We start from the raw sequence: 118574 nt of genomic DNA on the forward strand, positions 1-118574 counted from the left end.
AGGAAGGCCGAACTGTGACAATATTGAAAATTGAATTATATATATATATGTGTTTATCTTATTAGCTATATACATTATTATAGTATACTCTGATTACGATTGAAAGGTTTTTCCATATGATGATCGTAATCGGATTAATACCAAGATTATTTGTATAATGTTAATTTCGTTGATACGACGGAGTGTCAGTTGTCTTCCGTCTTTTAAGCGAATAAAGTATAAAATATAACTCGGCGATTTATTTTTCTACACTCGTACCTACACCAAACACACGTATCCTAAGTGCCATTCGCTTGGGCACAATCCGGCCTTACTAAACAATACTATAATTTTGTCCAGTAAGGTCAGTCTTTATATAAGAATGATAGAGTAAGCGATGAACTGATTAGTGTTCAGGAATTTAAAAGAGATACCGGGTGTGTTTTATTAAATTTATGATGGTTTGGGCGATTATTTTTTGGTACTTTGAAAGAGATTTGTAGTTTAGACATCCATTGAAATTAGATATGTGATCACATAAAGCTTACATAAGGTGCACTTGACTAAAATGTTTAGATCTAAAATTAAATTTTAAATATTTTTAACTTTAAAGAATTTGTATAAATATATATATTGTATGAAACGACGTAAAATAATTTAATATATACAGAAAAAATACTAATAAACTATATCAAGGTATATTTTTTAATAAAATTGGAGACTTAAGAAATATAGTAGTGTACCACAATTCATAAACCTTATACAAATATTTTTCAAAAAAAAACTTTAAGTACTGACAAAAAATAATATTAAATTCTTTAAAATACTACCACGTTAAATATCTTAAACATTAAATTCAGACTATCGGAAATACTGAAAATAGTACTTAAGATAATTAGATAAATCAAATTTTTTGTAAAATTTATATATATATAATATATATATTATATACGTTTAAGAACAAACCGACGTCTTAATAAGTTTTATATTTTAATCCAACAATATTTTTTGCATATAAATGTCATATTTCACTACAATTAATTAGCGCAATAATTACTAAATAGAATATTAAAAATAGATCTTAATTACATTTTTTAAAATAACTGTAAAATAATTATATTTATATATATATATTTATGGTGTAGAAACACTAGAAACATTATGTATATTTTTATGATAATTTTACCAATTCATTTTCTCTAAAGAATTAGAATACTTTTACTTGTTATTTAATTTGACCATTTATAAAATTAAATGCTTAGCGCGCTATCGCAATGGGCTCTAATATCTTTAAGTTTAATTTTTATTGATTTGATTTTACTTTTATTGTATAATGTATAATGTATAAAAGGTATAATGGAATTTAAAATATTAGAGTAATCTAAAACTATAGTTATTCTACATATTTGTACACTGTACAGATTTGCGTCATTATCGACAAATGAACAAAAGTTCCTAAAAGCTCTGGGTCCCCTTCGCAAAGCTGACTCATCCGATTCGTTACACTTGCTTGGGTCTTTGTGGCGCCACATTTATCACCGAGTCGACATGTTATATACTGCGCAACGACAATATAACAGGGGTGTTAAAGGCTAAGTTATAATCGTATTTCTGTTCTCTGTGATTCTATAAAAACTAAAACTGTAAACATCACGAAAAATTTCCAAATAACCATTATTGTAAATCACAATACTATTTTAACTTAAAGCATTGACAGTGTTTTATATATACTGGCTAAGTCCGCAAAACAAACGATATAGTTTTGTGTTATATCACAATGATATCGAAAAATAATATTAAGTCAAAACAACAATAAGACACTATATTGGTTTTTAAGTAGACACTTAGGACAACTAACTAAATGTATAAGATATATTTTGGCATATGTGTAGATATCAAATTATAATATTATGTATCTACGCACTACAGTTCCAAATTTAAAGAACGTGCCCAACTATTAATTATTATACCAAGTATACAATAGTAACGTGTGTGAATGAATCCTTTAAGTTTGTTAATAAGTTCATATAGGGTTCATTAATAATAATAATATTCTATGTTTTATGCTTTGTAGAGCAACTTTGAACGCTGTCGGCACAGATGCGGTCGATCAGTTGCTGTCAACACCTTTTTGGTGGCACTTTTCACTTTTTTTTATACCTATGAACTGGTTTTACAATACTAACATAATAGTAATAAATAATAATAAAATCAAACTTATGCTAGAGTAAAATAAAACTTTCCTATTTCTATGTTATTTTTATATACAAACTGGTAGAACGTTATCAATATCAATGCGATAATTACAATTATAATATTGCATTGTGATGACGGCGGGTAAGTTGTATTTTTCTATATAATTATTAATTAGTAGACTCAATTTTATTGAGATATGTCAATTATTTATAGTTCATTTTATAATATATTAAGTAATTTTTTGCTCTAAAAAATTAATTTTTAGACATTTTAAAAATAACATAAAAGAAGAAAAGTTTGTGATTTTACTCTAATATAAGCTTTACTTATTATTATGTCAGTATTGTAAAACCAGTTCATAGGTATAAAAAAAAGAGTGACCGCAACTGTGCCGTATAATCCTTTGAACCACGTCAGAGTTATATTAAACTTTAAAGTGATCTAATATACTTGATTTTTCGGTGAAAAGCATCGACATTCAATTTAATAGCTTTATCGTCGTTATTTTTCGTATACATAAATATTGTTAATGACAATTCCGAAAAAATGCGTTGAACCAAAATAGTACAAAAGAACAATATTGATGCAATTTGTATGGACATGATTTGTGTTTGTTGAATTGTATTCATAATTTATTTATGCCTACCTATTAAACAATCATACCGGATATGTAACTCAATAAATAAATAATTAAACATCATAAAATTTTTGTCGAGACTGATGACTCAGAGCTTAAACAAGATCAATACCAACAAAGTTACCATTGTACAACTGTTTCTCATAATATATGAATTTATTAAACTTCGTACCTACTATACCTATTTACCGGTCCTACAAAGTTCACTATTTATACCTATTTCAAACTTACCTATTATGGACACGTATACAAAGTGATTATTCCATAATGAGTATACCTTTTTTGTTCTTTAATAATTAATTTATCAGAATTCTGATTTTTGTAACTTTAAAACTTTTTAAAGACGGCATTTTAAAATATTCATATTTTTCTATACCATTATTATTTAAGAAGTGACACAAACTTTTTTTTCAAATAAGAACCTCTCTCTTATACTTTAAATTATTAAAGAAATACATGATTTTTTTTTTTTAATGCTAATGTATCTAGTTTAAAATTCTAGATTCTGTGCATTATGCAATTACATTTTTTGTGTTTTGTAATATGGGAAGTAATCATTTACAATCTTTAAAAAATAGTAATTTTCATTTTAAAAGGAATTTTATATTTTTCTTTAATTTTTAAGGATAACATTGTCATTGGTGGAAAACAGGAAAAGGGCTATGGAAGTTTAGTCTCTAAAAACGAATGAAAAACAAGTTATTTTTATATTTTCTTTTAAAAACATACAGAGTTTAAAGTTTCCATAAAAAAGTACTCTGTAGAATATTTTCTTAGGTATTAAAATTCATAAATATTTTGACAAAAATAATTCATCATTCATTTGCATATAAATGACTTGCATTTTACATGAAGAGCAATCATAGTTATTAGAATAATAATCGGAGAGTGACTTTCTATATAGGGTCTTGTATACAGATATATAAGTAGAATAATTTGGAAGTATGCACGAAGAAAGCATTCCGAGAAAACATAAATAAAATATAATACTTTATTTTTATTGTCAAATAAAACTATGCTCATCTTTTTTCGATATTTTTAAAATTTCTGTGAGTAACATCTTAAAAGGGACATTGTATCATGTTAATAAGTCTTAACACTGGGAAAACCCTGAACAAACTAAAAAAATTGTAATTACTTAAAATTGATCTAAAATTTATAAGAACATTACAACAAAAAAATAATAAATAAATGATAATAAGTATATAATTATAGGGATTTTGAAATCTTTCATAAATAATATTTTAGTTTATAATATCTTAACTAATACTGTTAAATAGAAATTTTTATTTTTTATTTCAATAATCGATTTTGTCAAGATTTAATTTTCAAATCTTCATAAAAATGTAATTATTGCCTTATTTACTCTTAACTTTTAATTATTTCAATAAAAATAATAATTTATGAAAGTCTGTACTAAATATTATTCGGCTTTAGGTATTTAAATTGAAAAGATTATAATTTTTTTTTAAAGATTTGAACGACAAAATTGTTTGTAATGTTCGTTATTTTTAAACATATATCAATAAAATAAAAAAATTAAAGATTTTCGCAATATACTTCTGCACATACTGGATAAAAAGCTTAATGTTTGTATAACAATATCAAATAGTCCACTCGCCAAAAATCCCACAAAGTTTTGTTTACCTTAAACGATGAAATCCTCAGAAAATTTTCGAGACAAGATCGAGCTACGATTATGTTGTATTATGCAAAGGCGTCGAAAATCAATAACGTGATTCATATTAAAACATGATACCTCGTGTATGCATTTAATTAATGGATAACTTTATTGTTTATTTGATACATTAATAGTATTAAAATCAATAAATAATGGTAAAGTATTTAATACAGTGAATGACGATCGGTAATTATGAGTGTTAATCTTGCGTAGAATTTCCAATTTGATCGTATTTTATATTTACGATTACACATACTTAGGCGGAAAGTAAAAACAATATACATGCGCACAAGATACAATAACATTACACAATATTCCTATGTTATTATAATATTAGTTTTCAGTAGGTTTTAAAATATCTATGTAGGTACCTACGTATATGAGATATCACTTGAACTTGTATGTAATATCAAAAACAGCAGGACTGTTGTTCACGATATTCGTCAATATTATATTTTCTCAGCGGTCCGTTGTTGAACAACGGCTATATATAGTATGATCTTATAAATCTATGTATATGTATAAGTATTACCGTACACGTGTGTCTAATATACATACATAGTGCGGCAGCGGCAGAATTCATCAATATCGCATTAGCGATATAAGAGCAATTTCATACTCGAAGGAATTTCGACCAAGTACCTATAGGTACCTTTGCAGAACTTTTATGCAATATATATTATAACGACGATATTATGCCAGTAATATTTCAAAGATACGCATATTTATATATATATATATATTTATATTTCGTCATCGTCCGTGTACCTAATATACATGTATATATACGATTTAATAAACGAAATGCGCGTATATTAATATATAATCTTGGTTTTTTTTCTTTTTACAGCATTTTCGGCATTTCTTCTAACCGTGCAGCATTCGCGTGACCTAACCGCGGGAGAGGGTAAATTGATTTTCAATCGTGCCGGAAATATTCATTTCTCCTTCATCCGCCGTCAAGCACGTATCCAAACCGCATTTATATACATATACGTATTTACTTCTCGTCCGACAAGTGCGTCGGTCGCACAGCAGCAGACATATATACCTACACTTCCGGCGAACCTTTTAATATATGTTTTGTATTTCCTCCCACTGCTGCTGCTGCCGCAGCGTTGGCGGTAAACGGGCAGAGGTGTGCGCACCGTGCAGTGACGGCAACAACGGCTACCACTCGTCGGACGGGGGTGGTGAGGGGGTATAAGAAATAAAAAGTATTTGCGATCTAGGTTACGTTCTCCTCCCCTGCCCCCATTACGACCCCCTACCAAACAGCTCGCCCCCGCGAAGAGCGCGCGCCCGCTTGTCGATCGGCGCGGCGACGTACAGGCGCCACAGATGCCTAGCGGTGGCGTCGCGTTGACCGTTGTGCGGTAGGCGTGGCCAGCGGATTCGGCAAGGCGGCGGTAGCTTATCGAACGCGCACGCGGCGCAACTGGTCGGGAGCCCTCACTGACGCCGACGCCGCCGCCACTGACGCCGCGGAGTACGTCGCCTCAATGTCCCGGCACCACCGCGTAGTCGCACCACCGTAGTCATATGGCTACACGACGACGACCACGGTGGCCACCGGCTGCTGCGATAATCATCGCCGCCGTTGTCATTGCGGTCGTACTACCTGCACATCTGGCCGCCGCCCAAAATGCCGTCAAAGACAAATCAGGTAAGACCGACAGTATTATAGTATAATAATCGACTATGATTGACGACACGAGCAGGCGGTAGTTTTTTTTCTCGTTTGAAGAAAGTAACGTTATGTGTTCGACAGAAATTTGAAATTCGCTGAGGGCATATTATATATTTTTAACTCACAATTTTTGTTTTCACGGCCAATGGCGTACAGTCGTCGTAATTTACAAACAATTCCTTGTGGGAAAAACAAAGTCTGCTGCATCGGCTATATAATATCAATGATATCAATGATATAAATTAATAGATAATTATGTTAATCGTTAAAATATATTATATTATTATAAATAGTATTTTTTATATCATAATATATATATATATATATGTATTGATATTCCTGTACAAATACAATAGCGACGCTTATTCTGTCTTATGTACACATGCTATACGATAATATGGCGACGGAGAATTAAATAATATAGAGCCTATAGGAGAGGACAAAAGAGATACCTATTATTAGTACATTAACTTTTTGACCGATTGTTGTTTCTTTTTTCCGGCGTAGAGAGCCGTCATCGCGTCATCAGTGATGGATAAATTTTGTCACGTATAACACTTCCCATCCGTAGGCTACGGTGTTCGCTCCGGTGAACAGTCCACTGATGATCCGCAGTCCCCATAGCGAGTCGTAGCTGAATACGTCTTTAATAATAAAGAATGCCGATATCAGGTGCAGGATCGCAGCCAAACTCGAAGAATATAGGGCCTAGAAACGACGGCACTCGATGTAGCAACCATAAAAACAATTAATGTATAATATATATATATAATAACAATAATATTGTAAAACGACGTCCGAGCACGTGCGCACTTGGCTGGGAGACCGTGTAAATTAAATTAAGAACGAACCGGACAGTAGATTTTTGGTGTGGCGTGACTCAAATACGTATTTAAGAATATTTAATTAGGAAAGTGGAGGCAGATACTCGAGAGAGATTGGATAGTTTTCAAAAAGCAATGGATTTTCTCCCCAAACACTCCCTATAATTTAGTATCACAAGATCATTGAATCATATTTAACACAGCCATTTGTATATAACAATAAACGCATGATGTCTTTTGAATATCTTTTAAACATCTATAAAAGTTATAAATTCTATTATTTTCAAAAATGTACATACGTTTACTATTTTGGTGTATTGTTAATAATAACAAATATCAAATTTCTAGTGAAGGAGTTTATTCTTTAGCTGATACTCATTGCCTCTCAATAAATACGTCGTTAACTCAGCGGATAGGTACCTACATATTATATAAACACGTTCCAGGCAAACGTTTTGTTTTATTTTGATTCGTTCAAGTGCTAACTGTACACCCACATAATTTTATTAAATATCGAACATATACCGCAAAGGCCTGCGGTGTATTTTGCGAAACATAATACAACAATCAGCCGGGTGATATTGATCGTCGGGCTAGCTATAGTGTGTGTGTGTATGTGTGTGTGGGTCGCGCGCGTGTTGTTATAATATTTCGCATCCAATTTTCTGTCAACCATCGAAATATAATTATAACATATGAAATAATAACGAACCTCTTTCCTCTACTATGGTTGTTCAACACGCAAGTTTTTCCCTCGGCGGCGTGTGACAATGAATTTTTTATACCCAATATAGCTGGCTCATTAATTTTCCCTGCACACAGACGCGTATAATTTATATGTGTATGTGCGTGTTTATAATATATATATAGCCGTATAGGGTCATATTAACCCTTCATTATGTGTTCGACATACCTTTTCCTGTGTGTGCGTGTGCGTTGACGACGGCGGTGGCAAGTAACGTCGTCGAATTAGCCGGATTATTATATTATTATAGCGCGTACCTTTAAACAATTTAGCGTGTGAAATTTTTCTGACGTGTACGGACGGACGAAGTGTTTATTCATAGAATTTTGTCATGTAAAATACTAATGTATACATGTCATATATATGGTTTGAAAAATGCACCTCTATTAAAATATTGTAACCCATTATATTATTATTTTCACAGAATAAGTATATTAAATATATTATAATATGAAATATTGATGATTACGTTGATAAACATCAATTGACAGCAGTCAATTAAGGATACAAAAAAAAATTGCAATGCATAGGTACAAAATAATAAACGTATTTGTAGAAATAAATTAAAAGTCTATATATAACTACGACTTACAATAAAATTATTTAATGTGTTAACATCATGCGTGGTGGTATATACTACACTTATTAATTTAAAAGAGCAATGAACTCGGGTGTTATACATTTTTTATCGTGAGAAGGAACAAAATAATAATAATAAATAATTATAATCTGATAAGATTTAACATTTAAAATAAATTGTACATTCAAAAGTCGTTCATAATAACAGTATTAGGTCCCCAAACTTTTTCAGCCTCGGAACCTTTTTTTAAGGAGAAGTTTCTCATGGAGCCCCAAGAAATATTTAACGTTCATTTGTATTTGCTTGTGTTCTATGAAGCATAATTAACACGAACTGTATACATACGAACAATAATGAACGGAGCCCTTGGGAAACCATTGCGGAGCCCAAGGGCTCAGCGGAGCACAATTTGGGAACCGCTGATCTAGATAGACATAGAATTTAATTTACGATCCCTGGTCTAATTAAATACAAGTTTTTTGCCCTTTGAGTTATTAAAATTAACAAATAACTATGCTAGAATTCCACTTGTTTTAAAAACGAAAAAGGAAATTTAATTATTGGGAATCTCACAAAATGGATAGCTGTTTAACACAATAGTTAATATTTTAGTTAAAGATACAGTAAATGGATACCAATATTAATTATTATGCCAATAAAGAAATATTAAGTATTAAATTTATTTGAAATATTTAGTCATATGTGTATGACTATTATGACCTATAATACATCATATTTCATTGTAATTTATTTATGAAGAGTAGTGAATGAACTCGTGTAACTTAATACACGTGCAGCTTTTAAATGTTCATATGTCACATAAAATGTTATCGAGGTCAATCGAAAATGTTTTCCCTAATATTTAAACAACCGCGATTTATTGTCAGGTAGATAAGTACTCAACAATTATAATATTGTGATAAAAAAAAAATAAATAAAAATTATTATTTACTTTTAAGGCGTAGTTGTTTAACTGTATACAACCTAACCTACATTGATTCAGCGATAAATAAAACCCTAACTTATTATTTTATTTTATAAAATTAATATTTTATGTTAAATACATTTATAATAAACTTTTTTACTGCAAATGTCGTAATGTCAACTCAAGAAACTTTAAGATATAATACTGCCGATGATAAACATTTTCATTAATCAAATATATTTTTATGAAAAAAAGAAGACCTTCGTCAAAACAAAATATTAAATTACATTTTAAAATATTAAACTTTATTTTTTCAATATTATATGTATAGACTATTATAGTAATACTTACTATATAATATAGTACCTATAGACTATAGTATTATTTAAGAAACAGGGTATTAATAAAAATATATAGGTTATAAGCTATATGATTATATATAAAATTTTTATAAGTTCAAACTTTATAAGTTCAATAGACGATAATCTTCACGATAAATGTAGTTTTTAAATTCTATTTTATTGAAGGTTTACCTCAAAACGTATAAGTATACCTATATGTAAAAAAACCGTTGAATTTTGTGACCCCGAGTTCATTAATAATTCTATGGACGTGAGGTTTTCAGTTTAAATTTATGGTAAAACCCTCGGGCTATTTGCTTACCGAGTATATACTTAATATACTCAAACTTTGAACCGCATACATCATATAAAGTGTAAGCGATGAAATATAGAATGGGAAGTAGGGAGGAAGGGGAATGGTTAACGAGAGTTAAAGATTTCAAAAAAGTTTCTCTAGGGTACTATTAAAACCTGCAATGATAGACATTTACATGAGTATGTATTATGTTAAAGGTTAGGTCTTTAAGGGCGGAAATCTTTGGCCTTTTAGAATATTTGAGCAATGTGTACATTAAAAATATAATATATATGTATTATGTTTACCAATTTATCAGAGACTGGTTCTGCTATACATAAGCTCACCAGAGTGATAATACCAATTCCTAGGTAACTGTACAACGTTAAGTACGTGAAATCTGAAGTGAACTGTGAAAAGGTAACAGGCAATTCGGCGAACACTGGTATGATACTTCCAAAAGAAAGAATCTAGAAAATAAAAATAAATATATTATGAGTGTTTTATATTTTTGTGCGTGAAAACAAATTTAGTTACATTTTTTATTAACTCCTTTTTAGACTATGGTTCAATTCAAAATAAGAATTATTAATACAAATAAAACAGAAAATAGTAAAAATAATGTTGACGTAATACGTACAATTCACATGAGTCAAATTAAATAATTAAAATTAATTTTAAGATACTTCGATTTATAGTATGCCTATACAAAATTCTATTTATTTAATTGTCGTCCTTATCTTGAATACATTACATTTAAGTGACAATTAACTTATTTAAACACTCTTAAGTGAAATATCACCTGTTATTATGACCCTCTCTTACAATCAATAAAAAAAAAATAAAGTTTTAATGTCCTATTCTTATCCCGATTTAAATATTGAAATGTTAAAGTAATATTTTATTTAAAATATACAAAATATACAAAAAATTATAAATAGGTATACATAAATATTAAATATTTATTAAATATTCTTTAATTGTAATACTACTCAAATTAATTATTGTGCTAATTATAATTTCCATGTTTACCCCTGTTTAGTATTTAAAATTCCGAGCGAAGTGATTTATGTATTAATTTTAAAATTTTATTGTACCTATATATTTTTATATATAGAACAAACATTTTTATTTATAAAACAAACAACTCTAGATACTTAAAATTATTACCAAATGTTTAAACATTGTTTAACTATCATTTTTTATGTATGAGAAAATTTTCAAAATATTTTTTATTTTTTTGAACTATTTATAATCATATGAAATTATATATTTTATTTCATTTTTCTCTAGAAATACCGATGAAAAATGTACGTAAAAATTCTTAAAAATTTATTATGAGTTTTATCATTAGTTGATTATTTACTAACTAAAAAAATATCAAAAATGTATAGTAACAATAGTTTTTGTTTTGTATTTAAAGATAGAATCTTGACAAAATCATCAAAATGTATACAAGTTATTTTATAGTAAGAAATTCATAAAAATAATTTCTTTCAAATTTCAAGTTTAAAATTAAAAATATTATTACAAAACTCTTCATTAGTTTTTAAATCTAAATTCAAAAAAATTCTACCAGCAAGTCAGATTAATTGTTTATGACCGTTTGGATTTCAAAGTTTTACGACTATGGATAATATACGTTTTCTCTTCAAACCATTTTTGTTATAATTAAAAAACGAATAATCGCAGTTATTAGAAATTTTAACCAAACATGTTTATATTTGTAATTTTTATACATACTATAATATCCTAAATAGATACTTTTTGAGATATTTATATATGCATTTGAAATTTTTAACTTTTAAATTATTTTTAAATTATTCAAACAAAATTTGGAAAAATCTAGTCATTTTTGCAAACAACTAAATCGTTTAAGCTTTTTATTTTTATTCTCTCCTCCGTTCAGATGTTTGTTTTGTTTTAAACATTGCTATTTGTAAATATTTTTAGCTTTTTTAAAATATATTTGAATATACATATCCACGTATTTATATACACCCATATGGTTTAATTAATTTTGATCGAATTGTCAGAATGATATTAACTATACAAATATTCGATAAAATATTATATGATGTGTTATAATCGTTGTGGGCAATTGTCATCTTCCAGAAAATATTGTATAAATATTTTTAAAATAAAAAATAATAATAATTATTATGCAAACAACCACTTAAATCTCTTATTAATAACATTTTGAGTTGGAATGACTACATAATGTGTAGCTTTACAAATTTAAATCTCAAAGAAATATCTTCATCCCGTTTTTAAGACCTAATAGTTTAATTAATACAATCATACAATATTATTATGAAACAAGTAGAATTTATCATTGTGCCAACAGTATTTTTTAATACCAAATATAGATATATTTGAATTTTTAAATTTGTTATTTAATTGACTATTGAATATTACGTATCTTAAAAAAAAAAGAGCTGAGGATGCAATTTTTATAAAATTATGGCCAGCAAAAATTGTAACAATTATTTAATATACGTATATTATGTATATTTGTTAATTAGACTTTATTATCTCTATAGATACAAAAAACATCATTTTTCTATAAAACATTATATTTAACTCTGATAAAATAAAAAAAATACTATTTCATAAACTATATTTCAGTGTTATTGTGTAGGAACTATTCTTAAATTAACCATATTGTTAAGAAGCTTAATATATTATGATGTATTGATTTACACTTTTTACATATTACAAATCAATAATTATATATTATATATGTTCAGCACAATAGCTCAACACACACAGGCACAGAATATCGTCGTGCTTTAAAATCAAATGAGCTAGACAAAACTATCATCCTGAGTCATAACAAATACATTTTATATGTTCAGGCTTTGTTTGATTTAGACATTGAATGAAACCAAATTATTTGAGTTATCTGCTAGAAAATGTCTACTTATAAAGTAGCTATTCAACTATTCAGTTATTCAGCTATTTAATTATGGAACCATTATAATATGACTATATTACAAAAACAGATCATGATAAATCGTAGTAATAATATAATATGTATAGTTTAGTTCACAAGATTAACGAAAGCAAGATTAAAATCGCAGTTATAAAAATTATATTTATTATAGAATTACACGACTCTTACAACAATGGTATGAAAATAAACCCTGGCCATAAACGTAAAGATCATAAATTTAGTCGCGTTGCCTTATCTAAATGTAAACTGTTTATCTATTTCACTACCTAGGTATGAATATAATCATCAATAACATATTTAAATATTTCATGAATATTTAGCCAATAGTTGGAATATAATTCTTATACATTCCAAACTATGAATGTAATTGTCTTTTATATGAATCATGCAGAATGTACTTGTATGAATATTACATTATAATTCTTCAATCTTCATAATTCTTTATGCGTGTCAATGTATTGTATTACCAAAAATATTAAATATAATTGTATTAATCTTTTTACTTATCAATATACCTATACGGCTAAATAGTATTATAGTTAGCAGCATATTGCATTTACGTTGTTAATAATTTATTGATAATTAAGTATCTGCGTTGAGTTTTATAAAATTAACAACAAATGATCCTGAGTAAAATAATTTATTATAAGTTATTACTTATTAAATAATATTTAAAAATAAATAAATTTAATGAACCAACAAAAATTATAATATTTATAAAAGTAATAAAACAACGGTTACATCGCAAAATCGAGTTTCAATATTATATATTTGTATTTTTTTTTTTTTTATAGAATACTCACTACTTGTGCCAGTTTAAGACGAAATATTATAGATGAAAGTAACGAAGTCATAATTTAATTTATATTATTTTAATTAAATGTACACACAATTGATATTATAGTTTACAGTCTACAATATTGTTCTTCACTATAGCAATATTAAAGACTAATGAGTGGTATAAAACTAGCACTCTACCAATGCTCAAACATTACTTATCTGTCATTTGTGGGCGAGGTTATAGACTATAAAATAGTTAGTATACCGTAATATCATAATATAATATAACGGTTACAATAAACATGATAAATTTAAACATGTAATATTATCGTTCAAATTATAAAAAAAATAAATGACTCATTAAATCACTTTAATTACTTACGATTTTAAGAAAATGGTAATTTACATACTAATATATATATATATATATATATATATATATGTGTGTATTAACTATAGACTTAGAATTTAGATATTGTTCGAATAACCAGAATTTTTAAAACTCGATCAACTATACAATTAAATCAAATCACGCACGCACATTGTATTACAGCTTCTAAATTGTTGTAATCAATAAATTAATTGAATTGAATTGTGTAGTCGCATATACCGATCATTCTGGATATATATATTGTGCTGACAGAGTTGAACAAGATTTAAGTATGATATCACAATAGTAATCTGACACAGAAATTGTTAAATATTAGACACGGAGAGTGCCAGAAGTGATTTATGTATGAATTGATTTAGGTACCTAGTTATAGTTGATGTTGGGTACGGTTGAAATGACAATTAATGCTAAATAATTTTGCATCTGCAATATTGGCATTTGATATGTTATGTCAAACCTTTACATCATTAGAAATAACGTTGATTCGGAGGTAACGTTACCTACACATAAGTGGGCTATATTATCATTGTTACGTAATACAAACTACACTAATGATGATAAACTAAGTAAATATTACACATACATTATACACTTACTGAATGATTCGCATTAAGCCTATCATTTGTATAAGTCAATTTTAACTCGAAGCTTCGTGTTTTGATGATGATTATTTTAATATTGCTAATATATTTGTATATAAATATTCTGAAGTATACTAAAATACTTAAGTAAAATTTCTAATCACTTATTAATAACTAATATACTTTTTTACACATACATCAATACATGTATATATTATACATAGTTATAACTTACAATACAGCAGTCAATTAAAGGTGCGCTCTTTGAAACCGGTACTTATATTTCTATTATAGATTCGACCATATATTATATGTAACAACTAATAAAATACAATATAATAATATTAATAAAATGTTACAAATTCTGCAATGTATAATAATATTAAATTCATAAATTCGAAAATTTGACAATAAATTTCAATGATTCGTCGTTATTTGATTGGTTTTATTGAGTATTTTATTATGATTTCATCTCAAAAGTCTTTCGTTGTTTGTTCAATATTAAACATCTATCGAATATAATAGAAAATATTTTGTATATAAATTAACGTAATAATAATATACCATTAATAGCCTCATAAATTTTATTATTTTAATATAAAACTCTAAAACACATATTGAAATAACTGAGTTTTCACCAGTCATGCAATTTTTATTGACTTATTTCAATCCTTTATTATGCTATATCAAAATCCAATTTGTACATTATAGTTTAGAATTCATTTTCACAATAAACGCATTAATAAAATGTTTTGGTTTCGAAAATGAAAAAATATAAAACAAAGCCATCATCAAATAATAAAATAATACACGAATTTGTGTATTTATCGACGCTTTGTGCAGTAATTTGTTGTACCCTCAGCGTCAATCGTATCCGGTCATTGGTTTTTCATTAAAACCACGTTTGTTCGAACGGAAATTAATTTATTTTATTGTGTTACAGAATTACAACGAGCTATTGACTGGCTTACTTTACAACGGAACAAAGACTGGGGATGGGGAACCGGGACAGACACCGCTCAGGCCATTGTGGCCATGGAGATGACGAAAACCGGGGAACTTCTGGAACGAGAACTGAGCGCCAAACAATTGGAAATAGAACTTTTGGCCAGGCTATGGCAACACCACGACCCAGATTCGGATACCCTTCAACAACAAGATGACGAAGACGAAGCATTAACCGTAGCCAACATTGCGACGTACTCAATGGCATTGGCTAGTGCTTGTCACGATCCAAGACAATTCCACGGACACGATTTAATTGGTAAAAGTTATAAATAAAAAAAAATAACTGCCATTGGTAGTTTGTAAAAATGTTAATCGATTCCAGAAATCGTCTTGCTGATTTTAAACGTGGAACGTGATGTTAATTCAACAGTTTGATTTTTCAGGCTCGTTGCTACAACATGAAACTATATCCGATTTGGATTTCTCGTATAGTTCCTTGGTGGCGTGTGAATCGGGTACACATGTCAGAAAAAGACACATTCGAAGACTAATCGAGATAGCCAACACTAAGCATACAGTGGGTCAGTTACAATACAGTAGAAAAACAATAACATCATAGGTTTAATAATCGTATGTAATAAAATAATAATAATGAATGTTTAGCCAGAACTGTATATAATATAGGTTTATAATATTACACATATAGATATATTGAATTTGGTTACTAATCAATTGTGACACCAAAAACTGTCTTTAGATTATAATGATAATTCAGCCGTAGTGATAGATGAATAGTAAAAGTATAATGCAATAAGCATACCTGTATACTTGCCTACAAATTTAATTACAATAAAATTGTGATAAAATAAAATACAAATCAAAATACGAGAAGATTAAAAATGTAACGATTAATTTTTAATTGGTTATTATTTACAAACATTTTGTATTTACATCTTGGTACCTATTTATAATATACAATGCAAGTGTATTATTTTCATCGCAGTAAATTATTTTTTCCTAAGTACCTAACCTCGGTGTAATAATATTGTTATATAAAAAAATATGCGTTTTGGCTTAACATTTTGTGAAATTATCACTGCATATTATTATTTTAAATTTTTAATTTTAATAGACCGACTACTTATATGCCTTTTTAACAATTGAATAATGATGTACGCTTATTTTCAGATTCATTGAGTGTAGCCATATTAGCCCTTCAGTGTGTAGAACATGATCATCGCAACCGTAACGTAAAACCGTTACTCAGGAAACCATTAGCGACATTGATAGCGTTACAACAGCTGGACGGAGGATTTGGTAGTCTTCACACGACTGCACTTGCAATCCGAGTGAGTACCATAAATCATTATCTATACAAAAGTTGAAAAGTTTACTTGTACAAATGTTCTTAGAATGAAATCTATATATAAAAAACCGCACTTTACTTACATCAGCACGTTACTACACATATACAATTATACACAATATAAATATATAGGCTTATAATTTAGGGGGAGGGCAACATGTTATAGGAGTAAATTGACACACATAAAATAAGAGATATAAAATGTATCTCAGCCAAACTATTTAATTTAATTTTAACCTTCGGGGATAGTTGATATAGCATTTTTTTTTTTTATTTTATATTTTTTTACTAAACTATCAAATCCAATTAATCATTTGGACGATAAATGAGTAAATATTATTTAATTACTTACATATTTATTTAGCAATAAATAACATTAGGCAAATATTGAACAAAATTATGTGAGTGCGAAAAAAAAAACATGAAAAGTATAGGTACCCATTAGCTCCGGTCTGCCTTATTGATCTACTAGGGATTATTACTTATTTACTTATTATTATCATTTATCACTCGCCAAATGAACGCAATAAAAGAGAGTATAAAACGAAACTAAAGTAATACGCTTGGAGTAATCAAACCTCTCCTTAGCACTGTTTATCAGTCATCGCTTTTTACGCCCCTTTCTAGCGAGATGCGCCACTGCAACGTAGTGACGCGTGTGTCTACGGCCGCAGTCCACGGCCAAATCAACTTGCCTGTGTTATTGATCTAATGCCTTTTACGTTTGTTCATGAATAATTTTAACTCGTCATCCGTTTCTGCTGCTGTTATACAGGCGTTACAAGAAGGCAAAGCCACGTGGAACCGGACGAACGCAGTCGATTGGCTGTTAAACCATCAAGGACCCGACGGAGCTTTCTTTGACATCGCAACGACGGCCGAAGTGATAATCGCCTTGGCGCGCGTGTCGGGCGTCGTCGAGGGGATAGCCGACCACTGCGAGGTCCGGCCGGGAGCTGGTGAGTGTTGGGGTTGTGTGCGGGTGGGGAGGGTTACGTGGATAAATGCGGTCGGGGCTGTGATGAGCCCACGTCCTAATTCGTATAGTTACACACTTCTGTTGGGTCAGCAATACGCCTTTAATCATAATGTACGGTGAATAACGATATAGATAAGGACAACGTCGGTACCGCGGTGATCATACCGCACCCGTCGGCCGTCGACACCAAACGTCCGGTGTCATCCGTCAACGTGACCGAATCCGTTGCCACCGACGAATACCATCCGCCACAGATTTCGGACAGCGGCACAAACGTGACGGTCAGCTATTCGCTGTGGATCGGCAGCAACATTACGGAAAAACGATCGATCAACATCACGGCCGACCATAACGTCACGTTTTACGAGATCATGCAAAGAGCGTCTGATCTAGACAGCGCTTTCACGTACGTTGTATTATGTTGATTTGTCGTTATGTATTGCGATGCCAAATGACTAGGTATTGATATACACAGGAGTGCTAAAATAGAAAAACATATTTGAACGTTTTCAAAATCAGACTCCTTGAATTTATATTTCAGTTAAATCGTCATGAAATCGCTGTTGATAAAATAATACGCACTAAAATCAAAAATCTCAAGAAATATAGAATAGTCGTTATCCCTATATTTTTTGTACTTTACAAATCCCGAAAATAGTGTTCATCACGATATATTTTTTAAGGATAGTTAAGTTACGTTATATTATACATTTCGATTGAACAGAATTCGAACTACTAAATTTAGTTGATTGAATTTGTATGTACCTACACTATTTCATTAACCAACAATTAAGCTCCCCTGGTTTCTGTTGCGAATATTAATCTTAAAATAAAAAATTGTTTTTTACTATTCAGAAACTTACATATCAAAATCAATATCTTACTCGTCAAAACTTTATAACAATCGATTTTTAATCATAGGTTTTCAGCTACGGAATGGCCAAATGGTCATTACGTGCATACTCTATCGGGACTTAAAGAGGAACCAATGAGTTATCATTTTTGGCTGTTGTACAAACTGAGAACATGTCCTGACCCGCAAAATCCTCCGAGCAATCAACTAGTAGCTCCGACCGGTGTTGACGATTTAATCGTTCAAAATGGTGAACACTACTTATTTTGGTATAAGAAGCTCTAAATTTTAAAGGTTTGTCTAATGTTTAACCATCTATACTTACTGTTATTTTTTTAACTAATAACTAATAATGCATTAATCATTTTATTTCAGGATGACAAAAGGGATTTCAGATGTTAATATACAACGTTTAAAATATGGTCGACAATAATTAACGGAAATAATAATTTTTAAAAAATAAATCTTTTTTCTAGGGATTAAGTGATATTCATTTTAGACTTGTTGAAAACTATGTGTCAAAAGTTATATTTCTCTGTACCTACGCTTATAAAAACAAAAATTAACAACATTTTTTTTTCTGCTATTTTCTTTAGTATTATAATTGTTTACCTACTCACCACATGTTTATACGCTTCTTATATACGATTTTTAGATTGATATAATTAATTGTATTTTGTCAAATGTGGCTTACGTACATTATATACGTTATATAATATATTATATAAGATTATAATATTATATATATATATATATATATATATACATTTCTATATATATATATACACTGTACTAACCATATAAATATATTGCCTTAGTCACTATATATTCACTTAATATATTATATACATGCAATATTGTACAAACATAATTTAATAATGCATAACTTATTGTGTTAATAACCGAAAACTTCGAAAGGCTGTGGAAAACATTATCTTTCAAGATCCTCTCTTACTTATTATAAATAATTTTTCAATATTTAAGAAAAAATAATATTTATAGTTATACTCAATACACAATCAATTGCTTTTATTTGTTTTTAGTGAAAATATTAATTTTACCCGACTTATTTTTAAATTACTGCATAATGATTCAATTTTCTTTAGTAGAATCATTGTGTATAGGTCGTCAAATACTGAGCCACATGACTTCCCTGCACGACTAGATCATTATTCGTTAACAACTATATTTTTCGGGTTTAGTTCTTAGCAACTGAATTTATACAAAGTTTAAAGTTGTACAAAATGATCCTTTGACTAATAAACCGATATCAAGCTGTTAAACAAACTGCAGCAAGATATTTTTTTAAATTGATATAATTTCATAATTATAGCGATTTCGTATGAACAGTGGCGGTGCAAACCTTTAAAAACTATAAGGGTACCTACAGTATTATTTACATTTTGACACCTACCCCGTGAGTCATAATCAGACTAAAAAGAAGGGTAAAACATGAATATGTATAGGTTAGTTCATAAATTATCAATAATGGACATTTTAGTGATTAAGTTAGACTAAGTCTTCACAAAAGTACCTAGGCGTAGTCACTGCGAAATCGTAATACCAAAGAATAGGCGATATCAATATTAAATACCAATATTATCTAATACCAAAAATAAATTTACCAAAGATTTTTTACAGATATACTCATATCAAAAAGCATTAATATTCTTAGTAGAGAAAATTAATTGATTTTACAATGATGTAGGTAGTAATATTTTGTGGACGAGTACACGTTAAGTTGTCAATAAAATGCTACAATTTTCAAAAACGAAGGTGGTCTTGAGTATCAAATTATATCTAATTTGTACTTTAAAGAGGTCAAACTTAAATATTCCAAGTATTTACTTATTTTTTTTAATCGAGAAAAACAAACAAAAAATTAATAATATCGGGAATTTATAAACAAATCAAATTTTTGAAATAATCAATTTTGTTTTTTCGGTGTAACTTGAAAACAAAAAAACTTTAGATACCTATTTAAAATTTTCATAAAATTTTTATATTATCATTTTCTACTTATCATATAATTTTTGGTTAGTAGTATTAATTTACACAAATAAATGTTTTGTAACTTATGTTATTTGATGTACTAACATTAAACAAGGCCGACACACATTTATGAAAATGTTGACTTTTAGTATTTTTATAACCGTTGTAAAAATAAAACTTGCGAAGAATCCTTTGTACAGATTATTTCAACCTTTTTTACAAGCTACTTCTATTCTAGTATGCTTAAATTATACCTATACATTAATACCACATACTTATATTTATGAATTATGATTCTTGAACATTGCCAACTAAGTAGGTATTTAAAATGACGATAAAAAAAAAACCAATGCATAGGTATAATTATATAAACCTTATAAAATTATTATTTTGTGTTTCGATTGATCCTACAATCTATTTGTAGGTATATATAATAACTGATATAAGTACAACATCCAATTTTAAAATAATACCTAATATATGTTAAAAATATGTGCCTAGAATTTCGATGGACCGCAAAAAATTTTCAGATTCTTAATGTGATCCTTCAAAAATATTAATTGGTGACCCCTGAATTAAACTATTGTAGGTACCTTATACAATTTTATCATAATATGCAATTATATGTTTATGATATCTTAAAAAAAAATTTAATTCATTAATTCGCATTTTAATTTATTTTTGGCAGTTGTAATATCACGTATAAAACTCATTATTTCCAAAAATGCAATCTAGTAAACATCTAAACTAAACACCCAATTGATGTTATTCCTAGAATACGTATTTAATACATATTAACGATATAACGTTTAGTTATTTTTTAGTTGTCATTACAATTATAAAAACTGCAAAAAATTCATAAAAACTTTTCTTTTTGTATCTAAGTTTTGAAAATGTAATACACCTCTTCATAAATATTTCATATTGAAACAATAAAATCTAAACAATATATTAAGACATTTATATTTATAGAATTTTAAATTACTTGTTTAAACGATACATAAGTACATAACGATATGTTTATTAATTTGTTATAATTAGCCATTAGGGCTGTGAATTTAATGCACTTAAAATGCAAAAAAAGGAATATAAAATGCCAAAAATTATAGTATAAAATTCATTTAAAATGGTTTTTAATTTAATTTTTATATTTATATTAATATTAGGTACAGGATATTAAATATTAGTACAAAAAAGTGTTTATTTAATAAAAATGTTAAAAAAATTGACATAATATATACAGCCTGTGTAAAATAAAAAAAAGTTTTCAAACAAGTTAATTGACAAAATTTGGTTAAAAATACTAGAAAATGAACTAAAAAAAGCAAAATATGACCTAAAAAATTAAAAACGTCAAAAAATGCAAAAAATATGCAAAATAATAAAGTTTCATAGATGGATTCGTAATTATATAATTCAAATTATTTACTTACAAAGCGATGTTTTACAATCACCAAAAAAAAAAAATGCACTTTCCTATAAATTCACAGCCCTGGTTATAATTTAAAAACATTATTTGTGGGAACTTACAAGTTGTATGTATTTAAATATTATTATGAATTTTACTATATGCAAGAAAATTGTTGATTTATTTTAAAATATTATCTATTTTTAGATATTATTAATCTATTGTTATCTGTTACTGTTTTACGGGTTTTAAAGAAAGATGTTAATACATTTTGAGCTATTTAGTTCACATAATATGGTATAAATATAACAATAATAGTTAAATACAAATAATATAATAAATACAATATTTTCGGGAAAAATATATCAACCTACTATAATATTGGATAAGACCTCGTTCGCCCAAAAATAGTATAGCACTTATTGGTCACGTTTTTATAATACATACTTTAGTGAACACTTATTTTAAGTTATTTATTAGTAAACTACTAATTGAATAATTATGTTTTGACGATTTATACTTTTTATGTTAAATTTTTTTTTTAATTTATAATATTTTTAACACATTATTGAAATAAATTACAAATACTTACTCATGTAAAAATACACAATACATTTTTAAAGTAATAAAAGGGTAGCCTATATGCGCAAAATATGACCCAAACGCAACCCAAAAGCGTAAAAACAAATATTCCATAAGCACAAAAAATTACTTTTTTAACAAACCATAAGCAAAAATAAATTTTACAAAAATAAAATGTATTTAATAAGTCAGACATAAATTTATACAGTAGGTATACATTGAATATTTAAATAATTATCAACCTTCACCGTAATTCGTTACGATAAAATACGATACAATAATACCTAACTTCAACTCAATCACTGCAGTTGATGTATTTTAGAATTATGAAAATACAATATTATGATTAATTAAATTTAATAAATAACAATTTTAAAATAAAACTTGTGATGTAACGGATACAATATTTATTTTGAGCTTATGGTCTATCATAAAAAAAAAAAAAAAAATAGACGATTTGCGCTTTTGAGTTTCACCCAATAAATTAAGCCATCTTGTGGACTGGTAGTACTCTCTGGATAATGTTAAGTTACCTTTAATCTACAGCAGAGAGGTACCCAGTACCCACTTAACTATATTTTTTAATTTATTATTTCATATTAATCTGATTAAATCATTAAATTTATTTTCTGTAAAAATATAAATATCAAATTGCAATGTATTAGTATCAAATATCAATATCGAATATCGATATCCTTGAGAAAATAACTATAGTTAGGTACATCTTACATCAATATCGTCCTGCATTACTATTCACTATTATTTTATTAAATATTATAAACGAATAAATTAATACGATAAAAATCAATTTTAAACGAATTCATAGCAAAAGTCTTAGTCAAAACAAGTACAAACGAAGTAAGAGAAATAGAATTTTTTTATTTTTTACGAATTTATAGAAAAGTTCTAGAAATCGATCCCTCAAAGTACAAACTATATCCAATTTGTTGCCTGCAGATACCAATTTAAAAATGATTAAGTTAAAGATCATAGAATTTTATTACCCTAAAAGGTGATGACGGATAAGACACAAAAATAAAAACATTAAAATTAATAAATTTATCTAAAGCCAATTGATATTAAGACCCCTTAACAGCTTACAGTCCTTAATAAATACATTACTATAAACAGCATATTGTTTATAGGCTTTTTTTGAATTTAACGGCATTCATAAATTGCTTAATACAAATGAAAATTATAATTGTTATTTTATATCGACCTGGCCAATAACTGATTTTTATTGTACATAAATATATCATTAATGTGAAATTTAAGTGCCTACGTTATAATACTAAGAGGATGTTAGCGCATTGTCTGTTTTCTCTCTCTAGCTCACCCGTAAACAAAATGTATTCATGCAAGATCATTTTTTTTATGATTTAGACTATTTAGAGTAATCTTAGAGTAAAATCACTAATTGTAAAAACTATAAAGAATAGTATTATTAAGAGTATGACATATTTATTTAACTAAATATTGTTTTACACTATTTAATATTCATTGCATTTTATTTTTCAAATATTAAGACAAATAACAATAAAAAGTAAAACCAATATGTCAAACCTTCAAAAATATTATCTTCTACAATTTCCGGAATAGACTTTTTTTAATCCACAATTACTTCAAAATCATAAAAAAAAAATTTTGCGTAAATACATTTTATCTTTCGTGCACATGAGTTTGAGAAAAAGACAAATACTTTTCTGATATCCTTTTAATAGAAATACAATTATCAATATAATATACATATCATATATAATTAATGCAAATAATTATTAAGGCAAGGTACCTTTTTTACTCAGGACACTAGGTATTTTCTAAAACTCTGGAGGCATTCTATAGTCCATACTCTATATTTCCATAGTAATATATCGTGTTTTTGTACTTATATTTTGTAACTTTGGTTTTCTTTAACTAAGTTCCTAAGTAAAATCAAAAATAGTATATACACATGATTTATTTTATAAAACAAATTATTATTTTTTACATTAATTATATATAGTAATATTTAATTCCACAAAACCTTGGTTGGGAACCTCTAGATTAAGGACATAAATAGTTTAAAAATGATTAAATATTAATACACATTTCTTCGTATTACTTGTATGCCATATCATATGTTCAGAAATTCATCTCCAATGGAACCAGTGTTAATATCTAATACCACCATAAGATTAATTCAAAAATATAGACTTTTTTAGTGTTATTTTGGATATAATTTCACATAATAAATTTTATCGGTATAACAAAATGACAACAAATCCACCGTATCTCATCTATCGGCTTCTAAACAAGATTAGTGATACAGATATCTTAGATTCCATTGGATATTTTTGAAACACATGGTAAATTAAATTAATATTAAGATTAAATATTTTGAGATTTTTAAACTTGTTATTTAAACATTGCAGATATTAATTGTCCTTAATTTGTGAATCACAATCTATCAAAAAACAAATATTCCAATAATATAAATTCATAATTTAATAATAGTAATAATAACATATTACTTATATTTAAATATCTATATTAAAAATTGATTTTGGAATTTTGGATCAAATAATCTCAATTTAAGTTTCATTTATTTTACAGAAATAAAATTCATATAAAACCCTAATTTCTTTAATATTTCAAATTGTTTGTACACAGAACAATAAAATACATACTTGAAAACCAACAATGATTTGAAACTACCAAATACATATGTTAGATCAATTATTAAAATTTTCACTCATCAGTCATAATATTAAGTGGAATATTATACTAAGATGTTAACAAAGTGTCATAATATTTTACTGAACAATACTTAACAAAGATATTGTTGTAACAACAATTATTAACATTACATTTTTTTTAGGGGATTAAATTAATATTCAAATATTTACGAACAATATTAAATAATACTATATTGATAATAATAATACATACTGTTATATTTAAAATAATCATATATGTTATATATGTATATATATATATATATAATTATGTATTCATTTTTCTTAATATACTTTACACAACGACAACGATAATAATATACACCTAATCCTAAATGTAATTTCGGTTTAAAAAAATAAGGAGATTAGAAATAAAACACAATTTACATCAAGAATCAAAAAGGTGAGATTATACATGTATATATGAACTATATTACACAATTACATATCTAAAAAAATTGTATAATAACGAAAAAATCACAGAAGAGAGTAAAAGCAAAAAAAAAAAAAAATATAATTTATGTATTTTAAGTTTCTTGATAATAGTGTATATTATACTATAATATTTTTATAAACATTATGATTTAAGACAACCAATATAATTAATATCCATACAACAATAAGATCAAGTTTATATTTTATATAGCTTAAGAATAATGAGCACAAACCAAAGCACGACTCTGAGATATTGCAAGTTTTTTTCATTCATCCCGAATATATAATTCAAAACATAATTTAAATGTACGAATGAATATTACTATTTACACATAATATACATCATAAAGACAAATGGAGAACAGTAATCATATACCGTGCACTTACATTTATTTTTTAAATGTATACATATATATTTTTATAAAAATATTTTTATTTTTTATTAACTTTTTTTTGTTGTTTAAAGGAAATAGAACAAATCTAAATAACATAAAATAGTAAAGATTACAGATTTTCATCGTGAATCGCAACAATACAAAATAAGAGATAGTTCGGTTATCTATAACCATGATGGTATAAATTTGTTGCATTCATTTTTATAAATTGAACACAGTTTTTTAAAAGACAGACACAAATGAAATAGGTTTATACTTGTGTCATAATCGTGATGTATTTATAACCCTAATATAATGTTTAATTACATTTTTTGTCCTTAGACCTATCTATAATATAGTTAATAAAAAAAAAAATAATAATAATTTTAATAATAATAATTTAAAAAAATTTGGAGGGGATATCTGAAAATATACAAGTCAAAAAAATCTATAGAACATTAACCCACCAATGGTCACAATTCATCATTGGGTAAATGGTGAGACCACTCACTAAACATTTGTTTTGAAAGTTGCATTTGAAGCATACTTAATTTATTTTTACTAAATACACAATATTTGCATTATTATAGAACACATTCATAATATAGTACAGGCAGCTGAACAGCAACTACTGCTTGCACCTTTACTTTTCTGTCTTTGATCTAGAAAAAATAATAATATTAAATTATTGTATTTTATTTTATTAATAAATAAAAATTTAACTGAATCTATATAGTTTAGATTACTATGTATGAAAAAGTAGAAGGAAGGAAGAGTTATATTTTCAAAACCATTATTAGTTTTAAAATTAAAAGTTTGTATTTTTTTAAAATTATTTAAATTCAATACCATAAGAATTAAATTTTACTAGTATTATTGAAGATAGCTCAAATTATATAAACTAACTATTTAATTTTTAATTTGACAAATTCTTTAATAGCAATATTAAATTAATTTATATAAAAACTTTTTGTTAGAACATAAAAATAATATTAAATTGTTTTAGTAGCTTATAAATTATTTATTCAATTTTAAACAAAAATAATTAGTGCATGTATATTTTTAATAAACTTTGTTACATATCCTTTGAAAAAAAGATAAAAATAAGAAATAAATAAAAATAATAATAATATTAATAAAAATGAATAAATTTTTAAGCTTTGGCCGATAATGGTTCTAATGTTAATACAATGACAATTAAATACCAATCACTAGACTAATTAAAGATCCAAAGAATTTTGAGGTTGCCAACTAGTATTTTCAGATGTTGGCTGTGAATTAGAAGAATAAGTAGTAACATTTGGAGACCACGACTAGTGACCAGAAATTGTTCACTCATTATATTATATCTCACCTTGTGAATTAGGTTCGGGTAATGTTTCCCTTGGTACAAGATGCATAACAGTGGTACGGGCTGGTACAAGTCCTAAAGCACCCAATGTGACGTTGCTGTGCAAAAAACGACCCTGATATATCAGTCTGAGGATCTCTGCTTTTTCGACTGCTTCGTCTGCCCAATCTATAATCATTATAAAGCATAATTTAATGTTTAAATACACTGATATAATATAATAGGCAATAGTATAATATTAATTATAATCAATCGTAGAATAAAATATGTCATATACACATATTATTCAAGCAGTAGATATGGGCAATGTTACAAAGCCGCAGTAATTAAATATTTTTCTAAATAAAAAAAGTATTAAGGCCAGTACATACTATTTGAGTTATAAGCTTATAACTTATCATATGTACAACAATAGTCAAGCACATTAAATACAATAGAAATATGAGTGATAAAAGAAAAACTTGTCATAAAAACAGTTAATCTTTTCCATAGTTTTACAATGTTCTAAAAAAAAAATCTCAAGATTTGTGAAAGTAAGAATTATGATTCCAACAAATACATTAATTGTTTTGTTTTTTATTGCTAAATAACTACTATATACTATATAGTAGATACTAACTAGTAATTACGCATTCCTAGACAGCCGTATAGATACATCAATTGCAAATTTCAATGCCAAAACTATGAGGTCTTAAATGTAACCATTCATCATGAGACTTTTAATATCACTAATGCATTAGAATATTAGAATACAATATTTACAATATAGTATGAAATAAGTAAATCGATCGCTTAGGTATCACGATTTCTTAGTTTTTTTGCTCTAATTTTAGATTCTAAAAAGAGCAATGAATATATTTATTTTCAATTAAAATATTTTTCTATTTTTATTTTTGTATTTAAGACACTTTTTAAAAAATGCTCTGATTATCAATTTTTAAGGAAGTTTCTAGAAACAAGTTGGATCTAATTGGTAGGATCTAATTTTGGAAAGAGATTTTTATCAATACTTCATAAAAAATAATCAAGAAAAAATAAACAATTAAAATACTAACAATTATTAAGTACATAATATCATTATTAAATTATTTATATTTTTGGTTACAAAAAGATTATACCATCTTTACTCAGAATCGTTTTTCCTCATATGATTTATCAATAAATTAAAATTTAACACATGCATTCCATAAGTATTCAATTATGAGATATGTACATTTGATACCTACTATTACACAGTACTTTAAAAAAAAAAAACTAGTAGTTTGTAAATGTTTGTGATTATAACAAACTTTATAAAAATTTGAACTTCAAACATATAAAAAAAATTATGCCTATGTATTTTTATAAATTTTATAAAGATTTAAGAACATCTTAAATTAGATTTTTTCATGACAAATGAATAATTTGTTATTGGCATTTATAGAAAATTATAATAAAAACATATGATGAACATTTCAAAAATCTTTCCTCGTGAACATTTGAATTTAAAAATTAGCTATAAACAAAATAATTTGTAATTTTTAAGATTTTTTCAAAATTCTATCTTTAAACGCTTAAAAAAAATATTGTGACATTGAATTTATGATATTTCTTAATTGGGAAATTAACAACTTATAAAGAATTCCGTATTAAATTTCCCAGTATTTTTATCTAATCACAATTTTCTTTTAATAGCATTAAAAAAAAACAATCGAAAATTTCAATTGTTTAAAAATAGATTTAAAATATAGCTTAGTAAATTGTACTAGATAAAGAAATTGATAATAATAGTTTTTATAATATAAAAACTTATTGAAAATTGTAAGTTTCTAGGTTAATTATTTTTGAATTGTATAAAAAAAAGAAATTTTATCTAAACCTTGTTGAAGATTAAAATTCATGTTTTTCCTTAATTTTTTTACTGGTTTTTCCCGATTGTGCTATAGAAAAATACTGAGAATTTTCAACTTTGGCTTTTTTAAGTACAAACAAAATCCAATTTTTTATCCCAAATCCTTCCTCAATGTTGAATATTAGAGCATTATCGCTGTTAACACGTACCCAAAAAATGTTATATAAAAGCAATACATCCACTCAGAATCAAAAAATAAATATTTGAGGGGCAACGTCTACTAGAAAAGTACTTATCTAGTGTGCAATGATATATAACAAATAACAATACATAATTCCATTAGTTGCCATACTAGCTATAGTCAAATAAAAATCTGTATGTATGAATATTTTTCTCGGAGTTCTGTAGAAAACGTGATATTGATTCTGTTTAAATCATAACAGAATTACACTACAAGTTAAAAACTTAATTATGAATACAAACATAAACAATATACATCAAGTATGCACACTATATATAACATATTATAGAGGTATATTAATAATTTGTGGATATAATAGTTATCTACCTTTAAGTTTTAGATTATAATAATACCCTAGCAACATCCAATTAGTTACCGAAAAAAATGTTGATATACGTTTTGGAACAAATAACAAATGTTATTAAGTATAATATTACTCGTATTAGTTGTACTCATTTTCGATTTTTTTCTTATTTACAAAAGTTATAATTTGGGACACTAAATTTGAATATTTAAAAAAAGAGTCACTCTTTTGAATTTAAGAAATTATATTAAAAAAATGTATTATTTTTTATTATTTTTCATACTTTCTTAGTACCCTCAAAAAAATTCAAAAAGACACTTAGTTTATTTTTTAAATTAGTACATGTTTTACGCTTAATATAAAGACATTTTTCCAATTTTGTTTTCTTATCTAAATGTTGAGTTTTAATTATTAAAATTATTTTTATGGTAGGTATTAAAAAATAATAATAAAAACAAAAACATGTTCAGTTGGTTTTCAGTACTTATCTTAACAACACATATAGAACCACAATTGAACAAGAAATTAGAATATATCATATTTAAAGAGCCCTGATGATAACAGACTAATAAAGTATTATGATAAATGACTTAGAAAGTAAATAAAAAAGGGCCCCCGAAAAAGGAGAATGAAAAATAACAATTCCCAATGTTAAAGTTATTTTAAGCTTTACTAAATAGAACATTAACTGTGTATTTTATTAAAAATAAATACTGAAAAACCTATATTTTTACTTAATTTTTATATTTTTTTAAGTGTAACTTGAAAATTAATTATGATAGTTGAAATCTGATTGTCCCTTCATATTCGGTTTAAAGAAGAATACTAAAAAAATAAAATTGTATTTTGAGATTTTTACAATGAAGAGGTATCACAGTTTTTAAAAACGTCAAGTTTTCTAGTTTTTTTGGTACATAACATCCAAAGTAAGGAAGAGCAATCATTTTTAAACACCCGAAATCAGTACCTTGAAACAGTTAAAACACATATTTTGAAGAAAAAAATCGAAAAATGAGCGTGTAAATCAAACTACATATATTATATCTACGTTTAGTATACGTAGTTCTTCTATTTAATGATACGTTTTGAATTGAACGTTATTATTGTGTACATGATACACCTTGTAGATGCAAAACAAAGTGAGAGAAAGTCTTAAAAAACTCAGTCGCCACTTTGCCAGTCAACCGGCACATTTACATGGTTTATAATACGGCCAACAAAAAAAATTGAAAGATGAAGCTTTCACTCCAATGTTATTAAATGAAAAAATGTAAAATTTCACAAAAAATTGGAATAAAAATATTTATAACTATTTATTTTCAAAAATTGTATTATTTAAATACTTTTACTGAAAAATAATCAGTATTATTTCAACTTAAGTTAGATACTAAATTTTTTATAAGTATCATAAATTCATAACATAAATAAATGTATTCCTAGGGAGATTATGCCCTAAATATTAATAAATGAAGGATCTAATAATTTTTAGAAAAATACTTAACTAGTAAAACCGATGAGAAAGAGAAATGACAGAGACAAAATAGTCAGGTCAAAACAGTCACACTTTTGGATCGCTAAAATGTTAATTTCCATATAGATAAAAAATAATACCTTCAAATTATTATTATATTTAATATGGTTACTATTAAATATAGACAAGTCCAAGAAAATAAAATACAATAATTAAAAAATATAATTGTATGTACTTATAACAAAATACAAAATATGTATTAAAATAATAGCCATAGATACTATACATTATCTTTCAATGTCAATAACAATAATTTTTAAAATTTTATTTTTTAAGTTTTATATTAGTAATAACTAATAAGTAATAACATATGACGTTATTTTAATATGATTTTTCAAACTTTATTAAATTTTACAAGACGCATATTTTTAAGTTAAATAACATATTTTCATTTAATGAATTTTGAGCCTCACAAAATTTTTTTTTATCCTCGGAATCTTTGTGATATCCTTGGACAAAACAATGCTCTTTAGTCTTAATGATTTTATACAAATGAAAACTTCATCTTATAGATACAACACAAATAGTATTAACAATTAATTATTCTACAAGTGTTTACAATAAAATTATCTGTTTTTAAATGTTGGCTAGTTGCAATGTATAATAAAATCATATTTTACTGTCACACTCAATTACATATAACACGCGTGATTTTATACTAAAAAGAATATACTATTCAGATTAATATAATATTACTTTATACATAAGAATAGACCAATGACAACCTAATAACGTCCAAATACTATTTTATTATATCTAATTTTTAAAATAAGAGACAAAAAATAAATATAAAAATAAATATTTAAATGTATTTGTCTGCTTAGGCCAAATTTTAAAAATATTAAATTCAAATATACTTAAAAAAATATATAATTGGCTTGTTATTATTATTTATTATTGTGTAAAAGTATATCATTGTAGGTATTTATAATAATAATGAAAATGTATTTTTATGACGTAAATACAGCATGTTGTTTTTAGTAAATAATCGTTTTCTCTTACGTCATTAACTTACAAGCAATAACAATGTATTATTTTTATTTGTTTCTAATAGACATAAGACAGGTAGTAGATACACGCCATTTTTATTATAACTTAAAACATTACTTAAAATTTTTATAAATTATAACCTTGTAGCCAGTACGTATGCTATAAATTTTGTTTCTATTATGGTGTATTGTTTATTATTATAAAAAAATAGTTTTCATTCCATGTTAATCTAAATCTCTAACAATTAAATTAAGAAAACTAAATCCTGATTCGTCGTTAGTTAAAGTCCTAAATTTTAATTACAATAAATAATTAGTCCGAGTTATTTGAACTACGATTATTTATTTTTAGAAGCATAAATAATCGGCAAATTATAGTTAATAGCTATAACTCATAATATTATTTGTGAAAATAATGAACATAATATTATATTCAAGTACATTAGAAAAAAAAGAAACAATTTACTTAGTAAGTAAATTAGAGAAAAATAAATCTAAATATTTGTTTTGTAATATATATTATTAAATTTTAGATAATTAGTTAACTAAAAGAAAAGTTTTTAAATAATCTTAAATTTTGCTTTGAATTAGTGTAAAATATAATTAGTATGTTCTTTTGTGGTAAATTTAAAATTTTCTTGCGACAATCTAACAATAAGGACTTAAATAATGAAGTTTGTTAAATTGTATAATTAATTTCAATTCAAATACAATTAATTTACAATATTTTATTTATTTTTAATACTCGTGCTTAAAATTTTTACAGTACTAATTTTAATACTACTATTTTAAAAATAAATCTTACCTTCTGGCCAATTATCAAAAATTGCTTGAGCTATATCACCCGCCGAGTCGTTAGGGCTAAATATGAATTCTTTAGTTTTACCGCTGACAAGAATCAATCTGAGGTTTATCTATAACATAAATATAAACATTAAAATATCTGCATGAATCTAATACCAATAAATTATTTTTAAATTTATAATTAAAGTTAGTTTTTATACAAAAAGAACCTTAGTTTTTAACAAATCTTCAGGGTTAAGACCATTTATTACTGACACTAAAACAACTAAATCATGATCTACAGACAATTTATCGCTCTTTGGCGTATAACTGAAAACCATATTTTAATTTAAAAATGTCAACTTCGATATAAACTGACTCTATATAGGTAAAACACAAAATCAGAATTGAAGATTCTACAAACAATCAGACTGCCAGAAAAAATAAGACAAACAATAAAATTGAAGACTGGGAAGTAAAATTCACATTCTACTCCTATTCAATTCATGCTTTTGTTTATAAGCAAGGACAATATGTACGGACATCACATAAGTATTGATATATTATGTACGTGCGTTGGGTTAAGAATAAGATATTTCATGAAATCATCAAATTACATAATTAAATAAATAAAATAGGTAGATTATTATATATTTATATACGAAAATATATCATATAGTTGTATGAATAAAGCTAAAACTAATATAAATTGATGATTACAAGATATACATTTTACCAGAATAACAAAAAACGATTAAATATTTTTTTTTTTATTAATTAATACAACTATAACATAAATTAATAGTATGTAATATATACCTATCTAAACTATTGGATATTTAACATAGATATTTTTTAATAAAAAAATAATTTTATTTCTTAATGCAATTTATATTGTAGATAAACAATAATTATAATAATACGTCGGATAATATTATGTAATTTTTGCCACTATATGTTTTTATATTCTTGTTTTAAATAACTTTTAGAAATTATAAAATTATTAATGAAAAATAAGAATTGCATTTAACTCTTTGAGTCATCTCTATGTTCTTTTATGTAAAACATTTCGACAATTATTAAAACTTAAGTTCTCGCAAACATTGCATTTATATCTTTAATCTATATAGGTAGACAATAAAATGCATTGTCTTCTAAAATAAGAGTAGTAAGTTTAGACATTTTTAAAAAATAAACATGAGAGTACGTCTTATTTAAAATATTAATTTTACAGATAAAAAGTTGATGGATTTGTTTGTAAAATACATATGTTTTATTAATAATTATTTTTTTTTGTAGTATTTAAACATTCGTTGGAAGTTTATTCTCGGAAATAGAACACGTCTGTTGCAAAAAGGGTGGTCCTGCTAAACGGAAATGGGTCACCAGGGCTCAGTTCCAAGGCAAAAAGGAGGGAGAATGAGAACGAAACCTACCACCGGGTGAAGGGCGCAATCGATATTCTGATGGTTCTGTGGTAGACTAAGAGACAAAGAGGAAGGGAAAAAACTGCTGATAACTAACAGTCGACAAAACACCTCATAGACAATAAAAGACTTTTTTTCATTTATTCTTAGAATAAGAAAGAAAATAAGTAATTAAAAATTTGAAAAATATCAGTATGACAATGTTTTTATGTAGCTAGTAAATATCAAAAAATTATAAATATAAAATTTATATTATATATTTATTATTTTTTTTTTTTTTGTATTTAATACAAACGTATTTTTATATAACTTATAAAGATATTATACAATTTTGTTAATCAATATTAAGTATCTGTACACTATAAAAGAAAATTATTTTAATTAAAATAAATTGAACCATTCATGATTCATTTAGACTTAAATTTATTAATTTATGAAAAAACAATTAAATTAAATTAAAACATATATAAATGTAATAATATAGATATTTAAATGGCAGGTATTAAATCTAATTACTTAATTATTTTTATATGTTATTAAATGTATGTCTTATTTAGTTTGAACATTTTATTAAAAAATTTATTAACTTATTGTAAGACACTAACAAAATTTATTATCAAAAAAACATTTCAGTAAAAATAATATATTTAATATTTTCGAATAATTTTTTTTTTTTTAATTACATTTGTTTGTTGGGCGTTAGTTTATTGCTTAAGTGTAACAAAATAGGTCACGCTAAAAATATTTCAAAAAATAATACTTATTAAAGAGCTTATACTAAGCAATAGTATAAACACAAAGACATGTATCGAGTAAAATCTAATAAAAACATTTAATTTGAGAATGAATAAAATATTTTTATCTATAAAATAAATATGAGATACATTAACTAGCATAATTTCTTTTATAATATCTTCATAAATATCGCAGACATTGAATGAACTTCTTTAAAATAATAAAATCAATATACCTACATAAAATAGACAGCCTTGTAGAAGTTACACTTATATTGTTATATTTTTTGCAAAATTGCACAACAAAGATATATTAAATATGAATTGTAAATATCGCATTATTAAGAAACATAAGCTATAATATTTAAAACGCTAATAAACTGATCCAGTATTCTTAAATTAGATTTTACTATTTTTGTTCTAAGTGTAAAATATAGGTATTAGTATTTAAAATATATAAATATTTTAAATACCTACTAAAATTATTATCGTTTTTCAAATATTAAAATCAAGAGTTTAGTGTTATTTTTATAATATCTGTTTAATCCAAATATTAGACAAAAATATATTTATAGTTTTATAATAACCTAAATTGATCCCTAAATATTTGTGACATACATACATCAGAAGATCACACCATGGTCTATGCATTATATTATATTCGCATTTTTTTAAAAAAAAAACTTTAATAGGTATTTTTATTAATATTTGCGGGTTACATCTATACAATAAATATTGTAAATTGAGAATATATATAACATTTTATTTATATAATATGTTTATAAAAATATAACATAATATAAAAATAAAACTTAAATAAACTAAAATATGACAAATATTTTACATAACAATAATACATTTCAATGGCATCTGGATCATTAAAATTAATAATAGATTGTAGATACAAATGGTGAGATCCCCTGGAGAACAGTATAGTACAAATAATTATAGTTTTAAATAAACTATTGCATGGATAGTTCAAAAATACCGGATGTATCAATTCAGAAAGCATTAATTTATAAATTAAATATCAATATAAAATTATGGATCATCAAAATAGAAGTCATGTAAAATAATATGATATGATAATCTTGTAAATTAATGACATTTTTGAAAAATAATTATTGCACAAATCAATTTAAAATAAAATATTTTCAATAGAAATATTAAAGATGTTATGAAACATAATACATGAATATATATATATATATAATTTTTGATGCACGTGTTTTTATTAAAAATAACGGATTTTTATCATCAGTTCAACTCCATTTATACAATAATAATATACAAAATTTAAAATACAGTAATGGCAGTATACGTAATTGTCGTGTCAACTTTTTCGATTTTTCTTTCGTGAATTATGTTCTTAGTGTCGAACAATTTTGGTAGTCAATAAGTTGAAAAGGGCTAATTTTTAAAACATTATAGACACAAACCTAAGACCTTAGATAATGGTATAAATATGAAATATGTTGGGTTATTTGAAATACGTAGCAATGAAAAAATATTTGTTAAATACGATTATCTATGAAAAATTTCAATAAAATACGACGTTTAAAAATTATAAATAATTTATAATTGCACTAATTTTTAATATGACTGTAGGCAGGCTACTTTGATAGCACTGCTGGTACCTAATATCTATCAATATTATTTTTAACCATCACATGGAGGAAATATTCAATTTATGGGGCATATATTTTAAGTACGGATTTTAATTCTCAAAACTGTTTTAAAATCATCATTTTATTCTACTAGTAAAACAACGGTTCGGATATTTTTTTCATTCAGTTGTTAAAGGTCAAGTGTTTAAGTGTTTAACATTAAAAACTACTTTTTTAAACATTGACAAAAATAAAAATAAAAAAAACCTTCGACTGATGATTGATAAGCAAATCAAATGGATAAGATCTTTTTTCAAAATTAAAAAAATAAAAGTATTTTGAACATAAACAAAAAAAAATATTAAGTGATATCAAATTTTAACTTAATAGTAATTACTAATATTTAAATTAAAAAAATCTTGAATAGTAATTCTTTATCCCTTGAAAACCTTAGTCCCCTAGAACCATCTTTTGAATGAGATAATAATTATGCTTTTAAACTTAATATAACACACTAATGAAGCTACTAAAACAGTGATGTCTATGTATTTATTTTGTAATAAGTACAAATAAAAAATTGCACAATTAATAAATATAAATTAAATATATATATATTATATACGTATAACAAATCTTACTAAAACATATATAAAATTAATTTGGTTTCTTAGGAAAGCTACCCTCATTAATTTTTCAAAGTATTAGATTATTAAATGAAAATGAGCATTATATCAACATGTACATCTAATCAAAATCAAAATCTTAGTATTTAAACAACTTTATAATCATCTCCAATTTAAATTTAAAAAAATTTTAAAAAAATGAGTACAAAATTTACAATAACTACCTACATTAAAAATATTTTTATAATTTATTTCAATATGTGATAAGGACGTTGTAAATAAGACTTAATTATAGTTATCAGTACATTTAAATGCAATTAATATGACTTCATCTTTAATTATCTACCTACCCAAATAGTAATTATATTTTAAGATAACACATAATAATTAAATACACCCAACAATAAAATATATATTACCTATATATATTATTCACATATACCTACATTATATTTTATATACATATTATTGTGAATAGTCAAAATTAAAACATAAAAATATATCAATAATAGCATAACATTATTTTAAAAGCTTAATATAAAAATTAACTAGTCTGTCAAATATCTAAGTGCTTGTATGAAAAATAAAACACAAACAAATTAATAACAGTCAAATTAATAAAAACTCAAAATATACATCTATAATTTACCTATATCAATTAAAATAACAAAGTTATTATAAAATCTAAGTATAATATTAATAACATAATTCCTAATCAATTTTAATACCTAGATAGAAAAGTTTCAGAATAACTATAGAACATTTACAATTGAATAATTTGTAAATTTAAAATTTAAAAATTTTAAACCATTTCCATTTAAGTTACTCTAAAATTAAAAACACATTATTAGATACACATAAACATTTTAATATTCTAAACATAAAAATTAATTTTGTTTATGAAGGGAAGAATAAAAATAAAACTTAAAATTAAAACATAGTTAAAAATATTTCTTACAATACAGTTATGCAGTGGTTCTCAACCGGTTTTGTAAGACAACACCCTAATTTAGAACCATAAAAATGACGACACACTTACAACTAGTAATGGATTTTTGAAAAAGTAAAATTTATAAGTAATTTATAGTTAATAAGTACATTTATATATTAGCATTTTAATGAAAAATAAAAAAACAAAAATTTTAAATTTACTTTAGTAAAATTTAAACAGTTCAAAAAAAGTATTAGTTTATAAAGAAGAATTAGCGCGATACTTGTGATTAGTGAACTGATCATAGAAATTTGATTTGTGGGCGAATATTTGACAAACTTACACATAATTTAATTTCGATACCTTTAAATATACTTTTTTTTTGGTTTTTGATATTTCTAATGTCGAAAATAATGATTCACACACGTGTGATATTGAAAAAGGAAGCAAAATTTACAATGCATTTTACTCACTCTGGTGTGTTTGTTTTGTAAAGAAATCCAAAATGAAACATTTTCAAACATATCAAATTTAGATTTTAGCGTTGTATTTAATAATATTTCATATGTTCTTTTTCTGCAGAAGTTAAGTTTGTATTTTTAATATTTTCTTCCCCACATGGACCATATCATAATAAGACTATTATTAATATATTATACTATTTATATTTTGAAAGCTTACAGTTTAAACAAGTAATATTTTGGCAACACACACCACGGTAATACGTAATACACCGGTTGAGAATCAAGGGGTCATAAGAATATAATTTGAACTTAAATAGTCATAAAAGGATAGTGAATGTCAATTATTTAAATATAGTTAGTATACCTACCAAAATTAAAGATCTTAGAACTAAAAATGCAATTTTTAAAAAAAAGCAGAAAAATATTTTAAATGACCTAAAATTATTTGTAAGTAATAAATTTTACAAAAAAAAAAAATAATATTATAAAAAAATTTACTGGAAAATAGATTATGCTTTGATCAATAAATACAATACACAAATATTGACTATGATATAAATCTATAGGTAGTAAAACAATAATTATTATGGCAGTTCCGTCATCAAAAGATATTTTGCAATGAATATTTACATGTTCAATACATGTAAGACAAGCAAAGGGGACTTATAACTCAAAAAAAATTATAGGTAATAGATGTAAAAATGTATAGGTCAAGACATTTAAATTTTTAAGAATTTGGATTTAATCAAATCTAAAATAGAATTATTTTAGCAGTTATTATGTAGGTATATTGTAAAGTATGGTCATAAATTATAACTAATAATCTTAAGCTAATATTTTATAACAATAAATTCATTTCTTCATCTACTTAAAATTTTCTTTTAATATAATAATTGTATTAAAGCTTAGAAATAACTAAGAATTATAACAATCTACGAAGTTGTAACTATTTTTCATTCTTTTAATAAATATTCAAAATTTGACAACAAATTATTGGTTTTACAATGATTTATTGGTATTAATTTTTAGACTTGATTTACCCCCAACAACTTGAAGAAGTTGTGTCCAATATTAACTATTGTCTGGAAAACATTTTAATACAAAGTAAAATCATATACCTAGATAAATATATAGACATTTTTTTTTTCAAAAATAGAGTTCACTATCATTTTAAATTTAAAAAAAAACTTTTTACTTTATTCAAAAGTTATAAAATATTTCATAAAGAAAAATAGCTAGTATCTGTGGCTTATCAGATTTCTCATGATAAATTTAACTAGGTGCCTATTTCTTGTTTTATTAGTCAAAAAAATAAAACAAAAACATTTATGTAAGACAATCATTATAAAAACATAGAACAGTCTTCTAATTATATAACTTGTACCTAGGTATACTTTAATAGTTTGATATATTATTAAGTGGCAAACATTTAATTTTTTTACTTGAAACCTCTTCCATTAATTAAGTAAATATACTTATAAATCCATATATTTCAGAATTATTTTATTTCTCTTGGAGTAAAATAAGAATTATATGTTACAAAAACATCATAATGTAAGACATTTTAAGTTTACCAAACTAGATATGAAAATATTTTTTTAAATATAGGAACCTATCTATCTATATCAAATCTTAGACATATTCTATAACCTATATTCAGTCACTTTGAACTAAACCAACATAATGTCTGTATAGATAACAATTAAGGACCTACATTATAATTATATTATACGCAATTAACACCAAAATTAATTAGATAGGTACCTAATAAATAATTTAATAATAATATATTGATAGACAGTATCGAGGACACCTCATTAATAACACAACTGTTATAATAACTGTAAAATGTCATCATCTATCAAAGAAAAATATTACATGTGGCAACTTTATGATGCTATATTGATGTGTCTTTACCATCACACAATCAAAATAAGTAAGTAATTATTAGGTGCATTAAAACATGACCTAAAATAATAATAATAATAAAAAACAATGTCTACTTATAATTGGGTATTTTAAATGATAGAATATAATTATTAAACTCATAAGATACTTAAGCAAAATTGATAAATTTATTCTTTTATATTATACAATCATCACAAAAATAGGAATAAATACATTTATATACAAATTATTATTATATTGGTTATAGGCTTAATTATTATATTGAACTTGATACCTATAAATTAACTAGGTACAGAAAAAGTTATTGATTTTGAATAAGTTTATTCTATTTATTTAACTTGAAGCAGCTTACTTTAAGATTTAGAATTACATTTAAACATATATTCTTCAATAAGCACCTATAATTAAAATGTTTAACACAAAATAACAAAAAATATTCATAATGTATCTATCTACTTAATGATTTATACTTTTTCATAGTTAAAATTACTAAAAATTAATTATATTTAACTTGCAATATTAATTGGTACATTGAAAGATACTAAACATTAGTTAAGCATAGCAAATATTTAACTTAGTGGCAAAAAAATTTATAATTGTGAGTTTGTTTTAATTTATTTTTGATAATAAAAATCATTTCTAAACCTACATAACAAAAAAGAAAGAACTGGTAGACTTTCTCTTTAAATTAGTTTATGCAATCTACAAAAAAATGAATAGCCTGAATTTATCATTATTAATAAAACTATCAACCTGTAGACATGTTATTAATGATGATATCAAGATGCATATGTATCATATTTAAACAACTGCAAGCACTTATACTGTAAATTAAAAAACTAAAATGTATAGACAACTTTATAGCATATACAAATGGATAAAATCAATGTGTATATTAGGTATATCATATGTATTTTAACATATACTTTCTAATAAGACAGACAGTTTTTTAACCTATAAATTATGTTAAAAATGATTAGAATATAAATTGACATACCTTGTCAGACGGAATGGACCTGATAGACGTAGTCATGTTTGTTTTGACGAGCGACGTTAGTACGCTACAAGGTAACTGCAGGTGATGTCCGTTGTCGGATTGCTGATAAAAAATCCGCCGAAGTCATGGAACGGGGACAATTCTTCTCCACGGTTCGCCAACGACAACACCACCGACAAACTTAACGTATTATCTACTCGGTAGCAGTTACACACACAGACTTTGGAAATCCAAAAGCACCATACAACAATGAAAGCAAAACCGCGTTTGTACTATTTATTGGCGGTTAGGTAAAATACAATAACCGTATGATGTTGATGTATGATAATTATTATTACCGGAACTATGTATCGCACTGGCACTGAACAGTGGCGACGGCTACCTACCTACCTACCTACCTATATAACTACCTACGACAATACCGTTAACGGCAGCAGCTCGACGACGACGACGAAATCGGACGACGGCACTACGCCATATTGACGCGATCACAACGAAATAAGTCTCGAACAATAATTACAATACGTACGGAACAACGTCGGCGGTGGAACGAAAATCTCGCAAACGTCGGAGGATATTATAATAACTTGACGACAATAATATGATACTGCGTTACTACTGATGTTATTATTATTATTATTATTATTATTATTGTTTGACGAGAATCCGCTTTCGGGACACCACCACCACCAACCAGCCGTACGCGAGAGGAGCCAGCGCAGCGCTAATAAGTTATTCACATCAGTCAGTGGCGTACAAAAGAGAAAATAAAAAAAAATTGAAAAAAAAAAAAAAACAATAATAATAATAAAATGTATCTGTAACTATAATAGTATTAATAGTAATATAATATATTGTGTGTGTGTGGTACGTGCGTCTGAAACGCGCGTGTGTGTGCGCACTAATGCGTATGTGGATATGAATGTGTGTGTGTGTGTGTGTGTGTGTACGTGACGTGCGCGCGCGCTCGCTTGATTAGAAGATGCAGCTATAGAGAGTGGCGGATCCTTTGTGATGACTGGGAAAACGGTGGGGGCGTGTCAGGTGGTTTCCTATATAGCGACCTCACCGCCGCCGCGGCCGTAGGTACAGTGCCGTTGCCGTGGTGCTCGGTGCGCTGCAATGCTGGTGCCGGACGCCCCGTGCGTGGCCTGCCGCTGTGCACGTACGACTCCGGCTCTCTCGTGCGGTGTCACAACTTACAATCGTGGTTCGAGACTTCGAGTCTCTAGACCACCGCCGCCGTCGATCGGCCGCGGGCCGCTAGCAAGGTGCACGTCGCGCCGCCGCCGGACTAGTAGAATCTTGGCAACACTGTTAAGCGCGCGCTCGCCCGTCACTGACGGGATTACGGCGCGGAAACGGGACCACCGACTCGCCGCCGCGCGCGTTTGACACCGATGTCTTACGGCATTAATAATATTACTGTATAGTATAACCATAAATATTATAAAATATTCACACGCACACATCATTATTAATAATATTTATCCGATCGTGACGTACATCGTCCATAAAAATAATAATTATTTATTTTTTTTTTTTTTTAAATAATAGAATAATTTATGTATAATATTTGCGTGATTATAATATATTCGGTTTAACATTGATTTCGTTACTTAAAAAAAGACTTTCAGACAGTGAATGGAGCGATCGGGGATAAATGTATGAGTTTTACAAGTATTACAATTTTTTATTTTTCTTGTTTTTGTCTGTTAATAAGGTGGTTTCTGATGGTAAATTACGTCTATATAATTCATAGTTTGTGGGTACACCTTCTCTTTGGGAAGATAATAGAAAAAATTCTAAGAACTTTAAAATATAATAGAAGAAATTAGTAAAAACGTGATTTTATATTTTAGTTTAAATTGAAAAATGAACTTGAATTACTAATAAGCAATAAGTAATAACTAATAAGTATTTCTTCTAAAAATATTGATAAAAAATGTTATGCTTAGATAAAAAACTTGAAATTTTAAAACAAGATTTCTAGTCGTATAGGTTAGGTACTGGTATGCATAAATCAATTAAAATTTGACTCAGTAGTGTTCTACACTATGACGAGATATGATTCACATTTATATAGCTTTACTTACTATACTATACAGCGGTGAGCGACTTCTTTAATTTTTTTTTAAATATTTAAAATATTATGTGAAATTAACTGAAAAAATTTTAATTAATTTACATAAATGATTTAGACTATACTTTGACCACTGTCTAACACAGACACTTCACATCCACAATAAATGACTCATCCTAAATAACAGATTCCGATCATTTCGCTTTCTCTTTGTCTCAAAACACACAAATTTCTGCAACAAAATATTAATTTATAAGACCCTCTTAACATAAATCGTATTCAAACTTTCCAGTCGAAGCGCCTTCGTTAAATCACTAAAGCTCCATGCTATGCTCTAATCACACATTCGCACACTTCATACTGATCTCTCTATACCTCATTGTCTCCAAAATCACTAATACTCTTTACAAAAGATTCAATACTTGTTTCCAAAGCTTGTGAAGAAACTAGCTAAACCTCACATCCTTTGTAACCCTGAATGATATCCAATGACGTATATTTAGGTTTTTGTCATGGGGGGGGGGGGGGAATATGACTTGAAGATACCAATGAGAATATTGTACAACATACTATACTATTTTAATTCTTGCAAATTTAATCAATTATTGAAAGAAAAGAAATATATTAATAATTTTTTAAATAATATGATGACTATAACTATTTGTGTGTATACATCCTATGGGAGGGGGGATTTATCCCCTTGATCCCTTCTGTGAATACGCCACTAGTGGTATCTAAAACGTAAGTGGTGTCAGAACCTGGTAACATAAACTGAAAATTAACACACCTACGCTGAAGTACCTTCATTAAAATATTATTAAAGCCATTAAATACCTACAACATTTACATTTATTGCACTAATATTTTATAGATTTTATAATAAAAAATGAATGTTAAAAAAAAATTATTTGGAAACGAAAACATAATTAATTATTTAATTATCGAAGTAATATTAATAAAATACTGAGTATATTAATATATTATTATAAGTTATAACGTTACTATTATTATACGTTAATCGTGTTTTTATATTACAAGAAATTATTGCAATACTTAAATTATTTGTAAATGTATAAGTTAAATTTTAAAATAAAAATAAATAATATGATGATGATGTTATTATATATTATTAATTCATCTTAAATTACTTCAATGTTTGAATATATAAATTATAACATTAGGTATTTTTAGAAATAAATTGTACAATATATTATTTTTTTACTCTTTTTAATCTATCATAAATCATTTACATATTTAGATAGTATACTAGTACTTATAAAATATTTAAATCTATCATGTACTTAAATGCTTAAACATCCAGAACCTAAGAGGCCCATCAGGAAACTGGATATTTCCGGTGGCAAAGGTTAAATTATGTGGAAGTTTTAGAGGGTAGAGGTTGTTAGAACCTATCTACAATACGAAAATCTGGCTCTAAATTGGTGCTTTCCACTCCAGTCCTATCAAATGCATTTCGTTAATTAGTGGCATTACCTCCTTAGTATTATGAAGAGTAGAATAAAATGTCCAAAATAGCAGTAGGAAATGTCAAAATCTTCCATCTAATATATAATCTTTGTTTAAAAACATATTTTATACAGTTCGGACTCCTTAAAATATCAAATAGCCATTGTGCATAATATAGTAATTACTAATTTCTCACTCGACCACAAATGCATTTATAAACGAATGCGTCTACCGCGTTAGAATATTTATTGTATGCTTGTTATGAACCCCTGATTATATTAGATAATTTAATACATATTAATTGTAAACCAGCGACTGTCTGAAAGGAATTTCTGTGGCAGCAATTCAGGTAAGCACTGAGGTCTGAGTTTAAACTCGACGCGCATTATAGCAAGCCGTAGTAGTAGGATTTTAGAATTAGTAAGACAGAACATTGTTATTATCGCCAATTGTCAAAGCAATCATATTTTCACACCAATTTTTTAAAATATTACTTACTATAAATATTATTGTAAGTTTCTTCTCATCAATTTCAAATATAGAAAGTAACAATTAGTTCGAAAGTGTATTTTTAGTATATTTGTACATGGACATCCTTGGACGTCCGTATCACGCTATTCAGCAACTCACTATCTAGACTTAAATCATAGTCTCTAAAATGTTCCCAATCCTTCTGACATTATTAGGAAAATGTAGAACACTCGTGTTAGAGCACAATTTTTCGGCAAAAATTACATAACACATTAATTTCTGCAGGTCGTTGTAATATTGAGGACAACGAACATGCTAACAAGGTCACCAAATCTGCCCATTCATTCCCAGATGATCTCATAAATTATAACCCTCTCTTTTTCTATCATGGCATAAAGAAAGTAATAGAAATGGATAAACTTTTTCAGTAGAAGAAAGAATAAAACAAACTATCCACTAAATTCAATATTGTTAAAAGAACCATCCAACTTTAACCTTCCTGTCAATAACTCTAAGAAGTATAAAACCTACATCAACTTACTTAGAATAGGGTACTAATTATTACTCACCTATATTTAATCAAGAGTCAAGAAGCTATAAATAATACACTTTCATTTGATTGTGTTGTGATGTCTTTCTCGACTTTCACAGAACATCTAACCTTATTAACCTTAAAAAATGCAAAATATATAACAAAGAGAAGAAAATATTTAGAATCTACGAAAACTTAGCTGAAACGGTAAATCCAGCGCTATACAATGTCTCAAATGCATGCAATTTTATTGAAAATCTTTAATCAGCTTAAAATAACATAATCGCATAAACCAATACAATATAAAAAATTCTTCATTTATTATATTATGTACCTAAGATGTTATTTAATTTAATTTTTAATTTTACTTTATATTTTCTAATAAGTCAACTGTATTATTTTTGATCAGTGTTACTTCAATTAATTATATATTATTACGTTCGATGACCATAAATGCCATGGATTAATAATAATAACCATTATAGTCTGGTATACAAAAAAAAAACCATGCTCAAAACTATAAAATTGCATATCAATACTTACATTTATATATCATTGGTACATTGGCTTAACTTCGTAACCATGAACTATTTGTAATTCATGGGCATAACACGATTATAATATCATATTCTACTTATAAGTTATAGGTAATATAAGTTACCCATTAATTTGACAAAATTAAATCGATGAATCAAAATTCGTAAAAAAATATTTTCAAAAACTAAAACTTAACAGAACATTTATTCCTTCCTCGTTAATTATCATTATATTTTATTAATAACCCTATAATCTGTATGACTGTATATATTTTAATACAATACTTCTGTACGGGTTTATGTAACTCAACTCCTCCTAAACGGCTTAGATTCACAATTCGACCAAGTAGGTAAGTAGCGTTGTAATCGGCTTCTTGGAAATGTTGACATGGATATTATTTAAATAACAGATAGATAGGTATGTGAATCTTAAATGCCAATTATACATATCAGAAACTAACTCATCCGATCGTCTATTGTCGTTTATTTTAAATGAAAGAGCACGCTACGCAGCAAGTTAAAAGTATACAATTATAGTTTTCCATTATCGAATATAAAATATGAATAAATTAGTAGCGCTATCTGTCCAGAAAAAATTTTTTTTAATGAAATACCAACAAAAAATCGTAAACTTTTTCCATGTCGAAGTCGAGCTTAATGCGACTAAAAAAATCATCAATATTGTATCAACTTCAATTTTTTAAGTTAAATTAAAAATATCATTCATAAAAATCTATTAAAGAATTTACTTTTTGCAGTGAACTGATAAGTACACTAAAACTGAGTTACAACGATGTAATACATTCTTCGATTAGGGAGGGGGTAAAAAGTTTTCAGCCCATTTTCTATTCTATAAGTTAATTTATTTATTATTAATTGTTTAAATAGTATGCAAATATACATACAAGAGTTAATTAAAGGACCGCCATATAGCCTGTGAATAATGAGTATAAAATATAAATAACGAATTGACCAAAGTTCGAACCATGCATGAGACGTAATTGTTATAGGCAACTAAGTGCACGAGGATAACTGCGATGTTGTTTGCTCCTGTATAAGCTCAGAAATTAATTTAAAAATCAATGCCCTTATCATAAAAACAAATATGAAATATTAAAAAATCAATAAAAACTTTATAGAATACTATAAAAAAATATTTAATGATAATAGGCATCTAAGCAAAAATTTTTTTGCTAAAAATTCTACTTTTAAATGTTTAACAAAATTGGCTAATTGATACTTATCGAAGAATAAAATTTAAAATTCCCAATAATTATTTTATAATATTTAAAATCTGAGCAAAGCGATGAATGTATTGATTATGTAATGATGTCTTTTACTGTTATGTATATGTGTACAAAATAAGTAGGTAGTCGATAAAATGCTTCGATTTTCAACTTTGAGGATGGTTTTGAATAGAAAATTAGATTTAGTTTATACTTTAAAGAGGTCAAAAATAAAAATTGTTGGTACTTTTTTTTTATAACTATGAAAATAAAGAAAAAAAACGGGAATTTTTACGTAAATCTAATTTAAAAAAAAAACTTTCGTTGAATAATTAATGCATTATTAGAATTTTTTATGCCCGATCCCAACATTTTAAAAAATATATGACATTTTCCGATTTCCGATTTGTTTTGCTTGGTCAACAAACGTATAGATCAGGGGTCTCCAACCTTTTTTTACAGCGGGCAAAATTTGATATACGCTTTGGCATCGCGGGCCAACATAGAAATGTGTTGTCTAAAAAAAAAAAAAAATTTTGTCTATCTAGGATTCTAGGAATATCTGATAGGTTATGAAATTGAGAAATGAATAAGAATAGATGAGATTTATTTAAAAAAATGTATGTTTATTTATATAATTTTTTAATTTATTAATCAATTTAATAAAAAATAAATTAAAAACAATGAAAATTAATATATTATTTTCAAAACATTAATTAGCTTGGCGGGCCGGATTCGGCCCGCGGGCCGTAGGTTGGAGACCCCTGGTATAGATAAACGTAGTATAAGATTCTTCAGGTTCTTCGAAACTTATTATTATAATTTTTAACTATGAAAAACATAAAAGATATGTCATTATTGTCATTAGCAAACATTTTTTCATACAATTTAAAAATGAAGAAGAAATTAAACTGAAATTTTACGTTACCTACTTACCTACGTTGGAATTTTTATTTTTTGATTTACTTTTAGCATTGTAGTTCGTAGATAATAACATAATATACAAGAATACAAGATATTCATAATTTTTTTTTGTTTTTTCTTGTATTAGACTGTATATACAAAAATACAAACATGAACTTAAATAAAAAGTAAAAAAATACATAATTAATTAATATAATTATTAGAATTTGAAGTTCCGTCAATGGATTACATTTCCAGTTTTCACACAAATACCTAATAGGTATCTGACTTCAATATAATCAATATCTGCTGTTGTAACTTGTACTTCAAGAAGTAGATATTCTGCTGGTTCTATTCATCCTTTAATATCTACTGTTTTATCTTTCCACGCATTTATCCTACATTAAAAGGGGTTATCTTCTACGGTACTGTAGATACTTTAAGGAAGCTTTTCCTCGATTTTAATTGGAAAGCTTTAGCTATCTGTCCGTGCATAAGATGCTCCGAGTAATTTGTCTACTCACGTCTAAGTAAGAGGCAAATAATTGTCTAATAAAAGAAGAGTATTTTAACTCGAAATTTAAGATTTAGTTAATAAAATTAGCCTTATAAAAAGTGTCTACCACGTAATCACTCGGTACGCAACCATTATCCTGCATACCCGATGTCCTGCAGACTTATGAGTAATGGATACATTATATTATTATGTCTATGATTACTATTTGCTACAATTATATAGTTCTGTGAAGCGCAAACCGTGAATGTGGATACTGGATTGGAAAAAATTAAAAAACAATTTGATTTTACATTTTCTTTTATTATTAATATTATTATAAATTATAATAACAATTAATAACAGTACTATCTATATTACATTCATTATCATTCGTAACTTCATGCATCATGATAAAAACTGCGAAATAAAATGTAAAAATTGTTTATGCCTAAACGATTAACCTGTTCTAAGTTCATATTAATCACACAAATCGTACAGTTCTTTATCTTTTTCAACCATATATTTTCATGTTGTTTTTTATTACTATCATCATTCGTCATGATATCCGTCATATCGATTTTAATGTTAAAGTGACGACTTACCGATAGGCGATTGCCGACTAGTGACTACGAAGTTTCGTCTGTAATGTTATAGTTTACTTAAGTATTAAATCAAAACTTTGATTTTACACATTTTATTTAAAATTCTTAAATTTGCTTATAAGTTATCTTTGTAGGATAGCAATAGGGTAAGAACTTGGATCTAATATTTATAGATATTCAAATATTCCTAGATTTAAAATTAAAATATAAAATCATATTCATAATCATATTTATTGTTTACCTAAAACATTATATTATAGGTGAAATGTGTATGCCGAATGTGCAGAAACCTTCCGACGATTCGTCAATATCTGATGAAGAAGGTATGCCTGAGGAGGAGCAAAGTGACGAAGATATTTATCATTCAAATTCTGACAATGAATCCTCGTCAGGCTCAAGTTTAGGTAAATTATATGATCCATTTTATGTATACAAAGATTTTTATTATCATGAGTTAATGTGCATTATCTAATATCTTACTCTTAATAGACTACCATGGCTTACCTAATTATCTATTATAATTTATAACCATAGTCATATCATATACTTATAAAGATAAATAAGTAGACCTATTATAGGTCTTGATCTATGATTTTAATATGCTATGGTGGTATGGTTTGACCAAAGCCACGTATCATCTTTGGAGATAGCAATTTATTATGCTATCTCTATTATTTTTACTCAATTAAAATTGCAGCTGTTATTTTACAAGATGATGAAGATATGAGTGATGATGATATTGAAGAACACGAGGATGATGATGATGATGATGATGATGATGATGACGACGATGATGACGATGATGATGATGAAGAAGTAGAAAATAATGATGGCGACCGCAGCAATGAAGATGATGACGAAGAGGAAGAAGTGGAAGAAGAAGAAGATGAAGTGGTAGCAGCCTTTCTTTCAGCTAGTTCAGACAGAAATAGAAATCATCCACCTAATTTATCTGTTGGTTCCTTAATTGGTGGATTTTCTTTTCACCCAAATACAAATGTTATTGCTCTTGGTCTTACAAATGGTGATATTGCTATGTATGCAAAAATAATTTTTTTTAATTATAAAATAGTAGTTGTATGTATTTTAAATATAAACACTTTTTATTATACTTATAGGTATAAGTATTCTAATGAAATGAATGAACATTTGAGAACAAATGATAATGTTCACTTAAAAAAAGTAATGGTATTAGAATTTAATGAAACTGGTGATTATGTATATTCAGCTTGTAAGGACAATAATGTCTCAGTGTCTGATGCCGAAACAGGAAAAATGAAAGTATACTTTGAAAAAGCTCATACAGCTGGGTTAGTTTAATCAAACTTAACTAATGAACATTATTTAGTATTTAAAAATGTTATTTTACAGGAGTTTTGTAACAGCACTTTCTTTTATTGATGAAAATTTGTTTGCCACTGGTGATGAAGATGGTGTAGTTAATGGTAAAAAAAAAAAAAAACCAATAGTCACAAATTTTATTAGTTTTTAATGTATTTTGATAATTTATTTTTTATATATTTTCTAGTTTGGGATATAAGAGCAAACGGTTGTAGATTTTCAATAAAGAAAACTGAGGACAGTATTAATTCAATGATTACTATTAATAATAGCAGTAATCAACCTACTTTAGCTTGTACATCAGGGGATGGTACATTAACCATTATTGACTTATCAACAAAAAAAATGGTTTGCCAGGTATTTTAATATATTTTTACTCTCATAAACATTATGAGATTTGTAATAAAATTATATTTTTAATATTCTATTTCAGTCGGAGCCTTATAAATCTGTACTAACTAGTTGTGTAACAATGAAACGGAAAACAAAAGTAGTATGTGGTACTGGTGAAGGATCACTGATTACATTTAATACAGGAGACTACAGTATGTTCAATGATGAATTCCCATGTGTTGATAAAGGCGCCGCTGTGAACAGATTAGTTCCAGTTACAGAAAACATTTTAATAAGTGCTTTAGATAATGGAAAAATCAGGTATGATAAGTACACATTTGTTTTTCACTTGGACATTAATAAAAATTTAAATATTTATTGTTTAGGGCAACAAATTTATTTCCCAACTGTCATTTAGGCATTGTTGGTCATCATCAAGATAAGTCTGTTGATCTTTTGGATATATCAGATAATGGTCATTTAATAGCTTCAACATCTTATTTCAGTAGTATTGTTAAATTTTGGAATATAGAATTCTTTGAGGAGTTTGATATAAAAAAACACTTTAAGAAGATCAATCCAAAAGAATTTAATTTGCCATCATCAAATGTTGTTAATGCCACAGACTTCTTTTCCGGTCTTCAATAAACATTTGTAAATGGTGCATTGTATATAAAACTTTTTAGATAATGTAAAGACTACAAATTTTATCATTAAAATCACTTAAAAAAATTATTGATGGAAAATTTTATCATCTAAGATCTTACTTGGTATATATATATATATTATTTATTTTTTTAATTTTTAAATAATATATTCTTGTTTAAATTATTTAAAAAAACAAATTTTTAGTTTGATTTAAATTGACTTGTATGTCAAATTTAATAATCAGTATACCGTCCATCTAACACATTAAGGCTATACAATTTTAATGAAATGCTTTATAAACATGAGTAAATCAAATGATCCAAAAGTATACAACAAATCAATTGTTTTATCTGCAGAATCACTAAGAAACACGCTGAAATAAAAAAAATACACATATATTTTTAATAACTCTAATTTCTAATAATAAATAATTCCATGTTAAAAAGGAATGGTTGCTTTAATATCTTTATAAAGTAATCAGTGATTGAGTAAATATTTCAAATATAAAATCAACTAAAGTAATAAACATAAATAAATTATTACAAAATTAAACTTCTAACTATATATATAAAAAAAAAAAAAAAATGGGAAATACTTATTATAATATTTTTTTATTTAATTATTTAAAAGTAAATATAATTGGTTATAGTTAAAATCCAATACTAATTATACATTTAAATATAAGTATAAATATAAATTAAATTAAAACATATATAATAGGTAGGTAGATATTTAGTTTTTGTTATACAATAAATTAAAAGTACTTCAAGAAATAGTCAAGAGTTTATCGTGACCCAGTTTGATCAGGTCTATAATAATGGGATGAAGGATGAGATGGATGTACAGGAGGTGGAAAGCATCTAACATGTTCTACTGCACTAGCATCTGTTTCATTAGCTTTTAAATATTTGTTCAATGTAGCAAAAATCTGTGAATTCAATACTTGAAAACGACGAATTCTGTCAACCATACGTTTCAAGTGCTATGTATAAAAAAAAAATTTCAATATGTGCAGTTTAAAATATGCCATATAACATAAGTATACGTACAATTCCCTTAACATTGTCATCTTTGCTGTCAACTCGTTGGACTCTAAGTATATGATAGCAAAAGTCAAGTGCCTCAAATCTTCTCTGTTGACCAAGTAGAACAATCATTGTACAACCTGCCCAATGAAGTCCTTCACCAAAAAGTTCCCTAAAATATAATAAATAGAAATATGTAATATAATTCATAATGGTAATAAATTAATGTGCTTACTCAACAGTAAACTCTGTATCACCCACTGGTATACAATAGACAAACTGTAGTGCTGACCATAGTCTATGAAATTCTGTACACTCGTCTATGTTCATTACACCATTTTGAGGTGGTGGACCCACCCATACAGGGTCGTCTAACATACCTCGAAGTCTTGAAAGTACCACTTCAAATATTGATAGACCACAACATAAACGCTCACGTGTTAATAGGTCTCCATCACGAGCTATTGTTACTTGCTAAAATTAAAAAATAAATAAATTATAACTTAATTGTTTATGGTTTATTTAAATTAACTAACTTTAGCTGTTCCATATCGTTCAATATTAGGAACAATTTGTAGAGCAGCATATTTTGCTTCTAACCGTTTTTGTTTACTTTCTGTCTTTTCACCTTCCTTAGTAAAAGGTCTAGGTAAAATGTTTTGGAATGGTGCAGCGTGTAAAAGATCACAAACTTCTTCTTGAGACAATGCTTGTTCCATCAACAAACAAAATAAAATTGTGTTGCCTAATTCTCGAAAATTGTGAAACAATTCGGTCTTTGCATCAGGATATTGAACTATATCATTAAGCTGAGCATGATAATATCCTAATACACCGGGTGATCCATAATCATATCGTGGTAATTTGCATTGTCTAGGCATAGCTTCCATTAATGTTTTTGCAAATTGTAAAAGATTTCCCTGAATTAATGACTTGACTATTTTTAACAACTCTTCCATAACAACAGCAATTCCTTGATAACCTAACATTTTACACATAGTACGAAAATGTGGAGCACCAACAAATCCTTAATCGAAAAAGAGTTAATTAATAAAATAATTTAAATATCAAAATAAATAATATCTACCAGTATATTGTCCATAAATAGTAGTATATGCAAGATTCAATTGTTTGCTGCCCCACAAATACTGATGTCCCATTTGAGGAGGTTTATCCCTTTGTACAGGTTGTGTGAAACTTATGCCTCGACATTTAACAAAACGATTGGTAGCAGCATTATAACAGTAGTTTGGTAAAAAATCATAATTTAATTCCCAAAAAACATGTAAAGTAATACGGCCATATGGAGCCAAAACATTATGATTAGCTTCACGAAACATGGCATCAAATTCATCCAAAGCTAGATGTTTGCATAATAATTTGTGGCATAATCTGTTAACTTGCATAATACCTTCCAATTCCTACATAAAAAAAACATGGTTAAATCATATAGAATTCTAACACTTGATAAAAATTAAGTTAACAAGCAACATACTACAATTCCAGTGATATCACCACCTTCAAATTTTGCAATAGCTAGCTCCAAAGACTTTAACATATCTGCATTTACTCGCTGTGTAATAAGTTTGTTTAAATCTACACTGCGTCCCAATAATTGTACGTGTCGCTGTTTTAACAGAGTTTCATATCTATTTGCTCTTGGATATAAAATAAGGTATGTTCCCATAGCAACACATTCCACACGGAATCTTTTGTCCAATAATATACTAGATGCTAATTGTTTATAATGAGCAAAGATTTGTTCACTTAATTTGTAAACAAATTGATCAAAGCAAAGGTTCACTTCAGCCTCAACTTCATCATATAAAAATTGTTTGCGGAATACAGTTAAAGCATAATGAGCACTGTCATTGTACAAATCTAGTGGATATAAGACGTATTCCATCATGGATGGTTCTTTTGTCTTCAAAATATGATCAGTCAATATCCAAGGCATTGACATTTCAATAGGAAACTGAATTCTCTTCTCCATTGTAATCAAATCACTACATTCTTCGTTGTGCTGATGTTTGACAGTACATTTTTGAATACGCCTTGCCATAGTCATTTCCAAATAAAACTCACGATACCATAGTTGTGAAAGATCACAACATTGTTGTAATGACTCTAAAAACAAAATTAATTTTTGGTATTAAATGCTAATAAAAATTTAAGAAAATAGAAGAAATTAATATTTGCAAAGATAAAACTAGACCTTTTTCTCTAAATCAGTCCATTATATATATCAAAATAATTGTCTTTAAAAAAAATATTTTTCTTTCTTTATTAATTTTGTTTACAATAAAATTCCAAGAATACTACTAAACCAGTAATTGAATAATGTAGTCACTGGCTGTTACCTACTCATACAGATATAAAATTGAACACATTTATCATGCTTATAAAGATGATCTTAAATTAAATTATTAATCATTTAACTGGAAATATCAACAATTGACTGCTTTGTGGAAATTTAATGTAGACTAGGATAGTATTTGTTAATATTAAACTTTTTTATTATGAATAAGCTATAAACCAATACAATAGACATAAGACAAATTATCTACTGGTAATTGAATAATATTATGGTAATAATGAGGAAATAAATAATAATTTAAATACACATACGACTAAATCCAAGGAGATAGCTCCAAAAAAATGAAGTCTTATGAAATTGATCAATTTGCATTAGGTATTGTCCATCAATATCTTTTCGTAAAGTACGTTTACCACCAGATTTATCTGCAATTAATGATTCCAACATTGTCCTCACCATGTAAAGTTGGGTAGATGATGGACCTAAAAAATGAAAGATAAAATTGGAAGTGTTATTTTTATGATTATTATAATCTACAACTTACCAACATTCCTTCTAGGCACTTTAATTCCAAATCCAATATCTGGATCCTTCTTTCCTTTCAAAGCTGGATCTGCAGATGGCTCTACACCTCTCTGCCAGTCAGCACAAGTTTCTCGAACTGAAACGAGTATACTTCTAATAAGATCTCTTTTATTCTTAATGGCCTTTCTTAATGGTTCTCTCAATGTTAACTGAACAAAATCTTGTAATTCTGCATAGATATTACGACGAATAGTATCAGTAAAAACTGTTTCCATACGAGCCATGAGTACTTGTAATCCTTTTATCATCGCTATTACTTCAATAAGTGCAAATTTTTCTTCATCTGTATAATTGTATCGTGTAGCTCGTTCATATTCTTCAGCTTCAACAGGACATTCTTTATTTTGATGGTGATCAGTAGGATGAAGTAGTTTCCAAGAATAAAGTTCTGTGACAACACTTGTCCACTCGGACAGTAATTGTAAACCTCTTAATGCTAATTCAGCTGTATCTTTGTTTTCGGTATCTGTTCTTGTTTCTTTATATGTAGTTGTCACTTCATTACTATAACGTGCCAATTCACTAATATACTTCACATGATCTTCCCTTATTTGAGGTAAATGCACCATGAGATCTGCTTGAGGACTGATTTGAGGCGAACTAGAAAGAGGCCAACGTCCAGGTTCAAAATGTTTAGATCGCTTGATATAATTAAATGGTGCTATTTGCATGTCTCCAAATAGAGGAACAACTTCCAGATTCTAATTTTATCAAATAAATAATTCATATTAATAATAGTTTATTAACAATTAAATAATAAAAAAAATTTTAAACCTTAAAAATTCTGTCAATTTTGCCTAAATTAAGTTTTTTCTTTTGATCTAATTTATTAATATTACATAATTCATTATCCATAAGAAACAATCCAAATCCCATAACCTGTAAATAAAATAAATATGAGTTTTACAAAGTAAAATTTAATAGAATTCATATTTACTTTAACAAGCATATGTTTTTCTGATGGAGTAAGATACATTTTTGATTCAAACATTTGTACACATAAATTGACGACATCTGATAAAAGTTCTTCATATGCAGGAATTTTTTCTAAATTTTCTTTAACTGTATCTCTAATTTTATTCTGTGTAGCTAAGAACATAGATAAATTTTGAGATTCTTGAAGTGTATGAGAGTCTGCCATGACTTTTAAAAATTGAGCAGCTCGGCGATAGCTTGAGTAATCATTTTTCACACTAGATTTCATATTTTTTAGTTCATCAAGTACGGCAAACATATTAATAAATTTTCCAAGTGTTAATATGTATGCTTCAGATATAAAGTCTTTTCGTTTTTCAGCATGGCACAAACGTTTAACTTCTCCACAAAACCGTTCAATTGCTTTTCTCTAATATACAATAAAAATTATAACAAATATTCATTCTAATTTCTTAGTTGGGTAATAGAGAAATATAGTTTTTGTAAAAGATAAAAATAAAATTTAATTTACTTACTTGAAAATACATAAACTGAAGCAGTTTATTGACTTCAGGTCCTAAAACCTCAACAGTTTTTTCATATATCTCAACTCGATTTGGTTGTTCATTGGATTTTGGCTGTGGAATTGCTCTTGAACAACAACGCCATGTGTAAAGCATGACCGCATGCACTTGTCCTTCTTCTAACAATTCATTCTAAACAAGGGCAACAAAATAAGAAAAATATTAAAGATATATTAACACATTCAGCAATCAACAAGTTGTAAATTGTTGTCTTACAAGACTGGCGTGAACAGTGGCTTCTTCAATATATTTTGCTATGCCTGTTACAAATCCATTACGATCTTCAAAATTTGTATCAAAATCAGCTTGATAAAGAATTGAACATGGTTGTGCTTCTATACATGGTTGTTCATCAGGCAGTGTAAGTTCATCGAGTACGTCCACGTTTGACAATGCATCAGTCAGTGTCACCTTGTCTGTGGCCATATTCTAATTAAACAAATAACACATTACAATAAGAAAAACTTTAGTTATTTATATAATAACAATAAAATAAAAGTAGATTACCGCTTTGTTCCAGGCGAGGCTTTTCAATTTGATTTAAAACGAAATGTGTAAAATGATTAAGATATGATAGACTAGATGGGTATTATAATCTACAGATTAAATAAGTAATGCTAAAAGTTAATTGAGTAATACACAAAATCATATTCTAATAATTCAATTAATGTTAAACAGTATTATTTTAATGGAAATAAATTGAAAATTATAAACAAACCAATATTTTAATAAATTCAATTATCAGATAAAATTTCTTTCGTCTGGACCAGGGTTTCGTATTTCCACCATTATCTATAAAATACCAATTTAATGCTACTCAGAATTCTGCTACAATGGCTTTGAAAAAGATTGACGTGATAACAGTTATATTATGATGTATTATAATTATTGTAGTTTGAAATATTTATTAATTACTTACATATAATTATATAAATAATTAATTAAAAATTATACAATTTTTAAACATATTACTTGATTTTTTTTTTCTGATTAAAATTATTAGTACAAATTTAATTGCGACCCTTGTTTTAGGATTATGTCGTAAACTTGTTTCTAGCATCAGTAGGTATTTTAAAATTGGTTTTGTTGGTAAGTTCATAACTCAAGCTCAACAGTATTTACTATTTTATAAATCCAAAAGAATAAATACTATTATAAATTATTTTATTTTGATTTTGAAATTTGAATTCAGAATGCTTGGAATATACAGATATTAAATTTAATAGGTTAAAATATTCTGAAATACTCTTTAATTATTTTTCTAGTTTATTTTAAAAACAATTGATACCTTATCTACATTTAATAAAGAATAAATATATTTATTATTTATTAATTTATGAATTTATAACAAAAAATATTAAAATATACTATTTAAAAAGTGTTCTTTTGGCTGAATACTGTTGAATAAATTACTAAATATTGTAGTAAAAATACTAGTTATTTTAGTTATTGATATGAAATAAATAATCATATTTTCAATTCCAGATAGTAAATAATGAACATGAAATTATTAAGTTTACCATGCAGATATACTTTCAGCAGGCATTTGTACTCCAGTTGTTCAGTAAAAGACGTTTTAAATACACAATCTGAAGGTTGTAAAAAAAAGTTAAAGGTAATAGGTACCTTTCAAGAAGCTACAAATATCTATGAATTTAATTTTAATGACATTTTTTATTAATAAATATATCAATCTTAGTTTTTTTCTTAAGTAATATATTTTATGAATATACGTTTTGTATATCTAAATAAATGTTTAAAAAAATGAAATCAATTTAAATAAATAAATAACTTGTAAACTTTGAGTACAAAAAAAATAAGTTCATCTATCTAGAAATTATTAATAAATAGTTAAAACTGAAAACACATAATCTAACTACCTATAATTATGTCAAAGTAAAAATTTATATTGGTTATTTTTTCTCATGTTTATTAAGTACAACATTAGATTTATTTTATTATTTTTTATGATTGAGTATTTAAAATTTAAAAAAATTCTGATTATAATTTATATTGATGAAGTATACTTTATTAATTACTTTTGTTATTTGATTTTTAGGGTTGGGCAAGAGCAATGCGTAAAATGAAAAATAACATATTTGTGGACTTAGATGATGGTTCTACACATCGTCATCTACAAATAGTTGTACCTAAAAATAAGATTCCAGATTCTTTGACCTATGGGTGTTCTTTCGAAGCCGAGGGTGTTTTGGTCAAAAATCCTAACAATCAACTTGAATTGGTAGCTGAATCTATTAATGTTCATGGGTCTTGTATTATCGAAGATGGTTATCCATTTGGCCCTCGAAAAACTTATCACCCAGAATATGTGAGACAACATTTACATATTCGACCACGTACTGCAACCTTTAGTAGTCTTCTTAGAATCAGAGATAAATTGTCTACGGCTGTTAGAAATAGATTTTCTGAAGACAATTTTATAGAAATAAATGCTCCAGTGTTATCTTCTAATGATTGTGAAGGAGCTGGTGAAGTATTTGCAGTTAAACCAGATAGTAATGATTTAATTAAAGAAATGATTTCAAAAGATCAGTCTTCTATGGAAGCTTTTTTTAATGGACAAACATATTTAACAGTATCTGGACAGTTGCATTTAGAATGTATGGCACGAGCTCTAACTAATGTATATTCATTAGGGCCAACATTTAGAGCTGAAAATTCAAAATCTAGATTGCATTTATCAGAATTTTATATGATTGAAGCAGAGCAAGCTTTCATTGATAATATAGAAGATCTCTTGAGCTCAATAGAAAAAACTACATCTACAGTTGTAAAACAACTATTGGAACAATCTGGTGATGAAATAGACCATTACAGAAAAGCCATTGGTGCTTCTATAGACAATGACCCTTTGAACATGGTGAATGTTCCTTATGAAATAATTAGTTATCAAAAAGCGTGTGATATACTAGAAAAAGAAAATTGTTTTAAAAATGAAATGATTCGTGGCAAACCTTTGGCTAAAGAACATGAATTGTTTTTAGTGAAATATAATGGTCAGAAACCAATTTTTGTCATAGACTGGCCTAAAGATTTAAAACCATTTTATGCTAAATCTATACCTAATAATGAGTCTTTGGTATGTTAAAAAAACAACTATTGAATAAACAAAATAATATATTTGTTTTATTTTATAGGTGTATGCTGTAGATCTATTATGTCCAAATGTTGGTGAATTATGTGGTGGAAGTGTCCGTGAAGACAATTATGATGTTTTAAAAGAAAAATTGTCTTCTGTAGGATTGGAAGACAAACTCAATTGGTATTTAGAATTGAGACAATTTGGTAATGTGCCTACTGCTGGTTTTGGTATCGGTTTTGAACGATTTCTTCAAGTATTGTTAGATGTACAGAATATTAAAGATACTATTGCATTTCCTCGATGGCCACATAATTGTAAAATGTAATTCTTGAGTTTAATAATAAAACTTTTGTTTTTATTATTACTATTGATTATTATATAGTATATTTGATCATAATTAAATTGATTTACTTAAATATATATTTTATTTTAAATGTTATTCTATTGTTCATCTATACCTTATATTATAAACTGGCTGTGACTGTACTACAGTAATATATAGGAATTTACACACAAAAATTTGAAAATAAATTTTTAATAAACAATACATAAAATAATGAGCATAATTCTTTATTGTAAATAAGAAACCATTACAATATTAATATTCAACAACAATATTGTATTCAAGTTGCTAAAAAAAAAAAAAAATGACAAAACTAGTAATTAATAAGAAAATTATTACTAATATTTTTTTTTTTTATTATTATTAATCAATTAAAAATATACAAATATAAGTATGTTATATGTAGAATAAAAGGAATTTTTTTTCTAACGTTGCATACGGATTATCTACAACTATTGTTTTTTAACCCTGTGAATTGAAAATACATAATATCTATTTATATGTTATAAATTATTTATGAATTGACCAAAAATCTCAAGTATTTTATCCAGTAAATTAATAGTTAGGAAACATTTTTAAAAATGAGATTAAAATCAATATTATAAAATAATAATTTATTTTCGGTAAAAAAAATCAACAATGTGAACAACTTAATCAAATATTTTATATTATTATTATAATATACAAACAAATGCTCTTTATATTATATTTATAAATATATAAATAATATATATCACATTTTAAGCACATACATTTAAACAGGTATATATTATATACAACTAAAATATTATTTTATAGGTTAATCATTCACAACATAAACCATATATTTTTTTTACATAATTGAACATAATCCAGACATTTCTTTGCCTTTATTAACTATTGGATATTCCTTAAGTTTTTTTGCATTGTGCATCAGTCTCGGTTTCATATCCCTTTGTATTTTTGGAGCCACTACTGTTTCCAATTCAAGTCCTGGTGGTGGGGGTTGACCGGGTTCGATTTCCCCAAACGTCTGCGTGAAATCTGTTGGTGACTGAGGTTCAATAAGTGTGTTTTCAGTAAGAACAGTTGGTTTTACAACAGGTGTAATTTTTTGACTTATGTTAATCTTGATTGTCCCCATTGAGGGAGCAACTGGAACATTCCATTCAGTGTCAGTATTTCCATCAATGGAACATGTCATAGTAGATACAGGGGATGGAGATTTAGGTTTAATTTCTTCAGGTATACTTTCTTGAGCGATTGGGGTGGATGATGAATCGTTGATATTCTCGACAATAGGTTCATCTATTAATTTAGGTGATAAAACTTCAGTCACTTGAATAATCTCCATGGTATCAGGAATTTCCAAATCTTCAAAATTCTCTGTCTTCACGTTTTCTTCACTCTGTGGTTCCTGAGAAACCAGTTCAGTTTGGTTTACATTTTCATCTGTAATTTGTTCTACATTTTCTTGTACTTTAATAATTGATTCTGTTTCCGCTTCTATACTTGCTTCTGTTTTCATACTTGTTTCTGTTTCCATATTTGTTTCTGTTTTCATACTTGTTTCTGTTTCCATAACTGTTGTATTTGTTTCCATAACTGTTGTTTCTGTTTCCATAACTGTTGTTTCTGTTTCCATAGCTGTTGTTTCTGTTTCCATAGCTGTTGTTTCTGTTTTTATAACAGTTTCTTTAAGTGGAACAACTTCTTTTTCTGTAATTACTTCTTTATTTTCAATTGGCTCTAATATTTCTTTTTTTATTAATTGATCTTTTCCAACTACGAGTTTTTCTTCTCTTTTCAATTTTAATTCTTCATTTTCTTCATCTTTGATTTTTATATCATCTGTCAATAGCGGTTGTTGTTCATCTTTAATTTCATTTTTTAGGTTTTCCAATTTTTTAGCTTCTTCAATAGCTCGATTTCTCTTACGAATTTTTTCCTCTCGAGTTTTCTAAAAAAAATAAACAGTTATATAAATTTATAATAAAAAAACGAGAATCGATTATTTTTAACTTACAATCATATCATCATGACACATTGGATGATAAAGTCGTTTATCCTTTTCAACACAATTCTTCAATTGCCATTCTTCATCTTTTTCATTATAAAATTGTTCAAACTGATCATGACACAAATAACAGGCAGCTAATTCACTATTTTCACCAGCTGGAACACAAGGAACATTCTCTTCTTCTAATTTTTCATCTTCTTTAGCACCTTGTTCAGCTTGTATATCAAACCAACTAGCAGCTAAAATTGGTATAAAAATTGTTATATGAATTGAAAAAAAAAACTTACAGTATGAAAATTAATCAAAATTACTATATTTAGAATGTTATTAACTAACAGTTCCAAAATAATTATAATAATAAACATTTTTTTAGATGTAATAATTTAATAATATTTTAAAACAAAACATTACAAAATTAAGCCCATTGTTCTCAATCACCGGGTCGCAACTTTCAAGTGTCACATAGTACCACAATGATGATCTATGTTGTTTTTATTTTATATTTTAATGTTGTTTGTAATATTTTTTAGTCATAATTACCTAAATATATTAACATTCATTTAGATAATATGTTAGTATGTGAAAAAAAAGGTTAAAAACTATTGAATTTATCAATAATAAAATAAGTGCATTCAATTTAATTAATTATAAACAATTTACACAGAAAATATATATTTTCTATATCAGAACTGGCCAGGCACTTTGGTTTAGGTCATAAGCTTATAACGTGGCTTGTGTTTTTTGTAACTAATAAGAATTTATTTTTATATGAAAACAAAATATATGTATAAATAATATTTATTAAGTTATAATATACATATATAGTGTTTTTGACTTCATACTATATTTTTTTTATACAATATATAAAAATAAATGTATTTTTTTGTTCTTAATTAATGACTAAATCAACCTAAATTTTGCATTCTACACATTTTGCCACATTTAATATCTTATCTTATTAATGGTAGTTGAACTTTATTTCCTACTCTGGCTCTTTACACATTTTTCATTAAATTATACCTATATAGTTTATGTGTTATATTCTATTATTAAAGTTATTAATTATTATCATTAAAAATATATAAAAATTATAAACTTTTATACTAGAAATATAATTTTTTTTCGAAGACTATGAATAAATAAATCTTATATTTAAGAATATATCAATTTATCACCTCTAGTAGTTTCATCTTCTTGTTCTTCATATTTACACCAGTCACTAGTATCATAATACCATTTCCTAGATTGGACAGTTTTGCTTGCCATTTTTTCACGCCTGTTTTGTCTAAAATGCCAATCTAAATGACTACTATACTTAATGGTAAACTCAGCTGTGAAACGAATTCCACAAGAACTGCACTGAATTCCTGTATATAAATTGTGAATTAATCCAGGCTGTTTTCTGAAATAAGACCAAGTATGTTTATAATAAAAGTAAAGTAATTAAAAAATTATAGTACTAACTGTTTTAATGATGAAGGATCTGAAAAATCAACAGGTTTTATTGTTAAATTTTCTGCCTCTTTCTCTTTTTTTTTTTGTTTCGATTGGACAACTTCTTTTGGTTTGTCCTTTGGTACAATTCCACTGTCTACTAACTTCTTAAATAATTCATTAATATCCATTTCACTAGGTAAGACAGGAGGTACTATAGGAGCAGACACTGTAGGTGGTACATAAGAACTAGTAACACTTTCTAATTTTTGAGCAACATTAGGAAGTAGGGGTACTGTTGCTGTGTCTGAAAATATATAAATCAAATTAAATATACAATGGTTTAAGACAATTTTAATATTATAAAAACTCTTACTTGGTGCTAAAGAATAAGAAGAAGAGAATGATTGTACAGGAAGTTGATTAATATCATCATTTGGGGTTATTGTAGTCATTTCAAAACCGGAGAAATTAGGTGGCATAGGCGGAGCAGGTATTGGTGGTAAAGATTCAGTAGAAGAATCTTCAGTTAGTACAACACCCATCATTTGAGAAATAGCAGCATAACCAGGTCTAATATTTGGTGGTAATCCTGTAAATCTTAGGTAATGCTTATTGCCTCTTACAACAATTGCTTGTGGTGGTCCATTATAGTTGACTTTGAATGGTTGGTCATTAATCATAGCCCTCATCAAACCATCAATAAAACGAAAAATAAGTGCTGTGTTTCCTACATCAATACGCTGTGGTTTAGCATCTAAATAGACAGGTACGGTGTAAGAGTTATCAATAATAATAGCGATACGCCCAGCAACTAAATCTTGTCGCTTTGTGTTTCCTATATTAACTGAAGGAGGAGGGCCTTCAAGTTTAATAGATCTTTTGACACCACCAAGATCTGTAAAGATTGGAGAGCCACCAAAAAAACATTCATAAAAATTGCCATCTAAATAAAGTTCTCGAGTCGGTGCACCTAACCGTACTCTATGAGGTTGACCATCCAATAAAAATTCTCTGTCAGGACTATTGAAATGGCACAAGACTGGGAATAGATCATCAAATATAATATTTTTTGGAGGTCCTTGAAAGTATATCTCTCTAGGATCATCCCACGAAACAAAAGTAATTGCCGTTGGACCATAAAATCGTACTTCTCTTGATACACCATCGATATTAATAGTTTTAGTAGCATCATGAGCAATCATATCCAATATTACAGGATCTGAAGGAGGAATAACAGGAACTGTCCAATCAGGAGAAGAAGATGCAAATGGAGCAGTTGGTCTTGGCACTTCATACATTGGTGGTGGAACGAGAGATCTTGTTGAATGAGAATAATTTGGACGAGGTCCTCTAGACCAAGGGTCAATTCTATTTTGAGAGAATCTAGACCCATTTTCTGGTCTTGAATTCCAACTTTTATTATTTCTCCAAGTACGAGTTTTAGAGTTTTCTTTTTCATTACGCTTGAATGTTGTTTTACGTCTTTTATATACAGCTCTATCTTCAGAATCTGATTTCTTATTAATTCTTTTTGATTCTTCTGAACCAGTGGAACAACTTTTTGAAGAACCATCGCTATCACTTCCACTGACATCACTAGGTTTTTTGTTAATGTTCCAAGAGCTAATCCCAGGACTGTTTTCATCAACAGATTTTTCAATAACAGTTACTGATTCTACTAAGGTAGATTTTAAATCAGTACCATTGCCATTCACTGGTAGAGAAATTTTAGGGATAATAAATTCTTTTAACTTAGTGTTAGTATCTTCTGTATTATTGACTTCTTCTAATTTTTCCACTTCGGTCATTTCAATTACCTTTAATAATAGAATAAATAATATTTAAAAATTCTACAAATACACACAATGAATTGTTTATCAATAAAAATATATTAACACATTTGCTAAAGCTCAAATTGTATACACATACCAAAAAAGGCGCTGGCCATATTAAAATCTATTTAAAATAAATGTAAAAATGATGTTTTAAGGTAGGGTGACCATACATCCCATTTAAAACAGGATTGTCCCTTTTTGATTATTATGTCTCCTCCCAACAAACTCCTAATGGGATGTTCTTTATCCCATTTTTAAAAGATGGTATTGTTTTAATCTTATTATTTCTATGTTTTTAAATAATGTTTGTAAAAAAAATATCTATGTATTAAAAAAATATGAAATAATTTTAAAAAGAGCAACAAATTATCATCATTATTATTTTATTATTTTAATAAATTATAACTTAAATGTAATTGGAAAAAATAAAAAATTATCATATTAATAAAAAATTGTTTGTCCTATTTTTTATTTTTATAAAAATGGTCACCCTACCTTAAGGCATCATCCCGTAGCAAACATGTTAAAATGAAATTATTCTTACCTGACACATAATCTTTTGATACTCGTCAAAAGATATACTTCCTGCATTTAAAGCTTCTTCAGCTTGTCTCAGAATGTGATTTTTATTATTATGTTTAGGTTTAGCTCTCATATCTACATCCATTGTATCATTGTTGTCTACTAATTTTTCATTTAATTCACAAGAAATTTTTTTTGTAGGAGACTTGTATGGTGTTTTAAATGTATCTGGTTTTATTTCCTTATATTTTGCCCAAGATTTACCAATCTCAGGCGGATTAGGTGTTTCAGATATTTGTGGTGGAGGTGGTGGTGTAGGTACAATAGGCGGAGCAGATAATGTACGTAAATCTACATCTTCAGCACCAAAGAGCCTGGAAATAATTTTTATTGATATTAAAATAAATATTAAACTAGTTAAAGCGTACATGAACATTATACATAAACAGAAACTTATCATTTAAATCTATAACAAAAATGATTTAAAACTAAAACAGGAATTAAAGTTTTTAAAAACTTAATAACCAACTTTCATAGTATTATTTAGTACAAATGTATGGCATATCTGATGAACATGATAAGATTTCTGTTTGAATCTCTATTTATAATTAAAATAAATCCCAAAACTAACGGTTTTCCATCTAAATTTAACAAATTCCCACTATCTTACAATTAAATTATTTCATAGATAAGATTTTAAATACACAGTACCCAATTATTTATCATAGGAATTTAACTACCTAAACAAAATGAACAATATTGATATCACATTAAACATGTTTAACTTAAAAAAAAAAAAACAATGACATGTTAAAAAATTAAAAAATGATTTTCTTAAAAATATGTATTAGTAGGAGCAGTAACAAGTAAATTTTCAAATTATCAAAATTAGAATACAAATGTAAAACAAATATACACATGTAATATTAAGCTACAAATTTTTTTTAGAAATATTATGTAATTATGTAAATATATTTGTTTTAATATGACATTATGAGAATTTAGATATAGATAATTACATAAATTAAATTTTTTAATTATGACTTTCATAATTTATTACGATATAATAATTTAATATGAAACAATATAAATATTTAAAAAAAATTAATTAAGCACACTAAAAATTATTGAAAAGTTGTAAATAAATTATCAGTATCAAGTATATGTTAATGTATGGAATACTACACAAAAATACTTATTATTTACTACTATTTTATACATAAATGCAATTTTTTTTAAACCTATACAGTTGCTAGGTAAAATAAATACATTAAAATTATTTTATAAAAATAACTAGTTAATCACAAAGTATTTAAGAATTCCAGACAATGAATTTTTGATTTACCACTGGACTAATACCAGTTAAATACATACATTTTATGTTAAATAAATCACATTGAATGAAAAATTTATCGTTAATATTTTATTGTTTTCAAATATCATATATTTATCATTTATATTCATTCGCAGGAAATATTTAACATTTTGGAAGTTTACTTCTTGAAATATATGGGAATAGATTGGCAAAACGAATATTGCTATGTACTAATTTTAACATTAAATGCTTAATAAAAATATATACCATGTTTTCACTAATTTAGGGAACATTGAATTTCTCATCCAAATTAAATTGGAATGAATCGAAATTTTTTTAATATACACATTTATGGATGAATTTCAAAATTTTAATCATTTGGTATGCGCATGCTCAATAAAAATATTAATTTTTTTAAAGTAATTTTGATGCATCAACTATGGTTTTAAATTAAATATTGACTGAATAAAAGTATATTTATTTTTAATAAATAAATACATAAAAAGATTCATTTAAGTGCATAAAATCATTTATTATTAGTTAGTTTTTGAATTTTTTTACATATTATGAGTATACTATACATATTGTACATTTGTTTATTAAATAGTCTTTAAAACAGTTATTTTATAATTATATAACTTATTAAATAAATTGCTCAAAGTTTCCTCCATTATTATCTATGCATAATTGAAATCGTTGTAGACATCCTTTATTGGTTGCTGACATTATTTGACTTTCAGTTATGTTATTACACAATACATGCAACCACGATATTGTTTTTTTAAATCTGTAAGACTGACTGGTGGATCTTGTTTTTAAATTTGCCATAAAAAAAAATCAAGTGGAGTAATATCTAGAGATTTTGCTGGTTATTGAATGGGTCTTATTTATAATATGAATATAAAAAATACGTAAAAAATTTAAAAATTAATCAATAATAAATAGTTATAAATGATTTTATGCAGTTAAATGAATAGTAAAAATGTATTTATTTATTAAAAAGGAAATGGCTTTTATTAAGTCAATTTTTAATTTAGAACCATAGTTGATGCATCAATATTACTTTAAAAAATTAGGCCTATCCAAATATGATGTTCAAAATAGGAATTGCTATTAAAAAAAAAAAAATTATTGCGCATGCGCATATCAAAATGATAAAAATTTATCTATAAATGTGTATTTATAAATCACTAGCTTGTAAAAAAAAATTTGATTTATTCCAAATTCATCAAGCCGAGAAATTCAATGTTCCCTAAATTAGTGAACACACGGTATATACTTAACAATTTGATATCAAAATAATTATTAAAAAAAATACAAATTTATAACAAGATTCCAAACAAACCTATAAAAATAAGATAAATGTAAAATATAGGATATAAAACAAATGTTTTTCAGTATTGTTAATTAAATACAAATGTACTTTATAACAATTGAAATCTATGAGTATAACACAGAAGTTTTTTTAAATACTAGAGAGTGAAGATAAATGGATAAGACTAACTGTTTATACATTAACTTAGTAATGATTTTTAAAATTTAACAATTGTCATTAATTGAATACAATATAATATTGTTTATAGATAAAAACACTTTGAAATCAGCTTAATTTATACTTTAGATTGTATAAAACAGGATAATTTTTTTAAAACTAATTTTGAAAAATATGATATTCAAAACAAAAACATTTTACATTGTGAGCCAATGTTTTGAAAAAAAATATTAGGAATGTAATACTATGTATTAAAAAATGGATAAATGATTCATAGATAATATGTATACACAATACATTATATACAAAGAATATTTTATATGAATAAAAATATGTGCTATATAATTTTATTCAAGCTAATTATGAAAACTATCGACTTACATTTTATTTTAAATTATTGAATAAATATAAATTAAAAAAATTAAAGGAACTTACTCATCAATGATTTCTGATTTGCTCTTTTTTGGTACAGGTTCAATATCATCAGTTTTGATCGAATCGGATGTCCTCTTCACAGTTGGGACTTTAATTCTTAGGTCAATGTCATTTTGTTGTTTGAGAATAATGTCTGCAAGAATACCTTTAATTTTCATAAAAGTTGAAATATGTACCTCGAACTCAAGTCTGATTTAGAAAATTATTTATAAATAATTTGTGTAAATAAAAGTAAAAAGAAACAGTAACTCTTCGTAGGTAGTTGATTCTGAAGACAATTATGTTAGTTAACTTTAAATTTGATTATGATTATAATCACTAATCGCATTCTAATTATTATAGTAAGCATTGTTGTTGTTGTTGTTTTTTTTTTTTTTTTTAATGCCTGTTTCCATGTTTATATTTTTATGGAAAATTATAAGAATGTTGTATTTTTTACAATCCAAAATCAACTTACTGTCAAATACAATAAATTAAATATAAAACTTTTCATTTTAACCTCAATAATATTTTTTTACAATTCTAACAAATTTGAAGTACCTTTTAAATCAAGATTTCAGATATAGGTAAAAATATAATATTTACTTATAAAGAAAATAAAGGTAGCCACTAAGAATGTGAACCTTTTAAAATAAATACACTATAATAGGAGCAATAGCGTTATTGTTCCATTAAGAATCTATAACACATAGAAATATATAATATAAAAACTAAATAACTATAAATATATAAATTATTAACAAATCATGTTTTAAATTAACTTATTATTAATTTATAATACAATGTAAAATATAGAATTTCAACAATTTGGTTGATTTATTAAATAATAAGATTAAAATCATGTCTGTACGCAGATAAAAAAATATCCAATACTATTAATACATTTTCCATTAGTAAATAAAAACATTTTTTGTTTGTCTTATATTACAACCAATAACCTGTATTTTATTAATAGTAAAACAAAATATTAGTCTTTAATGCATGAGAAAATGCAATTTGTATAAATATATAGCATAATAAAAAAGAATAACAATATCTACAAATACGTTGACTGATGAGTAGTAAAATCATTCATATACAAGATAATAGGACTTTGTGGAAAGGTAAAATTGTTTTCATTTTACTATGGCGAAAAAAGGCATCCAATTTATTTAAAAATAACAACAAATCGCCAACAGTGATTTTTATAATAAAATATAACTGATCAGACATTATAATCTTACTTTGATTGGATATTACGGCATGTGTGTCTGAATCATTTTTCATTTCTAATGGTAGTGTAGCAGCAGTTGATGGATCAGGTGATTTCTTCATTGTTTGCATATACATACGAAGACGTTTTAAAGAATCAGAATCTTCTAGAGAGTCAGTTTTTTCTAGGTCAGAATTAATATTTTCAGCATTTTTGATATCAGCTTCATTAACTGCTCCAGTTATTAAGTCTTTTTCTTTAGAAACATTTATATCATTAACTTCATGACTAGGAAGATTAATATCATTTTTAGGTTCATCTTTGAACAATTTATCTTCAATCTTTGGCAGAATTGAACATTTCACAGTCAATGTTTCATCCTGTTCATCAACTTTTATATGTGATGATATGTTCTTTTTCTTTAAGTCCAGTTCTTTAAAATTTTTTTTATCATCTCTTCTTTTGTGATATTTTTCATCTTTTAAACTTCTATCTTTGCGGTCAATTTTTTTATGTGTCTTTCTTGAAAGTTCTTTTTTAGAAGGCGAACAGCTTGGACTTCTTTCTTTTCTTTTTGAATCACGGTGTTTACTATTGTCTCTTTTGGGTTTATCAAGTTTTTTATCATCTTTATTTTTAAAAATTGGTTGTTTAACATCATTAATTAGTGAAGGAGATGGCTTTATAGCAGTTTCAACTTTTCTTAAGCGTGGATCGCGGTTAAGAGTTTGTAATAATTGTGTACTGACTGGGTTGATTTTGGCAATTTGTTGATTAACATTGCATATTGGACTGGAAACAACCTTTAAAAAATTAAGTTAATTTATTAAATTATAATATATTAACTAAATAATTAATTAAAAATTACCATTTCTGTATTTTGTTGTTGCTGTACAAATGGTTGTGGAGGATTTTTAAATGGTTGTTGAACAGAAGGTAAAGATGTTGGTTGAAATTTTTTAGAAGGTGAAACAATAACTTTGATTGGCATTGAAGGTGACTCAGAACCAACGGAAGACATGTCCATAGTTTTAACTGGATTCTCAGTTACTCTTCGAGGATTTTCAGATGGCTGAATTTTTGCATATACTTCTTCGTTTGAAGGTGAAATACCCACTGTCGAAGATGATGTACTTGCAGCATTAATAGCATTCTGTAATTTTTTTTTTAAATAAATAATAGCTTTAAAGTAAATACAAAATATAAAATTTATTTACTTTTGATAGATTTATTTTATTCATTGATCGTTTTTTTTGAATTTCAATTTGATTTTTGGTTTGCAATAATTCTAATTCCAATTTTTTTTGCTGTAGCTCAAGTAGTTCTTTTTGTTTCTTAATGAATTTTTCCCGTAACGATACTTCATCTATATCATTAGGTACAACTGGTTGTACAGGTTTTGGTGTTTCAGTATGATTAACCTGAAAAACTAAAATATGCTTAATACTGACAATGATATTTCTATCAAACCAGGTTTACATAGTGTATGAATCACTATCAGAATAATTTACATCTTATTACTAAATTATAAAATAAAATAAAAACAATAGCTTTGAATATTTCACATTTTAAAAATAAATTGTAATTCACACCATGTAAACCACCAGGCAATAAAAAATAAAAATTATATACATTATTTAAAAATTTTGGATTAACATGAATGTTTGGTGGAGCAGCACTTAGAGGCCAATTTTTATCAATTGAATGAATCATTACATCAAGAGCATGAAGTTTTGTAGGAGAAACAACATCATTCCATGTAGAACGTAATTTATACATATTTCCTCTAGTTTTTTCATCAACCTAAGATAAAGCAGATAATATAGAAAACATTGTACTTAGTAAGTTAATAATATATAATAAAATATTTACTTTAATGAAAGTGCTAGCAAAAAGTTTCTCAATATTTTGAACGAAAAGTGGTGTATATGGATGTCCAACGTTTTTCATGACTGAGTCAATTAAGTAAAGCACTGGTAACTTGCTGTCAGCCTGCACCTGAATATAATTAATATTAAATGAAAGTTTAAAAACAAACCTGAACAATGGTTTCATCCTTGCGGTCCTCCACACTCTTCCAGAGTATCTTCTAGAATTCTCCATTATGTGCAGACAAAGGAAACCATTATTGATCTCAATAAATATAACACTTGTTATTTTTAATTTTGATCATATATTTATAAAGTATGTTAATTGTTTTTATTCTATTTAATTTTTTTTTATAAAAAATTAGATAGTTTACAATGAACAAAGTACTATAACTACAATATACATTAAAAATATTATTTGTACCCTAATGTTCCCTAATAACATCAAAAATATGTTATATACCAAGGTTAGATATTTTATCAATTTAATTAAGGTACCAAAGAAAAGTATAATATACTATTATTTATAGATACTACTATTGTTGTTAAAATTGTATGAACAATAATAATAATAATAATAATAATAAAATGTATTTTAATAAAATTGTGATGTTATTTAGGACTAATCACGAGTAAAAATACAGTAATTAAACAAGTCAAGATGAATTCCCTTGTTTTTTGTAAAGCTATATTATTTAAATTTATTAAACCAACTAGAATCTCTAGGTTTCTACATGATTAATACTAAGAAAACTCGAGACCTCACTTAAATACACTTAACATTATACTAAATGTATGTATATTAAAATACAAATAAGACAATTGAAAAATGTTATAATTTTAATAAATTGATTATATAAAATTAACATGTTAAAAATATTTACGATTGTACTAATATATGTATGGGATAGTTTGACAATGAATATTTAAAAAATATTGTTTAATTTATTTGAAAAATAAACTGCAAATATACAAATAATAATTGTGTCAATAAGAATATAAATTGAATAAAATTCTTATTTTCTTATAATAAAAAATAATTTGATGAAAAATAATACTTCAATTTAATTATTACAATAAAAATAATATAAATATTATTTATTGTATTAATAACAATCTTCAAAATAATATATGAATTCAAAACATTGTACAAGTTTTTGTTTACAGCAATTTCGGTTAGTAAAATATTTTATTTTTTTTTTAAATCAATATACATGATACATATATATTTAAGACTAAGTGGCTTGATATTTATCAAGTATAAATAGTCTAACAACAATTGTTTTAAAATGTAATATTTATAAAAATTATTTTTATTTTAATAATAGTGTTAAAAGATTGGGTTATAAACTTATAAATTGAACGTAATCATACCATGCATAATTTAATTTTTACTTAATAACTTTAAATATTGTAATAAAGTTGAGTTCTCAAGGCTATATAATTTGTATCATAGAAGAAGGAAATTCTACAGTATCTATTTCTTGGTTGATATATTAATGGGAAAATTTGTTTCAACTGAGGTAATATTAATGTGAATTCATTTCATTTGGAGATAATATTTAGTTTTATCAAATTTTTACTACATTAAAAAAATAGAAGTAAAAGAAAATAAATCTCCACAATATTAAAATTTTAAATGGTTGTTAATAATCAGAAAATTAATAAGACATATAACAACTTTTACTAATTACAGCAAGATAAATATTATTTTTGTACTAGTGTTGTAAGCGACTTGATAATACTTAGAAGATATATACATCAATTGGTGTTTTTACAAAATAAATATCTTACATACAATGCATTTAAGATTTTTTATAATTATACATCTATCAACAGTGGCAAATTAAAGAGGGGCTTAAGAGGCCCAGGCACCTTTTGATAGTTGTTTGTAAGGTCTAAAATCAAATCCCAAATATTTTGTTTACAAAATTATATGATATAATATAGCATAAAAAATTTTTCCTTTCACAAAAAACAAAATAAAATCCTAGATCTATAGAGAGAGACGCTAACTAAATTTGATCTTTATACAGTTATTAACTATAAAATAATTTAGATTTAATTTTTTTATGAGTATAATATACCATTTATATATAACTTGATAAAGTATGTTTCAATACTCTATATAAAATAGTTTCATTCACCAACTCAATTAAAATGTATTATAACTGTAAATAATGTTTAATTTATAGGTAAAAAAAAATTATTAAAATACTGACATCATTTTTTTTTTTTTTATAAGGATTATAATAATTATGTCAATTGATCACATTTAAAAAATAATAACATTGCATATTATGCTGCATTACTATATATTAGAAATACGTCATACTTTATTAAAAAAAAACACATTCATATTTTTTAAGACTTGTACCGGACTTAACTAAAAATTATTACTGGTAACCATACTGTACAACACTAGTACCACGTTTTTATGAAACAAATAATATAATCATTTATTATTAAAGAAAAAAAAACAATTCATATATTATATAATTAGCAACTTAAATTTTAACTATTTTAAATTAAATATATAGATTATTCCAATAGTAATGTATGTCGTTAAATATTAGGTGGTAGAACTTTCGAGGTTAACGAAGAATTAATAAATGTCTATATAAGTGTTTGTATACATTTTAAAAATAAAAGTAAATATCTACTTAGACTATAAGACTTATTTCTGTAAAGTAGTATTTCAAAAAGTGTGTAAAATTCACAACACCTAATGATTCTAATTTTTTTTTACTAATTAGGCATTAGTTAGAAATTATAATCAATGCTTTAAATAATGAAAAAATATGGCTTATTAATAAAACAAACAAATTTAATGTATGTACAAAAAAGACACTTGTTGAAGCAAATTATAAAACACAATATGTTATTTAACATAATATTATATAATACCACATCAAATAGTTTAAAAAATAACTTTTACTGCACTAAAACCACCTACAGCGCAACTTTATTCATGAGAGATTAAATAATGACCTTTATTTATGTTCTTCATTTTTCAACTACATTTTAATATCTGTATTAATTAGACAAACTTCAAGAATATAATTAAACCCATAGATTGAAACTGTGAGGTGTTCAATTTAATGTTTATTCCATATTAAATGAACACAATATATCCGCAATCAAAATTAGTTACGATCACTGGTTTTTGATACCTACCTCTATGTTTTACTACTAATTGCAGTAAATAACATAAAGGTGAAACTTCAAATTTTAAATGTTACCATCTCATTTAACCAAATTCAAACAGATCCATTATTTTCTGTATAACTTTGAAGTGGTCAAACTTGAAGTCTTCTGGAGTTAGATTATCTTCATACACAAATAAGATAAAGTATTTTTTTTTTTTTTTTAAATGATTATCTTTTCAGCTTAGTGAAATTTTGTATTTTTACCAATATATTATGTAATTGAGTATAGGTGTCACAGATGTAAAGCAAATGTTAAAGAAACATTTTTAATCAATTTTTAGATTTTATTTACACTTTCAAAAAATTATATTAAATACAGCACTAGTATTTTTGTTTCATTTACAATACACATTTGCTAATAAACCTATTATTTAAAAAAATTTATTTTTCATATTCTTACTGAGTTTTTCAAAAATGTATTAACCAGATATTAAATAAAAAGAAAAAAGAAAAAAAGAGGACCAAAAAGGACGTAAACCATATTTAGTCACATCATATATTTTTATTTCATGTTGTTTAAATATTGTAAATATTCACATATATTTTGTACTTTAACTAAATATATGTCATCATAACCAGAGGGATGATTTCAGCAATCATTATCCAAAATCTACAATTTAAGCAATCTGAATTTATTAATGTAGATATTGGATATTCTACTACAAATAAAATATTTCCAATAATATTACATTTAAATTATATTAGGTAGGATCAATATACTTAAGAGCAAGGAATTTGGGTTCATAATGTAATGAACATCCCTCTGTTATGACTTTAAAATATTCATTACTATTATAAAGTTTAAAAACCTTATGCAGTTGTCTTTCAATACACTGTACAATGATTGGCGCATAAGCTGAATTCTCTTCAGCCAGCATGGTCAACATGTTAATCAAAGGCTTGCTATTGATGTTGAGGTCGGCCAAGGCATTAAAATATTCTTCTGCTACTTCTTTTTCCTTTGCAGTCATTGTCGATTTTGTTTGTCCAGATTAAAAGTTTCAATACTTTCACCACTAAAACATAAAATATATATAAACGATTATTTTAAAAAGTAATTAACATAAACATAGAAACTAGAATGACTCATTCACGTGTTTTTAATTTTAAATAATTTCATAAGTTTTGGACAATAGCTCAATAGTTATATTAACAGTTGTTATTTATTACTTTGATAATTTTGATTTGTCAAGTAAGCATATCATTTTAAAATTATGTATTAATAATAATGTTTTAAGATACAATGTTTACAAAAACAATATTTTATCCATGTTAATAAGAAATTAATAAATAAAAAAATATTGAAATAAATTTGGTATTTTTCTATATTTGATATATCACATATTTTAACAAAAATGATATAAATGTTATTATTTATTACAATATAATATGTTAACAAAGGAAAAACTCAATGTCAATAATAAACTGTATAATTATCAAAAATATTTATAATTAAAACTATTTTACATCTATAACTAATTTTGAAAAGATTAATATCATGGATTATTACTTCATGTGTCATTATTATTTCAAATCCCAGAAATATAAGCCTGAAATATAGAAATATAATGACAATATTAAATACCTATTGAATTATCAGCTATTTATATTTTTTAAAACTAATATTTATAAAAACATATAATAGTTTTTATTAATTTAATTATTTTTATTGGCCATTAAGTTTGATATTTTTAAATGCAGTACATTGATATTAAAAATTATAAAATTGCCCAATGCAACAATTTTTCATCTTTCTGTTATTCACTATAATAAATAATACCTATATTTCATTATAATTAAATTATTTTATATATACCAAGTGATTATATTTTTAACAACAACTCATCATTTTAATCAAAATAATGTTTAAACATAATTTTAAGTACTCAATTATTAACAGTACATTTTACTATACCATTAAAACAAAACAAGTTATTACCATGGTTTTTTTTAAATAATAGTTTATATATTTTATTTTATATTATAATATAAAGTTTTTACTAAAACTGATTAAATACTTGAATAATAATAAGAATAAAATACTAAATTCAATAGATAGATTTAACATACTATAAAAAGAGATAGTTTTTCTCATATTGATTACCACTATAAGATTATAAAAATTAAATAGGAAAAATAATTTTAAGAAAACTTTAAGATACCTATACCTTAATACCCAAATTGTAATTCTTAAGAAAATAAATATGAAGTTGAAAAAACTTAATTAGGCTTTCTTTAGTTATTTCTACAAGTAACAAACTAAAGTACTGTTAAGATTATTTTGTTACAACATTTTAAGTAGCTTTCACTCATATCAGTGAAAATTAAAATATAACATAATACCACAGAATAAATAAATTATACCTAAATATAAAATCAGTGATGAAACTGAGATTTAAAATTTAAGTCACTGATTATTTTTTATTCAATTAAGTGTATTATACTAAACACTTTCAGATTATAGCTCCAGTATATAGTGTATTATTATGTTAACTTATGATGATATAAAATAAAAAATGTATTTTTCAATTTAAATCAGGAAATTTTTTTTATTAAATTAAACTAAATTTAAATTTACTGTTATAAGATTGTCATTTATACAAGCAAAATATTAATAGTTAATAAGAACTTTTTTTTCATTGAATAATAGATTTATAAGCCATAAAAAAATGAATTAGTAGATCCTGCCAATATCCAAATAGATATTTAAATCTTAAGAGTGAAAAACATGTTATGAATGACAAAAAGATAGTTTTGTAATTCCTACATTATCATTAGGTATAAACTCAACATTCAAAAAATAATTTTGTAAGCGTTAAAAACTTTTACTTAGTAATAAATAACTAACTTTTATTTCCTCATTGCTTTCATAAATTTTTGAATTGTAAAAATGATTTTTTAAATTTAAACAGCTCCTCTGATTTAAGATGATAGGACAGACATTTTTAATTTGAATGAATCAAAGAAATGAGGATAAATAATAATTCTATTTATATGGCTTGATTGAATGCTAGTCATAAAATGTAAATGTTAATGGTCTAATTTGAATAATTAATTAAAAATTTATCAAAATATTGACTAAGACAATAACAGTAATGGTACCCTATTGGTATTAGTATTATCATTAAGCAGAAAGTAGATAGATACCACATAAAGCTATATAATATCAATTTATATGTAATAATTTTGTTTATAATGATACCATAGGAAATATTTAAAGATTTATTAGATTAGAAATTGTTTAATAAATACAAGACAATATAATTCTGTGTCGGATAATATTGCTTATTAGATTTCAATTGACAATGAAAATTTGCAATTGCAAGCTTAACAATAACCTAAAGTCCACAAACGTTATTTTATTGTTTAAAATATGTATAATTAAATATTAATTAATAATTACTTAATAGTTATTAGTTATAATTATGTTATAGTGTTTGTCAATTGATTAACTAAAAGAATATTTAAATTTTATAGGAACTAGAAAATTAGAAAATTTATCATAATGAATTAACTACATTTCAAAAAATGCAAGCGCTTTAACATTTCACATGACCTAAATTTGTTTATATGTCAAATATTAACATATAGATCTGATGAAATAAATTATCAAATAAAAAAAAAAAAAAATGTTTTGGATCTGTACTACAATTTTTGTTTAAGATAGTATATTATAATAAACACTTTATAATATTAATTTCAATTAACACAAATAAAAAAAAAAAAGTTTAAAATTAAACCAATTGAATTGACAAATTATACACAACTTAACCCAAGAATAAGTGATCATTTTCAAAGCAAATCTAATTTACAAGCATTAAAATGATTTATCTTAGTATAACCTCAAATGAATTGATCATAATAAGTAATTACTTTAAATAGACATTTTAACAATAATTCTTGCTACACTAGTTAGTAGCATCTATCTGATACAATATCTTTACATGCATAATATTATGCAATTATAAAATAATTATTGATTCAAGATATATTCAAATATAAAAAACACAAAAATTACACATGTAAGGAAAAAATGAATAGGTACAGTAAACAGGTACCTAAACAAATATGTTAAAATATTTTTATTTTTATTTATATACATAAATAATACCTATTGATATAATTAATAAAAATGGTAAAAGCAAAAATATTAATCTTCTAAAAAAATATTTATTTCAAAAATAATTTAAACTATAAAATTAGGGTTAATGCATGATATGTATAATATGGAGGAAATTTTAACAACTTAAAAATACTGTTTATCTTATAAAACATAATTTTGGGATTAAGTTTAAGTTGTAAACACACTCTAAACAATTAATGAGTCCCTTCTCAATCTAACATAATAGTATTGATAATTATATGGTTATTGATATTTCAGTAATAACTATTCAATAAAATAACACAAACCAATGATGAGACAACAGATGGTAAATTTCAATATGGTTTTAATAATTTCATCAAAACAAACTTAGCGGTAAGTACTAGAGCATGTCAAGAAAATAAAAACGAATTATCAAACACAATTACATACCATAGACAATTTAAGTGTGATCTCTAAAACACTCATCACTCGTAAGATTGTGAACGATGAATGTTCTCTCGACATCCCGAGGACGACGATATTAGACAAAACCGAAACTATATGACAAACTACTATGGCAACAAAATACGGATTACCATCGAAACGGAATAAAAAAAACAAACGGAAAACGTATGAAACGGTGTCCGCTTTTAGAAAAATCGGGCGAGATTGCGGGTGAACAATATATGGCACACACCGTCATGGCTGCCGCCTAGACGCTCAGTTTTCGGACGATAACAAAGTCCAACTCTCAAGCCATTAGCGTGTAATCGAATTCTAAATGTTGTAATATAATATATTGTTGAACATACAGAAATATAATAATTATGAATCCACTCACCAAAATGCGATGACACGGCGATCGGGTGATGAGTCGTCGGTCCGTCAAATCCTTGAAGCTCGAACGTATCAGCGCCTCAGCAGTTGTGGCGATCGTCTCTCATAGTTGCACTCTAACACCGTCACACTCTCACATCCAACGCCCGTCGTTCACTGCTTGGGACTTGGGAGGGGAATAAAATATCGATATTTTGAACTAAAATATTCGATGTTTAACATCGATAGTTAGGTTTCGATATTATACATCGATATGAAACCTTTACCGATGTTAACTTACTTATTTTAATTTTTAACATTTTTCAGTTGCTAACATAATAAAATATGGGTATAATTTTAATTTAATATAATTGTGGTTAAAAAGAACAAATCAAGATGTCAAATTATTCTCTGTACCTTGATTATACAGTGTTATTGTCATAACAGAAATATTATAATAGGATTGTATTTTATTAAAATCTACTATAAATATAGAAATTAATTAAAATGATCATGTCCCAATTTCCACTAACTGCTATTGCTATAGGGTTATAAGGGTTTACGACTTTTACGGATGTTATTTAATGTTTATATCTATGATTATAATATATTCAAACATTTCAAACTATTACATTGTATAAAGCTATATACAAATTACAAACTACAAATAATAATTAAATACTGACATTTTCATACACGATAAACGCTTGAACGTAAACACACAGACTAAATTACTATTTACCTTGTGAGAATCTTTAGAGTATTGTAATTAAACATAAAAAACAAATATCTATACAATTAAATAATTAATAAATTGGTTTATTCAGCATTTCAAAACATAATATCTAAACCTAAATCAAAAGTTTGTAAATATTTCTTATTAAATTGGACACTTATAAAAGTAACTACAAATAAACAAAAAATGTATGTACATTTTTAGTATTAATTTTAAAATTAATATTAATCTTTGAAATGTAAAATTCACCTCACCTTCTTATCTTTATTCAATAATATATCAGATGTATCCTAACCCCCTTAAAAATTTAAAATTTAGAAGAAAAAAATTTATTTTCCACTCAATTTAAAAAAACATTTTTGATCTTAGGTACTAAAAATCTGTTAATATATATTAAAAAGTTTTGAAAATGTTTTAATGTGTTAATTATCTAGGCTATAAGTTCACATTATACTCCTAGAATCAAATCTGATACTAAAAACAGAATTGATGATCAAGAGCTACAAATTAAAGAAACTACAAACAATTCTAACATATTGCCCTTTGTTGTATCTTTCACAGCCATCACAGTCTTTAAGTAAAAGTACCTCTAGTATTACTAGAGATTTCATAAAGCTGATTACTTTGGAATGGTCACTTGATTAAGTATCCAATTTTTCAAGTAAGCATTTTTTATAACTGAAAAATTTGTATTTTAAAATTTAAATACATTTAATTGGTATTAGATAGAAACACATTAAAATTATTGAAAGGTTTGTGTATTATTTGTAAAGATAATCATCTATTTTCAGTCATTGAAGACATAGGAATATAAGATTTGTAAACCTTATGAAGGAAGTTTTATCTTTGTAGAAAAAACCTACAGAGCTATATTATTGTATCATCAAACTTAAAATGTTTTTTTTTTTTTTTTAAAGAAGTTGATGACATAGCTACAAATATTGGGTCTAAAAGCTTTCATGAAGTTTTATCCATTCTTCAAAATTATATTCTACTGCGTTAGATATCTTGAATTATCAAAGTCTCTTTCACCTAATTAGTGTTCTCATGAACTATTAAATATATTAAATTTATAAGATACTAAAATTTAAGATTTTGGCTGTAGTGACGGGTAATGCAACAATGATGAAAGCAATTGGAAAACATTTTTCAAAAACAAGCATTTGTGATAGTTTACTCAGCTTATAAAAGGATCTGTAAAAAAAGATGTATGCTTACTTGATTTGATTAATGATTAGTATAGTGAGAAATATTGTGAGATTGATAAAAATCAGTTTGAACACTGTGAATGAGTTAAGGCATTTACAAGAAAAAGATGGGAAATAATTAAAAAAAAATAAATATTTTAGATGTTATTACATCATTTACATGATTGAATTCTGTTTATCATATGTGTTAATGGTTTTTAGAACTAAATAAAGTAGTTACAAATTGTATTAAAACGTTAAAATACTTCTATGTTGAGTGGCCAAGACATTGAAAATATTAAAGAAGTGATAGATGTTTTAGAAATTTCATGACAAAAATGTGCAAAATAAGTTTGGTTATTTCTATTATATATTTAATCAACAGTAATTAAAATATTATTTTATCAACTTATAGAGTTGGAGAAAAATTAAAATGTTCTCCAACTTATAAGATGAATAAGTTATTTGAATTTATTGAAAATAATTATTTATTTTCTGAGTATATTTAATCCAAGATTAAACATTTTAAAGATGCTCCTCTTGCACTATTATTATAACATTAAAAACTTATAAACTGTTTAATCATGAGTATAAAATGTTCAACAGCAGAACAAAATCATTTAACTGATTTTTTTTTTAAATATCGATGTTATTCTAAACACATCGAGTTCTTCACTTAGATTTTTGTTTAATTTACCGACATTGCGCCATCGATATTTTAAAAAAGATAAATCGATACATCGATGTTTAGCAAACAATTGCCATCTTAACGGCCGTTATTCTAAAAAGACAGCGACAAAATAATAATATATAAATTATAAATCTATTCAATGTAACAATCAGTTAATTTTAGTATACTTAATTTTCGGCGAATTGAGTAGTAGAACGCTATGCGCAAATACCTAGGTTGCGAAGTAGAATGTCTTTTTCGTATTTTCGTACGTATTATTGAATAATTTACACAAGATGGCGGACGATCACCCGATGTTTTACGTGCGTGCGCACGCGCACGGTAGCTTACCCCGTTGACGTTCAGTAGGACGTGTATGGTTCGAGGAGTCTAGAGGTGTTACCAACATTCCGGTCACATTCTCTGCGTTCGTAATCAGTAATCGTAAAATACCGAAGTGTGTAAAATACAAAGATCTTTACTACATCATTTACTATAATATGGTCTGTGGTATATCACTACATCATACTCGGTTTCCGATTGGTGGACATTAACAAATCACCTCGGCCATAAGAAAATGTGTTATACGTCGACGCAGTAACTACACCTGTTTTAGTATATAATAATAATAGTAGGTAATAGGTAGTAAATGTGTATGTTGTGTAGTACTTATATATATAATATATTTGTATGGTGGGGACGGTTGAGTGTGCGTGGGAGTTTACAAGCGATAACGCAATGTTATGTTCGCTTTTGCCTTTTTATCAATTTACATGTTCTTATCAACACGTAGTTAATGATGATTATTATTATTATTGTTATAAGATAATATAATATAATATATATATAAAATATTATAAATAGTAAATACCTGTATAGTGTATAAATATTATGTGAATATTAGCACATACACACACGCCCGCACGAACATTTTAAACACACGCATAAATTATACATACATGTAATAATAATAATAATAAAAAAAACCATTTACCTCTTTTAACTACAATTTCTATTGTTTGAACTACGTTCATGACTAATTAGTGATACCGTTAGTCTTATTTCCGTTTTACATAACTTTTAAGTGCACTCGAATACCATATACGATGATCAAATAAAGTTAATAGGTTATTTGTTTTTCAGAAATCCTTTAATATAAATTTCTGATATTTGTTATGTTGAAAACTGACCGAATGTTTAGTGTAAACCGTTGAAAAAATAAACTGCTTTTTATTATTTTTTTATATTTTTATGATTCTTTAGTATTTTGTGCAATGGAAGATTATAAATTTTTATTTAAAGTAGTACTAGTTGGTAATGCAGGTGTCGGCAAAACTTGTTTGGTTCGTCGATTTACACAGGTATGTATGGCTCTGTATTGAAATAATAATGACATTTTGACAATTATATAATTAAATTTCCTCCGTGTTTCAGTTAAATAATTTATATTAGTTTATTAATTTAAAATAAACTTTTTGTAATTCTGATATTGCTTATATTTTAACTATTTTAATTCAAATTGCTATCTAAGTAAAAATAAAGAACTTTGATTTCTAAAGATAGTTAAAATTCAAGTTAAAATCTTAAATATCTCATAATTTAAATTGATTTAAAGTACTACTAATGCAATTACACTGTTTATTAAAATGTATGTAATTACTAATTAGGTACTATTTTTATTTTATTCTCATTAATATTTTGCTAAAACCAAACTAGAAAAATTAAAATGTGTGTTGATATCTGTTTATGTTTAGGGGATGTTTCCTCCAGGTCAAGGTGCAACAATAGGTGTGGATTTTATGATAAAAACAATTGAAATAGACAATGAAAAAGTCAAAGTAATGCACAAAGTTATTTATTTGTATTAATTTAGTATAATTATCACAATTGTATAATATAAAAGCATATCTGTTGTAATTTATGTTTATATTTTGTAATAAGGGATTTTACTTAAAAGAAAAATTATAATTAAAAACATGATGAACTGAAAATAATATTATGATTAAATTCTGCTTGTGTCAACATATCTTTTTTCATTGATTCACTAAACAATAATTAGTTTAAGAACATTATACTATTTGGAAATTTTAAAAAATTGAAGTCATCCCAATAGAGGGTTATTATGATAATTATGTATATATTTTTATCAGACAACAAAATTGTGATTAAAAACAACATATGTTAGGTGTTTTAGAACTTATAAAATTGCCAAATGTCTTAAACCCAGTATATGATTTATCTAAGAAAAGTTCTGACTTTCTGGGACCCAATTTTTTAATTTTTATCTGTTAATTAAATTATTTTGTTAACTTTTCATGTTTAATATACGCCCATGGTTTATTTCTGAATATTTAAGAAAATTAATGAGCTCGTTGACTAAATGTAATTTATTTTCCTAATTGTAACTGTGGAGCACTAAAATTACTTTTATCATTAAGAAATAATCTTTTCTTTAACTAATATGTTACTATTTTTATTTTATTAGCTTCAAATTTGGGATACAGCAGGACAAGAAAGATTCCGTTCTATTACCCAAAGTTATTATCGATCTGCACATGCTTTAATATTAATTTACGATATAACATCTCAGCCAACATTTGATTGCCTTAATGATTGGCTTCGTGAAATCGATGAATATGCAAATAATAGAGTATTAAGAGTTTTAGTTGGTAAATATCACATTTTATAGATTATTTATTAAGTATATATTAAGTCAAGTTTTAAACTTTGATATACTAGGTAACAAAATAGACAAAGAAGACCGTGAAATTCCTTCTCATGTTGGTCAAGATTTTGCTCAAAGGCATGATATGCGCTATTTAGAAACATCAGCAAAACAAGCAGACAACGTAGAAAAATTATTTATTCAAATTGCTTCAGAATTGATGGAGGTAAAAAATATATTCTGTACATTTATTAATTTCATAAATATACTTTTTTAAATTTTAACTGCTAAAAATAACAATGAATATTTGTCTATAATAAACCATTAATTAGTATATCATTATTAATACTTATTTAATAAATTATAATAATTATAAAAATAAGCTGAATAACCTATGTTTCTAAATTTTAAACCCTAATAATATTACATATCATTTTTAAGACTTGATTGACATGATTTTTTTAAATATTTCAGTCTAGGTAGGATTTAATTATAATTGCAATTGTGATGATAATATTACCTACTAAAACTGCATTTGATTGTGTTTCTAATATTTTTTTTTACGTGTAAACTAATAAAAAATCAAAATATGATATATTTTCAATTATTGAAAAGCATTATCATACACAGTCTTTTTAATAACTACTTATGTTCACACAATGCATCATTGTATAACTTATATATTTTAGAGATATCTCAGAATCTATTGTGATATTTAAAATGAAAGAAAGCATGTTAAAGATATTTTTGGTCATATTACTTAATTTTGAATCAATATAATTATCAATATGTTTAGAATCATCTTAATTCCTTAGATATATATAAAATTGATGATAATTTAAAGTATTATAAACGATATAATAACCACAAAAAAGTCAAATTTTTATATTTTATTATTATATCATACTTTATTTGACATTCACTCTAATTAAAAATCCAAATTAATATTCATTGTAATTTTATTTTGAATTGAAGATAATTTTATATCATTTATTGAACTGAAATAATTGCCATTGATAAAATAATGACCTTTTACAATACTTTAATATGGATTTGTTTATATTGGAGGTTTGATGGTAGTTATAATTGAAAAAAATAGAAACTGTTATAATTATTACTATTTTAATTTGAAAATAACATAATATATTTTAAATATTTTAACTTTTGCTATAGCAAGCTAAATCCAAAGGAATATCTTCAGACAGTCCACAGTCTTTACCATTCAACACTAGAACATCTAAATCTATCAATGATTACTGTTGTAATCGTTGAAACCATAATAATCAGTATTTATTATTATTGTCATTGATATTTAACTGAGCTTATCACAGGGTAAATTGTAATCAAACTAATACTTTACCTAAAATCAATCCAATAATAATATTTTCAACAAATAAAAGTTACCTAACAGTAACATGATGAGCAAAAGTAATTAGTATTATAGTTTTAATTTTAACTCCAATTCAAGTTAATATTTTTATGTTTCATGGTTGTATAAAGTATCGTCATACAAATTAAATGTATGTGCATCCAAAAGAAATGTGCTCAAATATAATATGATCATCAAATAATTTATCCTATCAACCCTACTAATCAGTATTTTGATCAAAATTAATTGTGTTTTTTTTTTTTTACAACCTAGTTGTATTTTTCAAGTACCTATTATTATAAAACCATATTTATTAATATTAATTAATATTTATTAAAAATCTTTTAGGACTTTTAATGTTTTATGTAACTCATTGTTTATTTTAGTTTTTAATAATTCATTTAAAATCTGTTTGATTAAAGTGTTAGCTTTAATTATATATTATAATTGTTACTGAATAAACAAATGACCTTATATAATCTATGATTAAAAGCGAAATTAAATTTTTTTACTGACTATTAAAAAGTAAATATAAACTACAATTTTTAGTTTTTTTATATTGTATTTTACCTATAAGGAAGTAACTTATTTTATTGTTACGACCAGGAACAAAAACGTTTTGTTTATTTTATACTTGTTTGTAAAATGTATATATTTATTTTTTTTTACAAAATAATTAGTGCAATACTTTTGATTATACTATTAAGAAATAAGAATTTTATGTAGAAAATTATTAGTATATGTAGCGCAATAAATTTTGTTTATTATATTTGGTTAGGTTAATTTGCTGTTATTATTATTAAATGTTTTATATTAATAACTGTATTTAAGAATAATCTTATTTTATTCTTCTTATTTTTTACACTATTTTAAATGTTATATTATGTAATTTAAATTATTTGTTGTATTATTAAATTTTTACACTTATTCATCATTCTTCTAAAATAAATTGTTAATATAATTACTCAATATTTACTCAAGGATAATAAACAAATATATTAATTTGAAAATGTATTTACAAATTATAATACATTATACACAATTTTAGTAATAAGTACATTCATTAATTGGGTGGTTGTATTTAATGCTAAGCAACTATAAATGTATTTCTTAAAATCTTTAATTAAAAAATTATTTGTTATATATTTTAAATCATGCTTAACAAGTAAAGCACCAATTAAAATATATTTATACATGATCTATGAATAATAAACAATAAAATAACTTGTTTAGTATTTTATATTCCAATAAACATTATAATAAATTATTTCAATTATAATTATTATGAATTGTTTGGCAAATCTTTTTAGTTTTGATATAAATAAGTAATTTATACAAAATTGAATAACTCTTAAATAACAGTTTTAACACATTTTATAAAGATCTATTAAAAATACTGGGTTTTCTCATAAATTTAACTATATCCTATTCATTTTTGTCTGATTAATTATCAATTTTTTATTAGAATATGGTTATTAACAATACTTGATTGTGTAACTTGAAAGTATTATCAATTTAATCAGTATCACTGATTAATTTTAAGTATCAAAATTTAAGATATACGCATATTAAGTAACTATGCCTTAATAAATCTCCCCTGATTATTATGATTCGATTAAAAAAAATGTAACTGATATCTGATATCTAATACTTAAACTAAATATTTTTAAACCCAAAAATATACTAAAGGGTATATTAAAAAGGTATATTAAAGGTTATACCCTTTATATACTATATAAAGGGTTAATAGTTAAAAAAAAATATTTGACATTTTTACCAATTTTATTGTATTAATATTTACTATGAATGATAAATTTGTAAAAAAAATTGCATCATTTTGAGCTAACTAGACAACATTTTAAACTTTTTAAATTTTTAATAAATAATTCAACCTTCTGCATCATTAATATTATTAATAGAAAAATAAATTACTTTAATAACATAGCATTATAAATAATAAATATAAGATAAAATATACTTAATGATATAGACTGTCTTCATTTAGAATTACTTTTCATGTATAATGATTTATGATTAAATTAAAATTTAACAAATACATTACTGTAACTTATTCAATAAAGATGTACATTTGACACTGTAAAGCAAGACAATAATTATCTACTTAACTTTAAAGAATAATATATAATAATAATAAATAGGGAGTTTCAAGAAAATGCAATAGTAAATAAATATCAACTATTTTATCTCAATATTTTTAATTAATAAAAAAAAATAGATATTTTGAATTCTCTAACTATTAGTTTTTAGAATTAAACTAGATAATAATATAATTTTACTAAAATATGTTGTTTTTAATATATTTGTATATATAAATAGAATTATTGAGAATTAAATCAGTCTTTAATGATAATGAAAAACATACATAATTTAAAATATAAAATAAAAATTAATAAAAAGTTATAAAATCAATAATTATTTTTCTACTAAAAAATGTTTTACCATAGATATGGATGTATCATAAAGTTTTTTTTGTGTCTCTTCATCATCAGCATATGATAAATTTTTTGCAATTTGACAATTTGCATAATAACCACCACATCCTTCTAATTCTGGGGAAATGCAAGCATAAACAACACTTCGTGACCCTTCCTCTGGTGTCTATAATTAAAAAGAAGTTATATAATATATACATATATATAAATATTATAGATACACATAAAAAAGAATTAATAATTTACTTTGCAAATGTAACTCAATATCCATGGCATTGTCATTTTCAATAATGTTCCATTAAATAACTCTGTATTTACTATACCAGGATGTACAGCAAAAACTTGAACGTTAGTGTTTGCTAATATTTTATTATAATATTTAGTTGACATTACTTGAGCTAGTTTAGACTTTGCATAAGCTGCATTTGTTATATAACCTTGACTAAAAATGTAAGTAAATATAATAAAATTAGTAAAAAAAAAAAAATTAAATTAAAAATGGAATTAACTGTATTAATATTTTATTAACCTGTTACTTATTGAGCCAAAATTAATTAAAGGAGAAGCTTCATGAGCACAAGAGGATACATTTATTATTCTTGCATGCTCATTTGTCGAACCTGATTTTTTTAGAGCTGGTAATAGTAATTCTGTTAATAAAAAATGACTCAAATAATTGATAGTCCAATGTGCTTCGTAACCATCCTCACATATTTCATACGGTACAAACATAACACCAGCTTTAACATAAACAAAAATAAAACTAAATTAAATTACAAATGTACAATTTTGATTTACATAGAAAAAGAAATTAATATCCATTTTTCTTCAATGATACACCTTTAAAAATCTGTTTTTATGGAATATTTAAGTATATATGTCGCATCCACATAGTGAAATCACTCATTTCATAAAATGGACAATACCTATATTGTGTACCTTGTTTCATTATTATTTTATTATATAATGGTTCATAAACTATCATTATATATTTATATGTATATTATATTTTATTATATAAATAATTATATTTAAAAAAATATATTTTTATTTTATTTTTCACAATTGATTATGACATTGGCTGTTACCTATTTATTATTTCATAATAAATACACGTATAAACTTCAAACACAATAGTAACTGTGTTATACACAAACACTGACTAAATGTTATTTTTTGAACAACTTAGGAGTTACATAGGTATCAGTCAACTGTCATCCAAATATCCGATAAAGAAACATTCATATGATATCGGATTTGGAATTACCGAAATTAAATTTGATATCTCACTAACAGCCTCATATAATATAGATCACGGATAAAGCATTATTATCTTTATTGATATTGAAAAGTATGATTTGTAACAGTCAATTTCATAATCAATCGTGAAAAATAAAATAAAAATATTTTTGTTAAAATATAATTATTTATATAATAAAATTTAATATACATATAAATGTATTATGATAGTTTATGAACCATTATATAATAAAATAATAATGAAACAAGGTACACAATATAGATATTGTTCGTTTCATGAAATGGATGTCAAAGTTTTCATCAAAATTCACGATCTGGATGAATTTCACTATCTGGATATCCAGCTTATGAAATGAGTGGTTTCACTATATGGATGAGACATATATAAAGATTATATTTTCAAATTTTTAAGATTTTTTGACTACTTGAGTGACCTATGGAACATACAGGCTTCTGTTTGATAAATGAAAACCTCACTATTCTTCAATAAATTATTTAGCAGATAATTTTTCTGAAAATATTAAAGTCACCAGAATTTGAACAGGTAGTTTTTGAGTAATTTAAATTTATGTACTAAAGAAAATAGGTCCATGATAATGAGTTTGGAGAATATGAAGACTACAGTGATTTATTAATTTTACTAATTTTACTAATTATTTTATTATTATTATATTTTTTTTTTATTATTATTTTATTTTACTAATTTTTTTTTATACATAATTTATAGTAAAAAGGAGGATTTTCTTGTAAAATAAACATTGTATTGTCGTAAAACACTATATTAGGCATAGAAAAAATATCACAAGAATTTTAAAATATGGTGTTTCAATTTATTTAAAAACTTCAAAAATCAGAAATTGAATAAATTAATTATTAAAGAAAAAATGGAAATAAATATGTTTGGTGAATCAGCCTGAATATAGATTGTATACTTATATTTATTTATTAGAATAACCAATTTATGTTATATCTACTTAATATGGGACAAATCATCTGATTTGCCACTGATAAATATTCATGAGAAAAATTAATGAATTCTCTAATTTCAAATGGACACAAATTAGACTACTAAATCTCATGGCACACTTATTTTTAACTTGTAAAAATATGTATTTAATATTTAAAATGAAGTTACAAGATAAACCTATAAATATATATTTATAAATAAAAAATAGTGAAAATAAAATGATTATTTTATTTTGACATTTTGAGACAAGAATAAGAATGTGACTATACTCTAATTATATTTTTTAAATTAAGTTCTTATCATAAGCTAATACAAAGGTATAGCAACAGCTAGAGGGGTTAATAATACAAGCCTACCAAGTCTTGGCCCAAAATCTGTTAAAATAGATAAGAATAATTAAGCTTAATTTTTAATGGCCAACAAAAATTAACTTGGTAATTCGCTGGTTCTATCTAGACTTGAATTTTAGGAGATATTAGAAAGTTCAATGTTTCAAATGGTTTTTAAGTATTATTATTTTAATTATGGAATATTGTATATCTTATAATATGAATGTTTAATTTTTACTAAAATTATCATTGTTTCTAGCAGTGATCTATAAACTAATATAATTACATTTTAAATTTACCGTTATTTACAAGTATATGAATTTGATCATGATTGTGTAATACTTGTTTTGCAAAATTTTTAACAGAAGTAAATGATTTAAGATCAAGTTCATAAAATTCAATTGATGCATCATACATAATATGCTGTTGGATTATTTTTTGAGCGGCATTTACATGGCGGCATCCTAAAAATGAAACACAATATAAAAATGTATATTATATCAAAACAGAATTATATTTAATTTATTGATTATAGATTAGGAACTAAATTTTTAAACTTAATATGTAATTAACATAGGTGAACATAAAAAAATCAAATTATTTACCAAATACTTTGTGTAGATTAGAATTTTTAAATTCCATGAATGTATTTATTGTTTACATATTATTATAAGTGAATTAAAATTATAAAAATATTTATAAAAACATAATTTAAAAATTATTCCAAATACTAAATTAATTTTTAATAGTAAATTAAGATTACCAATTATAATATGCATCTCACATTGAACTAGTTTCTTAACTACTTCCAAACCAATGCCTCGAGCACCTCCAGTAATAACAGCTACTTTTCCTTGCTTATTGATAATTTCTTACATGAAAAAAAAATATAAGTAAAATATTATTTTAAATAGCTACAAAATATTTTTATGCATAGTAAATGTATTAATTAAAATTTAGTCTTACCCAACTTATTTTTATCACGATTTTTTAAATCATCAAGAACGGCAAATATTCCCAAAAAATAATAACAAATTTGGTATTGTATTATTTTAAAATATGTTGTTAACATTTGAAACATTTTTTTATTTATTGTACTTTTATAGACAATAAAATATGATAAATAACAATCTCTAAGTATAAACTTTTAAAACTTAGAATATACCATGTTATTTTAGTATAATAATAATTTAATTTCTATAATTTATAAGTTTAATCCTTTCAATAACACAAAACTTTCTCTTTTCATCGGTGAAATTTGTTTGAATAAATTAACTATGAAAGCAATATAAGCAATTTGGCTATACAGTGTGAACTGTGTAAACAAATAGAAATTTCTAATCATTTATTTAGGACAAATGACAGTTAGGAGTACAGCACATTCATAAACATAGTTATAATAATAAAGAGCGTGGTAGCAATAATAGTATTTATACAGAGTGATTGGTCGAACAAAAATTTATTCATAAGATGAAGGATAACGATTTTAGTTATTTTGTTATAATTTGAAAATATTAACATAGAATAAATTAAATAATTAAATTTATTCTACGATAATATATTCATAATCTAGCGAAAGCTTGAAACTTTAAATGCATATCAATCTTATACACACAATTATATTTTCAAATAGGTACAGTGTTTTTAGTGTAAATGAATTCACCTACCTAAATATCAGATTACTAATAGAATAAACAAAAATTAAAATAAGTAAATTATTTTTATAGTAGCTATAGTGAAACCTCCTAACCTAACGGACACCTCTAAATAACGAACACTTCCAAATAGCGGACGTCTTTATGGGAACGGGAACATTTTCACCACTTTTATATAGGAAAACCTCTAAATACCGAACACTTTAAATAACGGATACTTTTATGGCAATTTAATTTTTGATTTTGACGATTTTTATTGTAAATGTTGAATAATCGTAGAATGCCTCAAAAAATATCTAACTATCTTATGTAATCTGACTACTATTCAGTATTATACTATGTACAATTATAGTTTATCTAATCCGACCGTTGTTGCGTCGATAAAAACATTTTTCATACGGTTTTTCAACAGTTTATGTTCTTCTATAGATATACTGAACACTTCACTGTTCTCCAACGCAGTCGAATTAGAAAATGCCTTGATACATGAAATGACTATGCATCAAGGTCTTAAATAAGCTAAAGTAACTGATTTTTTCAATAAATGTTAATTTTTGTTTACATTTTCATTAATTTTTACATTGATAATAATATCATAACTTTAAATAATATATAATTTGTATTAAAATAATAAAAATAATATACATACCTATATCATTATTATACATATTGCATATACATATAAATAATGTTGTACATAGTTATTAATTTCTGCAAATTATTTTCCCCCTCTGAATAGCACACACCTCTAAATAACGGACAAAATTAAGGCGACCGAGAGTGTCCGGTATTTAGAGGTTTTACTGTATATAAATTATGAAAAAAAAAATACAATTATTAGTATGTAATATGTTGTCTGACCGTAATCAGACTTTTCAATGACTCAATACTCTTTACACTGACAACTGCATGTCTATACTGACTAAACTCTAAAAATCAGTGCGATTACTTACTTTTCCTCTTTTTAAATTTTTCAACCGCCTATTATTTAATGTATTTATAAAATGAAAAAGTGGTTTTCGTTTGGAAAAAAAAAGTATTTATCGCCACATACTTAATGGCATACGCAATCCGAGCAATTGATAAACATTCAAGTATTTGAAAATTTAGTCTAAAAGTATTCTTTTACTCTATAAAATTTAAAATCAAATAATTATTATTAATTATTTATGGCTTAAACTAATTGAATCATTCTGTATATCAATATTATTCTAATAACATGTAAAATAATATCGTACAGTTGGCTATGCTACAGCCTACAATTATATGATAACATAGTCAACTACTACTACGTTGAACTACACTGTATTTTGCCGCAGAAATATAGATAAGATATAATTTTGCTATTTACTTTTTTAATTTTAGTTTCAGATGAATCAGAATTGAAAAGTTGAGAACCGCTCAACAGCTGTTTGATCATCTGTTCGTACCTTTCTCTCTTTTGTTGTTGTTTCATTTCATTATAACCAAAATTTGATCATCCTTTGTTTGAAAAAATTTATTCTAAATAACGAGACGCCGCTCGTCGTTCTGATGAATAAGTTCCGTTGAAAATTAAAAAGTGTGCAAAATCCTTGTTATCCATTTACCGTACAGTCTTGTTCTCGGCATTGTCCTCAAAAGGAATTCTGGGTGTCGTTGAATCCGGCCGCTTGTTTTCACCGGTACATCTATTTAAGAAAAACGACTTGGTAATAACGAATTTCAGAACTCGTCAAAAATGATCGTGTCGTGCAAATGTCTGAACATCCATATTGAGACCAAAGGCGATCCGATCAAATTTGATAAACGTTTGTTGGGCGGCGGTTTCTTTTCAAAGGTAAAAATCGACTTTTGCCTTTTTGAATTTTGTACACCCATCATAGTTTCAACTTTCGTATTTTTCTTTTAGGAGTTACTATGTTGTGAAGTGATAGCTATTACTAAACATCAAGACTGTTTGATTCTTGAAGAAAGAGCCTTCGGGTGGTCTATATACAAATGTATCAACTGTGATATGCTGTGTTATGCTATATCTTTGGATAAAAACATACAAACAATTTTGATTAGTCCTGATTTATTGGTAAGAATAACAAATAGGTTCAATTAATTTTGGATTACTAGTTAAATTGTCATCATATCTGGAAAATAAAAATTTTTGGTTGAAAACTAATTTAACTAAATGTTGTAGATCTAATTTATGTAAATTAGTATAAAATTATATTATAGTGAAATATATTAGAATATGACACAATTATTATTTATATAAAACATTTATTTTAGAATGATAAATCTATCTCTGTTTAAATACTATGCTTTTGCTTAGGTACTAAAAAAAATTAAGCACAGATTATTGTTTTTATTGAACTATAAAACAATGGAACATAAAATAATTTAAAAAAATATAATGTCTCACTTTTCTAGAGTGAAAATTTTATACTTTTTGTAGTTTAAAAATTTAATTATTCTATAATTTTCAAAAAAATCTTAAACAAAAAGTTAAGAAATTTAAGTACATTATCTAGTTGTTCAAATCTTAAGGTATTTTTTGGCATTGCTTTTGTTTTGTTTATAGCTCAAAGACAATATTTCTCTAATGAGATATTTTGAAAATATTTTCTTATGAAATCCGTCTCTCAATCTTTTAAGAAAAATGTAATTTATACATTTATACTCATTTTTAAATATTTAATTCAAAAATGTATAGTTCTATGTAATAATAAAGTATTTATTATTTAAATTTGATTTTGTCACAACAGCATCCTTTGAGAGGTGGTAATTTGTGCGCCTCATTCTAGTATTAAACTTAACCTTTAGCTAAAACATTATAAATATATTTTTATATTTTATGTATAAAATGCACTATTTTCAGTTAGTTAATAAATAGATCAAATAAAACTTTTGGATCACTATTTTCATTACCCAAAAAGTTTAATAAACATAAAACTAACATTTTAAAATCTAAAACCAAAAAATTTTTCTCATAACAATATCTAATAAAAAAAAAATGAACTTCTATTTACATATAATATTTTTTTCTTCTTATTAATCATATTCATAATTAGTTAAAATTGTTTTCATTATCTTAATTACACTGATTCAATTCTATAAAATTGTATTCATTTTTTTATTATTTATTATTTACAGACTGATCCAAAACAAATACAAGAGTTGAAAAACTCAGAATGCTTTTCACCAATTTATAAAATTGTTATTAATTTGACTGATTCTAATCAACTTTATTCTCCTCGCTTAGTGGGTAAGTATTTATGTTTTTTAATTGTTCTTAGCATAGAAATAAAGATACAATTTTTGATATAACTAATTGTAAAATACGTAACCAAGATTAATAAAGCAATTAGTCATTGTTCTGATATTGTCATCATCTTTTTTTTTTTTTTTTTTTAATTCTTATAACATAATTTATTTTTCACTTGGTTACTTATTTTACATTTTTCTATGTTATGTTATAGTCATAAAAATTATCATCCTCAGAATATAATCTTCGAAACTTAAATTTTCATTAATTTCTAATGTTGTAGTATTGAGTTCTTTAAATAGATTTTAAAAAAGTTTTCCACTTTCTTCAAAATTTCCAAGTATTTTGTGCCTCTCTGTATTTTACTGCGTATAGATTTGTTCTTGCATTCCCCCCTCTTAAACTAATTTTTAATTTGTATTTGGTATTTTTCTTGATTTCTAGAAATCTAATTTAGTATCTTCTATCCTTAAAAGTTCTGATTTTCCAATATAATTAATTACAATCCTGTTTCTATACTTACATTGATTCATAAATTATTTGAAAATATGTTCTCTAAACAACTTATTCCTACTATTAACTCTAAAATTATTAATGATTAACACAGTTATCTATTCTCAAAATCAACTATGTACTAATTTATTAGTTTTCATTCAATTTATAAATGATGCTTTTAAGAATGGACATATAGTCGACGTTGTTTGTTCTGGCTTTTAAAAACTTTGATATTATAAGTCATAATATTTAAAAAATAAAATAAACTTAAATGTTTTGGTATGTATGACTTATAGCTTTCTTAATATTCTTCTAATTGTTCCTAACTTGTAAAATATAAATACTTTTATTCTTATTTGTATTCATTGCAATTAACTGATGTATCCCAAGATTTTCATTTGATGGCTTAATCTTTTATTCATTTACATTAATAATAAATAAAGCTGTTTGTATTGTAAAATCTGCTGAACTGTTTCAATTTGATTTAAATACACTTACTAAATAGTATGAGAGTGTAGCCAAAATAATCTTATCCTAAATGAAAGTAAATATTAACTAATATATTTTTATCATTTCCAATCTTATATACTTTATTTTATACCTATTACAAACAAATAATGAAGCTAATTCTCGTCTTAGAGGACCTTAGTGTTTTCCTTGATAATAAACTGATAGTAAGCATTTAAATTATTTAAAAAAATCTTTAAAACAGCTTGGATTTATCACATTTTTTCATGACAAATTTACTCTAATGCATTGTATTCTTAATTATATTTCTTTCGTATAATCTATTCATTATTGTTACTGATGGTCGCTTTTTGACTTATTTTCTAGTAACAATTGTTATTAAAAGCTGCTGTTCAGAATAAATTTATATTTAATTTTCTTTGATTTCATTGCAAAATACTTATGTTCCCTTTTAAGCTCTATATTTTAGCTTTTCTTGCTCTCGACTTTTGAATTTCTTAGAATAAAACTTTATGTATAAGTTTTTTCAAAATAATATTAATTGTCCTTCATTATTTTGTCATTTATCTATTTTATTCTGCAGCATATCACCAGATCAAACAGTTATATATAAATGTATAATTTCTATTCACCAAACTATTTATATGGTGTAACTACTTGATTTACCACGTTATGTATTTGTCAATTAAATCTTTTCTCTGATCATTGTTATTTTTTTTTAAGCTATTTTTAAATTGATTTTACATACTTACCATTATATATTACCATTTTGTATTTAGCAGAATACTAATTATACTATTAATTATCATTGTTGTAATTTGCTATATTTTTAGTTAGTTGTTAATTTTCTATTTTATTCTATAAACAATTATTAATCAATTACTACTTGAAATGTTATCTATCTATTATACATACAATTGGGTTATTTAGCGCCTGTCTAATACAAATAAATAAATAATGTTCATACCTACTACCATTGATTTTAAAAATATACTTGATAATATTTATTCTAAATTCATTGTTATTACTACATCAAATAGGTATAGTAAAGATAAAAGATAATTTTTCAATTTTAAAATTTATTTATTATTTTCAAATTTATCTTTAAATTTTAATACAATCATTAATTTAAATTATAATTTACTTACATATCTATATTACACTCAGGACAAATTATCATAGATACAAAAGGAATCTTTGATCCGAGGTAGCATTTTTCTTATATTTATACAGAATTATACATTAAATATATGTTATTTTAATAGCTCCTTAGTGATAAGAAATAAAAAATTGCTTCAGGACAGCTCTGATTTTTATTCTGGTTATTACTATTGATTATATATTACCTTAATCTCCGTAATATGTATTATAATCAATGCAATTCATTCAAAATATGATAAATATATTGTATATTACTTTACTCGTCTGATTCTAATTATATTAATTTAATTTAAAATAGGTTTGGTGCCCCCAAAAGTCAAAGCACTGCAAAGACAAATGAGTGAAGTAGTTGAAAAAGAAGCAAAACTTGTTGAAGATAGAATAAGAAAATTCACAGAAAATCAATATTCAGCTTTAGAAGAATTTAGAACTAAAGCTCAAAATGATTATCAGACTCTAGCTAGGTATAATATTTAAAAATTTTATTTTCAAACATTTGTAATTTGTATACAATATTATTGTTTTTAGGATAATATCTGAAAAAGATAAAAAACCTAAATTTGAAAATTTACCTGCTCGAACAAGTACTAACAAAATGTCATCTCCTGTAAAACAGTTACCAAAACCAACAATTACTACGCTCAAAAATAATCCAACAATGAATTTAATGGATTTTACATTTAAACCTTATACCAAGGTAAAATTTATTTTAAATTTTATTTATTTTGTAATACTTGCTAACAATAAGCTTATTTAGGATAATGAAGATAGTATTTCATCAAAACCAATTCTAATCAAAAAACCTACAGTTGGAGGAAGTAATGATAGCGGTTTACCTCCAGCATCTTTTGATGCAGAAGGATTATTTCCCCTTGAAGACATGGAAGACTTACAAAAAGATTGTGCTTCTGATGATGATCTTCTTTCTGAATCTGAAGGTAATTTAAAAATTTTAATTTATGTTTTTGATTTGTTAATAAAAGATAAATGCTTATACAGGAGAATCTGGAAGCCATGATGAAGGTATTTACATTCCGCATCACAAAAAATTAGATATGGCTGTATCTTTACCAGTAGATGTACCCAGATTTATGGTTCATAGTGGCAGTGTTCCAAGTGATGTTAATCCTCGTATTCCAGTAATATATTATAATTTAATTACTAAAAAAAAAAAAAAAAAACAATGAAATTACTTATTTATGATACAATTTTGTATTTAATTAGGTTGGACGAGATGCTGAACATAAAATGGATATTGCTGCTAGTATAAAAGCATTAGCAAAAAGTGTTCATGGTGATAGAATTTTTGGAGAATTACCTAGACCACGTCTGGGATCTCAAATTTGAAAATAAGGTTCATTATTTTTTTCTGTTAAATTATGTTAACTTATAATATAAAATTTAGAATCTGTGAAACATATTTTCCAAAAGTTGATTTTGTTTATTATGGATCCTATTTAAACAGGTGATGAAGCGTTGATTTTCAAGAGTATAATTGATAATTTTTAATTTGCTTACAACTTTTTGGAAATATATTTAATTTTTAAGTGTGATAAATCTAAAAGTACAAGATTTTTAAGAGTATAGATTATATAATGAATATATATATATATATATTATATATGTTTAATGCATATATTTTAATAATTGCTTTGATTTTGTATTACGCTTATATTGTTGTTTTAAGTTCGTACATTTAAAATATTTTCTATATATATTTTTTAAATGAAAGATTTAACCAATTTTTACATTAAATCTACTTTTATTATCATTTAAATACTGTTTTATTATTTTAATTTTAACTATAATAACCTTATGTACATTGACTTATAAGTATAATTTATACATTTTACATCATGATAGATTCATGCTTATGATGATTTAACATATATATAGTTTTTAAGTATCCCTTATATTTTTAAATACACTGTGATCTGCTATACATCCATTAATTAGTATGACTAAATACATTTATTCAATTATCAATAACATATAGGAAATTGGTGCATTTAGTTGTAGTACGGAAAGGATGTTAAAATAAAGCTATAAAATATTAATAAGAAAAAGCGCTATCCTGATGACCAGTATAATTTTTAACCTTTTGTTGGGAATATGAACAAATATCTAGCTAAATATTGCTAATAAGCACTGCAATTTACATATGTATTGGTATTAAAATTTCTAAACAAATAATATGATGTTGCTGAATTCAATGTAACAACAGCAGCTTACCAGAAAAATCCTAATATCCCTTATGGCCAATCTGCTATTGTTGGTAGCAGATTAAATAATAAATTACTGTAGGAACGTCTTGCACCATTTAATGAATATTTTTTAAAAACCAATTTCTTTTTTCCAATAGACTCAACAAAAAATTATAATTTTTAATAATAAATAGTCTATGATCATAAAATATCAAATTTAAGTTTATTTATTAAATTAATGATTTGTTGAATATAAATAAAATTACCTATTTTACAAATTACAATTATCGAAAATAAAACATAATTCTTAAATGTATTATAATGAACAGTTTCATGTAATATTTTTGTTACACATTCTTAATACATAAACCATACTTAAATAAAGTTAAACTTCAAATTTTAATTATAATAAGAAGTAAAAACTAAAAATAACTAATTAACAAATACATGCCAATTATTGCTTTAAACTTAGTAATAATTGATTGATGTGATTAACAATAATAGATGTGTTAAAATCAATACTATCAGTCCCATTTAAAAATATAACATTACTTTTTTTTTTTATCTTTTCAAAATGTTTCTCATACTCAGGCCATGCATATTTGTCAAAGTACCCAGGTGGTTCAGGAGGTAAATATGTTCTAGTTACACGTCTATCCCAACAATTTTTTTTATCCAAAACAGTAAAAAATATTAAATCAGCTAAATTTAAAATTCTAATATCATCAAGTAAAAGAATTCCTTCTAGCACTAAGATGTTAGAAGTTTGAGAATCAATTGCAATCATCATTTCATTCATATTGTAGGCACTTATTTTATCCCATGCATGGTAATTAAGTTCTGGAATACTTTCCAAATGGTCTTCATGTTTAGTATAGTAAAAATCATCTTGATGTAATATTGAAATGTTGTTAAATATGTCTACCAGACGATTGGCTATAGTAGTTTTGCCCCCACAGGTGACTCCTGCGATTACAATAACTAATCGTTTAGCCATAATTTAATAATTTATAGCAACACAAGTATAAATTATAAGACTTATTATAAACAATACACCAATTGAGACTGGAATTACCAGAGCATTATAAATAGATGGAAATAATTGATAAATAAATGAATTTGAATCAGCAAATGGTGGTATGAATAGCCAACAAGTAAAATAAGCAAATATAGTTAGCACTATGATTATGATAACTTTTCCTAAGATTAAATCATCCATTAGTTTTGAAAATATTCACGTTCAAATTTTTCAAAATCTTCATCAGTAAATACAGTACTTTCTTCTTTTTTGGAATTTGATATTTCAGATGGCAAATTAACTAGACGCTCCTTGATCTAAAATCCATACAATAAATAAATCATTAAAAAATTAAATAAACATATAATTTGGACAAATTAAAAATATGAATAGGGACAAGGATTTAGTTATTAGGAACAGTCTAATACACAACCTACTAATAAAGTTGAAAAACCTATAAGTTTTCTTTATTAAAGTTATTGTCATTATGGAAATTTTATACTATTTTTGTTCACTAACGGTATAAATTACAATTAATACTTACCTTTACAGACCTCAGTACAGTTTTGGTTTTATTTAAACGCTTGTTAATTTATCTTGTGAGTTATAATATGCATAAGTGAAATATTTTATTTTGTTTTTAAAACGAGAATATGACATCTACTAAAGGTTATTTGTAGTGCCATATTTTTAGAAAAAGTTATATTACATGTATAAAATATTAAAAAGATACAGGTTATTTACTAGTTAATAATCTCACAACTTAAGTAAAAGTTAAAGATGGTTTTTTTTATGTAATAGTCAACTGGTATAATATTTGAGAAATAGTAAAAAAGAAATTTTGATGGTGATTTTAAAAATGTAGAAACATTAGATTATATTAAAATAAGTTGTTAAACATATTATGTTTGCAAGATAATAACATATATACACAAATTTTAACAACCATTATAAGTCATTTTTCACTTTGTGAAATAATAGATTATTTAGCTCTAGTAAATCAAGCTACTTATAGCTTGACTTTCAGCATAAAAAGCACTATAATAGATAATATAATTGTTACAGAGATAAACAAACATATTGTATCTCAAAATAATAAGTAGTCACTGGTCAGTTAGTTATATTGTCCAAATCAATGAATATCTTTTTTTTTAAATAAAAGGAAATAAAACAATGATTGATTACAATGTGATAACTACCATCTATTAAGGGAAATAAATAATTCCAATCACAAAAATGAAACATTACAAACATAACAAAATTACATGAACTAACATTAAAAACACATAGGTAGAATTTAGATCTAGAACATTCATTTTTTTTTTTTTTTTTAAGAATACTAATAAATTCCTGTACTAATTATTAAAATCAAAGTAAAAATTGGATGTATAATTTTATAGCGATTAATGGAAAGTAAACTTAACATTAAATTGTCACGGATATACATTCAATAAACTCAAGGATTGTAGATATAACATTTAAATACAATGTTAAAAAAATAAATGTCTCCTTTATAAAATACAACTCATAAAAATGATTTTTTAGCCAATATGAAAGACATTCCCAGCAAACGACAAAAATAAATATAATTGGCCATTCTAAGTTAAATAAAAAACATTTTTGAATTAATTTAAAGATTTAATTTATAAAAGTTTATAATATAGGCCGCATAATAAGGCGTAGATTAGAATATAAGCTGTGTATTAGACTGTAAATCAATGTGCAGGTGATGTATAGAATAGTTGCCATTTTACTTAAGTAATATAAATATATTTTCAAAAATTTGCAATGCAAATATACGTACCAAGTTAGATGCAATATTATTTACACAACTAGTCTTATCTAATTTATGCAATCTTTCTAAATTTAACTGCACCAAATTCAATTCCTTTTCATTTTTAATTTGTTCTTTTATTTTAAGAACAGATTTTCCAGCATCAGATTTTATAAAATTTGGTACTTTAAATACGCTTTTATTACGTTGTGATTTACTTTTAGATTTATTTAAGCGACTAGAAGATTTTTTGGCTGAAAAAACGTGTATTTTGTTAAATTCTTTTTTAATATAAAATAAAAAAATTTAATAAAAATTACCAGGTCTTTTTTGAGTTGATTTTTGATTTAAAGGCGGTTGTTCCTCAAATAACTGTAAAGCTTTTTTTAAAGTAGAATAAGACATATTCACTGCGTAAGTGTTTCAGTATTCGAACATATCAACAAATTCTAAAACACAAAGATATAATTTTTATTAATTCACGGATAAATTAGTTTAAAAAAATATCAGTTATTTTAAAATATGATAAAATATTATATAATAAATACGTACAAGCACATTATGATTTAAATACAAAAAAATCTGAACTGAATGAGCAATATTAAAACAACTGAGAATTCACAGTCAGATGTTCCCTAATCTTAAGACTGACTTGAGATTAAGGTTAAAATATTAATTCACTGAAGAAATAATAAGTATTAACTACAATAGCATTAACACTATAAACGACATTAGTAAATTACTAATTGTTAACTACTAATTACTATTTACTAATTAGTAATTACTATAGTCGTCAATCGTGGATAATCGCTAAGATGCCTAACCAGTAACCACGTGCAGGTTAAATGAAGAAGTAGACGATTTCTAAAATGTTAGGTTAAGTGATAGTGATATTATGATAATTGATAGTGTATCAAACTAATAAATATTAAATAATAATAATTAATATCCGTTATTCAGTATTCACTATTCTGTATTATACAGTTTAAGCCGTAAGGTTTATGGTTGTATATTATGATTTATGATCTAAAGTGAACGCTATATAGGTAAAATTAAAATTCATTACTATTTATTTTTTTAAACGATTTAGAAGTGTCACCAATGAGTGGCTTCTTCCATCAACCTTTCATGTTATATAATTCACTTATCAAATATTTGTATTATATAATTTTTGTATATAGATATTAGATAGTCAGCGCCGGCAGAAGGTTTTGCAGGGCCTGAGGAGGATTTTTTTTTTTTTGTGGACTTAAGAAATTTTTCTTCGTAAGGCAAAAAAAAAAATTCTTGACAAGTCCTAGTACATACCTATTTACTTGTATGACAATTTTTTGTATTTCCAATTTTTTTTTCTTTGTTTACCTACACAATTAAACAAACGTACCTACACTCTTCAATATATATTTATTTTTTAAAACATTAAACTACAAATATTATTTTGTTCATATACTTTATTACAGCGGTTCTCAAACTTTTTAGTACCGCGACTTAGATTTCCAAGTGTAAATTTTCAAGTGACCCATATGGTTTCACTTTTCAAAAAGTAGTTAAATAAAAAAAAAAATTTAATTAAAATAATATAATAGGTATAATATATTTCAATTTTTTTAACAAAATTTGTTTATTAGGTTTAAATTATTATTTGTATTATTGTATAGGTGTATATTATTTATAATCAATATATTTTTACAAATGTACTTTTATTGATAATAATATATTTAATATTAATTTAACATACATTTCTTAAAATCCGTATAATCTAAAAAATTGTTTGCGATCCACCAAAAATTGACTGATGACCCACAGTTTGAGAAACGCTGCTCTATTAGATATATTTTTATATTCAAATAAAATATGTAAAAATTAAATATTTAGGTAGATTCACTAAATACAAGTTTTAGACAAAAAAGCAAAAGAAAGAATTCAAGATTTAAACACCAAAATTAATTTTTCCTAGCCTTGACTGCAGCAAAAATGTCAATCAGCTCATTAAAATCTAATGAATCAGTAACTTCTTGATTAATCGATACAGTAGTTAAGGTTGTAAGTTAATATTTTGATAAAGTACTCCTTAAGTAATTCTTAATTATTTTCAACTTGAGAAAACTCCTTTCCGCATCTGCACTAGCAGATAATACTGGGAATTGGGATTGAAAGTATTATTTGGAGTACAATCGAAATATTTGGAAAAGAAATACAACATTTCTTTAGTATTGAAAGAGCTTAAAAAGCCATCGTTTTTTTAGAAATTAGAACAAAAAATAAGTAATTCTTCATAGGTTCATAATCATCTATATATTTATAGATATTTTATCTATATCAGTTAAAACGTTTTGTAAATAATGGCAACATTTTCTTAACTCTTCTTTTTCTATGAATTGTATTTTGTTAATCTAATATAAAAATCCAAAATTATTATTAAACGATTCAAGCAGTGAAAATTTCATATTCATGGACACAATAACTTGATGCTTGATCAACAATAGTTAAGAAATAATCCTGATAAAAATAGTTTCTTCATTTTTAGATAGTTCGTCTTGAGTTTCATATGAAAATAATAATTTTTTTCGATTCGTATAGGGCTTTTTTTTTTAATTAGTAGAAATACCTATAGCCTCTGCTAAATCTTTAGCAGTTGTTTTTACAGATTTAAAACTATTTTTACTTCTCACTCGTTTATTTTATTCCTATTATTGGCTTATAATGTTCGTCGATAATTATCATAAATTCAAAACAACAATCGTGTTTTTGTTTTCTATCGACATCGTAATAAAAGTATTCATCAAATTATTCCTAATATACCTATTACCTATATAGTTTATTGGTTAAACTTTTTTAGATATGCACTTTATTAAAAACTCACAAGAAATAAAGGTGGGACTTGTATTTTTAATTAAAAAAAAAATATATGCTTACAAAACATTAAATGCCATAAAAGGTGAGAGGCCGTAAAATAGCAAGGCCCTGGGCAGCCGCCCCTTCTGCCCCGCCGGCGCTGTGGATAGTTTATGGCAATGTAAAAATTACTAGACAACAAGGTAAAATACGTCAAATTTATTTTTACATATATCATTTTTAAGTCTGTTAAAATTAAAATAGACATGAAAATATTAATAGGTAAATCTTGAATATTGAATAGTAATAATGGAGCAATGTTAGCTGTTAATTTAATTTGATTTAGTTTGTACTTCAAAAATTCACACTAAAAATGTTTAGTATTTTTCAGAATAATTGAAAAAAATAAACAAAATCCTTAAAAATGGGAATTTTAAGACTAAACCAGTTTTTAACTAAATTTATTCCTCTATTTTATTATAATTCCAAAATAAATTATTGTAGCAACTTGAAATTGTCCAATTTTTCTTGTTTTTTTTCTTCTAAAAATGTCATTAAAAAAAAATTATTAACAAGGCAGAATTCTTGAAAATTTAACTTACCTGTTTACAAATAATAATTTAATAATATCGTACGTAATGTACTCATATATATATTCATATAGTGTATACTGTATAATAATCATAATCTACCTTAAATTTGTTGAGTTGAACTCAATTTTTAGATACGACAGATGAAATAACTGTGAATTTGAATTTAGAATACAGTCAAAAGATGTTTTTACACGGCTTATACAGGCACACAGCAATAGATACCGAAAAATTATTGATAACAATAAAATAACATGGAAATTAATAACAGTTTTTAATTCTGTTAATTCAATTTGGAATTTTTTTATAATACGAAATAATAATAAAAGTATGAATAACTGAGAATCAAGAAATAAATTGTGCATTGGCACAACTAAGAGTCTAAAGCTACTTAAGTAGTAAAGTACCCTCTAAATTAATTTAAATTACCTCCCCCTAAATGTGTATAATTTATATTTTGTTCACTGTAATTAGTAGTTTTAATTAATAACTACAAATTACAGTTATTCGCTGTATTTTGTAAATTTTAATAAAGTAATAAAATCATAATAATATATTGAATACATCACTACACGCCACACGGGCACATGGCACGCACATTTACATGGACACATCACACATATAGACATATAGTAGGTAGTTGATTATTACTTAGGTATTTATTACTATTTTCATAGTAGCCAGTATAGGCTTATTCAATATTATATGTATTATAATATTATATTTACGTAGTATATTATGAGTTATGACCTATCGTGTAATTTTTGAGATAAATATTATTTAATCTTTTATGATTAATAATTCAATTGTAACTTCGATATTGCATCAATATTAAAAGAGCAAATAAATTATATTCCTATATTAAACGGTCAATAGTATAAAATATGTATTTATTTTTATTCTATAGTTTTTTTCGATTATTTTGACAGTGAATTATAATGTTATTCTATAAACTGTATGTTGATTCTTAAATGATTGATCATTTGATGTAGGTACTTATCTACATAGTAACATTGATTATAAATATTATTTAATAAATGTTATTATGCATATATTATACAGAGCGTTCCACTAAGTATGCTCACCCCACACTCCACAGTTTATCATTATGAATAATAAATTTATTCAAATTCTGATTTTTAAAAATTTTAAATATTTACTTAAAGATCATGGATTTTAGTTCTTGAATTTTTGTACTATCTAAGGTGTGTCTTATGTGTGTTGATATAAACTTCTATTTTTAAAATAAGAACCCCTTTTTCTATTATAAATTATCAAACAAACAATATTTTTGAAAATGTTTATGTTCTTAATTCAAAATTCAAACTAGTAGTTTCTCAATCATTAAAATGTTTATGCTATAAAAATGAATATAATAGTTCTTAAAAATGATTGTACAAAATAAAATAAAGTAGATGTAATATTAAATCCACTATTTATAATACTTGGACAATATAGATTCTGCACCCCACATCGGCCACATCCATATATATACATTAAAAACGTTCTACAATTATTATTAATGTATACAGAATACAAATAAAGCTACCGCAAGATGTGTTTAATATTATATATTAACTTATACCTGTAGCTGTATATTGCCCGGCGTTACTTTGCTTAGATTGTTCTGTATTAAATATGTTTTGTTAATCTTTAAAAATTTTTTTTGTGAACAACTTAGCAATCCCATACAGGTTTATTTGCCTCAGTGTGTAGTATTTTACATATTCCATTTTAATAAAATTAATTAAAGATTATTTAAAAACTATAATATGTAGTAATGTATAGGTAGTATAATATTAATTACTTACACAATTAATTATTGCTTATTATATTAACAATAACTTTTTCTCGAAGCTTTAGTTGGTCTAAATTTTTGCTTCAAGGGTTTAAAAAATTTCTAATACTAATGATTATGTAATAAAAATATTACCTACAAAACTTCTTTGTAGACAATATTCTTCATTTATCTATTAGTAGGAACGAAAACCTTTTAACCACCAACCTACTAAACGAGCTTAGACGTGATTAAGCTGCGTGTATAATTACCCTATATGAACGTGTATGTGTGTGTGAAAGAAAAGGAACATTACAGTGAATATAATATATATTTTCAAAAATAAAAAAAAAATGTCCACTTTAACTTAAAAATATTTTAAATATTTTTTATACTTTAAGCTATAAGTGAATATATATTTGATTTCTCTTTTAATTACTGATTTTTAATTCAAATAAAATATAAAATATTTACTACTAATTAATTAAAAAGAATTCGTTTTAAAAATTAGAGATAAAAATATGGAGATTAGAAGAGACATTTTATAAAAATATTGAAAGAAACGTACTTGCAAGTGTAGCTTTTTTAAGTTAACCTATTTGGGTTAGTCAAAACATTTTTCCTCTCTATTAAAAACTGAAAAGACACCACTGCTTGAGACGTTTTTATAGTCATTGCAAAGTAGAATTTAGAAGGAAATTTGAGAAAAATTGTTTAAATTCAATTGGGAGATCATTCGTAATTAAAGGAATTCGTAGTATAAATGAAGCTTCCCCTTGCGCACACACAACTAAAATTATGGTTTCCTGCACTATATTGCGAATTGCGATGTAAGAATTTGATTATCAGCCTAGACCTGTTGCATAGTTTAGGAGGTTTTAAACTTCACAACAACTTTATAGAAGTATCTACGTGCAGAAAACTAATAACTAATAAGCCTATGATATGGCAGACCTATATAGTTTAAACGAATACAGAAATTCGACAGGATAATTAGTAGCGTAAAGCGTTGTCTATGTTAACCACCGTGTCTATTGAAGTGAATGCCACTTTTTCACCATCAAAAGACTTAAGAAAAATATTATTGATAACTGCCACTTGGACATTAACACAACCGTTTTAAAGGTTTATGACGTTCACACGCGCATGCGTGTATGAATAGTGGTTGTGGTATTAAGGAACAACCAAATGTTCAAAGGCCGGTTATTACAAAACACATTGGGATTATTCATTATTTTTTTTATTCTAATATTTGATTTGTGGTTCACGGTATTTTTCTCATACAACCGAATTTCATATAAATTACAAACTTCTATTTCACCCCTTTTGAGATTGGATTTTCAAAAATCCTTTCTCAGCGGATGCCTTCGTTATGGTTTGAGCTACGCATTGATAAATCTCAATGATGTCATAAGCCATATGAAAAATTAGTCTCTGTAAAAATACTGAGCAGCTCTATACGATGGGGTAGTCTGTTTGCGAATTAATTATTATTTTTTCGAACTGCCCAAACTTTTCTGGTTGTTTTCAGGTTTTTTGCAGATAGATTAACGCAATTAGGCCTTATAAAAACTACAACTACTATAGTGCAATTTTATTGTAATTTATTATTTGTGCAAAAATAAGAAAAAAAATAATTTTACTATAACATGTAAACTGTACAAGTGCCCTGTTTATTTATTTAGTGAAGTTTTATAGTAAATACTATAATACAGTTGTATACAGTTATACAGTTTATTATTAATTATAATACGAAAATAATAATTAAACTTCCACCTAATTTAAAGCAAAAAACAAAAAAAAAATAAAATGAAAAATGATGTACTGCGTACCTACCACGTAAAAACAACATGTCACATAAGTTAATATGCATTTATTAATATTTTTTATTTTTTGTTAGTTACTTAGTGACATAACTCATATGTAATAACTAATTTGTTTTAAAAATGAATAAATACAAAGTATAATATTATTTTTTTCTTTTTTTTTTTTTTTGTAAAAGTAATAAATTTAAATAAAATTACTATGTACTAATTTTAGTTTTTAAAGGCCTAACTGTTGTTAGCTTATCTGCAATAAACCTGAAAAACAGCCACCTGTATAGAAAAATAAAAAGAATATTAACTGACTAACTTATCGCAAAGATCCAAAGAACTTGGTTTATTTATTTATTTTTTTACTTAGTTTATTTTGTAAAAAACTTAATTTTCTATAATATGATCTACGCCCTACTACATATGTATTTAGAAGATTATAATTTATCTGTCCCGTATCGAGTTATGCGGGAATTTTTACAATTCATTTCGTTAAAATCTAAACGTTTTACAATTTTACCAACTATTAAAATCTAAAACTAATTTTGAAATATAAATCTTGACATCATAATAAATAGGTATACAATTATTAAATTTTTACAAAAGATTTAGCTATATACTGATAATTAATAACGTATTATATAAAAATATATATTTAAGGTAAATATAATTAATGCAATTATTAAACCTGTATTTAAATATTAAATTACTGTTTAGGTAACACTTTTCCAAATATCCATTTTATATGTACAATACCTATGTCCTATAGATATTATTATCGTTATGCGTTTTACAATAATATTTTGTTTTTATTAATAACCATTAGTATTAAAACTACTCACAATATTATTATTTATCATATTCATATATATAAATTATTCTAAGGGTTACCTTATTAAGATGAGATTCATAATTTGATCCACTAATCACTATGTAGATATGCTGCAGCTTATATATTTAGGTAATATACAATTTACTAAAGTTACCGATTGTCATTTTTTGCAACCACTAACAAATACTATATGCAGTACAATTTTTTTATAGGCTATACATTTGTGCGTACCTGTATACAGTTATTATTAATAATGTATTAGCTGGTTATATCAGTTAGAGGGACGCATATTATATAAAAATGTACCTACCTATATCACGGCTAATAAAATTTTTACCAGCAAATATTACCTCCAAAAAATGTTTACCTCCATGCGTGGTTCATTCAATAAAACATTGTATATGAGATCATATACCTATGTGTCCCACCGTGAATCGACACAAAAATCATTAAAATTGATACGCATATAAAATGTGTTATATGCGTTTTATAAATTATAAATAATACAATTAGAAGTCGTTTTTATCGTTCTCATTATTGTGGCTGCAGAAGAGTGAACAACGTTTGCATGCGTTTTGCAACCATTGGACGAATACAAATTGCAAACCGCCACATTACAGCCATGCCTATAAATTTATATATTTATAAATACTGTAAGATGATCATACAATTATAGTATTTATTAAACTATTATTATTTGTTATACCTAGTGAACGGCAGCAGCTAAGTAAGTATTGTTCAGTATGCTCATTTAATAAAATGTAATACTATATAGTAAGTACCTAGGTATTATATGTATATAGTTATTACTTATTACTTATTAGTTATATTTAATATAGTTTATATATTTATGTGCGAGTCAGACAATTCGAATATAATTTGTCGAAGTATAAGTAATTATTTTTTGTTCTGTAATGGTTAGTATAAGGTCATAGTGTTATATGTTGGTTCTATTATACGCAATAATATGCTAATTACTATAATAAGTATATATTATTATAATTAATTCTCATAAGCCGTGAACTAATATGAAAGTACAAATCGTACAATGTACATAAATATTAATACATAATATTATAGTATGGATAACACACAATTTAAAATAGTATGCACATATTAAACGAGTTATAAATGAAGTAACTGCCAACTGGTAATTGGTATAGATACTAATTAGATATAGTAGTATATGAAAAATGTATATTATATAATGTATAAGTATATAATATGTCTATTTTTTTTAAGACAAAAAATGTAAGTATGAAAATGTAGTATTTTCGGAAAAAGTCATATCAACCTATTATAATATTAAAAGAAAAATAAATTACTTAAATAGCTTTTTTTTTGCTGGGTGTTACCATTGAGTAATTCCTCAAAATCAAAATATTCATTGTTATTTTTTGTTTTTGTCGAGGTTTTTGTATTCTTTTATCTCATCTAATTAATATGCATATTGTTGTATAGATTATAGATTGTCTTTTAACTCAATAAAAAAAAATAAAAAAAATTAAAAATAAAAAAAACCGCTTTATCAAAAAAACATAATCATTTGATGATATAAGCTTATTCTAATAGACCGTTTCCGATCAAAATTGTTTTTCGTATACAACAATATATTATTGAATTAAAGTTTAACAGATCTATAATAGTAACCCACCCAACATCAGTGGCAGATTTAAGGGGGGACCAGAGAGCCTGGGGCCCCCCTTTAGCGCATAAGATGTGTAAGAATATAACTGTGACATAAAACTTATAATTACGATTTACAAAAAATTCAGGTTTAAAAAAAAAACAAAATCCTAAGTCCGCCACTGCTCAACACCTAATGTACAGCAAAGCGGTGGGAAAAAAATCGTAGATATTTGATTAGGAAAAATGTGTATTAAATACAAACTTTAAAATAAAAATTGTTGCTTGTCTTTTATGTTTTTCAGTTAAAAACTTTTAACAAAGATATTTAAAATTATTTAAAAAATTCTAAAAAAAAAATTTAGATAAGGTTTAATATATAAATATAAAACATAAAAATTATAAAATAATATAGGATTATACAAAGTTAGGTAATACATTATTCATTTTATACATGAGAATATTGTTTAATAAATTGACTATTGACTATAAGTATTTTAATTAAGTTGAGTACATATAACAAATTATTATTAAATTTGATTTGTCTTGATATTTTGACTGCAAAAACGTTTATAATAGCATCATATAATCTAAATTGTTGGTTACTTAGTTTTCGATTGAAAGATGCAGAAGTTACAGGTAAAGTTAAAAATATTTGATACACTACTGAAATACTAGGATAGGCATATTGTAGATTATTTTTATAAATAATATTTAGGACTTCAAAATAGTTATTTCTATATCTTAGTGACTATGTAATGCAAAAATATTTTGTTTAAAACTTTCAATTTCATATAAAATTTAATTCTATTTAAATTTTTTTTCATACGTATTACATAAGTCAATTGAATATTTTTTTCATCACTTAATTACATTTCTATTTTTTCTTTAATAATGAAATTACTCAAATTTTGATATCTAGAGACTATGAAATCATTTTATAATTATAACGAATCTTTAAAATCTATAATATTTTTAAAACTTATATCATAATGGAGTACTGAAGTATATATCTTCATAAACTATAAATAAATCGATTATTCCTTAGACTATTTTTCTTAAAGCACAAAATTTAAGGTTAATAGCTAAAAAAAACTATAAAGACTCAATCGAATTTTAATTTAGATGTGTTAAATTTTGTAAGTCATCTGTAATTTGTTTAAGAATTTATAAAGAAAAAAGTGATTCTCATAAAAAAAAAAAAGGTGATATCGTCATACCTAAATAAACAACAATATTTTTCCATAGCTATTAATAAGAGACACTCCTTAAATGGTAAACAAAATTAAATTATTTTAAAATATATTAATATTATAATTAAATATTTTTAAAATTAGAATTTTTATAGATTTATTTTTAATATAAATTGTGTAAGTAGATAATGACTGAAACATTTCTAGTTCAAGATCTATAAGCGGACAAATTATATTCATACTGCATTTTCTTAGGGAATATTTTATAATTACAGCGGGGACTAAAGTTGTTTGTAGTATGAAATTAAAAAGTGTGTAAATTACCTAAACGTTATTACAGTTTTGTATTTATTTAATTTAGATTAATTCATTCACATATTAATACATTTCATAAAATTGTCAAAAAACTATCTATTCTGCATACCTATATTTATATATACTATATAATTGTTAATTAGGTACCTATGTATCAGTGATGAACCCAGTGGGGTGGACTTTGAGTCCGGACCCCCTCCTCTTGGTTTATATCATAGTATTTATATTTATTTTTTAAAGTTACTCTGAAATTTTCATCAAATTTTATTGATTAGATTGATTATTAGATTTGGTATTTTGTTGATAACATGTCGAATTTGATGTATAGATAAAATCAATATTAAGACTAATAACTATAATGACTATACCATAATTGAACTCAATAATAATAATTGATTGACATACATTATAAATATAAATTTAAAAATTTAAAAAATATGTATATTAAATGACATAATTTTGTTTATTAAGCAATAAAATGTATGCATTATTTAAGGAAAAGAACAGAAAAACAGTAGATAAATAATTTTTTTGGACCTCCCTCCCCTTGAATAAATCCTGGTTACACCATTGCTATATATATATATTGATTAATAATTTACTATAATACTATACAATTTTTTTATGGTTTGTAAATTAAACATTATCCAGTATTCATAGTTCATATAAAATATTTTTAAACTTGATCTTATTTATTATGCTGAAGTTTGTGATTAAAAATAAAGAAAAATAAAAACTAACTAATTCATGTTTATGTATTATATGATCGACTTAAATACACTTTGTGGTGTGGCAAAGCTCCCTGTATGATATAAAATGTGTAATATGAAAAAATTCATATTTTAGTCTCTGAAATCTGAGTTATGGAGTTGCCTATACGACATTTATACATGGTACGCGAAATCCTGTAAGTAGGTAACTATATAATAAATATTAATAATTATACTAGAGTATATAATTATTATGGTATGAGTTTATAACTTATGATACAATATAGTATAAGTAACGCGGTTGTGCTATACATGAGTGTGTTTTAAATAAAAATTTACATACTTCAACTTAACAACCAAGTGCCAACAGGAAATACACAAAACGAGTTTTAAATCAATTTCTGTATTATTTTTATATAATGTTATTATATTATGTGAAATGCAGGTTATAACTCAGTACTCATATGTCATTATGATATAGGTAATGTTATAAATGTTATAATACACTACGTACTTGCACACATATTAAATAGTTTTATGGTTTTAAACTTTTTAATCTTTTAACGCATGCGTATTAGTATTATAATTTATTTGTGAGTAGGAATAAAAATAACATAACAATATGTATATATATTTTTTAAAACAAACCATGATTGAATAAAAACTACATCAATTTGTATCAAAAGATATTAATTTTAATAATCATTAAAAAATATTCGATCAATTACTTAGTAAAACATTTTATTTATACATTTTATTATATGATTATCGAAATTAGCCAATTATGACATATAAGCAGGTATATCCTTTTCAGAAAAATAAAAACTTTAATAAACCATTCATTTTCATACAGTTTCTGATGAGTTAAAAATATAACAATATTACCTACATAATTGTTAGTAAGTTACCTTAGTAATTGTTTAATAATAAAATATGTTTGTGTTTGATATTCAATAGTCAGTGTTATATACAAAGGGATGACGTAAAGGTTTTATAATTAGATACCTAATTAGTTTAATAAATGTAAGCTTATTATTGATTATACTTTCAAAAATCACTACTTATGATTTAGGTATTTGAAATTTAAATACCATATTTTTTTTTTATTTGTTAAATTTTTATTGTTTTAACATAATTTTTTTTTTTTAATGGTTTTAAACAAAAACAAAGTTTATTAATTACAAGTGTAGTTTAACATACATTAGAAAAATATTGTTTTTATACAAAAATAATTATAGAAAATGTTTATTGAAAGAAATTTATATAGTAATGAGTTATGACTTATGAGTTAATGTTTTAGAGTTCAGATTCAGATATTAGCTGTGAAGATAAAAAAACATCCTGTGGAAGGCATGATTTTAGTCTGAAATGTTGTGTTTTTTACCGATTTTATAGTGAAGAGATCATAATTTAGCATTGGTAAAAATAGAATATGTCCTAGACTATTAAAAGCAGACAGTTTCTTGAAAATTTTATATCAAAATAATTATCTATATTTAATAATTTATAGGTATAGGTATCCTACTCCATAATATGTTTATTTTTA

The 118574-nt window shown here is 25.3% G+C and overlaps 12 protein-coding genes across 20 annotated transcripts; 5 read left to right on the plus strand and 7 right to left on the minus strand.

Annotated features, from left to right (window-relative positions):
- The first annotated feature begins 5931 nt into the window (after positions 1 to 5931).
- Positions 5932 to 19333, plus strand: LOC112603619 (uncharacterized protein CG3556). The gene is made up of 8 exons (XM_025352290.1): positions 5932 to 6159; positions 15545 to 15865; positions 15993 to 16130; positions 16738 to 16898; positions 17691 to 17874; positions 18027 to 18300; positions 18816 to 19041; positions 19123 to 19333. The coding sequence occupies exons 1-7, from the start codon at positions 6036 to 6038 to the stop codon at positions 19030 to 19032; spliced, it is 1419 nt and encodes a 472-aa protein (XP_025208075.1). The 5' UTR covers positions 5932 to 6035; the 3' UTR covers positions 19033 to 19041; positions 19123 to 19333.
- On the minus strand, positions 6279 to 13803 carry LOC112603620. Its single transcript, XM_025352291.1, has 3 exons — positions 13653 to 13803; positions 10202 to 10363; positions 6279 to 6891 (listed from the first exon to the last, which is right to left on the minus strand). The coding sequence occupies exons 1-3, from the start codon at positions 13701 to 13703 to the stop codon at positions 6709 to 6711; spliced, it is 396 nt and encodes a 131-aa protein (XP_025208076.1). The 5' UTR covers positions 13704 to 13803; the 3' UTR covers positions 6279 to 6708.
- Positions 19334 to 26628: 7295 nt separating the features above from the next.
- LOC112603528 (ubiquitin-like protein 3) lies at positions 26629 to 43149 on the minus strand. Its single transcript, XM_025352136.1, has 4 exons — positions 41974 to 43149; positions 33305 to 33413; positions 27607 to 27771; positions 26629 to 26914 (listed from the first exon to the last, which is right to left on the minus strand). Exons 1-4 carry the CDS (start codon positions 42007 to 42009, stop codon positions 26850 to 26852), a joined length of 375 nt encoding a protein of 124 aa, XP_025207921.1. The 5' UTR covers positions 42010 to 43149; the 3' UTR covers positions 26629 to 26849.
- Positions 43150 to 50125: 6976 nt separating this feature from the next.
- Positions 50126 to 52659, plus strand: LOC112603529 (WD repeat-containing protein 55 homolog). 2 transcript variants are annotated; one of them, XM_025352137.1, is made up of 8 exons: positions 50126 to 50435; positions 50550 to 50693; positions 50987 to 51326; positions 51408 to 51599; positions 51661 to 51734; positions 51818 to 51987; positions 52064 to 52284; positions 52350 to 52659. In XM_025352137.1, exons 2-8 carry the CDS (start codon positions 50555 to 50557, stop codon positions 52609 to 52611), a joined length of 1398 nt encoding a protein of 465 aa, XP_025207922.1. In that variant the 5' UTR covers positions 50126 to 50435; positions 50550 to 50554; the 3' UTR covers positions 52612 to 52659. The 2 variants fall into 2 exon arrangements, with proteins under 2 accessions (XP_025207922.1, XP_025207923.1); XM_025352138.1 differs by having other exon boundaries at positions 51002 to 51326.
- A 649-nt stretch (positions 52660 to 53308) lies between these two features.
- LOC112603531 (cytoplasmic FMR1-interacting protein) lies at positions 53309 to 58902 on the minus strand. Of its 2 annotated transcripts, XM_025352140.1 has the most exons (14): positions 58756 to 58902; positions 58545 to 58633; positions 58254 to 58466; positions 57990 to 58169; positions 57476 to 57883; positions 57313 to 57417; positions 56498 to 57239; positions 56265 to 56435; positions 55132 to 55763; positions 54724 to 55057; positions 54173 to 54663; positions 53872 to 54110; positions 53661 to 53808; positions 53396 to 53593 (listed from the first exon to the last, which is right to left on the minus strand). In XM_025352140.1, the coding sequence occupies exons 3-14, from the start codon at positions 58461 to 58463 to the stop codon at positions 53396 to 53398; spliced, it is 3858 nt and encodes a 1285-aa protein (XP_025207925.1). In that variant the 5' UTR covers positions 58464 to 58466; positions 58545 to 58633; positions 58756 to 58902. The 2 variants fall into 2 exon arrangements, with proteins under 2 accessions (XP_025207926.1, XP_025207925.1); XM_025352141.1 differs by lacking the exon at positions 58756 to 58902 and having other exon boundaries at positions 53309 to 53593; positions 58545 to 58749.
- A 121-nt stretch (positions 58903 to 59023) lies between these two features.
- Positions 59024 to 61505, plus strand: LOC112603558 (probable asparagine--tRNA ligase, mitochondrial). Of its 4 annotated transcripts, none has more exons than XM_025352181.1 (4): positions 59024 to 59126; positions 59523 to 59652; positions 60097 to 61137; positions 61196 to 61505. In XM_025352181.1, exons 2-4 carry the CDS (start codon positions 59533 to 59535, stop codon positions 61463 to 61465), a joined length of 1431 nt encoding a protein of 476 aa, XP_025207966.1. In that variant the 5' UTR covers positions 59024 to 59126; positions 59523 to 59532; the 3' UTR covers positions 61466 to 61505. The 4 variants fall into 4 exon arrangements, with proteins under 4 accessions (XP_025207966.1, XP_025207967.1, XP_025207969.1 ...); XM_025352182.1 differs by lacking the exon at positions 59024 to 59126 and adding an exon at positions 59222 to 59263; XM_025352184.1 differs by lacking the exon at positions 59024 to 59126 and adding an exon at positions 59375 to 59458.
- A 743-nt stretch (positions 61506 to 62248) lies between these two features.
- On the minus strand, positions 62249 to 81941 carry LOC112603685. Of its 3 annotated transcripts, none has more exons than XM_025352376.1 (14): positions 81713 to 81941; positions 77597 to 77803; positions 73583 to 73708; positions 73343 to 73513; positions 72928 to 73131; positions 72579 to 72863; positions 71742 to 72513; positions 70519 to 70651; positions 67299 to 67650; positions 65293 to 66736; positions 64947 to 65223; positions 64658 to 64884; positions 63489 to 63721; positions 62249 to 63422 (listed from the first exon to the last, which is right to left on the minus strand). In XM_025352376.1, the coding sequence occupies exons 2-14, from the start codon at positions 77756 to 77758 to the stop codon at positions 62316 to 62318; spliced, it is 5493 nt and encodes a 1830-aa protein (XP_025208161.1). In that variant the 5' UTR covers positions 77759 to 77803; positions 81713 to 81941; the 3' UTR covers positions 62249 to 62315. The 3 variants fall into 3 exon arrangements, with proteins under 3 accessions (XP_025208161.1, XP_025208159.1, XP_025208160.1); XM_025352374.1 differs by having other exon boundaries at positions 70519 to 70663; XM_025352375.1 differs by lacking the exon at positions 81713 to 81941 and adding an exon at positions 81322 to 81659 and having other exon boundaries at positions 70519 to 70663.
- Positions 81942 to 85129: 3188 nt separating this feature from the next.
- Positions 85130 to 88616, plus strand: LOC112603647 (ras-related protein Rab-30). Of its 2 annotated transcripts, XR_003115173.1 has the most exons (6): positions 85130 to 85641; positions 86035 to 86118; positions 86766 to 86949; positions 87020 to 87171; positions 88119 to 88373; positions 88446 to 88616. XR_003115173.1 is itself a non-coding variant. In XM_025352335.1 (5 exons), the coding sequence occupies exons 1-5, from the start codon at positions 85555 to 85557 to the stop codon at positions 88215 to 88217; spliced, it is 606 nt and encodes a 201-aa protein (XP_025208120.1). In that variant the 5' UTR covers positions 85130 to 85554; the 3' UTR covers positions 88218 to 88616. The 2 variants fall into 2 exon arrangements, 1 of the variants encoding a protein (XP_025208120.1); XM_025352335.1 differs by having other exon boundaries at positions 88119 to 88616.
- A 622-nt stretch (positions 88617 to 89238) lies between these two features.
- Positions 89239 to 94404, minus strand: LOC112603665 (dehydrogenase/reductase SDR family member on chromosome X-like). Its single transcript, XM_025352354.1, has 7 exons — positions 94290 to 94404; positions 94087 to 94194; positions 93623 to 93787; positions 91297 to 91507; positions 91014 to 91209; positions 90760 to 90933; positions 89239 to 89253 (listed from the first exon to the last, which is right to left on the minus strand). Exons 1-7 carry the CDS (start codon positions 94402 to 94404, stop codon positions 89239 to 89241), a joined length of 984 nt encoding a protein of 327 aa, XP_025208139.1.
- A 1957-nt stretch (positions 94405 to 96361) lies between these two features.
- LOC112603571 lies at positions 96362 to 101919 on the plus strand. The gene is made up of 8 exons (XM_025352200.1): positions 96362 to 96797; positions 96870 to 97040; positions 98105 to 98216; positions 100639 to 100804; positions 100869 to 101037; positions 101098 to 101278; positions 101340 to 101479; positions 101565 to 101919. The coding sequence occupies exons 1-8, from the start codon at positions 96699 to 96701 to the stop codon at positions 101685 to 101687; spliced, it is 1161 nt and encodes a 386-aa protein (XP_025207985.1). The 5' UTR covers positions 96362 to 96698; the 3' UTR covers positions 101688 to 101919.
- A 1091-nt stretch (positions 101920 to 103010) lies between these two features.
- Positions 103011 to 103556, minus strand: LOC112603563 (nicotinamide riboside kinase 1; the record flags this gene model as incomplete). The annotated part of the gene is made up of 1 exon (XM_025352191.1): positions 103011 to 103556. A coding segment is annotated over exon 1 (531 nt), but the record flags the coding sequence as incomplete, so codon positions are not given.
- Positions 103557 to 103737: 181 nt separating this feature from the next.
- Positions 103738 to 106168, minus strand: LOC112603564 (active regulator of SIRT1-like). Its single transcript, XM_025352192.1, has 4 exons — positions 105889 to 106168; positions 105657 to 105785; positions 105367 to 105590; positions 103738 to 103879 (listed from the first exon to the last, which is right to left on the minus strand). The coding sequence occupies exons 2-4, from the start codon at positions 105739 to 105741 to the stop codon at positions 103763 to 103765; spliced, it is 426 nt and encodes a 141-aa protein (XP_025207977.1). The 5' UTR covers positions 105742 to 105785; positions 105889 to 106168; the 3' UTR covers positions 103738 to 103762.
- Positions 106169 to 118574: the final 12406 nt, after the last annotated feature.

Source organism: Melanaphis sacchari, unplaced genomic scaffold (assembly GCF_002803265.2).
Source record: "Melanaphis sacchari strain LSU unplaced genomic scaffold, SCAv2.0 Contig10_pilon_pilon, whole genome shotgun sequence".
NCBI lineage: Eukaryota > Metazoa > Arthropoda > Insecta > Hemiptera > Aphididae > Melanaphis > Melanaphis sacchari.

Excerpts from the sequence above, each read along its gene's own strand:
- LOC112603619 (XM_025352290.1), top strand. The coding sequence starts at position 6,036 with ATGGCTACACGACGACGACCACGGTGGCCACCGGCTGCTGCGATAATC. Across the intron at positions 16,131-16,737 it reads CAACACTAAGCATACAGTGG|ATTCATTGAGTGTAGCCATA; the intron begins GTCAGTTACAAT and ends GCTTATTTTCAG. Across the intron at positions 18,301-18,815 it reads GATCTAGACAGCGCTTTCAC|GTTTTCAGCTACGGAATGGC; the intron begins GTACGTTGTATT and ends TTTTAATCATAG.
- LOC112603620 (XM_025352291.1), bottom strand. The coding sequence starts at position 13,703 with ATGACTTCGTTACTTTCATCTATAATATTTCGTCTTAAACTGGCACAA. Across the intron at positions 10,364-13,652 it reads GTCTTAAACTGGCACAAGTA|ATTCTTTCTTTTGGAAGTAT; the intron begins GTGAGTATTCTA and ends TTTATTTTCTAG. Across the intron at positions 6,892-10,201 it reads AACCAGTCTCTGATAAATTG|GCCCTATATTCTTCGAGTTT; the intron begins GTAAACATAATA and ends CGTCGTTTCTAG.
- LOC112603528 (XM_025352136.1), bottom strand. The coding sequence starts at position 42,009 with ATGACTACGTCTATCAGGTCCATTCCGTCTGACAAG. Across the intron at positions 27,772-33,304 it reads TTTTGATAATTGGCCAGAAG|ATTGGGCAGACGAAGCAGTC; the intron begins GTAAGATTTATT and ends TAATGATTATAG. Across the intron at positions 26,915-27,606 it reads ACCCGAACCTAATTCACAAG|ATCAAAGACAGAAAAGTAAA; the intron begins GTGAGATATAAT and ends TATTTTTTCTAG.
- LOC112603529 (XM_025352137.1), top strand. The coding sequence starts at position 50,555 with ATGTGTATGCCGAATGTGCAGAAACCTTCCGACGATTCGTCAATATCT. Across the intron at positions 50,694-50,986 it reads CTCGTCAGGCTCAAGTTTAG|CTGTTATTTTACAAGATGAT; the intron begins GTAAATTATATG and ends TTAAAATTGCAG. Across the intron at positions 52,285-52,349 it reads TTAGATAATGGAAAAATCAG|GGCAACAAATTTATTTCCCA; the intron begins GTATGATAAGTA and ends TTTATTGTTTAG.
- LOC112603531 (XM_025352141.1), bottom strand. The coding sequence starts at position 58,463 with ATGGCCACAGACAAGGTGACACTGACTGATGCATTGTCAAACGTGGAC. Across the intron at positions 57,884-57,989 it reads TTCAGTTTATGTATTTTCAA|AGAAAAGCAATTGAACGGTT; the intron begins GTAAGTAAATTA and ends ATTGTATATTAG. Across the intron at positions 55,764-56,264 it reads CTATCTCCTTGGATTTAGTC|AGTCATTACAACAATGTTGT; the intron begins GTATGTGTATTT and ends TTTTGTTTTTAG.
- LOC112603558 (XM_025352181.1), top strand. The coding sequence starts at position 59,533 with ATGAACATGAAATTATTAAGTTTACCATGCAGATATACTTTCAGCAGG. Across the intron at positions 59,653-60,096 it reads GTTGTAAAAAAAAGTTAAAG|GGTTGGGCAAGAGCAATGCG; the intron begins GTAATAGGTACC and ends TTTGATTTTTAG. Across the intron at positions 61,138-61,195 it reads TACCTAATAATGAGTCTTTG|GTGTATGCTGTAGATCTATT; the intron begins GTATGTTAAAAA and ends TTTATTTTATAG.
- LOC112603685 (XM_025352374.1), bottom strand. The coding sequence starts at position 77,758 with ATGACTGCAAAGGAAAAAGAAGTAGCAGAAGAATATTTTAATGCCTTG. Across the intron at positions 73,514-73,582 it reads TTGCTAGCACTTTCATTAAA|GTTGATGAAAAAACTAGAGG; the intron begins GTAAATATTTTA and ends GCTTTATCTTAG. Across the intron at positions 63,423-63,488 it reads TGTGTCATGATGATATGATT|AAAACTCGAGAGGAAAAAAT; the intron begins GTAAGTTAAAAA and ends TATTTTTTTTAG.
- LOC112603647 (XM_025352335.1), top strand. The coding sequence starts at position 85,555 with ATGGAAGATTATAAATTTTTATTTAAAGTAGTACTAGTTGGTAATGCA. Across the intron at positions 85,642-86,034 it reads TGGTTCGTCGATTTACACAG|GGGATGTTTCCTCCAGGTCA; the intron begins GTATGTATGGCT and ends GTTTATGTTTAG. Across the intron at positions 87,172-88,118 it reads TTGCTTCAGAATTGATGGAG|CAAGCTAAATCCAAAGGAAT; the intron begins GTAAAAAATATA and ends CTTTTGCTATAG.
- LOC112603665 (XM_025352354.1), bottom strand. The coding sequence starts at position 94,404 with ATGTTTCAAATGTTAACAACATATTTTAAAATAATACAATACCAAATT. Across the intron at positions 93,788-94,086 it reads TGAGATGCATATTATAATTG|GATGCCGCCATGTAAATGCC; the intron begins GTAATCTTAATT and ends TTTCATTTTTAG. Across the intron at positions 91,210-91,296 it reads TTTGGCTCAATAAGTAACAG|TCAAGGTTATATAACAAATG; the intron begins GTTAATAAAATA and ends TTACATTTTTAG.
- LOC112603571 (XM_025352200.1), top strand. The coding sequence starts at position 96,699 with ATGATCGTGTCGTGCAAATGTCTGAACATCCATATTGAGACCAAAGGC. Across the intron at positions 97,041-98,104 it reads TGATTAGTCCTGATTTATTG|ACTGATCCAAAACAAATACA; the intron begins GTAAGAATAACA and ends TATTATTTACAG. Across the intron at positions 100,805-100,868 it reads GATTATCAGACTCTAGCTAG|GATAATATCTGAAAAAGATA; the intron begins GTATAATATTTA and ends TATTGTTTTTAG.
- LOC112603564 (XM_025352192.1), bottom strand. The coding sequence starts at position 105,741 with ATGTCTTATTCTACTTTAAAAAAAGCTTTACAGTTATTTGAGGAACAA. Across the intron at positions 105,591-105,656 it reads ATCAACTCAAAAAAGACCTG|CCAAAAAATCTTCTAGTCGC; the intron begins GTAATTTTTATT and ends ACGTTTTTTCAG. Across the intron at positions 103,880-105,366 it reads ATAATATTGCATCTAACTTG|ATCAAGGAGCGTCTAGTTAA; the intron begins GTACGTATATTT and ends TATGGATTTTAG.